The sequence below is a fragment of the Macrotis lagotis genome, chromosome 1 (assembly GCF_037893015.1).
Source record: "Macrotis lagotis isolate mMagLag1 chromosome 1, bilby.v1.9.chrom.fasta, whole genome shotgun sequence".
Classification (NCBI taxonomy): Eukaryota; Metazoa; Chordata; class Mammalia; order Peramelemorphia; family Peramelidae; genus Macrotis; species Macrotis lagotis.
In genome coordinates this window covers 584,826,359-584,970,537 of record NC_133658.1, presented here as the reverse complement: position 1 = coordinate 584,970,537, position 144,179 = coordinate 584,826,359, and the positions used below count along the sequence as shown (strand labels likewise).

The 144,179-nt window shown below is 35.9% G+C and overlaps 2 protein-coding genes and 1 pseudogene across 12 annotated transcripts; 2 read left to right on the top strand and 1 right to left on the bottom strand.

Annotated features, from left to right (window-relative positions):
* Window positions 1-34,564: 34,564 nt before the first annotated feature.
* On the bottom strand, window positions 34,565-111,470 carry CEP63 (centrosomal protein 63). 10 transcript variants are annotated; one of them, XM_074214813.1, is made up of 16 exons: window positions 110,290-110,972; window positions 94,547-94,713; window positions 93,663-93,731; window positions 86,668-86,845; window positions 65,695-65,790; window positions 64,463-64,585; window positions 59,905-60,018; window positions 51,780-52,013; window positions 50,416-50,558; window positions 49,631-49,768; window positions 46,692-46,806; window positions 46,186-46,383; window positions 45,108-45,194; window positions 40,350-40,555; window positions 39,438-39,723; window positions 34,565-37,010 (listed from the first exon to the last, which is right to left on the bottom strand). In XM_074214813.1, exons 2-16 carry the CDS (start codon window positions 94,639-94,641, stop codon window positions 36,852-36,854), a joined length of 2,241 nt encoding a protein of 746 aa, XP_074070914.1. In that variant the 5' UTR covers window positions 94,642-94,713; window positions 110,290-110,972; the 3' UTR covers window positions 34,565-36,851. The 10 variants fall into 10 exon arrangements, with proteins under 10 accessions (XP_074070914.1, XP_074070916.1, XP_074070919.1 ...); XM_074214815.1 differs by lacking the exons at window positions 94,547-94,713; window positions 110,290-110,972 and adding an exon at window positions 111,382-111,470; XM_074214818.1 differs by lacking the exons at window positions 94,547-94,713; window positions 110,290-110,972 and adding an exon at window positions 111,228-111,270.
* On the top strand, window positions 69,896-70,398 carry LOC141521595 (ubiquitin-ribosomal protein eS31 fusion protein-like; annotated as a pseudogene).
* Window positions 111,471-111,585: 115 nt separating the features above from the next.
* Window positions 111,586-122,600, top strand: ANAPC13 (anaphase promoting complex subunit 13). Of its 2 annotated transcripts, none has more exons than XM_074214811.1 (3): window positions 111,586-111,834; window positions 112,864-112,996; window positions 115,034-122,600. In XM_074214811.1, the coding sequence occupies exons 2-3, from the start codon at window positions 112,898-112,900 to the stop codon at window positions 115,157-115,159; spliced, it is 225 nt and encodes a 74-aa protein (XP_074070912.1). In that variant the 5' UTR covers window positions 111,586-111,834; window positions 112,864-112,897; the 3' UTR covers window positions 115,160-122,600. The 2 variants fall into 2 exon arrangements, with proteins under 2 accessions (XP_074070912.1, XP_074070913.1); XM_074214812.1 differs by having other exon boundaries at window positions 111,586-112,000.
* Window positions 122,601-144,179: the final 21,579 nt, after the last annotated feature.

The window sequence follows — 144,179 nt, the reverse complement described above, 5'->3', positions numbered from 1 at the left end:
AGTTTATCATAAGATAACATTTCCACTAGAGGTTGGTGAGCTATGTAAGTGGTAGGAGTATAGTTGTAGAGGTTATTGTGAAACTTCTTCACTTCCAGCGTAACAGAAAGAGCTCTTCTGTCAATTTGTGCTAAGTTCCATTCTGTAGATGGCATTGTTCTTGAAGAATTAAGAAATTAATGCCTCAGTATTATGTTTTATAGCTTGTTATATGGCTAAGCACAACTTCAGTACCATTTAGCAAAGCATCCATTATAAGAAATAATGGGTTTTGCCCACTATAAATTACTAGCAGAGATTCAGACATCAATACCTACTTCACATCCTACAAAACATTTTCATGCTAGTGAAACTGAGACTGTTGGCATGAGATGCACTTTTTAGAATAAAAGAAATAGTTCCTCAGTGGCTGCATATGAAGGAAGAAAACTTTGGGATAAAATGAGCAGCCCCCAGAAAGGCTTAAAACTCTTGCTCCAGTTTTGGATTAGGTGCATCATAGATGACAAGTTCTTTGGTCTTGATGGGGTGGAGATCAACAACTCCAATGGGGTAGCCTAAGAACAGCATACAGCTGGTATGCTTCCTAGTATAGCAATGAAGGTAATTGATGAAGGGAAGCAGGACCACAGTTGTTTAGGGAAGATTTTCTCTCTTAGAATGTACAGCTGGCAAAACATAATCAACTGACAGATGGAGGGAATGGGGAAAACAGCCCCTCTTTTGAAGGACACAGAGGGAATGGATGTGAACCAGAAGGAAAACAAAATAAGTGTTATACCTTCAGAAGGAAGGGAAGCATCAGTAGGCATAAAACTACAGGAGAAGTCCAAGTGGGGCAATGATTTTCTCTCTGTCCCAAACCAATAAGCCATGAAAGGGAAACTCAGCTGAAATTCAAGATAGGTGATCTTGATTTGATTTGGTCACTGTCTTGTGAAACAAAGTATTGTCTAAAGGAATGTGGTGGGTTTTGAACAGAAATAATTACAAGACCCAGGGTCTCTATTCCCTCTTTGCATGAGGCAGCTAAGAAAGACACCTAATTTCACATCCTGTCTTCAATATTTCCTAGCTGTGTGACCCAGGTCAAGTAACTTAACCTCTTCCAGACAGTTTCCTCATCTGTAAAGTGGGAATAATAATAGCATCTATCACATTGGATTGCTATGAGGATCAGATAAGATGACATAATATTTCATAAACCTCAAAGTGCTATATTAATATTAGTTAATATTTTTATTTTAGTTATTATTTTTAGAATTAGTACTGTTTCCATAGAATTTTCCATATCTGACACCAGATTCTTAGAGCAAGGTCTTTTCTGGTGTTCCCATGGGCAGTATTTCATGGAAATGGAATACCATACATGGAATCCTAAAAAAAAGAATTCCCATGAATAAAGTGTAAATTCCAGGGAAAACAATAACCACAAACTGCAGGTCCTTAGCTTAGTAGCATCATCATTGATTAGCCATTAGTAAATTTAGGTGATCAGTTAGGTTTTGCAAAGAACAGCAAGGGAGTGAGCATCTGGAAACATTGGAAATGGGTGCCAGTCATATGTCTTATTAACAGCTCTCTTGGTCTCCTGCCATTAAACCATACTATTAAGCTGCACCACTGGGGTAGCATTACTGGACACACATAACTGAGTCAATGATATGAACACAGATCTGAAACTAAATCCAGCCCTCCTTTCCTCTACAATCTGGCTCCAGCCTGTCTTTCTGGGCTCAATTTCCATTATTCTCCTCTATACATACTGGCATGCTTGCCAAGCTGGCATGCTTGCTATTCCCCTCACAGAAGATCCCATCTCCAATCTCTATGCCTTTGCATAGGATGCACCCCATGTCTGTGGAATACTCTTCCACTTCACCTACTTCTTGGAATCTCCAGTTCCCCTCAAGGTTCAGCTCAGTTGTTAACCTCCTGCCTTTCCTGATCCCCCTCCTTGATAATGTCTTTTTATGTAATATGTATTTACTTATCTGTGCAAATATAACTTGCTAGCAGTATGGAAACCCCTTGAGGACAGGGACTGTTTCACACAGTATTTATTATCCCCAGCTTAAAAAAAACCAAGGTTTTCTATGGCATGCCATATCATCTCCAGTCAGTCCTCCTGACCCATATCTGGCTGCTGGAGGAGATAGTGAGGCTGATGATTCAACCCAGCAGCTCCTCACTCAAATCCAATTCTTATCATGTTTCACCTTCCTTATGTCATGTTCTTCTTCGAGAAGGAAGAATAACCCAACGCTGTGACGAGAATATGTAATAGATGCTTAATAAAAGCTTATTTATTTGGATATACAATATTACCTTCCCTTCTTAAGAGACTTAGTTACTTTTTTGCACAAATAAGTAGAAGTTTCTCACTGAGGAAACCACATTTCATAGTCAACAACAAGAGCTCCCAGTAGTATCACTAGGTGATCATTATCTTAACAGTGCGTGCATGGCAACCTCACTACCTTTGGCATCGAGTCTTTTGAGAAAAAACTGAAAAAACTAAAGCTCTCTTTAGTTATGATTAATATACCATGACTATCGTCCACTTCTAGTTTACAGACATGGCCACTGATGAATATTGCCGCATAATCTGCCTTATACTTATAACCACAGTAGGTTTCCTGAAACATCCTACTATGGACCTTCTAAATATAACATATTATGGTTATATGAATATCAAGACTACTTAATGCAAAATGATTTGAACTGCTATGACTGTTTATTCCAATGGATTTTAAAGGATTCACACTTTCAAAGTCACCTTTTCGTACAGATTTGACACTGTAACTTTGAGTCTATTAACAGAATCTTGGTGGAAGTTACCTTAGCCTAAGGAGGGGTTGGAGTGGCTGAACTGGCAGGCAGATGTGATGAAGCAAACCTTTCTTATGCTCTGCTGACCTTATTGATGAGTTCTCCTGGCTTGCCTGTTATAGACAGCAATGTTCTCAGAAGCTGCTCCTTTGATTTGAATGGTCCATAATGGCATAAGAAAGAGCTTTATGCAGTGGACAGAGGGCTAGCATTGGTGTCAGGAAGACCTGGGTTTAAGTCCTACTAATAATACCTACTAACTTTGTAGGTAGTTAGATGGCCCAGTGGATAGAGCACTGGGTTTGAAGTCAGGGAGACTCATCTTCTTGAGTTCAAATCCAGGCTCAAACACTTATTAGCTGTGTGACCCTGGACAAAGAGATTTAATCCTATTTTCTTGCCTCAGTTTCCTTATCTGTAAAATAAGTTAAAGAAGGAAATAACAAATCACTCTAAGTATTTTTGCCAAGAAAACCTCAAATGGGATCATAGACACAATTAAAGCAATTCAACAACCACAATGAGCAAGTCACTAAAGTTAAGTAGTCTGAAGTTATGAAGGGGAATGAACAAAGAGGATTTGCGTGGGAAGATAAGAAAATCAGATTGTGATTGGAGCAGGAGCATTTGAACATGTAATTGGAGCAGGAGCATGAATAAAGAGGCTCTAGCTAAAAAAATAACAAATGATCTGAGGACAGAGTGATATGGGAAATCCAAAATCCATGCAGCCAGAAATGCTATAGAATTTGAAAACAGAGAGCTTGCTCTGTGGTGAAATATTCATTCAATAGCCAGAAAGTCCACAAAAATCTAAAGAAACAAAGTTAGATCAGGCATGAGTTTCCCTCATTCTCAGCTGCCTTTATATTCCTCTCAGTGATAATGTTTGTCCTTCATTTTTGAAGATTATGACATCAGGAAGGTGATGCCATGACAAGTACATGAATTGTATTTGAGTGAGGGGGCTGGTGTAAGTCACCAGCCTCACTTTCTCCACCAGAGCCATCTGGATCCAGTGGCCAGATATGAATCGGGATGACTGGAGATGTAAGGCAATCAGAGCTAAGTGACTTGCCCAATGTCACATAGCAAGTAAGTAGCAATTGTCTGAGGCTGGATTCAAACTCCCATCCCCCTGAATCTAAGGCTAGTGCTCTATCCACTGTGCTATCTAGCTGTCCTACCTCAATCTGAATGAGACTGACTAGGAAGACTTGTCCAATAGGACAAAATCATAATAAATAGCCAGATGACTGGATAGTACATGTGTAGGAAAGAAGCATGGTTTTTAGCTAGGGCAATTAGGAGCCTAGGCATGAGGAAATTAGGTCTTGATCCAGAGTGTTGGCAATGCAAATTTAAAAGAAGTTTCAAAAAACATTGGAAAGGAAGAATTGGCAAAATTTGTTGACTTTTTATGGCAAGAGAGAAAAGAAGAAAAGAAAGGACTCACGTGATGCCAAATTTTACAGCCTGGGTGACAGGGAGAATGACAATATCAGGGTCAGAAAAAGACAAACGTTTCCATATAAGTTTGGAAACCATGCCTTAAGTTTAAATTTCTACAGGATTTCCTCTGCACAACTAATCAAATTGATCAGAGATCTCCCTTGATGATTTTTATACACCAATCTCATAGAGAACTATTTATACTCCCTGGAAATTAAACAAGGGTATCTTTGGGCATATTGCTCCACAGTCCTAATTCTGGATAGCTGGATAGTATAATCTCTCTAACATGAGTCATTTTCTTTTTTGTCATATTATCCAGAATGATAGATGTGAGGTGGTACCTCAGTTGTTTTAACTTGCATTTCTCTAATCAACAGTGTTTAAAACCATGATTTCATATGACTATAAATAGCTTTGATTTCTTTGCCTGAAAACCGCTTGTTTATATCCTTTGATCATTTATCAATTGGGAAATAACTTATGAATTTGACTCAGTTCTCTACATAGTTGAGAAGGGAGGCTTTTGTTGGAGATTCATTGTAAAGAAAAATTTTTTTTCCAGAAATTTAATTTTTATTTTCCTGGAATTTTTTCACTTTTCATTTATTATTTAAAAAGAATAGTTCATTGGATAAAGGAAGAGGAGAAATATATTCAATGAACAAAGAAGGAAATTCAACCAATCCTGGACAAATTTTTAATTCATTTTATGCTAGTTCAAGAAAACAATCTAGTCCCAAGAAAAAGTCAAACAAATTAGAATATTACATATAGGGCACATGAAGTGCATAGACAATTAAGGGTCACAACAGTTAAAGCATTGAACCTAGAGTTAGGAAGACCTAGGTTCACATACAACTTCAAACAATTGCTAGCTGCTGTGTCACGCTGGGTAAATCATTTAACTTCTGTCTGCCTCAATTCCCCCATCTGTCAAATGGAAACACTGAAAGCATTTCTTGCCCACCATTTGAGATCACAATTAAGATTAATATTTGTAAAATGTGCTGGAAGTGTTGAAGTATTATAATTATCTAGCAACTATTTTTATATGCTCCCCAGATAAAGACAACCAGAACTGCATGAGCTTCTTAGAGATCATGGTCAGAATATCTACTTGGAATACAATATCCACGCAAGCCAATTTCAAGTCACTCCAGGTCACTTCTGTTGTACATGTGGGAGCAGATTCTAGGTGCCAAATGTGAGCTATTTACCCACTAACAATTGAGCATGCTCTTTCCTCAGCCCCAGGTTTCTGCATGAGGTGTGAAAGTCATCAATATAGTTTATTGCATGGCTCTAACCCTCCTTCCCAAAAGACCTCAATCCCTTTCCAATTTTGAGTGATCCTATAGGATCATATATTTAACACTGGAAGAAATCTTGGAATCAACTCCAAAAGATTATTTACATAAATATTAAAGTTTCATAAAATTTATAGCATCCCAGAATTGGAATGGCCTTATTTACTAAAACAGAAAGGCCACTTCAACACAGACACTAAAATCTCAATTCCCTCCACTTAAATGGGAAGTTGGGTCTGGAGTCAGAAAAACTCATCTTCCTGAGTTCAAATCCAGCCTCAGACGCTTACTATGTGATCCTGGGAAAGACACTTTACCCTGTTTACCTTAGCTTTCTCATCTGTAAAATGAGCTGGATTATAGAGTTGAACACAACTGAACAATTTTCTATGCAAATATGTGTGTATATATAATTATATAAAATTATATTTAAATCTGTGTGTATGTATATATGTATATATGTTCATATATATACATGCGTATGTGTGTATGTGTACCCCAACACCTCTCTCTGGGTCCTCTCTCTGACCCTGTCCAAGGTAAGGGTGTAAGGTAAAGGGTGAATTGTAGTATCCGTCTCAGCTCACTCATCATCACCTCTCACCATCTGATTATTCCTGTACCACCATTCAATACCTCCAAGGACTCTTCTTATCTTCTGCCAGCATTATTTTTCCCAATTGTTGAAGGAACCTGTGGAGAAAGGACCTGAGGTAATTCTTCCTGGGGAAGGAGAGATGCTGAGAGAGGCAAAGTAATGCAGAGTAAAAGGAAGTTTGGTGTATTGGAACTTGAAATTCGAAGTTCGGAGTTCTATCATTATATTGCTTTGTGATTGGGTCAAGTCCTTTGTCTTCTTTAAAATCTCAATTTCCCACCCATAAAATGAAGAGGGTTGACTGGATGATTATCTTCAACATACCTTTCAGTCCCAACATTCCCTGAGTCTAAATTAAAGATAATGAAGGATTACTTTGCAAAGGATAATCACAATTATTCAACACTATTATTAAGGGCCTTCAATCTGCAAAGTACTAACTAGCCTTGCAGTTAGGGAAATGCAAAGATAAATAAAATTACAATCTCTGACTGGGAGGTATTTAAAGTTCATTAGGGAGGCCAGGGAATAAGCACGTATTAAGTGCCTACTACAACCCAATCAGTGGGCTAAGTGCTTTATAAATATCTCATTGGAATTCTGGGAGGTAATAGATTTCTATTATAGACCTATCTATTATGGATACCCAGACAAAACTTCTTGTGTTATGTCTGCAAATTTCAAAATAATGGTGTTATAAATAGGAGCCATGTTTTTGCATTTCCAAAATTTGGGCTACTAAATTTTTAAATTTAATAGTCTGAAACTATTATATAGATATTAAAAAAATAGTGTGTTAGGTGTGATAGACATGAAAACAGATCTAGTTGGGGAGACTTGATATCCTACATTACTAAAAACCTCCTGAAGTTTGCAGTTAGTGGACATCTAACATAGAAACCCCAGGAATTCCCTCCGTATGGCAGAGAGCGAGGGAACAGAGCAGGGTATCTAAAGATTGATGATCACATAGGAAACTGGCCAAAGTTCCCCGGAGGTGTGAGAGATTTTTGCAATTAGGAAACAAAAGAAGTGACATCCTGGATGTGGCTATTGCAGATCATGTATCTCTCTTTTGGGAGAGATACAAAATTCAGATATAACATTTCTTCTGTCTTTCTGTTATAGTCAACTACAAGAAAATGTCACATTAACAAATAATTGTAATATAGGATATAAAAATCTTATATAATGCTTAGGTATCTGAAGTCCATTCTAATACAAAAATAAATAAAGTATATATGAAGTCTGAAGTGGGAGCAGGGAGGAAACAATTATTTTGGGGAAATAGGAAAGTCTTCTGATAGGCTTACCTTTTTGAGATGGGCTTTAAAAGAGGCATAGGAATTCAATAAGTAAAAAAGGGGGAGATATATAAGGTTTTTAAGGAACACGTAAACAAAAGCTTGCCCTGTATTCCTTGGGGACAATATATTATCCAGCTGGACTGTAGCCTTAAGGATGTGAAGGGAGATAACAAGAGAGAAGGCTGGAAGGTTAGGATTAAGTATTAGAATGAATGACAGAGAGAAGTTATGGAATGTCTTCCTTTGGGAAAGTTGTTGCCAAAAAGAATTGAGCTTCACTTTAACATAATTTATATGTGGTTCTATGTCTAGAATTTGCTTCAAATATCTTCCAGTTGGGACATCCTAGCATTCTCTCATCTACTGGGAACTAATTATAGAGCTCCCTAAATGAATTTCAAAACCATTTCAAAGAGTTCAGCCTAATAACGCACATAGGAAAAAAACACCTGTGAATAAAGAATGGAAAACTTAAAAGATTTTCTCCATTAGATTAGTTATTTAAAAATGACACCTCCACTCATTCTGGCTTGGTAGTATCCTGAAGGGCTGCCCTAAGACCTTGTCATGAGTTGTACAGGTAAGGGAGAAATGACTTCTGATTAACTCAAGAGTCAGCTATGATGTTGCATTAGGGAAAAGGAACTTCTTCAGAGAAATAAGAGAAGAGATTTGAGAGATGTGATGATAAGAAGTTAGTGTAAATTTCTGAATGACCACAGAGGTGTCACAACCAAAGACATTGTAGAACAATGTGTTCCTTGAATTGAAGCAATTTGAGTAAGCTTTTATCTTGCTCCAGTTGAAGAAGACTTTTACTCTTAAGTATTATTCTAATAATATAACTTCCTTGAATTTATTTATTGCTTACTTTGTGACTCAATGTATGGGATGCCAGGTCTGAAGTCAGGAAGATTCATCTTCCTGAGTTCAAATCTGGATTCAGATATTTATTAGTCCTGTAACCCTGGGAAAGTCACTTAATCTTGTTTGCCTCAGTTTCCTTGACTATAAAATGAGCTAGAAAAGAAAATGGTAAATCACTCCACAGGGTCTTTGCCAAGAAAACCTCAAATGGGGTCACAAAGAGTCAGACATAACTAAACAACAAGAAATTGATAAAGAAGGTTACTAGCTATTATGTTTGGTGAGAGGGAACTAATCTGGTCATAATAAATTATTACCTATTTCTTAAGAGGACCAAGAAAAGCAATGTTGATCTTGGTCACTCCTCCCAAGTTTTGCATTCCTAGAACAAATATATAGGGTCTGGTGGATAGATATAATTCTAATCCAATATTCTAGTTCAAGTCCCTTTGGAGAGAAGTGAAACAAGGAACAAAAACCAGCCCCAGGCCTCCTCCTTTCCCCTACAAAGATATAAATCACAGAATCCCATGAAGAAAGATGAGTGAGAGTTCAGATTATCAGATATTATCAGTTCAGATGATAAGAGAGATGATAGATAGATGGGTGGATGGTTGGATGAGTGGATAGATGGCTAGATAGATATATAGATGGCTAGATAGATAGATAGATAGATAGATAGATAGATAGATAGATAGATAGATAGATAGATAGATAGATGATAGCAACTGTATGAGTAGATCACAGAATCAAGTAGGAGAGCAGAGTGGATTGCCTTTGAAATATTGCTCCTAAAATGTTGAAATATTGATCCTAAACTTCTCTGAAACAAAAAACCCATTTTTTTTAAAACACCCATATCCTACCAGTGGTTTTTGAATGGTTTCCAGGCATGGAACCCTACAATTTGAGAACTGAAAATTAATATTCGCCCAGAGGTCAATGGAGAAGCACGTGGTTGATGTGAGCAGGCTGAATGACATTGTAAAGGAAAACTGGAAGGGAAAATGTTAATAAAGAAATGTATGAATAAAAAAAAAAGATGAATGGTTCACAGTAAAAGGTAACTGATGATTAGTTTTCTGTCCTCATTGGTAGCTCCACAACATCAAAGAAAGCTCCTGATATGGGGACTCTATAGGAAGATGAGGACAAGAATTGTACAGAATGGTCGACCATAGACAGCAGAATGACCACCTTAATGAGGTCATAGTGAGTATTCACCAGGGACTGGATATTCTATCCTATTATTGGTTTTCTCTTCTCTTAGAATATGAGACAAAAAAAAAAAATTCCATGAAGTCTCTATAGAGGAGGAAAGAAGTACACTGGAAGAAAATAAATAGAACTCAAATCTCATAAGACTTTTCAATGTGCAAGCTAAATAAGAATAAAAGGTTACCAACCTATAGTTGGAAACATGAAAGTATGAACATTTTATATACAGGAGAAAAATGGATCAGAACATCCTCAAGGGATTGTCATATTTTTCAAATAGTATTAAAACTAGCCTCAAGAGATCAAAGCTCAAATTGTCAGCATAACCACATTTTGTCAGGTATCCATAACTGTGGAGAAGAATCTTAAAGAATATGAGACACTAGGGGGCGGCTAGGTGGCATAGTGGATAAAGCGCCGGCCCTGGAGTCAAGAGTACCTGGGTTCAAATCCGCTCTCAGACACTTAATAATTACCTAGCTGTGTGGCCTTGGGCAAGCCACTTAACCCCATTTGCCTTGCAAAAAAAAAAACTTAAAAAAAAAAAGAATATGAGACACTAAACTGACATTTCCCAGAGGCCAAATTCCAGAAAAGACAGCGAACCCTCTAGTGAACCTTTGAGTTGGATTAATTCTGTTGCAAAACTGGGTGGGGTGGGGTGGGGGGAACTAAAAGTCAGCTGAAACAGATGAGTTAAATTGAATGAACTAGACTAAAACTCAAGACTGAGATTCTGGTTCCAGATCTACTATCTGTGAATTAATTCATTTCTTTGAGCCTCAGTTTCTCCATCCTGATGATGATCTTCCTCCTTACCTTTGTGTCAAAAAGTTCCTAGCTGGGCAATTCCTAGTGGTGCAATGGATAGAGCACTGGCCCTGGAGTCAAGAGGACCTGAGTTCAAATCATCTGACCTCAGACACTTAATAATTACCTAGCTGTATGGCCTTGAGCAAGCCACTTAACCCCATTTGCCTGGCAAAATACTAAAAAAAAAAAAAAAAAAAAAAAACCCTTCCTAGCTTCTTTTAAAGTATAGCTAAGGTACCACTTCCAACAAGAGACCTTTTCTGATCTATCCCCAGATTTTGAGCTCTTTTATCTCTTGAAATAACTATTTCTTTTTTATATACTTTGTATTTATGGAATTGTGTTACACTAGTGGATGGCTTTGGTAGCCATTCACCAGGGAATCCCAAACTCACTTTTGGAGTTTGTGTATACCTCACTAGGGCAGAAGTGCTAAAGAATGGCCCAACCCTACCATAGAGTCCAAACCATTCCTCACTTCCATTTTTTACTATTGAGGCAGAATTACCTGTTGTCTAGGAATCTGTCTATTTTTATGTATCTGTGGATCTTTGACTCCTGGCTTTCCTGGCTTCCTTTAAATCCCAACTAAAGTCCCATTTACTCGAGGAAGCCTTTTATAACCTCTCTTAATTCTAATAAATTCTTTATTTCCCCTATTAATGATTTACTTTTTGTACTGCATATAGATTCTTTGTACATATTTTTTGACTCCCCCATTAGACAGTGAGTTCCTTAAAGTCAGGGATTATTTTTTCTTTTCTTCCCACCATTTGGCAAAGTGAATAGCATATAAAGGTACTTAAATGCTTATCAACTAACTGATTGCTAATGAGAATTTAGTTTTGGGACTCCATCTATTGGACAATTACAGTCCCTTTGAATAAGCTACATTTCAATGAATATTAGTCAAATCCCTTAATGGTATTGTTTCTTTTCTTTTCTTTTTTTGATTTTTGCAAGGCAATGGGGTTAAGTGACTTGCCCAAGTTCACACAGCTAAATAAGTATTAAGTGTCTGAGGTCAAATTTGAACTCAGGTCCTCCTACCTCCAGGGCTGGTGCTCTATCCACTGTGCCACTTAGCTTCCCCTTCATATAGATTTAATAAGTTAATAAATTATAGTTAATAATGAGACAAGGCTTGATAATGAACATAAACACAAGTACACCATGCTACTAGACCTTGGAAGCTCCCTAGGCATAGGAGTAATCTGAATCTAGTTCTAAGCAGCTTGGTCAGTTAATAAATATTTATTAAACATCTAATATGTTCAGCACTGTGCTGGGCATTATAGATACAAATAGAAACAAAAAGTGGTTCCTGACTTCAAGGAGGAGGAGGAAGAGGAGAAAAAAGAAGAGGAGGAGAAAGAAGGAAGGAGGCGGAGGAGGAGGTAGTAGAAGAAGAAGAAAAAGAAGAGGAGGAGGAGGAAGAGGAGGATGATATGATGATGATGATGATAATAGAGAAGGAGAAAAATAATAAGTAGGAGGAGAAAACAAATATGTACAAACAAGTTATTAAAAGGAAATAGAGGAAATCATTTAATAGAAGACATTAAAATTAAAAGGAACCTGGAAAAGTCTTCTAAGAATACGGAATTTTGAGGGGATTTGAAGGAATCCAGGGAAAACAAGATGTTATGAGGAGGAAGAATATTCCAGGAAAGAGAAACAATCAAGAAAATATCTGAATTAAAGAGATTAAATGTCTTGTTTGAGGAACATCCCGGAAACCAATGTCATTGGATGAGAGAACATGAAGGGGAGGAAGCTATAAGAAAACTGGAAAAGGTAGGAGACTAAGTTATGAAGGGCTTGAAACCAAATAGGATTTTGTATTTGCTCCTGGTGTTTATTGAGCAAGGGGGTTGACATTATTGGACCCATACTTTAGGAAAATCACAGGCAGAGGAGTGTCACAACACAGTTCCCATCAGGTGGTCATTAGGAGCAGATACAGAAACTTTAGAATCAGGGTCTCAGCTTCACCTAGGGTGTAAAACTGAATATCCAGTGCCAACTGCAGCTCAAAGGGTTAGTATTTCCCAGTTTTAGCTGTCTGATCACTGATGGAAGTGTCTGATTTTGAACCACAGCAGTTAACACTTTGCAGTGAAGGATGTGTATAAATAGCCATCAGTCCCAGTAAGAACCTGTGCTCCTCCATCATATATGCCCCTACATCCCTTTCATTCTGACCTTATTCACCACATTCTGTCATTGTTTCCTCTTTCTACCCTGCAGTCTAAGACCTCCAGTGCTCTTCAAAACTGTTCATGCTGTATCAGCCTAAGTAAAAAATAGTCTTTTCAAGGACAAGGAATTTTTTTTCCTTCATTTTTATCTTTCCATCTCTAGCATCTAACACAGTGCCCTCTATATAAAAGTGCCTAAATAAATGTTTGTTTATTCGAATTGAACTGATCCAACAAATATTTGAGGTCTTCCCTAGCTCTATGGTGCTGATCTCTGTAGAAATCATGAGTACCTAGAATGTATTATTGCGGGGGCAACGACTTCACAGTGGTCATAACTGTCAACTATAAAGCATGCTAAAAGCAGATTAGCAGAGAATCTAAAGGCTAGAAAGACCCTTCAGAGGTCATCCAGTCCATCTCTTTGCCTCCAGGCAGAATTTCACAGAGCACATACCCTGACAGATGGCTGTGTATCACCTTTTAAAACACTGAATAATAGGGAGATGGGCCACTTATTCAACTGTCCAACTAAAGGCTGCTGAGTAACAGCATCCAGAATGGTAATTTGCTTGCATTTAAGTGATATTTTTTTTCAAATCAACTAAAAATATATGTCTAGAAGTGAACTCCTTTGCCCAAACTCCAGTTCCCCTGGGTGCAATCTAAAAGAGCTGTAGCCTGGCTAAAACTGTTGATGGTTTTTGCCTCTAGGAAGCAATCAGTGCTTCTTCAACAGATCAATCTGAAAAGGACCATTCTGGGCATTTCACCTCTAGGGGAAACCTACCTGCTGTGTGAAGATTGCTCAGATTGCTTTTGTTTGCATCAGGAAGAATGGTTCACTGCTTTAGATGACACAAAGAATAAGAAATCACTTCATCCTGGTTGAGCTGGGGCTCCAAGTAGCACAGAGTCTGGATGGGCAAACATACCCATTATTCCACTCCCCCCAAATCATTCCTACCCCCGCCACTCTGTAAACTTGCAAGCAGTAATTCAGAGGCATGAAGCAGGTGGACTGATGGATCCTTGCATTTATAGCAGTCATTGAGATGGCAAATTCACAAAGATAGAGAGAGCAATAATATGTGAAACAAAATTTATATGGGGGTTTTAAAGTTTGTAAACATACATTTCCAGCGATCCTGGTGAGGTAGGTATTTCATCCTCCATTTTACAGATAGGGAAACTGAGATTCAAAGATGTTAAGGAATTTGCTCAATGTCACATTAGCTATTAAGAGTTGGAGGCAGGGTTTTAAATCAAATCTTCCTGATTTCAGACCCAGTGCTTGATTTATTATATTTCTCTAGGTTCTTATCTGAAGTTTTCATGGTTCTTAAATAGTTCAAGAAAGGCAGAGAAATTTGGGAAGACATATGAATTAAGAGAAAGCTTAACCAGTTAGTGATTACAACAATGTAAACAAAAGGGACAATAAAACAAAACTAGACACTGTAATTATACTAACCAAGCTTGGCCATGGAAATGAGAAATTGTATGTATATGTAAGACCACAGAAATATATCTACATACACCCATCACAATACACACACAAAATGTAAATATACTCTTGTATACACATCACTACATATGTTCATGCAATACACATCTTTGTACCTTCATATATGGTGCTGTCAGACAAGGTAGAAGTGATAGTTGGTTTTAATGAACATGTGCTAAGTTGGTTGATTTGTTTGTTTTTCCCCTCAAATTTTTTGTTACCAAGAAAGGCTTCCAGGGGAAGGGAGAGAAAGATATGTATTCAGAAATGAATGCAATAAAAAAAGAAAAATCATCTATAAAACAGTTTAAATTTTTTTCAAAAAGAATTGCATAATGAGGAAATCATTATATTGAAGACTATTTGAAGGTAAGAATTATATCTTATAGTTGTTTGTATTTTGCCTTACTTTTTTGCACCTTCCTCAACTGGGAGTTCAATAAATGTTTATTCAATGAATGTATGATTCAAGTTATAATCTTCACAAATATATGTGCATGTGTGTAGATATATATATATATATATAAAATGTGTATATTATTTGAATACACAAAAGTTATTGTAGCACATATATACCCATTTATATGTGTACGTATATTTATATACTGATATTTAGATGTATGCAGAGAAGGGTGTATGTGGTGTTAAGGAAGAGCTAGTTTCTCTAGTGTGAGGGCTGCTGAGCCCTTTTCCAATCTGCTCATCCATCTTTGGCATCTACTTGTCACCCAACTCTCACCAATGACTCCCAGAAGCCATAGCTTGCATAGCAGCCACACCCTAATAAAAATTGTGTCAGCAGACAAACTAAACCAGGGTAACCAACAGCCTCAAACCCATGGGTGGGTTAGGCGGGTGTCTATCCCAAGAATGTGAAGACTTCTCCAGTGGAATGGGCAGATGAAAACAACTTGTTTCAACGGTTATAAAGGTAGCTGAAGTAAGTGCTAAGGAGTGCTTGGTCAGACATTGAAAACACCAGAGTTATCCACTGCATCCTGGTCATTGCCAGTCCTCCTGACTTTTGTCCTGCCACTGAACTTCGATGATTCTGGAAGAGAGAATGAGGCTGTTTTATACAACTTTGTTTCATTTAAATCCAATGAATGAGCAAGTCAAGACATCACTCATCATCCACAAATTTACCCTAACATCATAATGTCACTGAACTCTTAAAAAACAAATAACAAACAACAATAAGAGGTGTGTGTGTGTATATATTCTATGTTTGTTGATAGATTAGAGAGATAGATGTATAAAAGTATATGCATATTAGTTATCTATTATATAAATATATATTGAGGGAGGGGGAAAGAGAGATGCTACATGTTTATGACCTGTTCTCTACCCTATTGTATATATCAAGATACATACATGGTATGTATGTTCACAGTTCACACATAGACATACAAACTCATACACATATCCAAGAATGTATATGCATATACATGGATTTCACCTATCTTATTACTAGACATATTGTAAAATGACAAAATGACAAAAATAAAGTATTTTTGAAGTACCCCCAGTGTGTATATGTGAATATAAACTACCAAAACACAAATTTGAAACCTTGGAGTGGTACAACTTATCACATAGGATCACATTGAAAGCTGTATTCCTTGAGGCATAAGAAAAAATGGTGCAGAACTTAGAATTCAAAAGGAAAATATCAGTAAACTCTTAAAGTCACTAATAACTTTCATTTGTGTCCATTTCAGGAATATTGAAATCATTTCTTTATCCTCTTCTAGGAGAAATAGTAAAGAGCTCCTTAATTTGGTAAGGGAAATCATTTTTTCTTTTGTGAAAAATTTCAATGCTCTTATTTACATTTACAGTGTTAAATAAAAATCTATTTTGGGGGGAAATGAGCATTTTTAAAAGATTCTTCTCCTTCCCCCCCTTTTTTGGTAAACATTTGACACAATGCTTCAAACACTGTAAAAAGTTTATTAGAACTGACCACTCTTCCTTGTCTTTCATAAGGATTGATTTGACTTATGGAAATATAAATCTACAACCCAAAAATCTCAGTTGATTTGGCTACAAATTTTTCACAAGATTCAGGAAGTTTTACAACTCAATCTCATCATATGAAATATCATGTTCTCTAGGAGTCTGGGACCTTGGAGGCTCAGTCTGTTGAAGCATTTTTCAATTGAACGGTCCTTAACAGATCATGTAGTTCAAAACAAGTTCAAGGACCCTCTAGTGCAAGAATCCTCTTTATATATTTTAATTGTTTATATGTTTATATGTTGTTTCCCTGGAGAGAATATCCCTTGAAAGCAGGAACTGCTTCATTTTTTTCTTTGTATTCTTAGCACCTAGCTCAATGGTTGTTTAGTCTTTGTTCCTGAGGAGGACCAATGACATCAGGAAAATGATGTCTTGACTTATGAATGGTAGTTGCTACCCCAATAGAGACTCAACTGACCAGATACTGTTGTGCAATGCTCCTTCCTTCCTTCCTCCTTTCTTTCTCTGTCCACATGGGGAATCATGCACTTATACATGGGAACTCTGGCCAAAGGAAAGTGGATTTCTTGAAATAGAACTCTGAAAATCCATTTGGATTCAAATAGAGCTGTCTGAGTAGACTTAAACCTAAATCACTCTGACTCTCTCTGATTGACTGATAAAAAAAAATCCCAGTCCAAGCATCTATTGGTCATTGAGTTTTGATGGCTCAGAGTGAGTGGAAATATCAATTGTTTCTGTTCTGGCCAGAGACCTTGAAGGTCTTTCCATCCCAGACTGATCTTTTTTAGGAAAAGAATGATCAATAGTGTCCAAGGCTCTAGAGATATCAAGGAAAATTAGAATTTAGAAGAGATCATTAGTAACTTTTGAGAAAGCAGTGATGGTGAAATGATAAAGTCAAAAATCAAATTGTAAGGAGTTAAAAGAGCAAGAGGAGAGAAAATGGAAACTCCTATTGTTGTTCAGTCACATCTGACTCATAATAAGTTTTCCTTTTCCCCATTTTTCTTCTGTATTGAAATTGTGGTTCTTTGTCCAGTAAAATTTAGTTCTTAAGAACTCCTCATTCCTTTTGGCTCGTCATGAGACCCCATCCAGCCTTTCTATGTAATTTTTGAAATCTGCTCTCCAAATGGCTCTCATGCATTCCAGACTGTGCCTTGTGCTATACTCATTCTTCAACTATCAAAAAAATATGATGTGCCATGGTCACCTGTTTCCAAGGTTCCTATCATGACTATATAGGTTCTCCCTTGTTCATTAGAATCAGTTTAAAAGTGTCCTCTACTTCCTCCAACTTTGGAAAGATAAAATTATTAATTTCATGCTGATAAAATAGCATGACAAGTACAGAATGAGCTATCTAGTCTCACCAAAGTCTTAAGGGGCAAACTAATATCTTATGATGGGTTTCACATTCTTCCCATGATCATTCTGTCAAAACAGAGTTAATAAATACTGGAATTCATTTCTACTCCATACTCTTTTCCCCTATTCTTGAGAAAACAGTGAAGTGCAGGCTGTTTGTTTGTTTTCAGTTACAATCTTTATAATGGATTAAAAATCTCAAACTCTTGTAACTTAGCTCAAAGGGCCAATAGCTTAGTTGGAGGTTGATTACTCTTCCTGATGAGGAGCAGGCAGAACTGGTAAGAGCTGAAGAGAAGAGAGGTCCAGGTTCTTGGACTTCAAGCATTGAGAAAGAAAATATTTCATTTTAACCATTCCTTAGAGCTCTGGAGAAAGACTCTGGAAAAGGCAACATGTAGAGGAATTGACCTTTCCAACATGTCCCTATCCCTGACTCACTAGACTAGAGACTTTCGTTATCTCAAATCCAATGTTTGAGTTACTTTACTCATTATTATCTAGCATGTAGTCTTCTATGTATACTTTCTCTAGTTTATGTTGTGCTATCAAGTTGTATATATATATATATATATATATATGTATATATATGTATACTTGTATACATATATATACATATATAGATATATATATATATATATATATATATATATATATATATATATATATATGGGTTTATTTGCTATTTATCATGTGTGTTCATTGTTGAACTGACATTCGGTGGTTAGGCAGTCAAGCTTTGTATATTTAGCTTGGGACACTCCTTCCCCATTAAGGAATAGTCTTCAGGAGCATAATTTGAACCTAAAATTACTTTCCCCAGAATCTAAGGCCTAGAATAATAATATTTAAAGAAGGGTGGCCACCTCTCACTTAAAGAAGAATGGAAGGATAAAATACTAGAAGTATCTATCTTTGCCTCCCTTCAAGTCACATCTAGACAGATTCATGGGAGCATATATCACTTACCATAGGCAAAGAGAAAACATTCTGCAATATTCCTCCTACCCCAATCACAGAGAAAAATGGTTTGGCTAGTGATTGACACCTTAGATGGGACATATGGAAAAAGAAGAGATAACATTAACTTAAATTGGCATTATGAGTTAATCCTTAAGAGTGTGTGTATTTGTGCGTGTGTGAGTTACAAAACCAATGCAACCAGGATTGAAAGGAATGCAGTAAATTGGAAAACAATTTTTATAACTAGTGTTTCTGACAAAGGATTCATTTCTAAAATATACAGAGAACTGAGTAAAATTTATAAGAAAACAATTCACTCCCCAGTTGATCAATGGTCAAAGGATATAGAAAGGTAATTCTCAGATGAAAAAATTAAAGCTATCTATTGTCATATGAAAAATTGTTCTAAATTATTATTGATTATTAAAACAACTCTGATGTACCAACTCACACCTATGAAAAAGGATAATGATCAATGTTGGAGGGGATGTGGAAAAACTGGGACACTGATGCATTGTTGGTGGAGTTGAAAACTGATCCAATCTTCCTGGAGAGTAATTTGGAACTATTCCCAAAGGGCAATAAAACTATGCATTACCCTGTGATCCAGCAATACTTCTACTAGGTCTATATACTGAAGAGATCATGAAAAAAGGGTAAAAAACCCATGTGTAAAAAATATTTTATAGCAGTTCTTTTCACAGTGGCAAAGAATTGGAAATTGAGGGGATGTTCATCAATTGCAGAACAGCTGGGGTATATGTATATGATGGAACACTATGGCTTTATAAGAAATCATGAGGGATGGAATTTCAGAAAAGCCTTGAAAGACTTACATGAACTGATGCTGAGTGAAATGAGCAGAAGCAGAAGACCATTATTCATGATAACACGACATAGGGTGATGGTCTACTATGATGGACTTGTTCATTTTAGCAGTACAATAATAAAGACAATTTTAAAAGACTTGTGATGGAAAATACCATCCACATGCAGAGAGGGAGCTGTGGAGCTTAAATTCAGATGACAGTTTACTGTCTTCAATTTTTAAAAGTTGTCTTATATTTTCTGGAGCCAACATGGCATCAGGAGAACAGACTTCCTCAGGAGCTCTCTCCAAAATATTTCAAAAACCTTAAAATGATGACTCTAACTAAATTTTTGAGAGACAGAACCTACAGAAAGATTCAGTGAGGCAATTCTCCAGCCAAGGTAACCTGGAAAATAATGGGAGGCAGCAGCAAGCTGGAGCAAAGAAACTTCAGACTTCTGGGAACAGCCCTAGGGCACCCAGGTCCCTGGGAGTCCTGGCTCCTGGCAGCAGAAGCAGTTTCCTGATCTGCCACCCCAGGGAGCACCAAGCACAACTTGGAAGATCAACAGGGAGACCTCTGCCAGAGCAAGTATGAAGCCCAAACCAGTGTGGCTCTCTTCAGCATGGCCACAGCACTCAGCACAGCCCAGATCCCAGAAAACAGAAGCAGGCCCACAGAGCTGCCCAGCAGGGAGCTACCCAACAGTAGCTCCCTGAGCACTCAACCCATAGAAGGTAAGGGAGTGGAGGGAGACTGCTAAGGTCTGTCCTCTGTCCCTGGGACAGGACTCTGGGGTTCTGATCATATTCAGACCCTGATTGCAGTCTGGGGCCCCAGAGGAGTGAGCATGTGGCCATTCAACAGACCAAGAGAGCAGTCAGAGCCCCACATACTGAGGTCCTTGCAGAGGTGTCCCAACAATACTCAAAAGCTCAGGAAGCACCCCCCCCAAACCAGGCACAGGCTGGGGAAATGAGTAAACAGAAAAGAAGGAACCTGACCATAGACAATTTTTTTGGTCCCATGGAGGACCAAAGCACACAACCAGAAGAGAAAGTCCAAAGCTTCTGCATCTAAAGACTCCAAGAAATATAGAAGTTGGACTCAGGCTATGACAGAGCTCAAACAAGATTTTGGAAATCAAGTAAAGGTGGTAGAAGAAAAATTGAGAAGAGAAATGAGGAAGATGCAGGAAAAACATGAAAACCAAGTCAGCAGCCTAGTCAAGAAGCTTCAGAGAAATGCTGAAGAAAATAACATATTGAAAATCAGTTTAGGTCAAATAGATAAAACAGTTCAAAAAATTATTGAGAAGAATGCTTAGCAGAATTGGCTAAATGGAAAAGAAGATAAGAAAGCTCTCTGGGGAAAACAAATCCTTCAAATGTAGAATGGAGTTAAAGGATGCTGAGGACTTTGCGAGAAATCAAGACACAATACTTCAACACCAAAAGAATGAAAAACTAGAAGAAAATCTGAAATATCTCATTGAAAAAACAACTGATCTGGAAAAACAGATCCAGAAGAGATAATTTAAAAATTATTGGGCTATCTGAAAGTCATGATCAGGAAAAGAGCCTTGACTTTATTTTTAAAGAATTTTATAGAAAAATTTCCCTGATAACCTAGAAGCAGAGGGTAAAATAGAAACTGAGATAATCCACAAATCTCCCCTGGAAAGAGATCCAAAAACAACCAACAACCTCCCAGCAATATTATAACCAAGTTCCAGAACTCCCAAGTCAAAGAGAAAAATATTGCAAGCAGTCAGAAGGAAACATTTCAAATACTGTGGAGCTAAAGTCAGAATCATACAGGATTTAGCAGCATCCACTTAATTAAGGGCTCCTAGGGCTTGGAATATAATATTCCGGAAGGCAAAAGAGCTTGGAATGCAACTGAGAATCAACTACCCAGCAAAACCGAATGTCCTCTTCCAGGGGAAAAGATGAACTTTCAATCAAACAGGAGAATTTCAAATGTTCTTGTTGAAAAGACCAGAGCTGAACAGAAAGTTTGATCTTCAAGTACAGGACTCAGGTAAAGCATAGAGAGGGTGGATGAGAAGGGCAAATTATGAGGGACTTAATGATGATGAACTATGCATATTCCTGCATGGAAAGGTGATACTGATAATTCTTATATAAACCTCATTTAATAGAGCATGTAGAAGGAGCCTTTATAGATGAGGCACAGGAGAGAACTGAATTTGAAGGTATAATATATTGTAAAAATGGAGTTAATGGGTGAAAGAAGAGATAGAATAGACTAAGATATTTCATGTAAATGTACTGGGAATAAGGAAAGAAGAGACAGAATAGACTAAGATATTTCATATAAAATATATTTCATGTAGCTTTTGCAATGGTATGGAAGGGGGGAAGGTAAGGGGGAATGAGGGAGCCTTCATTCTCATCAGAAATGGATCAGAGAGGAAACAGCTTACTTATTCAATAGGGTATAGAAATCTAGAAGAAAAAGGAGAGAAGGCGGACAAGGGGATGGGGGATGGGGGTGATAGAGGAGAGGGCAGATCATAGGAGAGGATAGTCAAATAGAACACATTTTCTTTTTAACTTTTTTGCAAGGTGGTGGGATTGGCCTGTCTGGGACCACAGGGCCGGGTGGTTACTAGGTCTCTGGGGTGGAATGTACACTTGGGGCCTCTGGGCCCCAGGACCAGTGCCACTTGGCTGTCCCACAGCACATTTTTGAAGAGGGACAGAGTGAAAGGAGAGAGAAAGTATAATAGGTGGTAGTGGGGAGGAATATATAGAAGGAATTACAATCTGCAGCAGCAACTGTGGAAAAATAGGGAAATAACTTTGTGATGGACTTATGATAAAGAGTGATGCACTCAAGACAGCTGATATCAGAACACAAACTGAAACACACACACACACACACACACACACACACACACACACACAAAGTTGTCCTATATATTGTCTTTTTTCTCTCTAATGTTTATTTTCTTCTGTTTGGATTTGATTCTTCTTTCACAACATGATTAATATGAATCTATGTTTAGCATAAGTATATATGTAGAACAATATCTATATTAGATTTTTTTTCTGTCTGGGGGAGAGGGGAGAGAAGAAAGGAAGGAAGAAAAATGTAAAAGTCAAAATTTTCAAAAAATGATTTGTGAAATCTACCATTACATGTTTTTGAGAAAAAATTGTGTGTGTACACAAATACACATATATTTATGTATATCTATATATGTATATGTATATATATATATATATATATACATATATAAACACAGTGAGAATTTAGACTATAGTCACTTTTTAGTATATTATTTAACATTTCATAATGTCTGAAAAAGTCACCCTTGCCTAGAGCAGTATAAGCTGAAGAGGGATCCCCCTCTATATTGATATGGGTGAGGACATGAGAGACACTCTAGTGACATATTCATGAAACCAGAAACCCCAGAGACTGTGTCACTAACCAGTCCCAAGGAAAGGGTGAAGATTTTTGTTAACTAATTTCTTCTTTGTTGCACCAACTTTTTAAGTGAAGTTATTTGTTTTGGTCAATGTAATCCAATAAATCTTAACATTGCTTCGGTAAAGATTCTGTCTTGTTCCAGTCACAACCCCTGAGACTTCCTAGACCAAAACATCCTTCCCTGGTTACCCATTCCCTTAAGTAGGTTTTGTCCCTCAATTAAAATATAAATTTCTTCAAGCAGGGATTGTTTCACTTTTGAATTTTTACCCTCAGAATTTAGCCTTTGCAATACCTTGCAAATATTAAGTGACTAACAAATTCTTTTCACTGTCATTCCTTCCACATACATTCCAATATTCCTTTTAAAAAAACAGTTGGTAAAATTTAGACAGTTTTATGATTTGATATGGTTTTATCTGTACCATTTGTGTATTATATATACACTATTTGATATGGCTTTATATACACTATCTCATTAGATCTTCATGAAATTCTGTGCAGAAGATGCTATCATGTGGAAACTGAGGCTGAGAGACGTTAAGACAAATCAACAAGCATTTATTAAGACCCTACTATGAGGAGTGGCTAGGTGGGGCAGTGGATAAAGCACCACAGTGAATAAAGCACTGGCCCTGGAGTCAGGAGTACCTGGGTTCAAATCCGGTCTCAGACACTTAATAATCACTTAATAATTGCCTAGCTGTGTGGCCTTGGGCAAGCCACTTAACCCCATTTGCCTTGCAAAAAAAAAAAACAACTAAAAAAAATGACCCTACTATGGGCCGGTGCTAAATTCTGGGAACTCAAAAAAATTCCCTACTTGTTCAAGGAAGTCACATTTCTTGGGGAAATGAAGGTGGGAGGGGAACAGTAGTTAGAATAATACAAACCATATATATATATATATATATATATATATATATATATATATATATATATATATATATATATATATATCTATATATAGATATATCTATATATAGATATATATATAGGATAATATTAGAGGAAAGGCCTAGGCATTAAGGATCAAGGTGAAGTAGGAAAGCCATACTATGGAAGGTAGGATTTTAGCTGGCACTTGAAGGAAATTTGGAGATGGAGCTAAGGAAGGTGAGAATTCTAGCCATGAGACAGCCAGTAGAAAAAAATCTGAAGTTGGGTTGTCAACAAGGAACAGGAACAAGAAGAAGACCAATGTCACTAACATGCATGGGAATAAGGCCATGAGGATTAACAAAATTGGAAAGAATGGTGAGGTCCAAGTCATGCAACTAATGAGCTTCTCAAACAAACTTGGAATTTAGGAAGTTTCCACAATTCCATCTAGCTGCTACTTGTATTGATATACTTGCAAAATCCTGAACTTAGATGGATACCTGGTCCTATACTACAGACAGTGAAGAGCTTTCAGAAAACATTGCCAAGAAAATTAGATTCCCTTAGTGCTCCAGAGGAAAGAGACCAGATCCAAATGGGAATCTCCATTTATGGGTGTGTTTTTTACAAATTTCAGCCTTAGATATTGCTGAAAATAGAATTCTCTCTCCCTTCCCGATCAGTGACTATCTTGATTAGCATATATTTATGTAAATATATTCATACTTGACATCATTCAATGATATTACTCATGGAAAGATATTGAAATAATTAATCCAAGACTCGGGGTTCTTTTCATAATGTCTACATGTGAATCTGCAGTATCCATCCTTTTATCTCTCTGAGTTGTCTCAACTTCCTGAATGAATGAAAGAAAAATTGGCAGGGATAAAATCACCTTCCTCTACGAAAGGCAGAGGTTGGGTTTGGTGTCCTCTAAGCTTCTTTCTAGCTATTAGGGTCTATGACTATGATATAAAGAGTTCAAATATCATTAACTGTTAAAGAGTCTTAGTTTGAACTAAATGAGAAAACTTTCAGGACAAGAGTTACAAGATGTTGTAATCATTCACAGATAGCCAGAAATGCTTTAGGCACAGGTTTTTCCTGGAAGAAGGGGATCAACTCAATGATTTCTGAAGGTCTTTTGCATTCCTTTTCTACAAAAAGAATGAGCCCTGTTCAATATGACCACCACCCTACTGGAGCCCCCTCATCAGTTCTCACCTGGATTATTATTGTATTACCATCTGTCACTCTTCACACAGATTCCAAAATCATCTTCCAAATGTGCAGATGTTACTATGGTACTCCATTGTTCAAAGCTATTCAAAGATTCCATATTGTCTAGTGGATTAAATAAAAATTCCTTTGTCTGACATTTAAAGCCCTCCACAGTCTGCTTCCAACAACTTTTCCAGACTTATTTCACTTCATTGCCTTACCTTTTAGCCAGATTTTTATTATTACCATATGTTTTCTGAACATAGGAATATAATGGACAGTGGTTCTACTAATAATGGAAAATAGGGGGCTGTGATTACCAGGGCTGCTCCTCCCAATTTATGCAGTTACAGAATATAGCTATATAGTTTTAATATGCAAACAATATGTGTATAACCCTGATCCTTTTAGGAGATGTAATTCTTTTCTGAAATTGGTCCAAGTCCTAACCATTTAAAGTTCCTAGAGAAGTGATAACCTGCTTGCTCAGTCAATCACTGTTTTCATCTTAGTCCAATCAAAGAAGGGTTCATATCACATAAAGATATCAGAGCATAGATCCATTTTATTTAAAAACTAAAACTTTGTGTATATAACTATATTCTGTGACCCATCAACTGAGAAATGAGGAGAGTGAATAACATTGTCTTCACTGTCTTCACCCCTCCATGAAATATTATTGACCTGTTGTCCAACTCTTCATGACCCCATTTGGAGTTTTCTTGGAGAAGATACTTTAGTAGCTTGCCATTTACTTCACCAGTTCAATTTATTTATGAGGAAACTGAGGCAAAAGGGTTAAATGACTTTTTCAGTGTCACACAAATATGTGTCTGAGGTCAGATTTGAACTCAGAAAAATGAATCTTCCAGAGTTCTGGTAGAGGCTTTATCTACTGTGCCACTGAGCTGTGAATAGCTAGAAAGACCTAAATCTGTAGTGAATGGGCACACCTACAGTATGATAGACAGATGTTTAGATTTGCTTTTGGATTTTCTGCTGAGTTCCTGATTCATAGAAATCAGCTTTGCTCAGTCTCTGGCTTTTCCTCTGACATTCACCTATATGAGATATGTAGTTTCTCCTGGACTACATTGTCTTCATTTTTCAAGATACTTTATTAAGACCAGACCATTAGAATTTTATCTGAAAATATTAATAAAACCCCAAGTCCAGGGTCCCAGTTTTGGTCAAAATCCTGTGGGAAATAGTCTCAATAAAAAAAATAAATTAAAAACTGGCCAATATTTTATAACCTAGGTATTGAGCTATATACAATTGTCCCCTAGCAGAAGAAGATATCAAACTATACTACCAAAGAATAATTGATTTTTAAAAATTGATATTAAGAAATAGAAAGGTAAATCAGAATATATATATATATAAACAAACTATTTCAGGAGCCTAGTCTTTAATAAATCCAAAGATCTCACATTTGGGAGTTAGATTTTACTATTTGACAAAAACTTTTGGGAAAACTAGAGACAGTTAGGTGACTGATTTGATAGAGCATTGGACTAGAGTCAGGAAAGACCTGAGTTCAAATCCAGATTCAGATACTTAATAGCCCAGTGACTATGGGCAAGTCATTTAGTCCCATTTGCTTTAGTTTCTTCATTTATAAAATGAACTGAAGGAAATGGCAAACCACTCCAGTATATTTGCCAAGAAAACCCCAAATGTGGTCACAAAGAGTTGGACATGACTGAAATGACTGAACAGCAAGAACAAGCTGAGAAAACTGGAAAGCAATCTGCTAAAAATGAGGTATAGACCAATATCTCATGCCATATAGAAAGGTTGAGAGTCAAATTCGGTACATGTCTTAAACAAAAAGGGTGATAGCATAAACCATCAATGACTAGGAGAAAAGTTAATGAACAAATGGAGAAGAGAGAGGGTCATGGAAGACAACATGAATAATTTTGATTGTATAAAATTTTAAAATAATTACATAACCAACACTAATGCAACCCAAATTAGAAGGGAAGCAGCTAACTAGGGAAAAAAATCTTTGCAATAAGATATTTTTAAATAAAAGCTTCCTTTCCAAAATATATAAGGAACAAATTCAAATTTTATAAGAATAAGATTCAATCCCCAATTAATAGTCAAAGGATATGAACAGGCATTTTTAGAGGAAGAATCCAATCTACTGACCTATGCATTTCCCATCTTCATGATTTTGCCAATTATTCCCCCTGTTGTCTCTCATCAACTCCATACCTTAAAGTTCTTAGTTTTCTTCAAGACCCTTTCCAATCACCACGAGGCCATTCTTGTTCTTAACTTTAGGAGGTTAGTTTCAAAGAGTCTACAAATTTGGATGGGGAAAAAAAATCTCTTTAGTCTTTGATAATTTGCCTGTATAGATAATACTTCAAGCATAAAACATCTTATGGTTTTTCAGGGCAATTTATAAAAAGTACTTCATAACCAGTAAGGACTATGCAAATATTAATATATAATATAAATAAAATAAATAAAAAATGAATTTGTTGCCTAATGAGTTCAATTTCTCAGAAAAGGGTGGATAATTTCATGATAGAATGGCTAGTGAGACTAGCCACTAGATTTGAAGATATTTTATCTGCCTCTTTCCTATTACCAATGGGATGAAATAGAGTTATCTGATAGTCCTGGTTTTATTCAATCAATTTTACGAAGCTATGCTTGTGGATATGAAGAACTTAGTTGCTAGCATTAGGATACATTTTCTTTTTTTTTCTTTAAAGATTTTATTTATTTTAGGTTTTACAATTTTCCCCCTAATCTTACTTCCCTCCCCCCCGCGACAGAAGGCAATTTGCCAGTCTTTACATTGTTTCCATGGCATACATTGAACCAAATTGGATGTGAGGAGAGAGAACTCATATCCTTAAGGAAGAAACAAAGTATAAGAGACAGCAAGATCAGAAAATAAGATTTTTTTTCCCTAAATTAAAGGTAATAGTCCTTGGTCTTTGTTCAAACTTCACAGTTGTTTCTCTGGATACAGATGGTATTCTCCATTGCAGACAGCCCCAAATTGTCCCTGATTATTGCACTGATGGAATGAGCAAGTCCATCAAGGTTGATCATCACCCCCATGTTGCTGTTAGGGTGTATAGTGTTCTTCTGGTTCTGCTCATCTCACTCAGCATCAGTTCATGAAAATCCCTCCAGGCTTCCCTGAATTCCCATCCCTCCTGGTTTCTAATAGAATAATAGTGTTCCATAACACACATATACCACAGTTTACTAAGCCATTCCCCAATTGAAGGACATTTACTTGATTTCCAATTCTTCGCCACCACAAACAGGGCTGCTATGAATATTTTTGTACCAGTGATGTTTTTACCCTTTTTCATCATCTCTTCAGGGTATAGACCCAGTAGCTGGATCAAAGGTTTTGCACATTTTTGTTGCCTTTTGGGCATAGTTCCAAATTTCTCTCCAGAAAAGTTGGATGAGTTCACAGCTCCACCAACAATGTATTAGTGTCCCAGATTTCCCACATCTCTTCCAACATTGATAATTGTCCTTTCTGGTCATATTGGCCAGTCTGAGAGGTGTGAGATGGTACCTCAGAGAAGCTTTAATTTGCATTTCTCTAATAAGTAATGATTTAGAACAATTTTTCTTATGACTATGGATTGCTTTGATCTCCTCATCTGTAAATTGCCTTTGCATATCTTTTGACCATCTGTCAATTGGGGAATGGCTTGTTTTTTTTAAAATATGACTCAGCTCTCTGTATATTTTAGAAATGAGTCCTTTGTCAGAAACATTAGTTGTAAAGATTGTTTCCCAGTTTACTACATTTCTTTTGATCTTGGTGACAGTGGTTTTGTCTGTGTAAAAGCTTTTTAATGTAATAAAAAAGTCTAGGGTTTTTTTTTTTAGGTTTTTGTAAGGCAAACAGGGTTAAGTAGCTTGCCCAAGGCCACACAGCTAGGTAATTATTAAGTGTCTGAGATGGGATTTGAACCCAGGTACTCCTGACTCCAAGGCTGGTGCTTTATCCACTATACCACCTAGCCGCCCCTTCTAGTTTGTTTTTAGTGATGTTCTCCATCTCTTCCTTAGTCATAAACTGCTTCCCTTTCCATAGATCTGACAGGTAAACTATTCCTTGATCTTCTAGTTTGCTTGTAGTATTGTTTTTTATGTCTAAATCCTATATCCACTTGGATCTTATCTTGGTAAAGGGTGTGAGGTGTTAGTCTAACCTAAGTTTCTTCCGTACTACCAATTTTCCCAGCAGTTTTTTTTAGGGTACATTTTTCACTGCTCAGTTTCTACTTCATTGAATTGAAAGTTTCTCTTTTATTTTTATTTTTTTATTTTTGGGTTTTGCAGGGCAATGGGGTTAAGCGACTTGCCCAAGGTCACACAGGTAATTGTTAAGTTGTTTGAGGTCACATTTGAACTCAGGTCCTCCTGAATCCAGGGCCAGTGCTCTATCCACTGCGCCACCTAGCTGCCCCTGAAAGTTTCTCTTTAAAAAAGAAAAAAGAAAGAAAGAAAGAAAGAAAGAAAGAAAGAAAGAAAGAAAGAAAGAAAGAAAGAAAGAAAGAAAGAAAGAAAGAAAGAAAGAAAGAAAGAAAGAAAGAAAGAAAGAAAAAATAAAGTTCTTTAGTTACTCCTTTAAAAATTCTGGTATGGACCCTAACAGCAACATGAGAGAAACGATCAACCTTAATGGACTTGCTCATTCCATCAGTGCAACAATCAGGCACAATTTTAGGGTATCTGCGATGGAGAATACCATCTGTATCCAGAGAAAGAATTGTGGAGTTTGAACAAAGACCAAAGACTATTTCCTTTAATTAAAAAAACACATTATCTTACTATGTAATTTTGCTCTTATACTTTATCTTTCTTCCTTAAGGATATGATTTCTCTCTCATCACATTCAGCTTAGATCAATGTATACCATGGAAAAAATGTAAAGACTAACAGACTGCCTTCTGTGAGGGGTGGGGGGAGGGAAGCAAGAATAGGGGGAAATGTAAAATTCAAAATAAATAAAATCTTTCTTTTATAAATAAAAAAGTAAGACTTGGTCAAATGAAAAAAGAAATAGAAAAAAATTCACTGAAGAAAGTAATTTCATTAAAATTTAGAAAAAAAATTCTGATATGGTCTAAGAAAAAAGATTTTGGTTCAGGATTTAGAAAGGACCTGGTTTCAAATACTATCTCTGATACTATGAGACCCTAGGAAAGTCACTTTATGTCTCTGGACCCCTTTCGCATCTGTGAAATGAATTGGACTAGATGACCACCGAAGTCCCTTCCTAATTTCATATGCATGATCTGATATAAAACCAATACAAAGCCAATATGCCACTTCCTCTGCAGAGTATCAGTTCTTTGATATTGATTTTAAAATACATGATTTCATTAGTGTGGGTACTTCCTCCTCTGACTTGGATAGTAACTCCCCCAATGTCTTAAGATAACAGGATAATAGATTTAGACTTCAATTTGTGATAGCAAAGAGGGGAGGGATCTATCAAACTCAAACTGCTTCTTTAACAGATGAGGAAACTGAAGTTCAGGTAAAAAGATAAAAAAAGAAACTGAGGCCAGGTTTATACAGCTAGCAAGTGTCTAAGATGGCATTTGAACCCAGGACTTTCTGACTCCAAGTCCAGTGACCTTTATACTCTATCTTGCTGTCTTCACAAATTTTTATGGCCAAAACATCTATATCTTAGTGGACATCCCTAGGGCTGAGCCTCTAATATAAATGGTCCACAGCACACCATCCATAACCAGCTCCATTTTTTGAGCCCTTTCCAACTTGGTAGGACCTTGTCAGAGTTTATGTTCTTCTGGCATAGACTTCAAAAACTCAGGGTCACCTAAATGCCAAAAGGAGGTACCCAACAGCTAAGAAAATATGCCGTGGCTTATGGATTCATTTTGCTGTCAGTCATCACAATATTACTGGAAGCCAACTCATGACACATGACTCAGAGAGAATTCTATCCACAGTCCAAAACATTCCTGCCATAGTGATAATGCTGTTAGGTATACTGGCAGTACATTTACAAAATTTTTGCCCCAGGACAGGTGTTCACACAAAGGAGATAGACTGTGAATATTTGTGGACATGTTTTAGACAGAACTTTTAAAATGTCATTTTTTCAGAAAAAGATACAATCAAGGAACGAACAAGAATTCTTTCTATTAGGTTATATAATAATGAGAATCAAATCAGTCATTTCCCTTTCCCCTCTCTCATGACATTGAAAAATGAAATTCCTTAGACCAATTCTAACAGTTGGAAGGGGCTCCCAACATTTAGGGAGAATGTCTTATTCCATGGGAGATTCCAAGGAAGAAAATCACTTGATGTTATTGATAGAATTATGGTGACCATTCTATTAATATTCAACAAAAATAAAAAGAACCCTAATAGCTATGTGTTATTAGTACCCAATGTGGGAGAAGCTTGGGGTCTATTCAGTTAGTTGACTTTGGGGTGTTTTTTTGGCAGTTAAAGAGTTTTCAAAAGGAGGTGAGAGGGCAGTTTAGGTGGCCAGTGGATAGAGCACTGGCCCTGGAGTCTAAGTTCAAATGGCCTTGGGCAAACCACTTAACCCCATTGCCTTGCAAAAAAAAAAACAACTTAAAAAAATAAAAAAGGAGGTGTGGGCAAGATTTTCAAATTGAGGTATTTTGAAGACTATGAAGCAGGGAGGCAGGACCTCTAATGAAATAGTATCTGTAGCTATGATTGTATTCAAAGACTTCGATTTGAAAGATGTCAAATCCCACCTTTAATCCTCACTAGCTGTTTGACCCTGGCCAAGCAGCCTCAGTTCTTGATCTCTTAAATTAGGTGGTTGGAAGAGATGTCATATTCACTGGCAGGCCTCTAGCCCCAGGACCACAAAAGGCAGAGTGCAACTATAGCAGATTAAAAAGTAATTGGAAACTAAGAAAATAAAACCCAATACAATATAGGCAATGTTAATTTGGGGTTTTCTAAGTCAATATGTGACCCACAGGGATACATTTCTTTTTGAATTTTACACTACTGAACCATGACCTTTGAGGTCCCTTTTAGTTCTAAATCAAAAAACCTATGTTCAAAAATAATAAAACTCAACATAGGCAGAGCAGTTCACAGAGTGACTTATTTAAAAACAATCTGGAGAGGTAGATTGTTGAAATATTCTAATCCTCATGTTCCTGAGAAAAAGAAAATTGGACTTTAGAAAAATAAAGGAACTCCCTTCAAATCAGAGTTAAACTTGAAATACAGGATTAAAACTCAGGTCCATGGTTTCCAGGCTTGTATTCTTTCCTTACTGCCTCAAAGAAAATGAAAGAAATGACAACAATCATCAATTTTTCTAGTGTAGTCCAGAGATAACATCAGAGAAACAGAGAGAGAGAGAGAGAGAGAGAGAGAGAGAGAGAGAGAGAGAGAGAGAGAGAGAGAGAGAGAGTTACAGTGGGGGATAATGCCTTAAATTAGGAGAAACCCAAGTTTGACTCCCAGCCCTATGAGCTGTGTGACCAAAAAAAAAGAGTGTTATTAGCCTGACAGACTGGCAAATCAGAGATTCTGACTCAGATTATAAGAGCTAGGAGTGGAAATCAGAAACCCCATAGTCCCACCTCTCCCGATGTAGGCACCCTTTTGGCCCACATATTCTATGGATTCCACTAGTCCAAAATTCATGGAGAGAAAGTAATTGCTTACATCAAGGAAGAGATTTTCCTACCCAAAAAGAGAAGTAGATGGAAAAATGCCAGGAAGTGCACTTACAACTTATTTGTAGGGACAATCTTGTGTAAGGAGCCCTCTAAAGGAGTCAAGAGGATTGAGTTCTAGCTGGGAGGGATATGAAAAAGTATAGAATGTAGGCTTTATAGGCTCAGATGTTGTGAACCAGTCCATTAACCTCTAATTTTCAAAGGCCTTTTCAAACCTCACTCAATTTCTGAGTTTCAGTTTTTCCACTGAAATAGGAATAACTATACCTCCATAGTTATCAGGGTTGTTGGGAAAATCAACTGATATATGTATGCAAACCTTAAGGGATTGAACAAATTTCAGCTATTATTAACTAACATCTAGGCTTACTCTTCCCACACTACTCAGATTATCAGACTCTCAGTCCCTAGAGAATGGCTCCTGCTCATCCCCTTAGTACAACTCTCCAAAGATTTATGGGTTTTCAAATATTTTCTTTTTTTCTCAAAAACCTTCATCTGCTACATTCCCCCTAATATCACCTCCCTGATGTCACTGTCTTCTTCAAGAACCAAAATCAATTAATCATCTCACTAATTAGTATCTCCTCCACTATCTATGAACCAATCAACACCAATTAGATTTTACAAATGGATATTTACTGAGAAGGCAGAATAAGGACTAATGGATAACACCCTAAAACAGAAAGTATTCTATTACATCAGTTTCTGGGGAGAGCAGACTCAAACTTAAGTGATTGATTTAAAAAAATCCCCATAAATTTCAGTTCTCAATGTGACATAGCCAATGGATGAGCCACCTTGCTTAAGCAGGTCCATGCTCTGGGCTGTCTCCTCATGGACTTGGCTACTACTGTTATTGGCCCTCATTGCTGAAAGGCATCCTCAATGGTGTTTCTGCCAATGAAGCTCCTAAATTCATAACTGGATTCATTTTATCTCTGACACTCATTCACCTAAAATCAGGAGAGAGTACAACTCAACAGAAACAGATTTGCCATGTGTTCACAACCACATGGTTTCTGGGTAGGGGTATCCAAGAACAACTACTGCTACCTCCTTTCCTCTCCTTTCCCCCAACCTGCAAATCTACAGCATTTCTTTCCTATCCTCACTTGAAAGTTGCAGCAAAAAGAGTTCAACTGCTTGATATATTTGTATATACATTCAATTCTAACTCAGCAGCAAATAAAATGGTCTTTCATTATATAGTAAGCCAATAGGGGTTAGAGAATACTTGCATAACAGGCCCACCAAACCTCCCAGCAGGCAGAGCATATTATGAGTCCTCTCCAGATTTGGGCAGGGGGGCTCATTGGTTCCCTTTACATAAGAATTATTCCATTTTCATCTTGCTCCATTTTATCTACTAAGGAGAACATTTTCCAGACCAGGAAGGAAAGAACAAAAATGACTAATAAGTTGGAATTGATGAAAAGCAATTAGATAGGAAAAAGTGAGGCTGATAATGAATTCAAGTCACCAAGCCAGAATGAATTGCTTTCTAGGATACTTAGAGAACTAGTCAATATGAATGCTGAGCCACCCACCATTAGTGATCTTAGAAAAATCATGGAGGTTTTACTAATGGGCTGAAGTCAGCAACCAAATATTTTTGGTTTGTGGTTAAAGATTGGTTCATAAAAATTTATGGACATATGCATAATTTGTGTGATGTATTATTTCTTCATTTTTCTTTTAATGTTCTTATATCTTCATTAATAGTATTTGCTGATGTAAAAGTAAAATTGATAATGAAATTAAGAGTGAAATAAAGAAAAATGGAAAACTGAAGTGCTGTCAAACCGAAGATAGGCAAGTGTCCCAATTTTTCATCCCAATAAAAGAAAATAAATTCTTTGAGCTCCAGTGAGTTTGAATTTGATTCTAGGCCAGATATTAGAATATATTATTGAGAAATGGTTTATGAGCATTTTAAAAAGTAAATACTACTCTATAAATCAGTATGGGTCATGCCAAATTAAGTTTAAACCAGTATCATATACACAGTAATTATTTCCTCTAAAAGAAATGATAAAACACAAAACACTCTCTACACATTTTTTTTTAGATTTTTCAAGGGTTAAGTGGCTTTGCCCAAGGCCACATGGCCAGGTAATTACTAAGTATCTGAGGTCAATTTGAACCCAGCTACTCCTGACTCCAAGGCCAGTGCTCTATCCACTGTGCCACCTAGCCACCCCATCTTAACACATTTTGAAAAAAAATTCTCTTCCTCCTTTTTAAAAGCTCAAATTTAAGGAATTTTCCTATTCATTGAAACTTCTAGAATCTTATCCTTCACAAAGCATGCAATAAAGCAAGGCCTATCTATATATTTACTTTTGCAATTTAATACCATCTCATATTAAATAACATCCCCTAACAATGGGTCTTTTCTAAGATTCTGTCTTCTCCCTCTCAAGAGTCCTTGTCCTGGATGAGGTGAGATGTCAGTGTAAAAAGTTTTTTTGAAACTTTTTTAATGTTATTTTTTGTAATCCTATGTATTTTCTTTTATGCATTAAAAATATTATGAGTTTACCAGTCAAAAGGATCCAACACACATTCATTTTCTCTCTCTCTCTCTCTCTCTCTCTCTCTCTCTCTCTCTGTCAGACTTCATAAATTCAAAAATCTATTATGTCTCAGTAGATGACTCCCAGATCTACATACTCCCAGCCCCAAAGTCTACCCTGAATCTTTTGCTCCTCATTGTCAGTTGCCTATTACACATTTTAAATCATATGTACCTTAAACTAGTCTTTTCTGTAACACGCATATTGTCACACAGATTGTGATGCTACCTAGGTGTTGATTCAAATGGGAATGTCTAACCAGATCAACTGAATTATTCATTAAACCCTTCTTCCAAATTCCCATTTCTGCCAAAATCACCACCATCCTTTTAGTCTCCAAGGTTTAGAATGTCGACATCATCCTTGACTCATCTCTCCTTCACTCCACAAATCCAATCAGTTTCCAAATCTAAAAGTCCTTTCTACTTACTATTAATTACTATCTTCAGTCAGGTTCTCACTACCTCTCACCTAAATTGTTGGTCTTCCTGCCTCATCTTTCAAAATTCTCCAGTCCTTCCTAGTTACCAAAGTAGTTTATCTTAAGCAGAAATCTGATTATGTGACAAATTTCAGTGGACTTCCTATGGCCTCCAGAATTATAAATTTCTTAGCTTTTGAAGCCTTCCCCAACTTGGTCCCCATCTATTTTTCCAGCCTCACTGGACATTTCCCTTCCCACTTATCGCAGTCAATTAAATTGGCCTTATCTCTATTCTTCATTCCAGTTACTCCATCTCCTGTCTCTAGCTGAGTCCTGTGTCTGGAATGCACTTCCCTACTACTTCTGCCTCACAGAAATACTTTTCTCTTTTAAGATACAGCTCAAGCACCATCTTCTACATGAAGCCTTTTCTGATCCTGCAAATTGATAAGGTCCTTCCCTCTCAAATTACTTTGTATTTAATTAGTTTACATGTATTTGCATTTATTAACCTAGTACTTATGCTGAATAAATTTTTAGATGTACTTTTTGTCTCCCTGTTAGAATAAAAGCTCAAATGGTAGGATTGATATTTTATTCTTTGCACATATGTTCCCTAAACTTGGTACTGAGCTTGGCATATAGTAGGTCCTTGTAAATAATTGCTTATTATTTGATGATGTTCTGTACCCATACTAATCATACTTGATTAGACACTTGATTTGCTTTTGTGCTTTAAAGCTTTGGTATTTTCTAATTTTGGGTGCTTTGAGATCATTACAACATTGCTTATAGAAATATAAAGTGTTACATATACAATATTTTGCCAATGAAACAGAAAAACAAACTTTTCCAAATATTATCTTTAAATATAAAATATCAGCAAAGTTAGATTGGATCATTTCCTTGAACTCCCACTATTTTCACATTTTTTCCTTAAAGAAAAAATTTCCCTAAATAGAATATACATTGTAAAATCTTTATTTTAAATTAGCACACACAGATATATTCACATTTGAATCAACATCTAAACAGCATTACATTTTCTGTTACAATAAATATGCATGTGACAGAAAAGACTAGCAAAGTCTAGGCTGGTGAGCAGATGCTATCAAAAGTCCTCCAGACAAAAAGCATGAAGGCATCTGATCATCAGCTTCAGAGGAAGGATCTTCCTTTTCAGAAGGGTTGTTTCTTCACCACTGCTTTCACTCAGGCAGTCAGTCACTTCTGTCTTCACAGGTTGTTCACATTTTGGGAAGTTCCACAAACAGAGAGGACATTTACTCTTCGGGGTTATTGTCCTTGGAGGATCTTGACATTGCAAGCTACTTTAGATTTGTGAACTGTCTCACTGTCCTTTCACTCTCTCTTTTCAACTCGGCAATATGGGCATCAAGACGTTCCAGAATATGATGAGATCGTAGTTCCTCCTCTTCCAAAAATCTTGTGGCTAATGAACTAATGGGAGATGTTGACAGGGGTTGCTAAAAAGGAAACAAAAATATTAATGCTAATTTTTGAATATATGAATGAATTTCCAGTATGACCCATTCATCAGACAGTGTTTTTTAAAGTTATCTAAATATATAGTTTATTTTTCTGAAGGTATATTTATTCTTCAATTTTTTATCCAAAGAGTAAGGGAAATCAGGAAAAAGTCTCTTCACCAAAAAGCCGCAAAGTCTCTCTTTACCCTGATGCTGAAAGATAATGACTTTTACTAAAAAAGCATACAATTATTGATCTGAAATATACCTCAAAAGATTTAGCTGCACAACTTGCTTACACAATTCCTGTTGTCTCTCTCTCCCATCAGGATTGTATTTTATGGCTACTGTCCTTTTAAACCCCTCAAAGGAAGAATAAATATTATATTCATTTAAAAGCACAAAAACCCCACAAATTGTAAAGCATAGACTAGACAAAATGAAAAACAGACAGAAGTATGGGCTAGAGGGCTGATCTGAAAATCATAAGCAAGGAGCTCAAAACTCGCCTCTCCCACATACCAGTTGTATGATCATTCAATCTCCCTGAGAGTAAGGCAGCTTTCTGAGAGTACATTACAAATGAGATATGTTGCCAATCTCATCCATGGAGGGAGTTGTGAACACTGGAAATTGCCCACAACGCTGAAAGCACAGATCCATACCAAAAAGAGAAAAACAAATCTTAGGCCAATGTTTCCTTCTAGAATATACAACTCCGCAAAACATCACATGCTCAGAAAGGGATAAACAAACCAAAAATATATCCAGGGACTTCCTGACACATCAAAAAATTACAAAGATTATCTTTGGATTTTACATTTCTAATGTAAATTTCTAATTAAATTCTAATATCTTTTGATCATTAATAAAGTCCTAACTTGGAGTAAAAGGAAGCAAAAGGATAAATGGGAGATAAGTGCCTCAAATATGGGGTTTTTTGGCCAAAAAATTTCAACAGATGACATGCAAAAAAAAATTAGTTAAGTTGTAATAATAGAAACCTACTAACCCAAACCAGAGAGAAAATACCATAGTCAGTTTGGAAGCCACATTTTAGGAAGGCTATTGGCAAAATGAAACACAACAGGAAAAGGAAAAACAGGAAATCTGAAACCACTTCATTCAAAGATTAGTTGTTAGAATGATGTGTATCTTGGAAAAAACATGAACCTGAAAGAGGTGTATGATGACTAACTTCAGGTTCCTAAAGAATGGGTTGTCAGGGGGGAAGATCAGACTCATTTTACTTGGTCTCAGTGAATGGAAGGAGGAACATTTAGGAGTAAATCTGAGAGAAGCAGCAGATTTTAGCTCAGTATGGCAGATAAACTGTATGGTATCTGGTGTTAAACTTGAAATCAGGAAGACCTGGATTCAAATTTCATTTTGGATACTGATAAGTTGTCCAACCTTAGGCAAATTATTAAGTATCTCTGAGTCTCAATTTCCTCATCTGTAAAACAGGAATAATAAGATAATAAGAGCACTTACCTCCTAGGGTTATCAAATGTGATAATGTATATAAAATGTTTAGAAAACTAATGTACATTATTATAATTAATAATTGGTATTAATGATAATAAAAAGGAAATTTCTGGTACAGTCCCAAAGAGAATGGATCCCCTTAGCAGGGAATGAATTTCCTCTCCTGAGCCTTCAAGTGAGGGCTACATAATAACTCATTAGGGAAATGCAAAGGGATTCTTTTCAGACAGGATCTGGCTTCTCAACTTCTAGGAAAGAGATGGGTCCTGCTCAGGAATGACTCTACAGTGGAATAGTTAAACCTAGGCATTGGTGCCATAGATGGCACTTTGGTCAGATGGTTAAGACTAGTGCTTCCTCTATTCCCTATGTGTATCTTCTTTTTTCTTCTTTTCTACCTTCTGCTCAGACCTCAGTTTCCTTCTCTTTAAAAGGGGGAAAATAATACTTGAATTTCCAGTATGACCATGTGCGATATGACCTGGTGATTGTAAAACTCAAACAAGAGATAATATAGTATTTAGAGAACGTGAAAATATTATATTTTAGTTGTTATTACTACTATTATCAGTTGTGCTCAGTGTTTAAAGTCATTCCTCAAATTCAAGGAAATCTAGCCTTGATTTCTAGCTAGATTCCTAAATACCTCCCAAAATCTGATAGAGAAAAATGATTTGCATAATTTTGAGGATATAGTACTTTGTTTTTAAAAGTCTGTCTTTTATTCTATCCCTCTATTGATCAATCCTTCAAAACAATAAAACATAAAAGATTTTAACGTTCTCTGTTTCAGAGAGCTTAATAAAAGGCCATTTGTTCCAAGGAAGCAATTCAAATCTAAAACTATAGCAATTTAACAACTTAAGAGATCATGCTAATCTATCTCAACTATATGTTTCCATCTTTCAGTAGAAAGTTTGTGGAAAGTTTCCATACCAAAGATAAAAATTCTTCTTGATGATTAATAACGCCATCTGACTCTGACATAGAATCGGAAAAGTTGGCCTCATTTATATCTATTGTCAGAGGCATAAAGAAGTCAGAGGTCATTGAGAAGGTAGAGCTGTAAGTGCTGTGGGGACTCAATCCAATAAGTGCACCATTGGACATAGGGTTCATTCCGACAGATAGTTGTGAGATGTTAACACCTCCCAGTTCGCCCTTGTAGTTCTGCAGTTTTTCAGTTTCTTCATATTGACTATGCTGCAATTCATGTGATCTCCTGGATGGTGGATTAAAAAACACAATTGGGCATTACAACAATTTTGCTCTTTACTAAAAAAACTTTAGTGGGCCCACTTTTTAAAACCTAACAAATCACCCAATTAGTACTATAACTTATAAGAAGTGTAGCAATTCTCACTGGGTATGGGTATTATCATTATTTCTATAAAACAGAAATGAAATTATGAGTTTTTCCATCTGATATTTGTTTTTTTTTTAATAGTGGTAGCCTATAGTGAATTAGCCAAAGGCACAGATTTTCTATAAAAAGTTTGCTTCTACTGGGGAAAGCAATGGATGAAGGAAGGCTGGGGAAGAGAAAATGGAAATGGCTGGTTGACAGTTCAATTAATCTGCATGAACCCTACACTGTGGAATACTGTAGATGTCACCATCAATCAGGATATGCTTTAATTAAAAGCACAGCACTGCTACAAAAAATTCCAAATACCTAAGAGTTTAAACATAAAAATAAGTTTTCTATATATTGCAGAATAAAATGAAAAGCTGCATTTTGGTACAAATTAAACTTCTGAGACTAAAAATTTTGTTGCTAAAATGTAATTTTAAAATCTACTTTAGGGAGTTGCTTTTAAAGAAACTTTTTTTAAAAAATCACTTTACCTGTCCTCTGAATTCTTGAGCTCAGGCAATATGCTGTGTGTCTCAATAAAAACACGCTCATAGTTATCTTGGCTCACATTGGCAGAGCCTTTCAGCCTAGACTTGGTCTCTATCAAATCCCTCTTTAGCTGTTGATTTTCAGTTGCTAAATTATTAATTGCCTTGATGTAACTATCTTGGATTTCTGTTAGAGGAACTTCCATCTCCTAATAAAAGGACACAGGCAACAGTTATTTTAAATGTACTTTTTTTGGTGTGTGAATAGAGTGCTAACATTTTATGTCTAGGTATAAATTTTTTGGACTTGGCCAATGTGGGAATTTGTTTTGCTCAACTATGCATTTTGTTACAAGGGTTTCAATTTTATTCCCCCAGAGTCAGAGGAGGTGGGAGAGAAAACAAACTCTTACTAAAAAAATTTTAAAAAAAAATTAAGTAAAGAAATAAAGTCAAAGAAATTGTGGGAGGAAAAAAATTTGCATGATGATTAGGAAAACCCATCTTATAATTTGAATCTATAAATCTGATGCTTTATTTTTCAAAATTTAAATTCTATTATAGCCCTTTTAAAAGGCAAAAAAAAATGAGGGGAGGGAAGAACCAAACTTTGCTTTGAATTGTGGAAATTTTCCTTTACGTTCTGGAATTTAAATATAAGGATGTATGTAAAAACAATTTCTATAAACTGTAACATACTGTATATACCTAGTTATTATTACTAGATGAAGAATACCTCAGATACGGTGATATTCATGTCATTGTAATTTAAAGTTCCATACTCTGAGAAAATCCCTATTGGAAGTCAGTGGTCCTATATACTCTTCTTCATATGACTGAAGGAAACCTATAAAGCCTGAACTTGAATAGAACTGAGATGAAAGGAGATTAAGTGAATTAAATGAACTAGAATTATTTTATTTTTCAAGAAAGAGATTGAAATCTATGAACACTCAGTTTGCAGGTGAGAAGGGCTGAGATAAGTTCCTTATTCTAGTAAGAATGCACTGAAAGTTCTTCTCTATTTCATAGGGAAGACCTTTGGACACGTTATAACTTTTAAAGTTCCTACATTAGTTTGATGTCTACCCTTTCGACATGAAATTGAGAGACACATTACTTCTGTGACTACAAATTTGTTCTTGAACTTTAAATATTGTGGTTAGGAAGTTTCTGAGTACTAGTCAAATTTATCTTTCCTCTTGTCCCCCATTCTCCTGCAAAGACAAAATATTTTCAGTTCACAAATACTACGTTAAATTAGGGTAGTCCCTATTTGGTAAGTTCATTTTCTTTTGGGTTTTACTTTAGTATTTTCTATTTTTTGAACTAAAATACTATTTCAAAGGTGAACAGTGCTCTTCAGGAATCTAAGAATGGAGCAATAGAAAATCAATCATAACAAAAATGCTTTTTGTTTTCTTTGATGTTTGTGAACTTTAAAAATCTACCTGTGAGAAGCACCTGCATAAGTCAATGATGACATTACCCTATGATAAATGATTCACTCAATGTCTTTTATCATGTTGACCATATGAAACAAATTTTCAAAGAAAAATATCTACTAAAGATGACTGCTATCAAGCTACTAGCACTAACTACTCTACTTCATCAAAGTTCTGAGTTTGATTATATACACAATGATCTCAAATAACTCCAGTCTTTCATGCAAAATGATCTTTCTTGAGCTTTTTGCAGTTTTTGACACTGAATGTTTATCCAGATGCCTTACAGGCTAGTCCTGAGCCCTTTTCTCTTCTATTTCACTTGAAGATCTCATCACCTCTGAAGGCTTCAATGATCAACTACAGATAATTCTAATAAGATCTACCTATCTAGCTCTAACCTCTCTTGTGACCTCCAATCTTACATCTCCCATTGTCTAGTGACATCTTAAACTGGATGCCCCCTGGACATCTTAAACACAATTATATTCAAAACCAAATTCATTTACCATTCTCTCTTCCTAATTTCTCTCTTACTGTAGAGTAAGAGTAATTCCATTATCCTCCCAGTCACCCAGGGCTTACATTCAAGGCATTATCCTCTTACTTTTCATTCCAATCAGTTGTCAAATACATTTCTAATATACATCCCCAGCCTCTGACACTGGTACAGTACTTTATCACCCTTGCATCTCTTGCCTCTAGTCTTTCCCCACTCCAGTCCATCCTCCACTTAGCAGAAATAACTAATCACTCTTCTGAAATTCAATAAACTCCAGTGGTTCCTGATTACTTTCAGGATCAAATTTAAAACCCCTCTCTTTAGTGTTCAAAGTCTTTTACAAACAGCACCTTCTGCCCTCACACAAATTCTATCTTTCTTATACCTCCATCCCTACCCTTCCATACACTGTAACTTAGTGGCACTGACCACCAGCTGCTCCTCTTACAAGACTCTGCATCTTCCAAGCCTTCATTTTCATGGGCTGTCCAAGATTTGGAATGCTCTTGCTCCTCATCTTCTCCCTCACCTTCCCCTCAAGAAATTGCTTCCTGGTCCCCTCACAGCCCCTCTAATACTCGAACTAATGCTAATACCCTTGGAGAGCATCTTCAATTTATTCTGCAGCCTTGTATTTATTTGTACATAGGTGCTTGTAAGTTGTCTCCACCATTAGACTGGAGCTTCAAAAGGGCAAAGATTGTTTTGGGGGTTGACTTTTTTGCCTTTCTTTACATCCCCAGCTCTACACACAGTGCCCAACACTCACTGACTTGGCCTGACGAATTTGATTTTATGTGTGGTGGTGGTGGTGGTGGTGGTGTGTGTGTGTGTGTGTGTCTGGAGGTTGAGCATCAGCAAATAGTACTTTCTAAAATTCTAATAAGATTTATTGTTTAAATAATTATACACAGCATTGTATTCCTGATAAAAGGAAATCTACACTACTTGAATGGAGAGTAGTTATCCCCCCTTCATCCCATCCTAACTCCCCACTGAACTTATAGAATGTAGAAACTGGAAGCCTCCATGACTACCTAAATCCAAAATTTTAGAAATAAATAAATTAAGCTCTACAGAAGTAAAATAAGGTGATTCAGTAAAAGAATGTCAGAGACAGGATGTGAACCTAGGTCTTCCAAGTTCTGATCCTGTGCTGTGTCCACTATATCATATTGGCTTGGACTGGACCATCACTCCAAGCTCCAACCTCAGTTACAATGACTCACTCCCTTTCTACAACTTAAGAGATAAAAATATGGGACAATCAATGAAAGTGTAAATATATACCATGTAGTCACTTTACTTCTGAAAATTAGATAGGCAAAAAAGTTAACACTTTTAAGAATTTCATTTACAATCTAAACAGCTGCCAAATCTTATCTACTCTACTTCACTCTCTTGAATTTATCTTTCATTCTTTACTTGCATGCCCCTTATATGAGTTCAGATCTTATCACTCCAAATAGCTGACCAACATGATATTCACTCCATTGCTCAAACTCTAGTGGATCCCTATTACCTCTAGGACCAAATACAAGTGCTCCTATTTGGCAATAAAGCCCTTTACAAGGTGGCTCCAACCCGTGAGAGGCAGCAAAGTCAAGTGGACAGGGTTCTGGACTTGGAACTAGGAAGACTGGGGTTCAATGTCACCCTGGACTCTTACTAGTTATGAAATCCTGGCCAAGTCACCACTTCCTAAGTTCAGTTTCTTCTTCCATAAAATGAATCTATGATACAATTCCTTCTAGGTTTATTGCACATTAATCTCTCCAGGGATCAATCCACACTAACTAGCCTCCTTTACTGTCCCTTCCACATTAACATGCCATCTTTTCTCTCCAGGCCTAGGCATCTGATTCCATCACCTCTTGGAATTCCTTGTTTCCTTAAAAGCTTAGCTTAAGTACCATCTCTTACAAAAGTTTTCTTCTGATGTCTGCTACGTGATTTTTCCCCCCTCCAATTATCTTGAATTTATTTATATATATTTTATATACCTATGTAATTTATACACTTAATATAAATTTTGTTTCCTCAATGTAAGATCATTAGGACAAAGACTTACCATTACCTTTAGATCTCCAGTTCCTGGCACAGTACCTGACACACTATATAAACTTAAATGCTTGTGGATTAATTGACAGAAAAAAAGTTCAAGATCAAAATAAATAAAAAATTTTAAAAGAGTTGAAAGAAACTTACACAGCCAATGATAAGCCAAAGATAATTTCTTACAGAAATTAAGGATTTAAACTCATTCTGATTTTAAAGCTTATCATAGAATAGGGCTGAGACCCTCTCTGGTGCACTGAGGCCAGGTGATAACCCTGGTTTCTTTAGGTCCTTCCAGTAAAGTGCAACCCTGAAAAGCTTCTACCATGTTGAAAAGACTTCAAGTACAGGACCAATGGCAAGCAAGGTACCTGTAATTGGAAGGATATTTAATGAATTGTTTTGATTGCAGTAACTCATGAAGCAACTCATAGCTTTAATAAACCTGCATCCATCATAAGCATGTCCACACCAATGAAATCTCCAGTGAGGTATTGTAGGAAGACTTTATATATACTTAATAATGTAAAATGGCTCATCCTGGGAACTGTGTGTTTTTTACATCACAGAATAAGATTAATCTCTATGTAAAGATTAAAAAGCATCCTCCATTTTCACTACTGTAAATATTTTCTTAATACTAAAAAAATTAAGTGTAAAATGCTAAGTACATTGTTTTCCTTCATATTTTCTGTCATGATTCCATATAGCTATTTTAAAACTTAAAAAAGTAAATACAATTCTTTATTTACATACCCCTATTGGACCACATTCCAAATTTGCCAAGGTCTCAGAAAGTTGTTTATTTTCTAACCTGAGTGCTTCCAGTTGTGTCAAAACATCCTAAGTAGAAGCAAAATTAATGAATTAACAAGGATACAAATAGAAAGGACAAAAACACCATACCCCAAAATGAATTTTGTGACATATTCTTGTGTGATGATTCTCATTTGAGAAATCCCAGAATGTTCTTTCTGCAATCAGTGCTTTTCTTGGCAGGAAGCATGACTCCTTCCAAAATTTTACCCTCCCACTGTGTTTCTAGGCATTACATAGAATTGGATTTCTTACTAATTACTACAGCATTCATGCTTTTTAAAAATAGGAACACAAAACTTTATTCAAAGAACTTGGTTTTTAGAAAGTCATTTCTAAATTTTAATTTTAATTACATTTTTAAATGTAGAGTGATTTATTCCTCAGTAACTGTAACAAAGCCATATATAAGGAAAAAATTAACTACAACATAGTAAATAGATAGCTTGGTAGGGATTATAAGGTGAAAAATTTCAGTTAAAGATACAAAGAAGTTTACAGGTAGAGCTGTCTACTAAGGGGATAGGCTAGACCTTGTATCACTGATTCCTATGTAATTGGGAACATTCAAACAGTTGATGACTAGATGCCCATATGGCAAGGAATTTTACATGGAGAAAGAGTTCCATCTAAATATATTTCTAGATGCCTGCTAAACTTGGTTTCAACTCTGATTCTATTAACTAGATTTAAAAATAAAGAAATCAGAATTTCAATCAAAAAGCTACACCTATGTAACACTGGTCAAAGTAGAAACAATTCAGCTTTTCTACCCTCTAACTCACTGTCAAAATGCTTATTTTAAATAAAAAAAAAATTAGCTACTTAAAGATGTTATTTGCCTTCAGTAATGGGACCATTCAAGTACATCTTTATATGATATGATTAAATTCATGTCACATACAGAGCATACAAAATATACTATAGGAAACCTATTTAATATAAAAAGTGATTGCTTTTTAATCCAACTTCAGGTAGAGAGCCATATATGGTCCCATAATCAGACAGATCACTATACCCTGTGTTCCAGTGCTTTGGTTTCTGCTTTTTCCATCTCTGACTTGAGCTGTTGCTCCATTTTGGAGCTAGATCCACCAACTGAAGCAATGGTTATATCACGCTGATGCAACTCCTGTGTCAGTTTGGATATTTCCATTTTCATTCCTTCCAGAGCACAGTTATACGTCTGTTCATTCTGCAGTATCTGCTCTTTCAGCTACAAAGAAAAAAAAAGTAGTACAATTTCAAAAAAAAATTTAAGAAGGAATAAATGGCTAATACAAATATTTATCTTTATTCTGACTAAACATTGATATTACCAATAAACCTACATTTTCTAGAACTCTTTAGCAGGAATGATTAATTTTACTTAATTGTCTATATAACTCAAGATACTTTGAATGCTAGTTAAATAAAACTATACTCAAATCTCAGCTCAGCCATTTATTGGCAATGTGACCTTATCATCTCTGAGTCCATTAAATGAAGTCTGTTTTTACCACAGATATATAAGCACAGCTTTACTTTTTTAATCTCCATCTTGAATTGGTTGTTAGAATCTTCCATAGCCTTTAGATCTCCATATTTTTCGACCAGTTCTTGGTTCAGCTGTTTGCATGTTGCACTCACAGATCCCAAACTAGATGACAGGGGGAAGAAAGAAAAAAAAAAAGAGTTCAAGTTTTAGGAGTATCTGAATCCTACTAGCAACAAAATCATTTTAAAACTCTTGGTAAGGAGGATTTTCAAATCTTCACCTCTACCCTTATCTTGTCATTCTCTTTCCAATTCAATAACCTCAAACTGACTAAAGAATAATTTTCTACTTGGATGTCCAATTGATCAATTAAAATTTAAAACCCCATTAACCTTAATGGACTTGTTCATTCCATGAGTGCAACAATCAGGCACAATTTTGGGATATCTGCAATGGAGAATACCATCTTTATCCAGAGGAAAAAATTGTGGAGTTTGAACAAACAGCAAAGATTGTTACCTTTGATTTAAAAAAAAAACCATTATCTTATTATGTAATTCTGCTATCTCTTATACTTTACTTTTTTCTTAAAGATAAGATTTCTGTCTCATCACATTCAACTTAGATCAATGTATACCATGGAAACAATATAAAAACAAAAAGACTGCTTTCTATGGCTGGTGTGGGGAGGGAAGTGAGATTAAGGAAAAAAATGTAAAATATCAAAATAAATAAATTAAAAAAATTAAAGGCCCTCAGTTCAGAATATTCCCAGTTAAAAAAAAAAGTACCAGCAAAGACACCAGAATTCTATCCTCAAGGTTTAAAAACTCAGGTTTTTTTTGATTCCCATCTTGCCTTCATACAAACCAACTCTTCCCCCATCCCCCACTCCCCACTCCCCACCCCATGCAAACAATGTTTACAAACCCTAATAATTCTTCCTCTCTTTAGGCTCTTAAAGGTTACCCCAATCCCTCTCTAATTGTCCACCCACCCCTCTGATCTCAATTCTTATCATTTCACTACACACTAGCAGCAAACTGGATAGAGTATTGTACCTGGAATCAGGAAGGCATGAATTCAAATCAGTATACAAATATTTTTAAAAGGTCAGCTCATTGAACCCCAGGTTCTAAGAACCCCTTACAGAAACATCAAATTTAACCATTCCTACTTAGCATTAAATTCTGACATATTTCTGCATCTTTCATGCATCATCCTTTCACATTATACACTCCTGGACTCACATGAGCCAAAGAGCATGATGATTCCCACAGACTTTCTAACTTCAACTTCTTATCTTTATATATACTATTTTCCACTTACCTAAAAGATGCCACCTATCATCATCCATAATTTTCCCATAATTTTACAGCAGGGGGTGAGAAACCTTTTTTCTGCCAAGGGTCATTTGGATATTTTTAACATCATTCACAGGCTATATTTGGTTAAACATTTAATTAATTCACCCCTAAAAAGCTTCTAGATTTATTGAATTTCTAGTCCCATTTGTGGTTGCCTTGGCAGCACCAGACCAATATAGTCACAGAACAGAGGTTCTCCACCCACGCTTTAGATACTCAAATCTTATTTCCCATCAGTAAGCTCCCTCTAATTAAACAATCATTTTCTAATCAACATCACAAATTTGTGTGTATGAACATTTACAACTATAAAAAGCATTATGTGTATATTTAAAAACATTTATGAACAAATTGATTAAAACTATTCTCAAATATTTTATGTCCAAATTTTGACTCACTCAACTACATATAAGCTCCTGACAAAAGTGATAGCAGTCAGTTTATATCATTTTCTCACATGTTTCATCTATGACCACACTCTAGGGCTGTTCAACAAATGCTTGTTAATCAACAAGATACTTGGTGTCTACAATGACCCATTCATTTAAACCAATATAAAACAATAAAAACAAAATAAAATTATACAAAACAATGATAAAAGAACTATTCAAAAATGTTACATTCAATAAAACCAAAAGACTAATTTTTTTAAAAAACCCAGCAAATCTCACAATTTCTTGACTTTTCTGAAGGTTTTATTTACAGTGTTAAGTAATTATCTAAACAAAATGTCACCTAAATATTAAGCCAAAAATTATTGCAAAAACTTTTATTAACTAAGTCTTTATTTGCCTTTTGAATTAAAAAAGATTCAGCTTAAGTCATTATCATTTTTATACTAACTTGTGCCACAATTAACAAATTGCCCACTCACAATTATCCCTATTATAAAGTCAAGTCTCTGGAACCTAATAAAAGTTTAATAAAAGGAGGATTATAAACTAAAAGCAAAATCAATGAGGAAAATATAGCAAATCCTTTTATTTCAGCTTGAAGAAATTTTGTTTTAGATGCTTCAAAATAATTTATGACCAAAGACTATCACAGATATTCCAAGATTTAAAAAGTAAAAGAAAAAAGAGAAAGTTAGAAAATTTTTAAGATGAATGTATTAAAAATATTGACTACAATGAAATCATATTATTAGATTTCTTACTTATAAACACTCATGTTATCCCTGTCATCAATGATAATAATTCTCTAAGAGTGAAAAGTGTGAGCTTTTCAAGAAATTAAAAATTGCCATGGACTACCATCTCCTCTCATAGATCTTTGGTTCTTTAAATATATGAAGTAAATTTTAATTGCCCAAAGGTCAAATTCCAACTATTACAAGGCATATCCTGATCTACAATAGCCTTCTTTCTATTCATTCCTACTCAAGAAATACTGATCACTTGGCTGTTACATTTCTTTATTATCTATGGACAATCAATAATCTCTTGTTTCTGGTTTCTAACTACAAAAATATTAATTCCATAAAGAATCCTACATTTAATAAAATAATTATTTTGAATTATAGCTATCACAATAGAGTCTTTAAAAATCGAGTGACTTAAAATATTTAATGTAGGCATGGCCAAACTTGGTCAAATACTTTTCCATATTATTCCATCTACCTGCCTTCAAGTCGAGATACCTCTGCCTGCAACAGTTCTTCATTGGTCTGTGGAAAATCCAACTGTGAAAAAACATTCTCTAGGTCCATCTGGCCTTTAGAGGAAGAAATATTTTCTTGAAAGCTGACCTCCAGTGACCTATACCAAAACAGAGGATCATTCCAGAAGGCCTTTGCATACAAGCAAGGCAAACTTGTATAAATATTATATCCACTTTTTGATAGTTAAAACTCTGTCCAGAGGGGTGGCTAGGTGGTGCAGTGGATAGAGCACCAGCCCTGGAGTCAGGAGTACCTGAGTTCAAATCTGGCCTCAGACACTTAATAATTACCTAGCTGTGGGACCCTGGGCAAGTCATTTAACCCCACTGCCTTGCAAAAACACCAAAAAAAAAAAAAACTCTGTCCAGAACTTGAACTTCCAGTTCTACAATTCCAATATTCCTAAAATGTATATTAGGTAAATTTTTTCTTACAATGCAGTACTTAAAACCCTGATAGGTTAATGGATTATGAAGTTTGAAAAAATCTCTCCTAGGTTACTAGTATTGATGTTTTTTAAGATAGCAAAAGCAAACAAAAAACAAAGTCAGTACATCCTCTTTAATAAAAACCTGGTGCCTCTAATCCTAAAACTTCACTGGGTTTCATCTGTCCGTAGTTCCCAGGTGCCCTCTGGTGATCATCTGCAGCACAGTAACCCACCTATTCAAAATGACTCTTCAGGTGCTATAAATGAGAGCCCACCACTGTCAAATACTGAAACATTAAGATAATAAAATGTACCTGATGAGTTCTGTAGAATGTAAATTTTTAGCTACATTTGTAAGCTTATTCTGTAATTTCTCCTTCTGAATTATTGAATCACTGATGAAATCCTCTTGAGACCGAATAGTTACCTCCAAATCCTTTTTTTCTCCTTGTAGAACCTACAAAAAGAATAATGCTATTAATTATATCACATTCTTGGGGCGGCTAGGTGGCATAGTGGATAAAGCACTGGCCCTGGAGTCAGGAGTACCTGGGTTCAAATCCGGTCTCAGACACTTAATAATTACCTAGCTGTGGGGCAAGCCACTTAACCTCATTTGCCTTGCAAAAAAAAAATTATATCACATTCTTTGACCAGTAATATCACTGGCCATATAACCCAAGGAAATCAAAGACAAAGGAAAAGGTTCCTTATGTAAATGAAAATAACAGTACTTTTGTAGTAGCATAAAGCATTGGAAGGAAAGTGAGAATCCATCACCTGGAGAATGTCTGAACAAACTGCCATATACTAATTCAATGTGGTATTATTATGACATAAGAAATAATGAACACTGAAAAAAATGGAAAAATTTAAAAGGATTCATTCAGAGTAAGTTAAGCAGAACTAAAAGAATAATTTACATCATGACCATAATAGTATAAAGGAAAATAATACTAAAAAGACTACAGAATTCTGATCCAAAACAGCTATCAACTGTGACTTCAGAGGTGTGACAATAAAGCATGCCTCTTGTCACATATCAGAGAGATGGTAGATTAAAGGTACACAAGACATTCATTGCTAGTATAAAAACTTGTTTTCCTTAATATTTATTACAAAGGAGGGTTCTGTTGTGGGAGTAGATGAGGGGAAAGATCAGTCATTGAGAAATGAAAGCAATGGTCAAAAAACCTTCAATAAAACATTTTTAAACTATTAAATTATTACACTATCTTAAGCAATTATAGGTGTAGATAGTTTTAGATCTCATCAAAAAAAGACAGAAAAATAAAGCTACATGTAGGTGTTGTAGTTAAATATTTATTATCTTTCCAGGGGAAAAAAGGTACACATGATACACTTCAATAAGCATTATTAACATTTTCATCATCACTTTCTTAAGTCTGGACAATTCACAAAGCAAACAAGTTCTGATTTGTATTGCAATTTCAAAGATGTAAAATAATCAGGCTTAGAATTTAATAATTAGCTCTTGTGAGTCAATTCAAGCAGGATCCAGTACACCTCTAGTTACATGACCATGCAGTAGGCACAGATTCAGTCACTCTATCAACAACAGACTAAGGGAAGAGAAAAGAGTTTATTAAAGTATGACTTCTTTTCCCCTATTTATATAAAACAAAGTTAATTATTCAACTACAGTGATTACACACACCTTTAATAGTTTTTCAGTGTGCCTCAGTTCTTCTTCAAGTCGTTGCTGTTCCTTGAGCAGAGTCATGTTGGCTCCAACCAAATCATTTACCCTCATGTTGAGACGCTCTATTTCCAATTCATTGGCACATATGGTATCATTGGCCCTCTCTAGCTTACTGGTTAAGTGCTGAATTTCGGATTGACTAGAAATCTCCACAGATTCCAGCTTCTGTTTCCGATTGGTGAGCTGAGCCTAGAAACATGGACTACTGATGAGTAAAAGTGAAAGAGTCAAAAACAAAAAATTCACAAGATTAATATGAAGCTATTCCAATCTGAAAAAAAGGTGGCCCTTTTTGCTAAGATCAAATCACCTCTAATTCCATCCCCTCCCATCTTCTCCAGCAGATGGTTCCAAAATATTATCATCTCTTGTTCTCTATAATCTCCATCTCCAGGTTCCTTTTCTGTTGCCTATAAACACCCAAATTTCCCATTCATCAACCCTCACTAGATCCTACCATCTTCCTGGCTACTGTCCTCTTGTTCTCCATACTTCCTCAGTCAAACTCCTTGAAAAAGTTGTACTCATAGGATTCCACTCCCTTTTTTATATCTTATAAATCTCTGTTGATTTATAACCCTACTTAACTCAAATTTCTCTACAATTTCCAAAGATCTAATTGTCAATTCATTTCAATAAACCTTTAAAAAGCACATACTATGTCCAGGCACTATGCTAAATCTAATGGTCTTATCTTAATCCTCATTCTTCTCACATCTCTTCAGAATTTGACATGTTGATAACTCTTTCCTCTTGGATATTTTCTCCTCTTTGGGTTTCTGGGACACTTTTTTTTTTTGGTTTTCCTAACAACCTAATCATTCCTTCTAAATTTTCTTGTTGGTCATTACTACTAACTATTGACATACCCCAGTTTTTTGCCCTGAACCATCTTCTCTTTTCTATCTATACTCTCTCACTTGGTGATCCCATCTGCTCCCATGGGTTCAGTTATTAACTCGGTGCACATGACTACTAGATCTGTATTTCTAGCCCTTGTCTTTCTCCCAAGATCCAGTCTGGCATTATCAACTGCCTTCTAGATATTTCAAACTAGATAAAACAGAACATCCATAATATAATGCATTATCCTTCTCCCCATACACATCACTCTTCTGAATTTCTCTAATTTTCAACCTCTCAGTCACCAAGGAGCACAAACTTGACATTGTTCTTGACTTTTCTTTCTCTCTTCACTTAAAGCAAAAGATAATCAGTCATCAAATCTTGTCATTTCTTTCTCCATATCATTTCCCATATATTACCCCTTCTCTAATTCAGGCTATCATCACCTCTTCTTTGGAATACTATGATGGTCTCCAAATTGGCCCACCTACCTTAAATCTCCAATACATTATCCACACAGTTGTCAATATTTTTGCCCAAAACACAGAATTAACTAGATTATCTTATCCCTACTCAATAAACCCAAGTAGCTCTCTATTTCCTCTAAAGTTGAACATAAACTCCATTTAACCTTTAACGATTTTCAACATGAAACTCATTCCTACCCTTCCTGTATTCTTGCATCTTATTGCCATCCACACAGTTTCCAATTCAGTCAGACTAGATTGCTTACTGTTCTTCACATACATCCATTTCCCATTTCCATGCCTTTGTACTACCCATCCCCTATGTCTGAAATGCTTTCCTTTTTCTTCTTCTTCATCTCTTAAAATCCTTGGTATCCTTCAAATCAAGCTCAGGCACCACCTTCTCCTCAAGGCCTTTTCTGTTCTCCCACCTGCAGGTGTTGGTGTCTTCCCCTCTAAGGTTTCACTCAATCTGTTATGGATAGGTTTTGTAGACACTGATCTAAACTGATAGTATGTATATATCCATACCTACAGATGCACAACACACACACAATCACACATAGATTTTATGAGGGAAAAGACTTTCAAAAAAAAAATTCCTACAGGAATGTTCAAACTTTTAGCTCTTCTGGGCTGATGACAATTTTGTTCAGTGATACAGGCCAGAAGAACTAAAAGGTTGGACACTCCTACAACCTAGTACATGGCACAAAGTTTTAGGGCACAGGTAGAGGGTTCTTAACCTGGAGTCCATGAACTGTCTTTCATAAGAATTGGTTTCTTTTGCTTTGTATAGTAGACATTTTAAAATATTCTGAGAAAGAATTTGTATGTGCAGGTATGAATAGATTAAAATGTACCACAGGATACAATTTCAATTCCTGTACAGTTCGTGGACAGTTTTTCAAGATGAATCTAGAGAAGTAAAGGGGGTTTGAATTATTCTAATCTGACACAAAATAGCTTTGTACTCAATGCACTTGGGGCAGTGAGGTGGTAAAGTGGATAGATCATCGATCCTGGAGTCAGGAGGACCTGAATTCAAATCTAAAGTCAGACACTTAATAATTACTTAGCTGTGTGACCTTGGGCAAGTCACTTAACCCCACTGCCTTGCAAAAACCAAAAGGGAAAATGCTAACTTGTACTCAATGACCTACCTGAACAGTTCTAAAGACTTTTCTAGGGGCACTTATGAGAGGCTAAGCAAAGTCAGCCCATCAAGATGGGGTCTTCCATGTCAAACTCACCTGAATTGAGCACTGACAAAAGAAGTATGTATGTAAATATAGCAAAGTAGAATAGAGTGCTGCACTTCAGTCTAGAAGATCTGGATTTAAATCTCATTGTTGACCCTAATATGTGACCCTGGATTAGAATTGTTTCTAAAGATCCTAATATTTGATTGCATTTTTCCTCTAAGGAACAATCAGGCACTCACAAATTCAGCATAAAAGGATAAACTGAACATTCCTGTTAGTATATCTGTATGTCATTCATCTATCAGTATGGCCACTACTTATTTGCTTTATATTCTTGCTGCTTTGACTCTTGATTTATCCTGATGATTTCTCAACATATCTTCTGTTCTTAGATACTTCATATTTCCGTAATTGATTTTCTAAATGTTCTAGCTTCTGTCCTTTTTAATATAAATGACATTTCAAATGGTCCTATATTTGCCCACTGCAACCAGACAAAATAAATCTAAATGTGCTTCCAAATGCAGACCTGTAAGTAGTGGAGATGGCTATCATGTCTTACCAAGATTTTTCTGTTCCAGGCTAACTACCTAACTGACCATTCAAACAATCTTCATATGACATGGTTTTAAGATGCCTCACCCACCTGAGTGCTCACCAGTTAGTTTACATATAGTACCCAAAACTAAATAATTAAATCTAACTGTGGTCCAATGGAATAATAAACCTCTTCATTCTGGACATCATTTATCTACTAGTGTCCTGTATGGCTTTATAATAGCTTTTCTATGCTGGTGATTCATAATAAACTTGTAGTCATTTATTATCTCGATCTGACTCTTTAGCTAGTCATATCTCTCCTAATATGTATTTGAACCCTAAATGCAGGGTTTTATGTTTATCCTTATTATGTTTCATCTTGTTAAATTCTGACAGTCATTCCAGATGGCATATAGTTGTAAGATTAAGTTAATGACATACTGATTTAACAAAAATGCTTAATTCTATTTAATTGGCACATTTAAAAATTAGAATGACATATACAGTTTTCTGTTCACTTTACAATTGCATATCTACCACCATTGGACTTTTTTAAAAGCAGAAATCAAAAATTTTATCTGTTGGATATTTCCTCCAGAAGAATATCACTTAAAAGAACACCATTCTAGCAGTGTAACAAGTCAGAAGAGACACTGATTTAAAGGAAGAGGAAAACAGAAAAGCAAAGCATAAGATTGTAAAAAGCCAAAAGCTGAAGGCTAAGGAGCTAAAAGCAGCAAAGGAGTTAAGAGGGAGAATACAAGAACAATGTATTTTTTTTTTATTCTTTATTTTGTATGATCCCAAATGTGGCAAAGATGTAAAAGCTAGGTCATCAAGGGTAACATGACAAGCAACAAGGACCTGTCTTAAGAGATTCCCAGTATAAATAAATCAATGGCACTTGCTAGCATCAACTCTTCATAAAGTCTCCATCAGTGTCAGCATCAATTCCATCAGAACAAACTACCTCTTTCTAGGACTTTACAGGATTCAGCAATAGCTGAACCCATTATCAGTAAAATGCTCAGAAAGAATCTGTCAGTGTCTGTTCTGTTAAAGAGTCAGTATGAGCTTCTAACAATATTGTTGCTATAATATTAATATTCACATTATAATAAAAAAACTTCAAGTCATAATTACTGTTTAATACATTTCCAAATCTTAAAGGTTGTGATTTGAGTAAAATACTTTTCAAATGCACACGATTAGCAATGAATTTAGAATTTGTTCTCAAATAATTAGAAATGATTTGTTGGCTAAGTATTTCAAAAGAAATATATTCTAAACTCAATATTCCAATTTTAAGAGCTAAAGATTTTATGTTTTGTGGCAATAGTCTTGATTTTTAAAGTATTTCTTATATTTTTCCCAAATAGTTTACTGTGCAATATTTGCATCCTTCTTATTCCCTCCCTACTACCATTTGGTTCACTAATTCAAATTGAAATTGTATTTTGGAATTGCCACCAATTTGAAAAATACCTGACATTGAAGCTGCTTAATAAATATCTGTAGACCAATTTTCATCAGTTCAGAAAAAGAATCATTTATTTAAATACACACACACAAACACACACACACACACACACATTTACAAATAAACCCACAACTCTCAACTAGCTATATTAATTAGAAAAACTGTGTTCAAGTTATTCATATTTGGCTCAGAAAGTATTTGGGGAATTGTATTTGAATATAAGTAGAAACAAGATTCCTTTTCTCATATCACCTGTAAATACCCAATTTCTTAAGAGACAATGAACATAAAAGGCTACAACCCAGAATTTAACAGAGTGGCCCAGCTCCCTCTCCTAGAGAATTCAGCTAAACATCCTAACACAAATGTCCATAATAAATAATCTGCCCCTCCTTCACCTACCTTTTCAAATATGGGTATTTATGAGTATTATTATGAGTAAGTGATACTCCTCCTAATGTCTACTCAAAGAAGGATCTTTAAGAAGATCCACCTAGGGCAGCAGCTAGGTGGTGTAGTAGATAGAGCACTGGCCCTAGAGTCAGGAGGACCTGGGTTCAAATGTGACAACCCCAGACACTTAATTAACTGTGTGACCTTGGGCAAGTCACTTAAACCCACTGCCTTGCAAAAAAAAAAAGATTCATTAATCTCAGTTACAATTGATTAACTGAGGTTAACACATAATACCCTTAGTCATTCTCCATACTCATCTTCCTATCCTTAAAATGACAATTAAATTATAACTACTTCAGATCTTATAGTAGTTCTGTTCACCTAATTGTAGTGAATGAAACAATCAGATTCTTCATTATGAGGTCGTAGACCTTAAAATATATACCTTTCTGGTCAAGAATTTCAGAGAAAGGGGCAGCTAGGTGGCACAGTGGATAGAGCACTAGTCCCAACATCAGGAGGATCTGAGTTCAAATCCAGCCTCAAACAATTAATAATTAACTTAGCTATGTGACCTTGGGCAAGTCACTTAACTCCATTGTCTTGAAAAAACCGGAATAAAAAAGAAATATTATACATAAAGAATTCTATATTTAAGATGAAAAGATCCTAATAAAATCTTAGCAAACAATTACAACAAGTTATCACTAGGAAAAGGCTATAAGTAGGATTTATGACCAAGTAGGACCTATCCCAGGAATACAGGGTTGGTCCAATATTAGGAAAACTGTTACCATAATTAATTACATCAATAAGAAACCTATCAGAAATCATATGATTATATCGATAGATGTTGAAAAAGCTTTTGCGGGGGCAGCTAGGTGGCGCAATGGATAGAGCACTGGCCTTGAAGTCAGGAGTACCTGGGTTCAAATACGACCTCAGACACTTAATAATTACCTAACTGTGTGGCCTTGGGAAAGCCACTTAACCCCCTTGCCTTGAAAAATCTAAAAAAAAAACCAAACAAACAAAAAACAAACTACAGAGCATAGGAATAAATGGATTGTTCCTTAGAATAATAAGCAGTATTTATCTGACACCATCAACAAGCATTATATGCAATGGGGAGAGGCTAGAGGCATTCTTAATAAGATCAGGGGTGAAACAAAGATGCCCACTATCACCACTACTATTTAATATTGTATTAGAAATGTTAGCTTCAGCAATAAGAGAAGAAAAAGAAATCGAAGGAATTAAAATTGAGAAGGAAGAGAAAAAACTCCCACTCTTTGCAGATGACATGATGGTATACCTAGAGAATCCCAAAAAATCATCTAAAAAACTACTAGAAATAATCAGCAACTTTAGAAGAGTCACAGGATATAAATTAAACCCTCATAAATCCTCAACATTTCTATATATGACTAGCAAGATGTAGTAGAAAGAGTTAGAAAGAGAAATCCCATTCAAAGTAACTTTAGACAATATAAAATACCTGGGAGTCTACCTGCCAAGGCAGACTCAGAAACTTTTTGAAAACAATTACAAAACACTTCTCACACAAATAAAATAAGATTTAACTAACTGGGCAAATATCAACTGCTCATGGATAGGGCAAGCTAATATAATAAAAATGACAATTCTACCAAAATTAAACTACTTGTTTAGTGCCCTACCAATCAAAATTCCAAAAAATTACTTAAATGAGATAGAAAAAAATTGTAAGCAAATTCATATGGAGAAATAAAAAGTTGAGAATTTCTAGGGATTTAATGAAAATAATGCAAAAGAAGGTGGCTTAGCCCTACCGATCTAAAATTTTATTATAAAGTATCAGTCATCAAAACTGTCTGGTAATGGTTAAGAAATAGAGTGGTTGATCAGTGGAATAGACTAGTTGCAATAGCAGGAAATGATTATAGTAATCTACTGCTTGATAAACCCAAAATGTCCAGCTATTGGGATAAAAACTCTCTCCAATAAAAATGGTTGGGAAAATTGGAAGTTAGTATGGCAGAAACTTGAATTAGACCAACACCTCACACCCTATATTAAAATAAGATCAAAATAGATACAGGATTTAGACATAAAAAAACAATATTATAAGCAAACTAGAATATCAAGGCAAAAAACAAAAATAAAAAATACATTAAGAAGAAAATGGAGGGAAAATGCATTAAAGAGAGGTCAAAGAGAAAGTGGCTACATCTTTTGAGTCCTTCAGAGAGTTCACTTTCTAAACTGCTATTTATTGTTCAATAGTTGGAGTTCCCATAATGCTGTGAGATCTCTTACTCCTGCAAGCCAGTTTCCCTTTAACCATAATACTTTAAAATAGTAAGGCATCCTGATTCCATTGCTCTTTCCATGAAAAAAAGGTATGGAAAATTAGGTGGAGTTTTTACACTATACAATTTGATTTTCTTGCTTTAAAAATGGAAGATTTCTGTGAAATTTTCTCTCTCAAAAACTAGCACTGGTTAATTATGGTTTTTGCCTCAATATCTTCTTCTTTCTCTCTTTCAAAACTCAATTCCCAAGAATTCTTCTTTATTATACCTTCTGACATTATATCAACTGCTAGATGAAATTTAGTTTGTAACTTTAATGAACAATGTATCTGTATTTTATATACATTCTAGAATGCTATTACCATTCAAAAATCATTTTATGAAGTCTTGTTGTCTAAATGGTATTTAAAACTTCACCACTAGCTTTAGCCAGTGACAGATGAAGAGTAAGAACTGTGCTTTTATGTCATAACTGCAGCTAAAAAGAAAGAAGCTGCCTCAAATCTGTTATATTTAAATTTCCAAAAAGAACTTATACTATTAGAGTTTCTCTACTTAACAAATTTGACAACATACAAAACATTATTACTTGTTTGTAATAAAGAAGGAACAGTCATAGAAAATGTTGATTCATCCTATTCTCTATTTTCCCATTCTAGTAACTAGTAATAAACAAAGTCTATGGGATAAGAGACTAAAATTGGAGAAAGGTTGACATGTCTGTAGATACTACATAAATATAACTATCCAAAGTGGAAAAGTAGAATATATTATGGCATATGGGTATATACTAATTAAATTAAAATTAAAATGACTAAAAAATGTTTATATTTTAAAATATTTTAATTCTACCTGAAAAATCTCTGACTGTTCAGCCAAAGCTTTCCTCTGTGCCTCCAGAGATACGACCTGTTGCTGATAAATTACTCGCTGCTTCTCCCATTCCAGTGATTTCTGACGGAACTCCTGCAAAAGCAATAAATGTATCCTCTTATCACTATTTCCAAGTTTCATTTTAGTCTACTTATTACCCCCTACCCCTATCCCTTGACAGTGGTGGACTTTTTTCCACAGCAGGGATGCCATTATTCAGTCATCCAATGATTACAGTAATTCTCATCTCTTCATATACTGTGCTTCTGTATTTCTGTCTTCCTAAATTTAACACTCTATTTATTGCTGAAGTGTATGATGTAGGGATGATGACTACATGTCTAGTTTCATAAAATTGCTGCCACCTAAGAGTTAATTGCTAAAATTTTCTAGATTTCAAGGAAAAATTGTCAAGATAAAATTTAATAATTCTCTTTTGAAACTTTAGTTAATAGCTATTTATGACTCAAATATTAAACAAACGAAAATTCAATAGAACTAAAATACCAATAAAGTCAATCAGCATCTGATGCTTATAGTTATGGGAACAATTTGAAGCACAAAGCAAACTCACAGAGGTCAAAAGATATGAACAGGCAGTTTTCAAATGAAGAAATTAAAGCTATATATAATCATATGAAAAAATGCTCCAAATTAGAACATTAGAGAAAGGCAAATTAAAACAACTATGAGGTTCCACTTAACACCTATCAAATTCGCTAAGATGACAAAAAGGGAAAACAATCAATATTGGAGAGATTGTGCAAAGAGTGGGATATTAATGCACTATTGGTGGAGTTATGAACTGATCTAACCCTTCTGTTGTTTTTTTTTGTTTTTGTTTCTGCAAGGCAATGGCATTAAGTGACTTGTCCAAGATCACATAGACAGGTAATTATCAAGTGTCTGAAGCCACATTTGAACTCAGGCCCTCCTGACTTCATGGCTGGTGCTCTATCCACTGCACCACCTAGCTGCCCCTGATCCAGCCATTCTAGAGAGGAATATGGAACTATGCCCTTTGACTCAATAATACCAATTTTCCCATAAAAATGGGAAAAGTCCCAATATGACCAGAAAGGATAACGATTATTGTTGGAAGGGTTGTGGGAAATCTGGGACACTATTATATTGTTGGTGGAGGTGTGAACTCATCCAACCTTTCTGGAGAGCAATTTGGAACTATGCCAAAAGGGCAACAAAAATGAACATACCCTTTGATCCAGCAATACCACTACTGGGTCTATACCCTGAAGAGATGATGAAAAGGGGTAAAAACATCACTTGTACAAAAATACTCATAGCAGCCCTGTTTATGGTGGCAAAGAATTGGAAATGAAGTAAATGTCCTTCAAGTGGGGAATGGTTTAGCAAACTGTGGTATATGTATGTCATGGAACACTACTGTTCTATTAGAAACCAGGAGGGATGGGAATTCAGGGAAGCCTGGAGGAATTTGCATGAACTGAGGCTGAGTGGGATGAGCAGAACCAGAAAAACACTGTATACCCTAACAGTAACATGGGAGTGATGAGCAACCTTGATGTACACACTAATTTCATCAGTGCAACAATCAGGAGCAATTTGGAGCTGTCTTCAATGGAGAATGCCATCTGTATCCAGATAAAGAACCATGGACTTTGAACAAAGTTCAAGGACTATTCCCTTTAATTTAGAAAAAAACCAAACCTGCTCTCTTATTGTCTGATCTTGTTATCACTTATACTTTGTTTCTTCTTTAAGGATATGATTTCTCTCTCATCACACTCAATTTGGATCATTGTACAACATGGCAACAATGTAAAGACTAACAAATTGCTTTCTGTGTGGGGGTGGGGGGAGAGAAGTAAAATTGGGGGAAAAATTGTAACACTCAAAAATAAATAAAACCTTTAATTAAAAAAAAAGTTTTAAAAAATGGGAAAAAAGTCCCACACGTTCCAAAACATTCACAGCAGTTCTTTTTTGTAGTGGCAAAGAATTCCCCATCAATTGGGGAATGTAAGTTATGGTATATGAATGATATGGAATCCTTTTGGTCTATAAGAAATCATGAATGATTGGACTCTAGAGAAGCATAGGATGAATTACTGGAACTGATGCTGAGCGAAGGGAGCAGAACCAAGAGAACATTCTACACATTAAGGACAAAATTGTGAGTTGATCAACCTTGATATATGCAGCTCCTCTCAGCAGTTCAGAGAGCTAGAATAATCCTAGGAGACCAGCTATAGACATCCAGAGGAAGAAAAACAAAACAAAACAAAAAACTCTATAAAATCTGAATGAATACTATATTCTCTCTTATGTTTTTCTTTCCTATCTCACGAATTTCTTTCTTTTCCCTTAATCCTAATTTCTCATACAGAAAATTACTAATCTGTAAACTTTTTTATTTTTAATTTTATTTTTATTTAAGGCAATGGGCAGCTAGGTGTCTGAGGGCAAATTTGAACCCAGTCCTCTTGACTCCAGGGCCAGTGCTCTATCCATTGTACCACCTAGATGCCCCAAATCTGCAAACATTAATATGTAAATGTACAATATTCACCAGACTGTTCACCTCTGAGGAGAGGGGAGTGAGAAGGAAGGGAATTATGTAACTTAAAAATATGCATATGCATGTGGATGAATGTTGAAAAACTTTCATAATATGTTAATAGGAAAAATAAAATAAATATCAATGGGAAAAAAAATTAAAAATTAAAAACAAAACAAACTCACCTAATAGTCAAATGGCTTACAACCTCCCTAAACTTTCTTCAAGATTCCCCAAGTCTAGAGACTCAATTTACTCTATGGATCAAGTTTCTACAAAACTAGCTTACAGATATTAGGAAGGTAAAGAAGAAGTAGATCAAAAATTCCAGGTAGCAGTGAGAAGTTCCTTAGGAACTGTGAGGGATGGTTTCCAGAAGCTCTACAACTAGAATTTTTAAGTAACTATAATAAAGATGAGGAAGGGAGTTACCAAATCTCAACAATACTGAAAGACATCTTAATTTGCCCTTCATGTTATTGTCAACTAGTAGAGAACAAAGAGCAGGTGAACCAAAGTAAGCTTCCACTGGCAAAACAGTGCAAGAATATTTTTGAGCTTCAAAATTTTAGACTTAAAATTTTACACTGAAACAGTCCTTGAAAGATCACTCATTAATTCATTGACTGTTTTATGCTCAAATCCTGCTTTGCATCTCTTTCATTGATGATGTAAAAGAACACATATTATGTACAATAGAAGCAGGTTAATACCTCTTCTGTTAAATATGAGTTGGGAACTAACATTGAAATTTGTCAATTGCCAATTCCTTCTAAAATACTTAAAAGAGGTAATAGGAAGGGGAAGTTAGGTGATGCAGTGGATATAGCACTGGACCTGGAGTCAGGAGGACTTGAGTTCAAATCCGGTCTCAGATACATAATACTTACTTAGCTATGTGACCTTGAACAAGTCACTTAATCCCATTGCCTTGCAACAACAACAATAAAAAAGAGATAACAGGAAAATAAACTGTTCTCCCCCACCCAAAAAAAGATCACTGAGTCCATGTTCCTTATTTTTACAATGAAAGTTCCAAGTCACAGTAATAATAATAATAATAATAATAATAATAATAATAATAATAATAATAATAATATAGTAGCTTACATGTGTGTATATATATATATATATGTATATATATATATATATATAACATTTTCTTTACTTAAACAGTGCTTCCCAAAAATTCTCATTTGACCCTCACAACACTTGTATAAATTGGATTGTATAATTGCTGTCATTTCGACTTTAGAGATAAGAAAAGAGACTCAGGAGACAAGATGACAAGGCTCAAACTCAGGTCCTCTAGGCTCAAATCTATCTGTTCTTCCCACTTTACACCACACTGCTGCCAAGCTAAACAACAGTCAAATAGAATGGGAGGGCAGATTCCAGATTTTTCTCTTCCTCAGAGCAGTGATAATCTGTCCAAGAGAAAGAAGAATCCCAGTCTAGTGCCTTATGTAAAAAAGTTCCTTTCTCCCACTTGTCTGAATTATAATTTCTAGTAAGAACTGTCATCACAGTGGGAAGAGACTTGGAAACTAGAGAGCAACCTGAAGTTCACATGAAAGCTGATTAAATGAAAAAGTTCAAACTACTGTCTTTCTCTCCCTACAGGCAATTCTACCCCCAAAAATGATCTCAGGGCTTTAGGAAATTTAAAAATAAAAATGTTTAAAAGAGATTATTTGGCCATCTCAGTGGTCATGAGATCTATGTTAAAAATATTTTTTTCTAAAATTAAACTTTTTAAAAATAAAATAAAGGAAATGTGAAAACAGGTCCTCTTCCACAAAAGCCTTCAAAGACAAAAACAATACTTTGTAATATTAATTATTGATTTCATTCTAATAAATTGGGACTTATTCCCCTGACCCAAAAGGTAACATTTTGTACCATTGCTCATTCTAAATTTTCCCTCCTGTAGGATCCTCTTCACAAATTATTTTCCTGTATGAAGACTGATAATTATCATGAACAAAATCATCATACCTCTATTTTTCCATTTAACCTCTCCAATTCAGTTGCGTCCTCCTTGTGATTTTTGGTGCTACCTCTGGATTCCTTTATCTGCTTTTTCTGAAGCTTTTCATAGCCTTTCTTTAGTTTGGTTAGCTGTGAAGACAGTCAATTTCATCATTCATTTTGAACAAGGTCTAAGAATTTTAAAGTTATACTAGTGGACTGGAGAGATCATGAAAAAGGGTAAAAACATCACCTGTACAAAAATATTCATAGCAGCCCTATTTGTGGTGGCAAAGAATTGGAAATTAAGTGAATATCCATCAACTGGGAATTGGCTGAACAAACTGTGGTATAAGTACGTTATGGAATACTCTCGTTCTATTAGAAACCAGGATGAGAATTCAAGGAAGCCTGGAAGGATTTGCATGAACTGATGCTGAGTGAGATGAACAGAACCAGAAGAACAGTGTACACCCTAACAGCAACATGGAGGTGATGATCAACCTTAATGGACTTGCTCATTCCTTCAGTGCAACAATCAGGCACAGTTTTGGGGTATCTATGATGGAGAATGCCATCTGTATCCAGGGAAAAATTTGTGGAGTTTGAACAAAGACCAAAGACTACTACCTTTAATTTTTAAAAAAGCTTTTATCTTCTTATGTAATTTTGCTATCTCTTATACTTTTTTTTTTCTTTAAGGATATGATTTCTCTCTTACCGAATTCAACTTAGATCAATGTATACCATGGAAACAATGCAAAGACTAACAGACTGCTTTCTATGGGGGGTGGGGGGAGGAAGCAAGATTAGGGGGAAAAATTGTAAAATTCAAAATAAATAAATTAAATAAAAATAAAATAAAATTTTTAAAAAGTTGTACTAGTACATACTAAATATGCCAACATACACAGGCAATTGTATCAAAAGCAGATCAAATACTTAATGCTACTGTTAAAAGGTATTGACAGTATGCTATAAATGCAAAGTTTTTTAATTAAAGGAATACAAGGAATTAAAAAAAAACCTTTAAATTTCTGTTAAGACCTAATAAATCTACCCAGAAAATTAAAATTTATTTTCTTCCCTCTAGGAAGTATTGAATAACTGAGGAGGTGAAGGATAAAGGCTTTTAGTCTTACATAGAAAACAGAACTTTGTTAAGAGAATTAGATTACTTTAAAAAGTTTCCACAAGTAAATAAGAAATGAAATAAATCCACTAAATCCACAAAGCAAATTAATGAAAATTTTACTCACCTCTTCTTGAAGTTTCTTTAATTCTTGTTTGTACTCTACAGCCATTTCTTGCTTGGTTTTATTAAGCTCTTCCATTTGCTGATGCAACATCCCAACCTAAAGAAAGAGATAGATGAGTTACTTAACTCAAAGGAAAGAGTATACTTATACAACATCTCACACCTGTAAAACACCCCATTTATAAAAAAAAACAAACTTCCAGTATCATTAATAATTGAGATCAGAACCAAGAACCTAGACAAAGACAGAGTCTGTGTCTAAAGCAAAGCAATAGCAAAAAGTCAAGATTTTACTTCTAGGGCAGCTCCCACTTATATCTAATTTCTATAAAAACATTTGGTTATCTAATTTCCCCACATATAATAAATTAGGAGGAAGAGATAGCAGGAGGCAATGCATAGTTTGACAATAAAAAAGAAAGGAAAGGAGGGAGGGAAAACCTTTAAAACCACAAAAAAAAAAAACCCAAAACCCAGCCCATAGAACCTATCAACTTCATCTTCCCACTTTAGGTTATATATTACAAAACAAATTTAGGACAATAGACTGAGGTGTTTGGTTCAACCTGAATGAGAAACTTTACCAGTGTTTAATTCTGAATTCCAAAATAATGTCCTATACTGAGGTCTTTTTTCCTAGATCTCTGACCAAAGGTCTAACCATTATCTGAGAGGACATGAGCAAAGTTTAAGAAGGAACTCTATATATATTACACCAGAAAATGGAGTAAGGTAATAACTGTACTTGGAACAAGAATAGCTTGTACTAACTTAGCTCATTCCTTGAGTGTACTGAATTGCTTAGGAAAAGATTTCCAGGTTGTATCAACAATTTGCTAACTATATTTCTGAATCAAAACTGTGAACTGAAATTTGACTTGAGTTTTGTAACTATATTTTATTTTATTGCAGAATTTTGTCTTTGGAAAAATCATATATTATAAAGTGAAAATGCTTTGTGTAAGAAAGTTTAAAGGCAGAATAGATTTCTTTACTTTCTATTCTCTCTAAATTTCCTCCACAATCACAGATTAAAATCACAAGATTTTATTAATACATTTATTCTTTAGCAAACTATACTCAAAATACAAGTACAGAATTTTTTTTTAATCTCCCACAGGAGGAACCCACTTCATATGCCTCAACAGGCTTTGAGAACACTGATGGATGCAATAGATGTTTACAATGATTAGAAAAAGTTTAATTGTGTCTGACAGATTCTGCTTAGGATAACATGTAATGCTACAAAGCATTTTAGAACTATTTCCTTCAAGTGATCATTATAATCATTGGTTTAAAACATAAGCTTCTAGAAAATTAAGTTATATGTTATAAAAATTATGTATTTGTATGTGAAAATGTGTTCCTCCTCAATCTCCAATCTTAAAAGTTAACAAATGTTATAATCATATCCCTAAAGTCAGTAACACTTAGAAGGGTGGCAGTCCATGGGAATAAAAAGATAGAGAAAAGATAAATAGAGGAAATATTCATTGCTTATGGGTAAGCCAAGACAATATAATAAAAATGCAATCCTATCTAAATTAATTTACCTATTCAGTGTCATATCAATCAAACTCCCAAAGGATTACTTTTTAAAGCTATTAAAAACAAAAAAATTGTCATTTAAAGAAATAAAAGGTCAAGAATTTCAAGGGAATAAAGAAAAAAAGGTAGGAAGAAAGGGGGGGTCTAGATCTCTAACTCTACTATAAATCAATAATCATCAAAAATAATTTGGTACTGATTTAAAAATGAGAGATCAGTCAGTAGAACAGAGTAAGTTAGACAGAAGCAAAAGAACATGGTAAGATAGTGTTTGATAAAAACCAAAGATCCCAGAGTTGGGGATAAGTCACAATTGGACAAAAATTTTCTAGAAAACTGGAAACAATTTGGAAGAACATAGGAATAAACCAACATCTCTCATCATATATCAAGATAAACTCCAAATGAATAATGATTTAAGCATAAAGGTGATTTCATAAACACATTAAAAGAATAAAAAAGAAACTAACTACCTTTTGAATCTTTGGATTAGAGGAAAAATTTCTGACAAAACAAAAGATAAAGAGAATCAATTATAAGGTAAAAATGGACAATTTTGATTAAATAAAATTAAAAAGTATAATCCTACAGAGGAAAAAACAGACTTTTAGTGGAAAAAAAAAGATTTCCAAGCATTCCAAGCATTCTAGCATTCTTGATTAAAATAGAATTAAGTAGGAACTCTGAAATGCAAAGAAGTCAAGAAAAATATAAAAATAAATATAAAATATATTTGAGAAACAGTAAAGAATTATAGTACAAAGATGAAGTGTTTGCTTGCTAATGAGGAGAAAAACAAAAGTCTCTTCAAAACCCTAATGTCTTCAAGAGTCAGACAAGGCAGGGCAGCTAGGTGGTGTAGTGGATAGAGCACCACCCCTGGGGCCAGGAAGACCTGAATTCAAATACAGCCTCAGACACTTAATAATTACCTAGCTGCGTGACCTTGGGCAAGTTACTTAACTCTATTGCCTTTCCAATAAAAAAACCACACATGCAGAAAAAAGAGTCAGGCAAGGAGTTAAATATACAGAGGTCTAAGAGTAGTTTTGTTATATTTTCTAATATTTTAAAAAATTATTTATTTTTATGTTTTCATTATCTTAACAGAGGAAAGTGGGGGGGAGTATACACTAGGAAAGAAAAGGGCAAGAAATGAACTATCTCAAAATCTGACTGTACAAGAATACCATATAAAAAATGCAGAGAGATTTGAGGAATCAAGCATCACCTGAATCTCGACTTCAACTGAACCTGGCAAAGGAAAATAGAACATATCCATATACACAGATACAAATCAAGGGTTTAGTATAGAAATATACTTAGCTCAGCAAGGTAAAAGGAGGGAACTGGAAGAGACTGGAGAGGGATTAGCAATAAATAAAACAAACTCCCATCTTTGAAGGTAGGCAGTTTTAAAAGTAAAAAGAAAGTGTAAAAAATTGTGATTGGATCTGAGCAGAGGAAAAGAGTAAAGGGGCAGGAGAGTAGAAGCAAACTGCATCAAGTACAAATCATTTCTTGTGAACATACTCTTGTCTCAATACATTCTTCTTGGTAAAAGAAAACAGTGGCAGGTAAAGTCAATAAGGGGGAAAAACAAATTTAACAATTTTGAGTGTCAATGGCATGAACCCTCCTAACAAAATGGTAGCAGATGGTAAAAATGATACAACAATATATTGTTTTAAAAAAAATACACTTAAGGGGGTGGCTAGGTGGCACAGTGGATAGAGCACTGGCCCTGGAGTCAGGAGTACCTGAGTTCAAATCCAGTCTCAGATACTTAATTACCTAGCTGTGTGGCATTGGGCAAGCCACTTAACCCCCTAGCCTTGCTAAATAAATAAATGAATGAATGAATGAATGAATGAATGAATGAATTAACTTAAAACTGAGATTCACAGAAAAGTATAATTGGAAACTGATGTAAAATCTATGATTTAAGTAAACTTAAAAAAAGCAGGGGAAGCATCATGATTCCAAACAAAGTAACAATAACAGATTTGATTTTTTTAAAAAATATGAACTATATCATGTTTAAAGCCAGCATAGATAATGAATTAATAACCACACTTAAGTATATATATATACTTTCAAAAGAAAGATTAAACAATTTATATAGAGAAATAAACAGCAATGCTACAGCTATTGGGGATTTCAATGTATGTCTTCTAGACTTAGACAAATTTAAACCACACGATAATTAAGTAGGTAAGGAACTGAAGAAAATTTTAGAAGAGCAATATATATATGATATATCTCTGAAGAACATTCAATGGAATAAAAATGAAGATGCATATTTTGCTCAGCAAGGTGTGGTACCTTCACAAAAATTAACCACACATTAGGTCTTAAAAACAAATGTACCAAAGCATCAATATTAAACACTCTTTACCAATCATAATGCAATAAAAGTCACATTAAATAAAAATCCTCTAAAGAAAGAATTAAAAATTAACTGAGGGGCAGCTAGATGGCTCTGCAGAGTTTCAGCTCTGCAGTCAGGAGGACCTGAGATCAAATCTCACCTCAGACACTTAATACTTATATAGCTATGGTGACCTTGGGCAAGTCATTTAAACCCAATGCCTTGCAAAAAAAAAATTAACTGGAGGTTAAATTATTTAGTCTTAAAGAATTAGTTGCTCTCTTTCGGATCCGCCATCAGCAGGTGGACCCAGCAGCGCGATGCAGATTTTCGTGAAGATGCTGACGGGGAAGACCATCACCCTCGAGGTCGAACCGTCTGATACCACAGAAAATGTCAAGGCCAAGATACAAGATAAGGAAGGTATTCCCCCGATCAACAAAGATTGATTTTTGCTGGCAAACAATTGGAAGATGGACGGACTTTGTCTGACTACAACATTCAGAAGGAGTCTACCCTTCATCTTGTTCTGAGGCTTCGGGGTGGTGCCAAGAAGAGAAAGAAGAAGTCTTACACCACTCCCAAAAAGAACAAACATAAGAGAAAGAAGATTAAACTTGCTGTTCTGAAGTACTATAAGGTTGATGAGAATGGCAAGATTAGCCACCTTCGACGGGAATGCCCTCTGATGAATGTGGTGCTGGAGTCTTTATGGCTAGCCATTTTGACAGGCATTATTGTGGCAAGTGTTGTCTAACCTACTGCTTCTTGCCAGAAGACAAATAAATGTATATGTGTTAATAAAGAATTCAACTATTTTTGGGGAAAAAAAAAGAATTAGTTGGGGCAGCTAGGTGGTGCAGTGGACAGAGCACCAGCCCTGGAGTCAGGAGGACTTAAGTTCAAATCAGCTCTCAGACACTTAATAATTACCTAGCTGTGTGACCTTGGGCAAGTCATTTAACCCTATTGCTTTAAATTAAAAAAATTTTAAAAAAAGAATTGGTTGAGTTGCTGCACCATTGGATTAAACTATTATTTATATTAGCATTAAAGAATTGAGGAATTATTGAATTAAATTGAATTAAAGAATTATTGAAACAATAGAAAATTTAATTTAAAAAACCTGAAAAAATGTACCGAAATGTTTCCAAATAGAAATAAAGTAGTCCTCGAGAGAGGAAAAAAAAACTTAGAGCACTTTAATCAACAAAAGAAATAACAAATCAATGGATTAAGCATCTAAATTTAAAAAGAACTGAAAAAAAAAGAAAATCTTCTAAGTACCAAAATAAGAATAATGAAAATCAAAAAAATTTGATTTACAAAAATGAAAACAAAATTATTGAATTGATAACTAAAACTAGCAAATGAAAAAAATTAAGTCATTAGCTAGTCTGATTTTTAAAATGAAGAGACAAACCAAAAATTGCATTTACCAAAAATGAAAAATTAGAATTCACCAAAATGAGAAATAAAAGAAACTATGCTAAAATTATATAATAAAACTAACAACTTAAATGAAAATAGTAATGAAAATAGATTAATATTTTTAAAATATAAAATATCCTGATTAAAAGAAAGAAAAAGAATTTAATTAACCTGATATTAAAAAAAAAGAAATTGAAAATGCCACAAATTAGCTGTCAAGGGAAAAATCTCTAGGGCAAGATGGACTTACAAATTAACATTCTATCGAACATTCAAAGAACATTAATTCTTATTAAATTAAATATGTTTTTAGGTTTTGTTTGTTTGTTTGTTTTTGCAAGGCAATGGGGTTAAGTAGCTTGCCCAAGGCCACACAGCTAGGTAATTATTAAGTGTCTGAGACCAGATTCGAACTCAGGTACTCCTGACTCCAGGGCCAGTGCTCTATCCACTGCTCCACCTAGCTGCCCCATGTTAATTCTAATAATAAATAAACTGTGCAAAAATAGGAAAAGGAGTCTATTAATTCCTTCTATGATACTAATATATGTTCTTGGAACCTAAATCAGGGAAAGACAAAACAGAAAAAGAAAATTCCAGAAAAATTCCTTCCTAAGCATTGATGAAAACTTTTAAACAAAATAATAGCAAAGAGACTATAACAACATGTCAAAAAGATTATACATCATGACCAAGGTGGATTAACACCAAGATCGCAGGGTTGGCTCAATATTAGGACAACTGTAGAAACATAATAGAATATATTAATAAAAGAAAGCCCACAGAATTATATTGATGGGTGCAAAAGGCTTTTAGTAAAATATAACTTTCTATTAAAACAGTTTAAAAAGAAAAAAGTAAAAATGAATCTTTCTTAATGAATTAAATAGCATCAGTCTAAATCCAGAGCTAGCATTATATGGAATATGGAAAATTAGAGACATTTCTAATAAGATGAGAAGATATCCCTACTTTTATGCCATGAATATAAGAAAAAGAAATTGAGGTAATAAGCATAAGCTTAAAGAAAACAAAATACTGCTTTTCCAGATGATCTGACAGAATCAAATAGAATCAAATAAAGATATCTCCAAATCATCCTGTATCTGTCTTGTTTGTATATAGCCCTTTGCATTCCATCTTCTCCCATTAGATGAGGAGATCCTTGAAGGAGGGATTATTATGCTTTCATTTATGCCCCAACCCTTAGAATGGACAAATTGCTCAAACAAATGTGGTCTTCAGCTGGATCACATTCACATAAGCAGATGAAGCCTGCACCTTTTGGTAGCTGACCTCCATTTTTTTTTTTTTTTTTTTGCTTTTTGGTAGGCAATGGGGTTAAGTAACTTGCCCAAGGCCAAATAGCTAGGAAATTATTAAGTGTCTTGGGTTGGATTTAAACTCAGTGCCTCCTGACTCCAGATCCAGTGTTCTATCCATTGTGCCACCTAGCTGCTACCTGACCCCTGTTCTTAGAACACTGACAGAGCGAAGAACAGACTGGTCTATAACTGGTGATAACTTCTAGGTCTCTCTAAATGGTTCAACTATTGGCTTCAACCACATGTCTGCCCCTGTCACCTTCCTCTCCCACCCTGCACACTCACATCCCCAGGATCAGATACAAAATCATGTTTGGAGTTCAAGCAAAATCCTCTTATATCTTAGCTATCTTCCTCCCATTCCTCCCCCAGCCCCATAAACAAGGATCAGTGACATCGCCTCCTGGTTATTCCTCCAACAAAACTTAACCCCTCACTGATTCAGGCAGTGACCCAGGCTGTCTGCCCCCACCCATCCAAACTGCTGCCCTCTCCTCATCCCAGCTTCTAACTTCCTTCAGGTCCCAACTAAGAGCCATCTTTGTATAAGAAACCTTTCCTCCACTAATTATTTCCAATTAATCCTCTATTTAGGCAGTTTGTTCATAGTTATTTCTCTGTTGTCTTCTCCCTTAGACTGTGAGACCATTCAGAACAGGGACTGTCTTTTACCTTTCTTTGTGAATCAAGTTCCTGGCATATAGCACTCAATAAATATTTACTATGAACTCCTATTTAAAATTTCCTGATGTCATTTGTCCAGATCTTTTTTGAATCATTGGACTTATCTGCATACATGTAATTTCCTCATAGTAAGACAGAGCTTTCTTAACATAAAAGCAATGTTATCCTGGTGCTTCACACATACCCTACAAAAAAGGAAGACTGTTGGGTCTTGTAGGAAGTCTCACTGAGGTCTAACTAACACCAAACACTTTATTGCCACTATGCTCTGGAAATAAGAGGAGCTTAAAGAATCCCTGGTGCATGGATTTAAGTTTGCTTACATAACCATTCCTGCTTCAAATACCCTTCTCCTTTTTGGGGGCCAGAGTGAGTACAGGTTTCAATGAGATCAGAGCAGTGGTACAGTAGATAAGAGCATTGGCCTTGGAGTCGGGAACACGGGAGTTCAAATTCAACCTCAGAAACTTCACTCTTACCAGTTGCATGGCCTTGGGCAAATCACTTAACCCTGATTGTCTCCCATCCAGGGCCATCTCCAGTTGTCTTTATTCCTATCTGGCCACTGGATCCAAATGACTCTGGAGGAAAAAGTGAGACTGGTGACTTAGCACAGCATCCCTCACTCAAATCCAATTCACAGGCTTGTCATGGCATCACCTCTCCTGATATCATGGTCTTCTAAAGTGAAGGACAAACATTAAATGAGGTCATAAGCCTCGAATGAAAACACCCAGAAAGTACTTTGCAAATCTTCAAGCACTAAAGGCCAGCTATTATTATAGTAAGGGTTCTCTCCTGAAGCCCTCAAGAATACTGACAGCATTTTGAGAGAAGCTGTTTCACACTAGCTGGAAATCAAAGATACAATCCAACCTTCATTTTATATTAATAGATGAGATTCACTTAAGTTCAGGATTCCATAATGCACTAGTAGCAATAAGGACAAGATCACAGATTCTTGTTTATCCAACCTAATTAAGTTCTACTAAATCATGTTGTCTAGGCTATTAATTTAATACATCAGATACCATTGGTTACTTGTGTGTATTAGAGATACAAACTGACACAAAAACAAACACTTTACTAGACTAACTTTTTGCAAAAACTAACTAAACTAACAGTTACTTGAAAGGCAAAGACCATAACTTTTTTTTTACATTCACCATAGAATTTGGCATGGTGCCTAATACTGAATAATCATTAAATAAAAATATACTGATTGTGAGATCCTGCAGAAGAAGTTATCTGCAAGTTACTTGAAAGTGGTGCTTGTAAAAAGGAGGAAGGTGCAGAAGGAATGGCTGACATTTGAATCTCACTTTCAACTAAACTGGTCAAAAGAAGGAAGATTTACCACACAAAGAGAGTTAAGTAGAGAAATAGCTTTAATTAAATTGAAAAATAGTATGATAAAAGAAATGAGGGGCAGCTAGGTGGCGCAGTGGATAGAGCAACGGCCCTGTAGTCAGAAGTACCTGAGTTCAAATCTGGCCTCAGACACTTAATAATTACCTAGCTGTGTGGCCTTGGGCAAGCCACTTTAAACCCATTGCCTTACAAAAAAAAAAAATGTTTTAAATTAAAAAAAAAATAAATGGGAGAAGTGTGAATTACAGGGAGAGTAGATTGTGCTACGAAGACAAATAGAATAAAATATTTATTTTTAAAGGAGTTTATAGTCTACAGGTTTACAAAGTGTACACAGATAAGCAAATGCAATATAAGTTGGGTTTGTGTGTTAGAAACACACACACACACACACATACACACACACACACAAACACACACACACACAAACACACACACACACACACACACACACACAAAACAAATTACAAAGACATTAACAACTGAAGAAATCAGGAAAGATCTCTTAAGAGGTGGTCCTAAAGCTGAAGGAAGGGAGAGCTAATGAGGAAGAGATCTCTAGGGAAGGAGAATAGGAAGGTCAGTCATTGAAAAGGAACCAATACAGGAGATCAAACCATAAGAATATTCCTTTGGTTGGAAAGTAGAGTGAGGGGAAAGAATTTATAAACAGTCAAGAAAGACTGATTAGTGCTAGGCAGAAAAGGGCTTTAAAAAAATGTCAAACAGAAGACTTTGCAATTTATCCTAAAGGCAATATGTTGCAATTTAGGAACATTATTTGGTAGGTGAATTAAAGAAGAAAGTGACTGGAGACAGGGACGCTAATTAGGGGTCTAGGATGATAACTCAGAAAAGAAATAATGAAGGCCTATATTGGGGTGGTTATGATGGAGAGGATATCTGATGGTGACAGAATCAAGACTTGACTACTGATTTGAGTAGAGAACAAGGAATAGTGAAGAGTTGAAAATGACTCCTAGGTTGCAAACTTGGAAGACCAAAAGGATAGTGGTGCCCTTACCAAAAAGAAAAAAAAAAAGGATAATGACAAGAGAAGTAGATTTGGGAGAAGATGAATTCAGCTTTGGCTATGGTAAGTTTGGGATGCCAATGGAATACATTGTTGTAATAGGCCAGCAAGAAATTGGAGGGTTGAGACTCGAGAAAGAAATTAGGGGTGAATATATAATTTTGGCAATCATCTGTTTAGAAATGAGAACTGAATTCATAAGATCTGATGAGGTCACCAAGAGAGAATACAGATAGTGAGCAGAGTGAGATAGAATTTTGGGTTATACCCATGCAGAGAGGGCAGGACATGGTTGATAAATTCTGAAAAGGTAACAGAAAAAGATAAACAGACAGAAAGAGAACTTCAATAGAGCAATATCACAAAAGCCTAGGGAGCAGGGAAGGAGTCAATAGTATCGAATGAAGCAGAGAGGTCAGAAAGGATAAGGATAGACAGAAAGGTCAACAGTTTGGCAATATTGAGATGACTGGAGATCCTGAAGAGAGCAGCATCATTCAAGTGATGAGACTAGAAATCAAGTTGCAAGGAACTGAGGAGTGAAAGGCAACTAGAAATGTTTTTGAAGAGTCTGGTTGTTAAAGTGAAAAGAAACATAGGGGACAGTCAAGGGGACAGTAAGGTCAGATGAATAAACAATCTGGCAAATAACTAAGGCATGTTCATGGTCAAAGAAGAACCTGTGGATAAGGACATATTTGAAAGAGGAAAAATAGGAGCCAGGCATGGTGGTGAGTCTGTAATCCATTGCTATCTTGAGCTTGAGAGTTCTGAGTTACAGAGGGCCAAAGAAATCAGGTGTCTACATTAAATCTGGCATCAGTATGGTGAACTCCAAGGAGTAGGAGGCCATCAGTTTGCCTAGAAGAAGTGAGAATGAGTCTAGAAGTAAAAACCTTCATGCCAATAGATAATGCTACTGGTTTCATAAGCAGTCCTCTACACTTCCAACCAGAGCAAGATAGGAAAACACAGGCTTTTAAGAAGGGGGGGGGGGGATGACTGAATAAAAGCTCCTGGGGGAAATAGGACCATCCTATGGGATGCAGAGACACTGATAAAATAAATTTCTCCAGCAGTAAGCCCTTTTACTTCTTGCAAGAAAATTATTCAATGAATAAATGAATGAAGAATTTATTAAGTCCTTACTATGCTAAGCACTGAACTAAAAGCTGGGGAGTAGTATTGACTTCTCTTGATGTTGCTTCCTGGTCAGTTAAAAACAAAAAATGTCCCAACCATGTAGAGTCTAGGCCTCTCAGATTTTGTAGGTATCTAAGACCTTAAAAGTTGTTATATTTCCCCCAAAAAGAAAAAAGAAGTGCTATATCCTAACCCAAAGAGAAGACATGCCATACCAACCAAAAGTACTGCTGTAACTTTGCTGCCTATTGTTTCTATGTTAAAACAAAGAAAACCTCCTTTTTGTTAATTGTTCAATGATGTTAGATCAGTGTTGTCAAACTCAACTAGAAAGGGATCCCTGTCAGTTACATATTTACTTGGAATGTCACGTTATTTTTTATGGTATATTTTTTATTTTGTTAAACAATTTCCAATTATATTTTAATCTGGGTCTAACTAATCTTGTTTTTTTTTTAGGTTTTTGCAAGACAAATGGGGTTAAGTGGCTTGCCCAAAGTCAACACAGTTAGGTAATTATTAAGTGTCTGAGACCAGATTTGAACCCGGGTACTCCTGACTCCTGGACTGGTGCTTTATCCACTGTGCCACCTAGCTGCCCCCCTGGGTCTAACTAATCTTGGAAGACACTTGCAAATTGAGTTTAATACTTCGGCATAAAAGTGCATCATTTTGTCCCAAAATCAAACCAGAAATAAAAAGTGTTGGTGGAGAGTTTGACTCTAACATCCCAATGAAGGCTTTTATAAAATTACTTTAATTTTGTTTATTAGTTGTTTCAGACATAGTAGGACTCTTCATGACTCTATTTGAGGTTTTCCTGGCAAAGAAACTAGGGTTTCCTTTTCCAACTCATTTTACAAAAGAGAGGGCAGCTAGTGGATAAAGCACCGGCCCTGGAGTCAGGAGTACCTGGGTTCAAATCCGGTCTCAGACACTTAATAATTACATAGCTGTGTGGCCTTGGGCAAGCCACTTAACCCTGTTTGCCTTGCAAAAAAAAAAACAAAACTAAAATACTAAAAAAAAAAATACATTTTACAAAAGAGAGAACTGTTGCAAACAAAGTGACTTGACCAGGATCATAGGGCTGGTAAGTATCTGGGACTGATTTCATAGTCAGTGCTCTACTCACTACCATCTAGTGGCCCGTAATTGCTTCAGTATTTAGTGACCAAACAGAAACACAGATATATTGTTTCAATCTGTATCAAGTCTATACTCAATTCTGTTCAATGTTATCTCTTAAATCAGTGGTCTCTAAAAATACTCTTAAGCATACCTTTCTATTTTTTTCTTTTTAATTTAAGTTTTTACAAAGCAATGCGGTTAAGTGGCTTCCCTAAGGTCACACAGCTATGTAATTATTAAGTGTCTGAGACCGGATTTGAACCCGGGTACTCCTGACTCCAGGGCCAGTGCTCTATCCACTACACCACCTAGCCATCCCCGTATATACTTCTAATGTATGTGTATTTCTAACTTATTTATATCTCATAATTCTAAATTCAGTTTATTTCAATATTTAATCTAATAACTATCATACCTGAAATAAATAGATGACTCTAGTTTGGAGACTATTTGCTTAAATCAATTAGGTCAAAATTACATTTAGAAAAGGGACTTAGCTATAGTGAAATTTAGACTTTCTGTCCACTAATTAGGCAATCACTTTTATTATTAATTTCTTAAATATAAAACTTTCTACCACCAAGCAGTGGTAAACAGTACTACATACTATAAATGGTTTATACTATAGGAGAAACCAAAAGAACTGAGAAGAAACAGCATAAAGGTTCTTAGAAGGATATCAAATTTTATGAATTATATTTTAAATATCTTCTAAATAACTTTTGTTAAATACTTCATAAAACCTTAAATCTAGAAGAATCTTTACACTCAACTGCCTCTGCACAAAGGAATTCGTCTTTCAAAGACAGTCTTAAAATTTTATCCCAAAAACCACCAACTGTAACTAAATAAATTCATGCCTAGGAGTTAGTCAACATTATTTTTATTTCCATCTTAAGTGGCAATGGTCATTGAAGAAAAAATCTTTGTAAATGAGGCTATAGTTTTGATTCTCTTACCCTCTAATATAGATAATTCCTTTTGCTATGATGTTAAAATGCTAGATAGCTGTCACATTATTTCAAACTATAGAGCATGGATCCCAGAGTTTGAGACCAGGGCTAATGCCCCCTCTCCCATGCCACTTCTCAAGTTGGTCCTCTAAATTAATACTAAAATTGGCAGGGCACAAGTGGTATGTACCAAGTCAGTGATATACATACACAGACCTCTAAGAAGACAGAGGATAAAGATGTCATGCAATGGAGGTAGTCAGAACAAATAAGCTTACACCTGGGGGATGTGACCAAAGGCAAGTCACTTAACATTATGGGGTCAACTTTCTCACTGGAAAAATGGTATTATTACTTGTACCACTGATTTGATAGGGCTGTTGTCAAGAGAAATACTTTGTAAACTTTAGGGTACCATTTAAATGTGAGCTATTCTTCATATATCAAGTATCAAGGCACTAATTTGCCAGTGCTTTCCTCTTTTCCTCTTAATTTAATTCACTTTATACAACTCAGATTACTAGATTATGAGAAATCAAACATTTGTTTTGAGCTTGTCTTGAGAATTTGTCCCCAAAAAATACTAGGAAATTTTTATTCAAGAAGAAATAAGGGAAATTTTTTCTTTCCTTTTTTTGGTAAGATTTTTGCAAGGCAATAGGGTTCAGTGGCTTGTCCAAGGCCACAAAGCTAGGTAATTATTAAGTATTTGAGGTTGGATTTGAACTCTCAGATACTCCTGACTCCAGGGCCTATGCTCTATCTACTGCACCACCTAGCCACCCCTTTCTCTCCTATTTTAATGCTAATAGGACTTTTCACTAAAACATTTTCATGGATAATTGATAAATATGAACTAAATAGTTAATACAGGATGAGGAGAATGTCAAATGTAATGAGGGATACAAAGTATCGAGAATTTTAGCAATTTAAATCTAGAAATATTGTGATATAAAAAGAGAAAAGCATCAATAAAATATTTTTTTTAAAAAAAAAGAAAAAGTTGGAATGGTAAGTTGAAGCCAGACTGTAGAAGGCTTTATATAGGAAGCTAAGAAGTTTATTTTACTCTTTACACAACTGGAAATTCATTAAAGGTTTTTACTGGCAGTATTACAAGGTCAAAGTGGTGTTTTGGGAAGAATAATCTTACAGTAAAATGTTAGGCTGGAGGAAAGAAAAGTTGAAGGAAGGTAGAAGCTATGTTTTTCACATTAAATACTCCAAACAAATCCAACTAAGTTAAAGGTGGTAGCAATGAAAAAGGAAAAGGAAAGACAAAAGCAAGAAACATCCAAAAAGGAGGTTAGTGCCAACTACTCCAAATACCTTTAAATGACTGTAAACAAATTCTAGAATGCCAGAACTCAAACACTTTTCCAGCTCAAGATAATTTTGAAGATACAGGTGAAAGGTCTGCTGCTGGTGTGGAGAAGAGTACAGTGCAGTGTAGGTTGCACCGACCAGCCCCAGCAATCCAGGAACAGAAAGCAAAGTGACTAGGTCAGTGGCAACAGTGGTGGTTTCCAGAACTCTCAGCCCAGTGACTACCATAGACAACGTGCAAGGTTAGCAAGAAAAGTCTGCCGAAGCAGAGTGAGAGTGGAGCATGGTCCAGCACAGGGCTCAGAAGTGCAGACCCAACCCCAACGACTAGGAGTAGTTCTTGAGAGCCACTGAATTAGCAGTAGCAGCAGCAGCTGCTTCCAGAGCTCTCCATCCATTGATTGTAAGGGGATCAGAAGGAGCTTATAGCGATCTTTTTGCTATCCCTGAGGCAGGACTCTATTGCTTTGGCCATACTCAGATCTGGGTCACAGTCTGGGGCCCCAGTCATAGGAAGAGAAGCAACCCAATAGAGCTTATGCTGCAGTGGAGTCAGGACCCTCCTCACAGCTCCAGGGCAGAAAGGCATGCTTGTGGTCATCATAAAGCAGGTAAAAACATTTTCATGGATAATTGACAAATATTAATTAAAGAGAGTAGTAAAATCCTGATCATAATAACCTTTGGAAGAATTGAAAATTTGGAGGTTCCCTAGAAGTATCTCTGAAAACAAATGCAAAAAACCCCCAAAAGCTGCACCCTACACCCTGGAAGCAGAGCCCCACCTTATCAAAGAGTTAAAATCAAGTCATAGGCTGGGGAAATGGACAAACACAGAAGAAAAAGAAATCTGTCCATAGACAGTTACTATGGGGGTAAGGAAGATCAAAACACACAAAAGAGGAAAATAGCAAAGTTAAAGCATCTATATCCAAAATCTCCAAGAAAAATATTAATTGTTTTCAGGTCATAGAAGAGCTCAGAATGGATTCTGAAAATCAAGTAAAGAAGATAAAGGAAAAATTGGGAAGAGAAATAAGAGTGATGTAGGAAAATCATGAAAACTGAGTCAACAGTTTGGTGAAGGAGACATACAAAAAAAATTGAAGAAAATAACATCATAAAAACCAAATTGGGTCAAATGGAAAGAGAGGTTCAAAAAGCCAAAGAGGAGAAGAATGCCTTCAAAAAAACAGAAGTGGTCAAATAGAAAAGGAAATATAAAAGCTCACTTAGTAGGAAATAATTCCTTAAAATATAAAATTGAACAAAGGGAAGCTGATGACTTTGTGAGAAATCAACAAACAATAAAACAAACCAAAAGAAAGAAAAGCTAGAAAACAATGTGAAATATATCACTAAAAAAAAAAACTGACCTGAAAAATAGATCCAGGAAGAGAAAATTTAAAAATTATTGGACTATGGGGCAGCTAGGAGGTGCAATGGATAAAGCACCAGTTCTGGAGTCAGTAACACCTGAGTTCAAATCCAGTCTCAGATACTTAATAATTACCTAGCTGTTTCTCTGAGGTACCACCTCACACCTCTCACACTGGCCAATATGACCAGAAAGGATAATGATCATTGTTGGAAGGGTTGTGGGAAATCTGGGACACTATTACACTGTTGTTGGAGCTATGAATTCATCCAACCTTTCTGGAAAGGAATTTGGAACTATGCCAAAAGGGCAACAAAAATAAGCATACCCTTTGATCCAGCAGTACCACTACTGGGTCTATACCCTGAAGAGATGATGAAAAAGGATAAAAACATCACTTGTACAAAAATATTCATAGCAGTCCTGTTTGGGGTGGCAAAAAATTGGAAATCAAGTAAATGTCCTTCAATTGGAGAATGCTTAGCAAACTGTGATATATGTATGTCATGGAACACTATTGTTCTATTAGAAACCAGGAGGGACAGGAATTCAGGGAAGCCTGGAGGGATTTGCATGAACTGATGCTGAGCAAGATGAGCAGAACCAGAAAAACATTGTATAACCTAACAGCAACATGGGGATGATGATCAACCTTGATGGACTTGCTCATTCCATCAGTGCAACAATCAGGGACAATTTTGGGGCTGTCTGCAATGAAGAATACCATCTGTATCCAGATAAAGAGCCGTGGAGTTTGAACAAAGTTCAAGGACTATTCCCTTTAATTTAGAAAAAAATTTAAAAAGCCTGCTGTCTTATTGTCTGATCTTGTTATCTCATATACTTTTTGTTTCTTCCTTAAGGATATGATTTCTCTCTCATCACACTCAATTTTGATCAATGTACAACATGGAAACAAAGTAAAGACTGACAGATTGCTTTCCGTTGGGGGGGTGGAGGAGGGAAGTAAGATTGGGGAAAATTGTAAAACTCAAATAAAATCTTTAATAAAAAAAAGAAATGTACACTATTGAATATCATATCACAAAGGAAGTCATTTTCACATAAAAGCCTTTTAAAGCTTCCAACTCCTATTTGGAGAATAACTGAAATTTTAGGCAAACACTATCTATCTACATTGGGATCTAAGAATTATACGAAAATGCAAAGTCATCATGGAATGCACCCATTGTAAGTGCTTCCCTTTGTCTCTTTTAAAATAAAGTTTAAATAGGAAAAAAAAATAATTACCTAGCTGTGTGACCTTGGGCAAATCACTTAACTCCATTGCCTTGAAAAACCCTACCCCACCCCAAAAGAAATTATTGGACTACCTGAAAGCCATGATCAAGAAAAGATCCTAGACATCATCTTTCAAGAAATTATCAAGGAAAACTGCCCTATAGTCTAGAACAAGAAGGTAAAATAGAAATTGAAAAAATCTACCAATCACCTCTTGAAAAAGACCCCAAAATGAAAACTGCCTGAAATATTATAATTAAATTTCAAGCTCCTAAATCAAGGAGAAAAGATTTCAGGCAACCAGAAAGAAACAATTCAATTATCATGGAGCCAGAGTCAAGAAAACACAAGCTTCTACATTAAGGAATCATAGAACTGGGAATATGATATTCTGGAAAGCAAAAGAGCTGGGATTTCCACCAAAAATCAAGAACTCAACAAAGTTATGCATACTTTCAGAGGAAAAGATTCAATGAAATAGGGGAATTTCAAATTTTCCTAATGAAAAGACCAGAGCTGAACAGAAATTTGATCATCAAATATGAGATTCAAGAGAAGCATAAAAATGTAAACAGGAAAGGCAAATCATAAAAGACTTAATGATGCTGAACTGTTTCTTTTCCTACATGGGAAGATGATACTGATAACTCATATGAACTTTCTCATTTATTAGAGAAGTTACAAGGAGCATATACAGAAGGATACAGGTGGGAATTGAATATGAAAGGAGAATTTATTAAAAAGATGGAATTAATAGGTGAGAAATTTACTTGGAGAAAGGGAAATAGGAGGAAGTAGAATGGGGAAAGTTAATTCATATAAAAAGAGATGTGGAAGAGGGGGAAGGTGAGAGAAAGTGAGTGAGTCTTCCTCTCATCAAAATTAGCTCAGAGGGGCAGCTAGGTGGCACAGCAGATAGAGCACCAGTCCTAGAGTCAGGAGGACCTGAGTTTACAGACACTTAATAATTATCTAGTTATGTGGCCTTGGGAAAGTCACTTAACCCTACTGCCTTGCAAAAAAAACAAAATAAAATAAAAATTGGCTTAGAAAGGAAATAACATACATACTCAATTAAATGTAAAAATCTATCTTATCCTACAGGAAAGTAAGAAGGCAAAGGGATGGGAGAATGTGGGGAGGGGGATAAGGAGGGGGATAGTGAAAGAAGGGAGGGCAAATTTGAGAGGTGGTAATCAGAAACAATTTGAGGAAGGACAGGGTGAAGAGAGAAAGAATAGAATAAATAGGGGTGGCAGAGAATAGATTGGAGGGAAGTACAGTTTGCAATAATAACTGTGGGGAAAAAATATTGAAACAAGCTTCTTTGATAAAGGCCTCAAACACAAAGGACTGAATCAAATTTATAAAAAATAAGAGCCAGTCCCCAACTGATTAATGATCAAAAGATATGAACAGTTTTTGGATGACATTATCAATGATATCTATTATCATATTTTTAAAAAATATCCTAACTGGCTATTAATGATAGAAGAAATGCAAATAAGAATAAATTCTGAGGTACTACCTTATGCCTGTTAGATTGGCTAACTGGAAAGAAAGGGAAAATGACAAATATTGGAGGGGATGTAGGGAAAATGAGACATTAATGCAGTTAGAGGAGTTGTGAAATGATTGAACAATTCTGTAGAGCAATCTGGAACTATGTCCAAAATCCTTTGCCCTAACAATGCCACTACTAAGCCTGATGGAAAAGGACATATTTGCATAAGGATATTTATTGCAACTCATTTCTGGTGGCAAGAAATTAGAAATTGGGGGTGGCTAGGTGGCATAGTGGATAAAGCACCAGCCTTGGAGCCAGGAGTACCTGGGTTCAAATCCGGTCTCAGACATTTAATAATTACCTAGCTGTGTGGCCTTGGGCAAGCCACTTAACCCCATTGCCTTGCAAAAAAACTAAAAAAAAAAATTAGAAATTGAGGGATGTCCATCAGTTGGAGAATGCTGGAACAATTTGTGGTAAATGATTATGCTGCTATAAGAAACGATGAGTGGGGCAGCCAGGTGGCATAGTGAACAGAGCGCCAGCCCTGGAGTCAGGAGTACCTGAGTTCAAATCCAGCCTCAGACACTTAATAATTTAATAATTACCTAGCTGTATAACTGTGGGCAGTCACTTTAATCCCATTGCCTTGCCACAAAAAAAAAGAAAAAGAAATGATGAACAGGATAATTTCAGTAAAATCTAGAAAGACTTACATTAATAAATGCAATTGAAAATGTACTGTATACAAAGTAACAGCAATATTGTAGGATGATCAGCTGTGAATGACTTCGCTTTACTTTAAGACAACTCTGAAGGACTTATGATAAAGAATGCTATCCATTCCCAGAGAGAGAGCTGATGGTATATGAAACAGACTGAAGCATACTTTTTAAAACTTTATTCTTGGGGTGGCTAGGTGGCGCAGTGGATAGAGCACAAGCCCTGGAGTCAGGAGCACCTGAGTTCAAATTTGGCTTCAGACACACTTAATAATTACTTAGCTGTGTGGCCTTGGGCAAGCCACTTAACCCCATTTGCCTTGCAGAAACCTAAAAAAAAAAAAAGACCTTTACTCTTCTTGGGGTTTCCTTTTTTTGGGTGGGGAGGGTCTATTTTTTACTTTCACAACATAACTATTATGGAAATGTTTTGCCAGACTTTATATTTATAACCTTTATCAAATAATTTGCTCTCTTAATGAGGGGGATGGGATGGGAAGAAAAGAATTTAAAAATTAATGTTAAAACATGTTTTTACATGTAACCAGAGAAAAATGAAATACATTTTTAAACAATCATAAAGAATCAAAAGGTCAAGATCAAGGGGCAAAGAAAGACAATAAACAAGAGAGATTAAATACTGAGTTTAGGTATCTGGAAAAACTGTATTACCATTGACAATAACAGAGAGATGAGGAAGAGAAACTATTTGCAGTTTAATTTTACACACTTTGAGTCTTTGTGGACTCTGCCACATCCAAATGAAAAAATGTTTAACTATAATTGTAAATAAGAATTGAACTTCAGGGGCAGCTAGGTGGCACAGTGTATAGAGCACTGGCCCTGGAGTCAGGAGTACCTGAGTTTAAATCCAGCCCCAGACACTTAATAATAATTACCTAGCTGTATGGCCTTGAGCAAGCCACTTAATCCCGTTTGCCTTGCAAAAAAAAAAAAAAAGAAAGAAAGAATCGAACTTCAGGATATACTGACTTAAAAGTTATCCACAGACTCCCATCTGAGTCTATGGGAATAAATGAGAGCCTAGGACAAGAAATGCACCCTGGAATTGTTCATATTTATGATGCAAAAGGAGGGAGAGGACTAAAAAAAGTTAGAGAAATAAGAATTAAAAGGCAATATACTATCACAGAAGTCAATGGAGGAGATATTTTAAAAACATCAGAGATAGAAAATGTTAAATGTTAAAAGATCAGAGTATAAAGATTTGGAAAAGGACAATGGATTATGGTATGCAGTTTATTATTAGGATCTTTCTATGATTTAGATTCTGTTGAATGGAAATGGCAGAAACCAGATCACAAGTTGGTTTTGATTTTGCTGTTTTTTGGTTTTTGGTTTATTACAATGAAAAAGTATAGAAAAATATTAAACAATCAGAATTTTTGAAACTATATTTAAGACAGAAAAGACCCATACATCTTTGAAAACAAAATAATTACATGATAAATGCATGTTTCTTTTACATGTATTTTGCTCTTAATATAGGATATATAATGTCAAAGCAACTATGAACATCTTCTTAAAACAGAATGAATTTCAAGAACTTCAACTATAGATAATTACAAGCTATATTTATCAAGATATTCATATTGATGAAATCAAAGTATTAAGGAAATAGGGTCAACTCTTTCCCAGTAGAAATCCATCTCTATTAGAAGCAACTGAACTTAATAAGAAAAATGTGGTGCAACAAATTTTTGGTTGATACTTTTTTGAAAATATATATAATATGTAAGCAAAGTTAAACTTCATTATTAAATAAAGTGAGTGAATTGTGTGTTATACCTCTTTGTGTTTTTGATCCAATAAGTTCCTAAGAGAATTGAGTTCCTGATGTCGGATATCCAAGCAGGTTTCTAGAGCCTGGGTCTGCCCTTTCCACTCAGACCTCTCATTAGCCACCATTATGTCGATTTGTTTCATTAGCTCCTGCAGTTCTGCCTCACAAGATGTCGAAAAACCCCTGCAAATAAGAAGAAATCACTCAAATTATACAGTGAATTGCATCTTTTTCTTCGCATGTAAAAGAATATGAAAGTATGTGTTCATCCCTAAAAGTAACTGAGTGAACTAAACCATCACTATTACAATTTCCTAAGAATGACTCTTTCAAAAAAAAAAATCACAAAAATCTAAAAGAACAATAACAAAAAAAGAAAAGGGGCGGCTAGGTGGCATAGTGGATAAAGCACCAGCCTTGGAGTCAGGAGTACCTGGGTTCAAATCCAGTCTCAGACACTTAATAATTACCTAGCTGTGTGGCCTTGGGCAAGCCACTTAACCCCGTTTGCCTTGCAAAAACCTAAGAAAACAAAAACATAAACAAAAATCACCAGAAGCAGTCATCCATAGGTATGAACACACACACACACACACACACACACACACACACACGTGTGTAAACAACACATAGATGGAGACAATATATATGTGTGTTGTGGGCACATGCATAAACATGCATGTGTGTGATCTGCATAGAGATAATATATAAGCCTACAGTAGCTAATGAAATTACCAAGAGTATAGAGATAAAAAGAATAAAGGACCCAGGATAAAATCTTGGGAACAACAAGAGTCAGAGATTCAGATGTGGATAAGCCTGGGATGGGAGATGTAGTGTTATGAATTAGGAACAAAGAAAAAATTAATCTGCCTGCTTAAGCAGGAAGGAGAAGTAATGTCCAATGAGTCAAAAGATTCTCAAAATGATAAGTAATGAAATGGTAGATGGCAAGACCTGGAAAGCAGCATTCCAAAAAAAAAACCCCAAAACCAGTCAAGTTTTTGGTCCCTACTATAAATGACAATACAAAACTATGTCTTTTAATGAAGCTGCATTTTACATTGCTTCAGTAACAAACACAATTCTATACAAATAGATGCAGAGCATCACCATGATATCAGTCAAATCTGACTAGTAGAATAAAGCCTCAAAGAAATAGATAGCTGAAATATTGACAGACATCTGGTTAATACCATTTTGGAAAATGTGTAGAATGAGCCCAGTCTAGTTTAAATATCATATTAGTTATTAAACAAAAGTGAAGAAACTTATGGAAGTCAAGTGTCTAGCCAACACAGAAGTGAAGAAAACCATTTTAAATGAAGTACAGCCTTCATCCTTGAGCCTCATTTAAACCAACCATGATTTTTTCAGAAGATACTGAAATTCCATATTATTGGATGTTCACTGAAAATATTATTTACTTCCTCCAAGTTCAAGAAATATTAGACATTATTGCTTCTATAGAGTAGATGTATACAATATATGTTTGTATATGTATATTTAGCCCCCCAGCATAAACGAGCACACACACACACACACACACACACACACACACACACACACACACACACAGGCATCCTATAGAGCATTTACAGAAACATGGTTCAGGGCAAAAAAATGTACCAGAAAAATTGTAGGCCCCACTCTGCCCTTGACTATCTAGGCAATCTTAGGCAAAGCAAGGCAAAATTTCTTTATCTATAAAATGAAGTAAGTAGATTAGTGATAAAGTGGACCTCTAAAGCCACCCCCCCTTCCAGAAGTAATGCTTTGGGCACAATAAGCAGATATAATAGCAAAGAGTTACCATTTACCATTAAAAGCACCAAAAATTTTGGAAGCAGATGCTTAGTACAATCAAATCTGTCAAATCAAATTGACAGAGCTGTCTGAAAATCTCTCCAAGAGACTGAAACTATTATAAATTTCTCCATATAGGTTTCAGAAGAAATCCCACCAATGCTTGGGCAAGACCACCAGTCACCTCAGTCAAATCATTTATCTACACTCCTCACCATCCAGTTCCACATAATTGGCAATCCCCCATTTCCTGTTCCCTTGTTCCCACTGCCCTCTCAACCCCCAGCCCCTCTTCACATCCCATTTAGTATCTATCCCCTACATCCTCTAACTCTCTGGAATGCCTAGTCCTTAAATAATAAACATGAGAACCTATACTTAACCTTTTCTTTTCCCACTTTTATCTTCTTGCAGTCACATAGATTTAGCTCCTTCTGATAACTTGGTTTCCCCAGCTTGCTTTCTAGCACTCATTCTTTTAAATTTTTTTTGCAAGGCAATGAATGGGGTTAAGTGACTTGCCCAAGGCCACACAGCTAGGTAATTATTAAGTGTCTGAGGCCAAATTTGAACTCAGGTACTCCTGACTCCAGGGCCGGTGCTTTATCCACTGCACCACCTAGCTGCCCATCTAGCACTCATTCTTCCCTCTCTTCCACTACCACCAAGCTCAATGATCATAGTGGAGAAGTCAGACTACTCCCTGATCTTCCATTACCAATTCTAGATTCTTCCTTTACTATGATCATTCAATAGTGGTTCATTCAACTCATATTCATCACTTGATCAAGATTATGATAGGTAACTATCAATCTCCAGGACACTTTCCTTCCTCAATAAACTCAGTGCCCGCCTTAGTGTCTCATACTAAAGGATTTTCACATAACATACTGAAACTCCCTCAGATACTCTAACTTCCCAACCTTCTCCATTCCTAAGGCTTACTTATCCACAACATCTTAGCCATACAAGGATGGTCATACTCTTTATGTTACACTTACATGTTTGTAAACTCTTTAATTTTACCATTATACCCTTCCCCTTTTCCTTTTAACCCTTGTTTTTGATCTTATTATGACTTCTAATTCCTCTATTCCTCAGTTCTCTCTTAATCCATCGCTCCAAAAGTTATACACTCTCTCCATTCTCCATCCTGACCCCTAATGAACCAATTCAACCCTACATCATCCTTTTCTCTTAAGACCATGTCTCCTTTATTGTATAACTAATCTTGTCCTGCTAAGCCTCAGCCTTGAATTACTCCCACCATCCATTGATTTTATAATTATTCCCATGTTGCTGAATGAAGATGGGAGAAAAAAAATCATAAAATCTCCTGACTGGAGCCACTACAAATATATGTCATCTTTCACATAATCTCAAATGGCAAGAGAATCCTCCATATCTCTCTAATTCACCATAGAAGCTTTTCCAAACCTTATTCCTCCTCAGACTTCCCAAGGCTCCCCCATTCCTCATCTTCTCAGGTGAAAACCCTGCCTTCTATTCAACTGAAATGGTTCAAGCCATTCATGAAAGCCTCCATCTTCTCCCCACTTTCTCCTCTCATCTTATTTGTATTCTTATATGCCCAATTAATTCCATTCTATATTTGGCACAGTGATAGAGCACTGACCTTGAAGTCAAAAGGAGAGGAGTTTGAATCTAGACTCAAACACTGGACTCTTACTGTGTGACCTTGGGCAAGTCCTTAACCTTTATTGCCTCCATCCAAGGCCATCTCCAGTCAACCTGATTCATATTTGGTCACTGGACCCAGATGGCTCTGGAGGAGAAAATGAGGCTGGTGATTTAGTATAGCCTCCATTCAGTCCAATCCAATTCATTTGCTTGTCATAGCATTGCCTCCCTGATAGCTTCTTTGAAAATGAAACATTACCCTCTCTACCATTCCCATTCTAACTAATCTCCCTGTCTATTAGCTGCTTCCCTGTCCCATACAAACTCATCTACAAATCTCCATCCTCAAACACGGTATCATTTGTTCCATTCATTCTCATTATGGTTCTATATCTCTCTTCCTTATCATGGCTAAATTCCCTTAGAAAGTCCTCTATAATAGATTCCTCTACTTCCTTTCTTTTCACTCTCATAAGTCTCTGTATTATTCAAACTAAACTTCTCTTCCAAAGTCACTAATAATCTCTTTATTATCAATCCAATTGGCCTTTTCTCATTCCTCATCCTTCCTGATGCCTCTGTCATAGCTGATTCCCTTTGTCTTAATATTTTCTCCTCTCCAGGTTCTGATGACACTATCCTTTTCTCCAGATTGTATATCCATTCTTCTGTCTCCTTTGCTGGATCTGTGTTCAAGTCACACCTGTTAAACCCAAGATACTGTCCTGGGTTCTTTGCCCTTCTCCCTTTATGTTACTTTGTTTGGTTCATCAGTTCTCAAGTATTAAATAATCATCTCTATGCAGATGATTCTTAGTTCTACTTATCCAATCCTAATCTCTCTTCTGACCTACAGTCTCAAATCTCCAATTGCCTAATAGACATCTTGAACTGGATGTCTCATATACTCAACATGTCCAAAACTAATCTCATTATAGTTCTTCCTAAACCCTCCCCTCCCTTCTAACTTTGCCATAACTATAAAGGGCATATCACTCTCCTAGTCACTCAGATTAGCACACTAGGTCATGCAACTTCAATAGCTCGCTCTCTTTAATCCCTCTCATTTAATCTGTTTTCAAATACTGTTGAGTCTATCTTTACCTCATCTTTCCTATATGCTTCCTACTTTCATATGATACTGCTACCATATTAGTGAAGGCACTCTTCAACCCACACCCTAAACTATTATAATAAGTTTTCTGGTTGATCTCTGCTCCAAATCTCTGCCTTCTTCAGCCTCAGTTGTCAATTTTTTCTTCCTAAAATGCAGAAATAACCACATCACCCCCTTTCTATTCAATAAATGCTCTATTTCCTCCAAGACCAAATTATAAAACCCTTTTTGGCTTAACAGTCAATCTTAAACTTACTTCTTCCTACCTTTCCAGTCTTCTTGGACCTACATACTCCTTTCTACATTACAATTCAGTGACATTCACCTTTTTTTTTTTTGGTTCCTAGTATGGGTAACTCCATTGTTCCCCATGCCTGGAATACTCTCCCTCCCCAATTCCAATTCCTGGATTCCTTCAAGTTTCAGCTAAATTCCTACCCTCTGCAAAAGCTCTATCCAGATCCCTGCTAATACTAGGACTTCCCTTCTAATATTATCTTGAATTTATTCTACAAAATATCTTGTTTGTATTTAACAGTCTGCAAGTTATCTCTCCTATTAAAATTGTGAGTTACTGATAGGAAAAGACTGTTTTTACTCCCATCTTTTTTTTTAATCTGGCACAAATAAGGCACTTAATAAATGCTTAAATGTCTTGTTTCAAGAGGGGTTCTCAGAGTGTGTTAACTGTCCAAGTTTACACAGTTTCTGTTATATACACAGTTTCTGTTATATACAGTTTCTGTTATGTAATTTCTTCCACATTACTGGAATCCTGAAGATTACCTTGCTTATTTACTAATTATCTAAATCCTGAATTTAGTTCTATTGACGCTATATTTCTGGGGTAGGAGTCAATTTGGCAGAGCCTAATTGAGAACTAAACCACAAATATACAACATTACTGGAGGCATCCTTTTTACTTGGCATTTTTGTAATAGTTTGTCTCTTTTCTGGAATTCTACCTTGATAAAGACTTCCATATTACTGTGATTGAGAGTTGATAGGTCGTATTCCCTAGCTATGCAAAGGAAGCTTCCTTATTGGGACATATGAGAAGTCAAGCATGTCTGGTTCCCAGTTAAGCTGCCCTGTGTGAAGGATGGAACCCGGGTGCCCTCATACAGATCTGGAGGTGAAAAAGATTAGCATAATCCTGATATACCAAGTCCTGAGGGCAACCTCTTAAAATAACATTACTAAACCATTATTTCTTCACCATTTAATGCTGTATCCTGGCTTCTGATTTCAGCATTCAATTGAAACTACCCTTCCCAAACTTACAAATGACCTCTTAATTGTCAAATCTTTTCTCAGTCCTAATCTTTCCAACCCTGCTTCATTTAACAACTACTGACTACTACATTTTCCTCCTGTATGCTCTATTCTACTTGTCTGACTCCTCAGTCTCATTTTCTGAATCATTCATAATGCTACTCTATGTACATTATGCATGTCATGAACATAACAGGGAAAAGACCTGGCTTTTCCAAATTCCAGAAATTCAAACTTTTCAAACACATATTTCAGAATCTACATAGGAAATCTCAATTTTACCTTTTTTTTAAAAAAAAAATAGCAAAGAGCAGGTAAATAGGATAATCATTCTCAGTAATGATGTACCTGAGAAAATTATTTTATAATTATTTCTGAAATTAATAGAAATGTAGCCTCATGAATGAAAAAACAATGCAATTTTTAAAATATCACTAAGAAACAGAAGATGGAAAAACAAATGACTTATTTCTAATAGAGGCAGGGCTTAGGATTACTCCCTGATTCCTTCCTAAGGATGTTGGAAAGGAGTGGGAAGGTTTATGCTCAGGTTTGAATTGGATTGCATTACCTCTGGGATCTCTTCCAAATGAAAATGTATGAAATAGAAAAATTGCTGAGCACTAAAATGGTCAAAAGAAGACAAAGAAAAAAACAAAAGGGACAGGACCTAGATGAATACTAACAGAATATGAGAATTTTGATAAGTCAAGAAATTTGAACTGTTGAGACTTGAAGCCCAGAAATTAAGACTGTCTTGGTAAATTCTCAAAGAAATCAAAGGAGGCTGTTCTTATAATGATAAGAAACTTAAGTTTTCTTTCTTCTAAGTTTTCCAAAAAAAATATTTTTCTTTTGTTAGAAAATCTTTCTAATTTTTCATTTGAATAGCATGGAGCAAAATTTTCACAAAGGAAAATATTTACCTTCAGCTTAAGAAAAACTCTTAAAATATAACATTGTCTACAAACATCACATTCTTCATTGCCAAAATTACATTAATCATCTTAACACAATGCTATCAATTTTTGAAATCACAACATAAATTGTTTAAAGTTCAGGATGAACAAAAGAGCACTCAAGTACCAATGCTAAGACAAACATGGACTTTGGAAAGTCTACTTCTTAGTGAAAAGCAAAAAACAAACAAAAAACACTTACCCTTCTTGTCCCCGACTCTGTATTTTTTCCAACAAAGCCTCCATGACCAAATCACCTTTGTTTGTATAGCTGAAAAGAGAAATAAATACAGGTCATAAAATAGCATTCTTTTCCATATTCAAAACTGTTAATGGTCAGGTTCAAAGTATTAGTTAGAAGTATGGCATTTCTTGGGAAGACAAGTAATAGATTTTATTTTGAACACTTTATGACCTTCTATGTGTTGAGTGTTTGAGATTCCAAAAAAGAATCTGACTTCAACTTCTGGTTGGAAGTCCATATAAGGTGCTTAAGATATGATTGTTAAATTAATGAATGAAAAGTTAGCAGAGATGATAATTTGCCTGGACAGAAAAGACAGCCTGCTCCCTCATACCTACTCTAGCAAAGATGTAAAAATTGTATCAGACCAAATAATTATCAAGAAATCCAGGGGCAGCTAGGTGGCACAGTGGATAGAGCACTAGCCCTGGAGTCAGGAGTACCTGAGTTCAAATCCGGCCTCAGACACTTAATAATTACCTAGCTGTGTGGCCTTGGGCAAGCCACTTTAACCCCATTGCCTTGCAAAAACCTAAAAGAAAGAAAAAGAAAAACAAAGAAACCCAACGAAAAATCACAGTAGGTTGTCTCATCAATCCTAAAACTACATACAGTATCATCCAAAAAGCCCTGGATCATAGGAAAGGGGATTGCTAGCTAAGCCAGTTACAGCATATTCGATTCAAATGGGGAACTTTCCTGGGTAACCAGAGTTATTTGTAGCCTTAAAGATAGTAAGAGCAGAAGGCTCCCCCCCAAAAATGTTCCAGGTAGTTCAGAAATGGGGACTTTGGAAACCACAAGGAATAGCAGTGACCAGTCATAAGCATAGTAGCACTCACATCACTTCCCCCAAGGCCCAAGTTACACTCTGATCCAGAGGGCCTAACTCCTGAGGTAGACTGAGGTCAGTAAAGGAACTCATGTAATAATCCATGCTGAGATCAAACAAAGCCAATCATCCAGAAGCAAAGTAGAGGCAGAAGCTGGCAAAAGTATCAATTCAGTACTGAAGAATAGAAGAAATGAGCAATCAGAAGAAACAGAAAATTTTTAAGAATTCAATAAATCCAGAAATTTTAAAAGTCAAGCTTATGAGAAAGTAACTCCATGATAAAACTGCAGAGGCACAAACCAAAAAAAACAATATATATATATTTCCCCCCACAATTTCTATGTAAAAAACCAGAAAAAGTGAAGCAAAAGTTGTTGGTTTTCATTTTCCTGTTTTTAATGAAACAAAAACCAAAAACTTTGGAGGAAAGAATGATTCCAGTTATAAAAATTATTAGAATTGCTTCTGTCACAAATTCATTTTAACCTTAAAACCATTAAAAATTATTCTGGAGGGAAACACTACTGAGCTTTATATTTTAAGTTATTCTTATCTACCTTAGAAAACAAAGAAAATAAAACAATGTATCTCTTGAGGGTCGAGTGTTGTAGAATCAGTAGTACAGAGGAGGAAGGGGAAGGGAACAATCATTTATTAAGTGCCTGCTATGTGCCAAATCATGCTAAGCACTTTACAAATATTACTTCATTTTGACCCTCACAACAACCCTGTGAGGTATATGATGTTATAATCCCCATTTTACAATTGAGAAAACTGAGACAAACAGAGTTGAGTAAGCAACTTGTCCAGAGTGGCATAGCTAGTATCAAATGTTAAATTTGAACTTGGCTCTTTTTGAATCCAGGTCCAGGACTTATCCTTGCTGCTCGAGCTAAGTACTCCTATTGCATTTGTATTCCTATTGCATTTGTAGTAAGAGAACAGAGGTTCACCATAACTATTTGGTGATCAAGGCAAGTCACTTCTCTTCTTTATGCCTTAGTTTGCACATACTTTTCAACAAAAAATAATAATTAGGGACACTGGGAAAACCTGCATTCAAATCTGGTCTCAGACAACTACCTAGCTGTGTGACCTTGAGCAAGTAACTTAACCCCATTGCCTTGCAAAAAACCAAAAACTGAAAAGAAAAGAGATAAACAAAAATAATAATCTAAGATTCTACAATGAATAAAGCCATTGAACTTTTCTGGGTTTCAGTTCTCCCGCACTGAAAATGAGGGGACCTCCAAGGTCCTTTCCCTGAAAAGGCAGAGCAAAGGTAATTAAAAAAAAAAACAACCACTAGATAGTAGCAGGGCATTCCCTTTTTGTGTGTTTGTTTTTTAGTTTTTGCAAGGCAAAAGGGTTAAGTGGCTTGCCCAAGGCCACACAGCTAGGTAATTATTAAGTGTCTGAGACTGGATTTGAACTCAGGTACTCCTGACTCCAGGGCCAGTGCTCTATCCACTGAGCCACCTAGCTGCCCCGATGCATTCCTTTAAAAAAATTAAAATTTCACTTTTTGAATTAAAAAATTTTATTTTTAGGGGCGGAGCCAAGATGGCAACAAGAAAGGATGGAGTCTTAGGCACTCTCTGATAAAACTTATAAACTAAGGACTCTAACTAAACTTTCGAGAGACAGAATCCACAAAAGGACCCAGTGAGGCAGTTCTCCTACTCAAGGTAACCTGGAAAAGAGGAAAAAGGCTCTGCTCCCCGGGGTTGGAGGGGCGGCCCGCCGGAGGGGTGGCCCCCCCAGAGCAAAAGAACTTCAGCCTCCCGGAGGCAGCCCCAGGGCGCTGGGAGCCTCGGCTCACAGCAGCGGGGGAGTCTCCTCAGCTGCACCCCGGGGAGCACCGGCACAAAGTGGGGGAACAGCTAGGGACCTCTGCCAGAGAAAGCACATGGAGCCCAGCCCTCAGGGCACACAGAGAGCAGCTTGGTCTTTCTTGGCAGCCCAGATCAAGAAACAGAAGCAGGTGGAGTCGTAAGCAGGAGCCCCCAGGGCATGAGCCCATTGACTGAGGGAGGGGAGTGAAGAGAGGCTGTAGAGCTCTGTCCTCTGTTCCTTGTATAGGACTCTGGGCTCTGACCACATTCAGATCCTGATCACAGTCTAGGACCCCCCCATAGAACAGCAGGGCCCCCTCCACCTCAGCTCCATGGTAGAGGGGGGTGCTTATGGTCATTCACAGACCAGGAGGGAGGACAGAGCCTCACACACTGAGACCCTTGTGGGAGTGTCCCAAAAGCTCAGGAAGCACCCCAAAACCAGGCCCAGGCTGGGAAAATGAGCAAGCAGAGAAAAAAGAGGAACACCATTGAGAAATATTTTGCAAATGACCCCAAAAAGGATCAAAATACTCAGTCTGAAGATGAGGAAGCACAAGCTCCTGCATCTAAAGACTCCAAGAAAAACAAAAATTGGGCTCAGGTTATGACAGCTCAAAAAAGACTTTGAAAATCAAATGAGGGAGTTAGAAGAAAAACTGGGAAAAGAAATGAGAGAGATGCAGGAAAAACATGAAAATGAAGTCAGCAGCTTAGTCAAGGAAATCCAAAAAAATGCTGAAGAAAATAGCACACTAAAAACCAGCTTAGGTCAAATGGATAAAATAGTTCAAAAAGTTATTGAGAAGAATGCTTTAAAAAGCAAAATTGGCCAGATGGAAAAGAAGATAAGAAAACTCTCTGAGGAAAACAAATCCTTCAGACAAAGAATAGAATTCAGGGAGATTGATGAATTTACCAGAAATCAGGAATCAATACTTCAAAACCAAATAAATGAAAAATTAGAAGAAAATGTGAAATATCTCATTGAAAAAACAACTGATATGGAAAACAGACTTAGGAAAGATAATTTAAAAATTGGAATACCTGAAAGTCATGATCAGGAAAAGAGCCTTGACATCATTTTCAAAGAATTACTACAGGAAAAGTGCCCTGATATCCTAGAAGCAGAGGGCAAAAATAGAAATGGAGAGAATCCACCGATCCCCCAGAGAAAGAGACCCCAAAAAACCAATCCCTAAGAATATTATAGCCAAGTTCCAGAACTCCCAAGTCAAAGAGAAAATATTACAAGCAGCCAGAAGGACAGTTCAAATATCATGGAGCTGCAGTCAGGATCACACAGGACTTAGCAGCAACTACACTGGAAGTTCATAGGGCTTGGAATATAATATATGGGAAGGCAAAAGAGCTTAGAATGCAACCAAGAATGAACTACCCAGCAAGGCTGAATGTCCTCTTCCAGGGAAAAAGATGGACTTTCAATGAACCAGGGGAATTTCAAATGTTCCTGATGGAATGGCCAGAGCTGAACAGAAGGTTTGATCTTCAGATACAGGACTCAGGTGAAGCATAGAGAGTGGAGAAGGGGAAAACATGAGGGATTTGATGATGATGAACTGCATGTATTCCTGCATAGAAAAATGACACTGATAATACTCATATGAACCTTCTGAGTTAGTAGAGCAGGTAGAGGGAGCTTTTATAGTTGAAGGCCAGGAATTTCGAAGATAAAATATGGTGTAAAAATGGAGTCAATAGAAAAAAAGGGAAATGTAATGGGAGAAAGAAAAAGGAGAGGGGGAATAGGCCAAGATATCTCATATAATAAGATTTTTCTTTATTACAATGAGCTATTGTAATGATATGGAAGAGGGGGAGGCAAGGGGGAATGAGGGAACCTTTGCTCTCATCAGAGGTGGCTAGGAGAGGAAACAGCAAATATACTCAATGGGGTATAGACAACTGGTGTAAGAAGGAGGGGGGAGCAGAGGGAAGGGGTGGGGATGTGAATAAAGGAGGAGAGGATGGACCATGGGGGGAGAGTGGTCAGATATAACACATTTTCTTTTTTACTTCTTGCAAGGGGCTGGGATTGGAAGGCCTGTCCAGGATCATAGGGCCAGGTGGATGCTAGGCCTAAGGGGTGGTAAGGGGGCTCAAGGCCTCTTGGCCCCAGGACCAGGGATCTGTCTGCTGCGCCACTCAGCTACCCTACAGCAGAGTCAGAGTGAAAGGAGAGAGAAAATATAGTACATAATAGTGGAGAAATAAGAAAGGAGGGAGTTGCGATCAGCAATGGCAACGTTGGAAAAATATGGAAGTAACTTTTGCGATGGACTTACCATAAAGAATGCGATCCACCCACAACAGAGTTGTTGGTGTTGGAAGAAAGACTGAAGCACATATTATTATTATTATTATTATTATTGTTGTTGTTGTTATTGTTATTGTTATTTGGGGGAGGGTGCAGGGCAAATGGGGCTGGGTGGCCTGCCTGGAGCTGCATAGCAGGGTGATCTTTGGGTGTCTGAGGCCTGATTTGGACTCGGGTGCTCCTGGCTCAAGGGTCAATGCTCTGTCCACCACCCAGCCACCCCTGCTATTATTACTATTTTATTTTATTTTGGGTCTTTTTTTTTTCCTTCTTTTTGGTTTTTGCAGGGCAGTGGGGATCGGGTGGCTTGCATGTCACACGGCTGGGTGATTGTTGGGTCTACGAGGCTAGATGTGGGCTCAGGTGCTCGTGGCTCCAGGGCTGGTGCTTCGTCCATTGCGCTACCTGGCCATACCTACAATTATTACTATTATTTGTTCTTAGTTTTAATTTTTTTCTCTCCCCTTTACTTTATCACTCAAGCAAGTCTATATTTAGGGGGGAGGGGGTATTTCGTTTACTATTAAACAAGAATATTTTATTAATGTAAAAAAAACATTTGTACAAAATGAGAATAAAAAATAAAAGAAAAAAAATTAAAAAAATTTATTTTTATAAGTGGTCACTGCTTCAAAAGAATGTGTTCAGCCTCAAACCTAGTAACTAATTTTCCCCCTCAATCATCACTAGTATTCATATAATATATAGCATATAGTCAGAAATTTAGACAAACAGAAAGATAAATACATACATACACATACATATATATACTTATTTCTCTAGAAAATATCCATTTCTAGCCCACTTAAAATTTACCTCAACAATCCTGGTAGACAGTATAAAGTGAAGAAATTTGATAGGAAAGTTATAGACTAAGACAGGAGCTAAAAAGATAAAACTAACTATCTAGAGATAGAGCCTTCAAAACAGCCCTAGCAAATACCCTTCAGTCAAGAATTAAAGGAGGGAGGGGAAGGGAGAGGGTTTGCCAACCTGTGCCTCCTAGGTTTCTAGATTCTACTGTATCAATACCTCATTCCTCCAGCAATCTCAACCACCCTGCCCACACAAACAACTACTCTTTCAACAAATTCACAAGGTACAGGAAATACAAAGAGAAAAAAAGTGTGTGTGGGTGTGTGTGTGTGTGTGTGTGTAGAAAAATTCAAGTAGAATGGGAGGGAAAGGGGTGTTGACATTCAGTAGGGAAACAAAGCAAAATAACCTCGAGGTATATAAAAATATTTCTTAGCTCTTTTTGAGGTGGCAAAAAATGGGAATCTAACAGAGTGTCCACAAACTGGGGAATAGCTGAACAATTTATGCAAGAATGGCCTGGCTTATTACATGGCACCTAAGTTGTATTTTGAAGGAAGCTAAGGATTCTATATAGCAAAGAAGAGGATGGATTATATTCCAAATACTGGAGGAGTCATGGAAAAAGAAATATAACTAAATAACAATTATGTGATACTTCGTTTTATTTTATCGTAAGAATTATAAAAAGTTGTACAGGGGACAAAACAAAACAGGCAGAAAAGCAGCAAAGAAAGAGCAGCAAAGTGCTCTCCCCTCAAAACTCTTTCAAACAGATCTAGAGAACACATTAGACTGAATCATGATAGGGAAATTCAAGAAAATAGTGAGCCATTTTGCCAGCCCAAGTCAACATACGTAGAGAGGCAAAGATGAAGACTAGAGCTGAAGGGTATAGCTAGGTGGCATAGTGGATAGAGCACTGGCCCAGGAGTCAGGAGGACCTGAGGTCAAATTCGGCCTCAGAAACACCTAGCTGTGTGACCTTAAGCAAGTCACTTAACTCCATCTTCCTGCAAAAAATCAAAAAAGAAATGTGGACACTAGGGCTGAGGTCTGAACAGGATTGGTCAAGAGGAACATCAGGAGGCAGAGGGTGTGCACTGTGTGGCAAGAGGAGCAGTAGACTAGAAAGATGATACCATAAAAACTATTTGGGCAACAAGAATACTTAAGACACAAACCTAGAAGAGAATGATTCTAAAACAAAGCAAAGTTTCCAAGAAAAACATAGTTTAAACAAACTCAAAAAAAATATCCTGGAAGAGATGAAATGACAAACTTCAAGAGAAAACATGAAAAATAAATGAGAACTATGGAAGATAAACTTGGAAAGGGATTTAATAGCTTGACACAAGGGGATTCAAAAGATTACCCTGACCACACTGAAAATTAGAAGGACCAAAAAGAAGTCAATGTCTCATGAGTCAATAAGCAATTACCAAAAGAGTAGACCAGAGAAGATAGAGCACCAGCCTGGAGCCAGGAGAGTTCAAATCCAGCTTCAAACACTTAATAATTACCTAGCTGTGTGACCCTGGGCAAGTCATTTAACCCCTTGCCTTGCAAAAATGAAAGAAAGAAAGAAAGAAAGAAAGAAAGAAAGAAAGAAGGAAAGGGAGGGAGGGAGGGAGGGAGGAAGGAAGGAAGGAAGGAAGGGAGGGAGGGAGGGAGGGAGGGAGGGAGGGAGGGAGAGAGAGAAAGAAAGAGAACCAGAAAAAGAGAGAAAGAGAGAGAGAAAGAAGGAAGGAAGAGAGAAAGACAAAGTCAAAAAATATAGAATATATAAAGCATGTCAGAGAATAAATGATTAATCTAGAAAACAGATGTAAAAAGAGATGAATTAAGAATTAGTGGATTACCTGAAAGCCATGACCAAAAATAGGCAAGAAACCATATTTCAAGAAATCTGAAAAGAAAGCCTACTTAGATCTCTTAGAACCAGGGGGGTAAAGTAAAAAAGAAAAAGAAAATCTACCTATCACTTCCTAAAACTACAAAATGAAAACTCCCAGGAAAATTTATAGTCAAAATCTAGAGCTTCCAGGTCAGAGAAAAATACTAAAGGCAGTCAGAAAGAATTCAAGTACTAAGGGACCACAGTCAAAATCATACAAAATTTAGTAGCAGCCATCGTGGAAGATAGAAAAGGTTGGAATGTAGTTAGTGCAGAAAGCAAAGCTATATAGCCCAAGATAACTTCCCCAGCAAAACTAAGTAGGGGAAGGAGTATAAACTATGAAGGTCAAAGTCAAGAGCTAAGAGAAACATTAAGCAGTAAACCCAAATGAATAATCATAAAGGAGTAAGAATAAACTGCTTATACTCAAATAAGTTGATACATATGTCCTCAAAAAGCTTACATCATTAGGTAACAGTGACTGATTAGACAAGGCCTAGGAGTGTTCTCTTTTAAGTCTTAATCCTTTTAAGAGTGGAAAGCAACTCAGAGAAATATACTGAGAGAGGAGAGGGAAGAGAAAGGAAGGAAGGTGGAGGGAAATTATCTTACACAATCTGAGTATACAAGTAGACATCCATGCAGAGGAGGAGGAAAGGGTAGGATGAATAACATACAGCTGAACCTTACTTTTTGAACTAGTCATAGAACACACACATACACACACACACATAATAAATATATTTTAATTAATGGGAATCTATGAGGGAAAGGGTAATAGGAGAGAATTAGGAGGGAAATAAAGCTAAATAAACTCCCAAGGATGTATCAAAATATTTTTAATGTTTTTTGAGATGTCAAAGAATGGGAATGAGAAGGGATGTTCATAAACTGGGGAATGGCTGAAGAACTTATATATGTAAATGTAATGGAATACTATTGTGCTATAAGAAATTAAGAAAGAGTTTCAGAGAAACCTGGAAACACTTGTATGCACTAATTTTGAGTGAAGTGAACAGAATCAGGGAAGCAAATAACAATATAGTAAAGATAACAACTTTGAAAGAATTAAGTCTCAACAATACAATAAGCATTAAAATCCTATAGGATTAACAATAAAACATTTTGTATGTATTGTGTATACATGTGTAAGAGATGGCCATTGTGGAAATATTTTGTTTAATTATATATGTTTGTAATGGGTTTTATGTTTTCTTTTGTTCTTAATGGTAAGGGATGGAGGGAAAAGGGGGAAAATGTCAAATTTTTGCTGACTGAAAGAAAATATAATTAAAAAAATAGAAAAAGGAGGCAAAGTCTTCCTCTAGAATGGGAGGGGAAAGAGGTGTGTTGAGAATTAGGAGGGAAACAAAGTAGAATACAAAAATAATTCTTTGTTCTTTTTGAGGTGGCAAAGAATGGGAATCTAATGGAGGATCCACCAAGTAGGGAACAGCTGAACAATTTATGCAAGAATGGCCTGGCTTATTACATGGCAGTTAAATTGTGTTTTGAAGGAAGTTAGGGATTTTATTAGCAAAGAGGAGGATGGAATACACTAAATAATAATTAGGTGATACTTCATTTAATTTTTTAATAAGAATTATAAAAAGATATATATACTCTTTGTACAGGGTACAATACAAATTGTAAAATATAAGCTGGTGTGAAGCAGACTGACTACAAGCTACTTCCTAAATAAGTCTTATTTATATAACACAGGAATTAGGTACTAGTTATTTTCTATAGATATTAACTACATTTAACAAAGTAGGACACATATTCAGAATAGTAGAATGAATCACATAACCAGCAAAAATGAATATAATCTTTCTGGGGGGGAAAATAGACATTTAAAAAAGAGAACTTTCAAGCATAAAGGACCAGAACTAAATAACAAATTTGACCTCCAAATACAAAATTCAAGGGAAATATAAAAAAGTGAAAAAGAAATAAGAGAAAAAGAAATTCAGTAAAATTCAATTGTTTCTTTTTCTATACAACAAGATAATATTTTTAACTTAACAATTTTATTACTATAAGAGCATTTAGGAGTTTATTAGTCTAGAGGATGCAGATATAAGAGGATGACTTTGATGGAATGATAACCCCCCAAAAAATAAAGGGTTGAGAGAGAAAACTGCATTGGAAGGAGGAGGGGATACTGAATGGAGTAAATTATCCCACATAAAAGAGGCATGAAAGAGCCTCTTTATAATGAAGGGAAAGATGGGGGTTGAGAGATTGTCTCAAAGAGGGAATAACATACACACTCAATTGGATATAGAAATCTATATTACCCTATAAGGAAGTAACAAGGAATGTAGATAATAGAAGGAGCAAGGGATAATGACAAAGGATAGGATATATAGGGAAGGCATTGATCAGAAATAAAACATGTGTAAGGAGGAGAAGGGTGGGGGGAAGTAAAAGAGAGAGAGAGGGAAAACTAGCATGGAAGAAAATACACAGTTATAATAAATATAAATGTGGATGGAATGAACACACCCATAAAACAGAAGCAGAAAGAAGAACAGATTCAAATCAGAATCCTACCATATGCTCTTTACAAAAAACACATTTGAAGTAAAGAAGTACACAAGTAAAAGATAAATGTTGGAATCCAATTATGCTGCAGGTGAAGCAAAAAAAGCAGAGTAGCAATCATGATCTCAGACAAAGTAAAGCAAAAAAAAATCTAATAAAAAATTAGGAAAGTTTATATTGCTGAAAGATACTTTAGACAATGAAATCATAACAATACTAAACATAAATGATATGGCCTCTAAATTTTTGAAAAGCTAAATGAGTTATATGAAGAAATAAAAAAAAAACTATGTTAATAGAGGACCTCAACTTTCCCTTTTCAGAATTTGATAAATCTAAGTAAAAAAGAAAAAAGTTAAGGAGGTAAATAAAATTCTGGAAAAGATAGATATGATAGATCTCTGTAGAAAATTGAATGGGAATTGAAAGGAATATTTTTTTTCAGCAGTACATGATACCTACATGAAAATTAGTCATGTATTAGGACATAAAAATCTCACAACCAAATGTAAAAAACCATAAGTAGTAAATGTATCCTTTTCAGATCATAAAAACAATAAAAATTACATTTAATAAAATGACTGTAAAACAAGTGGTCAAAGAACAAATCATGGAAACAATAAATGATTTCTTTAAAGAAAATGGCAACAATAAGACAACATACCAAAATTTGGGGGATGTAGTCAAAGTAATACATAGGGGGAAATGTATATCCCTAATTGATTACATCAATAAAATAGAGAAAAAGCAGATCAATGAATTGGACATGCAATTAAAAAAACTAGGAAAAAATGACCAAATTTAAAATCCCCAATTATATCACAAAGTGGAAATCCGAAAAATCAAAGAAGCTAATAAAATTGACAGTAAGAAAAACATTAAACTAATAAAACTAGAAGCTGGCTTTATGGGATGAAAAAACAATAAAATAGATAAACCACTGGTTAATTTGACTTAACAAAGGAAAGAAAAAACCCAAATTACTAGTGTCAAAAATGAAAAGTATGAACAGACTTCCAATGAAAAGGAAATTAAAACAACTGTTAGGAGATATTTTGTCCAATAATATGCAATAAATTTAATAATCCAAATGAAATGGATGCATATCTACAAAAATATAAATTACCCAGATGAACAGAAGAAGAAATAATTTAAGTAGCTCAATTTTACAAACAGAAAAAAATCATCAATGAAATTCCTAAAATGGATTCACAAGTTCTTCCAAACATTTAAAGAACAATTAATTCCAATATTATATAAACCATTTGGAAAAATAGATGAAGAATGAATCCTACCAAATTTCTTTTACAACACAAACATGGTGCCAATACTCAAATCAGAAAGAGCCAAAACAGAGGAAAAAAATCAATTTCCCTAATGAATACTGATGCAAAAATTTTAAATAAAATACTAGCAATACAGTGCTATATCACAAGAATAATACACTATGACCAATTGAGATTTATACCAGAAATGCAGGGCTGGGTTCAATATTGAGAAAACTATCTACATAATTGACCATATCAATAAAAAAACAAAGAAAAATTGTGTCATTATCTCATTAGACAAAATACAGAGCTATTAAAAAACACTAGAGAGCATAGAAATAAATGAAGCTTACATTAAAATGATAACATTTATCTAAAACCATTAGCAGACATTATCTATAAAGCAGATAAACCAAAAGTCTTTCCAATACAATCAAGTTTGAAGCAAGATGCCCATTATCAATGCAATCATTTAATAATGCACTATAAATATTAACTATAGCAATAAGACAAAAAAATTTTAAAAGAATTAGAATAGGCAATGAAGAAACAAAACTATCATTCCTTGTAAATGATATAATACTTAAGAGAATCAACTAAAAATTGACTTGAAATTATTAAGACCTTTACCATGGTTGCAGGATACAAAATTAACTCAATAAATCATCAGCATTTCCACAAATTACCGACAAAATCCAGCAACAAGAAATAGAAAGGTGAATTCCATTTAAAATAACTGTACATGTGGGGGTGGGGAGAGGGAAGCAAGATTAGGGGGGAAAATGTAAAATTCAGAATAAATAAAATCTTTCAAAAAATAAAGATATTTTTGACTAAAAAAATAATAAAATAACTGTACACAATATAAAATTCCTGCCAAGACAAATTCAGGAACCCATATAAATACAACTATGAAACACTTTTCATACCATATAAAGTCAGATTTAAACAACTGGAAAAATATGAATTGCTCATGGGTAGGCTGAGTCAATATAATAAAAATGGCAATTCTACCTAAATTAATCTATTTATTGAATGCCACACCAGTCAAACTCTCAAAAAATTGAGAGCTAGAAAAAATTGTAAAATTCATCTGGAAGAACACAAGCTAAAAGATATCAAGGGAATCAATGAAAAATATCTAGCCAAACTGATCTCAAACTATTTATATTATAAAAACAATCTGGTACTAAGAAATAGAATGGGAGCTCATTGGAAGAGATAAGGTACAATTACTACAGTGATCTAGTATAAGATAAACCCCCAAAATATAAGCTTTTTGCAACAAAAAAATCATTACTTGCAAAAACTACAGGGAAAACTAGAAAACAGTAGGGCAGAAACCAGGCATAGACCAACATTTCACACTATATGCCAAGATAAAATAAGTGAGTACTAGATTTACACATAAAGGGTGATACAATATACAAATTAAGAGAGCAGGGAATAGTTGATTTGTCAGATTTATGGATAAGGGAGAGTTTAAGAACAAAGAAAATATGGAGAGAATTAGAAAATACAAAAATAATTTTAATTTTTTATATTTTATTTCTATTTATAATTTAATATAATTTATATTTTAATTGCATAAATTAATCTTTTTACAAGCAACACCAATGCAACCAAAATTATAAGGAAAGCAGAAAACCAGGAAAATAATTTTATGAACAAGTATATCTGATAAAGGGCTCATTTCTCAAATATATAGAAAACTGAATCAAATTTATAAAAACATCATTCCTCAATTGATTGTTAAAGGATATGAATAGGCAGTTTTCAGACAAGAAATCAATTATGTAATCTATAATTACATGAAAAAATGCTCCAAATCACTCATAATGAAGCATATTCTCCACCTGCAGAGAAAGAACTGATATTGATTAAAACATAGACTGAAAAATGTTATTTTTCACTTTTACTAGAATTGTCTTGTACAAAATATTTTACTTAATTGCACAAGTATAACCTATATCTGATTGTTTACTTTTTCATGGAGCAGAGAGTAAGGGAGGGAGAGAGAAAATTTGGAACTCAAAATTTTAAATGTTTTTATATTTAAAAAAAAATATTTAAAAATAAGACTAAGTGGGGTGGCTAGGTGGTGCATTGGATAGAGCACCAGCCCTGAAGTCAGGAGTACCTGAGTTCAGATCCGACCTCAGACACTTAATAATAACCAAGCTGTGTGGCCTTGGGCAAGCCACTTAACCCCATTTGCCTGGCAAAAAAAACAAACAAAAAACTAAAAATAAATAAATAAATAAGACTAGCTTGAAGTTACACAGCTAGTGTCAGAGGTGTGACTGTTGCCTTTAAATCTAGCATTTTATCTATTAGCCAAGCTGTCTGGATGGCAAACAGTAAAATAACCAAATGTAAGGAGTTTAAAGAAACAAAAGAAATGACTAATGAAAAAGGATTCCTTTTGAATTCAGGCAAAAAATTGACTTGAGATCACTACAATCCAAGTTATCAAAGCTTAATGTCTTAATTTCATTACTTATAATTTTCATATTTGCAGATTTAACAATTTGGTATCAACTTAATACCTATGTACTCCTATCTTCTCAAATAACTAAGGCAAATTCAAATTCTGCAGAGAACTTAGCATCCTCACTAATCTGGATAAATTTTGATTATTTAACATTGCAATTTAATATTTAAAATTAGTACTGCAAGGTATCACAGATATGCCAGTGTTCCTACTCTTAATAGACCACTTTTAATAAAAGAAAAAACTTTTCTGTTGGGGGAGGTTATTGCCATGGAAATACTAAGCAGAAAGGAAACAAATACTATGCCATTCTGCAATAGACTGCATCATGAACTATGCTGATCTTGTGAAAAATTATGTTACACCCCCCCACAGGAAAAGCTTTCTACCCTGAGGAACTGCCTCCCTCTACCATCTGTATACCCTGTATTCTGCCAACCACATAAGACTCACTGGGAGGATTCTAAAAGGAGAAGGAAACAGAGGCATTAAGTCCAAAATGATAACAGTTAGCTCTATAAGCCTTTGTTAACCTGAATACCCTTTCAAAAGCACTTAAACTATGGCTACCTCATCCCTCCCTCCACCTTTCCCAGCATGTAGGCCATCCCGTGCCCCTATATAAATGCAAGTTCCCCCCCACCCCGCAGTAGCTTATCCACTAGCAGACAATCACCTTATCCTATGAAATAAAATTTAACTATCCCTTATCACTCTGGGTCTGTGAAATTCTTTCACTATTTGAACCCTAGATCACCAAGTGAGCCCAAACTGCATCATGAAGGGTTAAACTTCAAATAAAGTTATTTCAGAAAATTGAAAATTATTGCAGGAGCTAATAATCTTTTTTATATCATGGATCCCCATTTGAACCTGGCGAAATCTATGGATGCCAGTGGTTCACCATCTATGTATCACAAGTGCCCTTGAAATTCACAGTAATTTCAAAATAGTGGTAAGGATAAATAATAATCCCAAAGCTTCTGCATTTACTATAACAAGGCATAAAAATAATTGTGATTTCTATTGATAAGTCTCTAGAACTTTTAATATTATTGTGGTTTATTACCTATATTTGTTATGGACAGAAATAAATTTCAATTATATATTAATAATTTTTTAATTTTTCATCCAAATTCCTGGACTCCCCAAAATCTAATCATGAAATTTTCCTTAAGAATAAGAACTTCTAGGGGGCGGCTAGGTGGCGTAGTGGATAGAGCACTGGCCTTGGGAGTCAGGAGTACCTGAGTTCAAATCCGGCCTCAGACACTTAATAATTACCTAGCCGTGTGGCCCTGGGCAAGCCACTTAACCCCATTGCTTTGCAAAAAAACTAAAAAAAAATATAAGAACTTCTGGGGCGGCCAAGTGGAGCAGTGAATAAAAGCACCAGCCCTGGAGTCAGGAGTACCTGGTCTCAAACACTTAATAATTACCTAGCTGTGTGGCCTTGGGCAAGCCACTTAACCCTATTCACCTTGCAAAAAACTAAAAAAAAAAAATTTTTTTTAAAAGAATAAGAAGTTCTGGGGGCAGCTAGGTGGCACAGTGGATAGAGCAACCAGCCTTGGAGTCAGGAAGACCTGAGTTCAAGTTTGACCTCAGATCCTTAATAATTACTTAGCTGTGTGATCTTGGGTAAGCCACTTTAACCCCATTGCCTTGCAAAAAGAAAACAAAAACAAAAACAAAAAAAGAATAAGAACTTCTATTCCTTATACAACTGAAAATGCTAATGTCTACAACAGCACTAGAACTTGAAAAAGCATGGGGAGGGGGGCAACTAGGTGGCACAGTGGATAGAGCACTGACCCTGGAGTCAGGAGGACCTAAGTTCAAATGTGACCATGGGCAGGTCACTTAATACCATTGCCTTAAATAAGTAAAATTTTTTAAAAATGTAAAAAGAAAAAACATGGGATAAGGTATCACTTAAAACAATAATTAATATAAGTTGCTATAAAAATGACTAGGTTTTTCCTAAAGAAATTCTGAGGAACAGGCCATTGGGTTCAGGTTCTTCTGTAAAAAGAGACGGAAGTTTAGTTAAATACCCATGCTTTTAGGATTTAGGGTTGGAAATAAACTTGAAAAGCGTCTGATCAACAAACGCACAATAAAGTGTTTCTAGAGAGGTGAAGTAACCTGATGAATTATGCCTTTAGAAAAAATCTGCACTTTAACTGAGGTCTCCTAGGACTCTGAACAGTAACATTCAGCACCACAACTGCAACATGCACTTATCCTTCCTTTCTTTTCCAAGAGGGCGGTCACCCTCACTCTTCCATTAGAATTGAAGTTATATGTTTAACATAGTTATAGGCCTTTGACTGCTTTCCATCAGGGAAGATGGGGGAAGGGAAAAAGAAAAATATGCAGGTTTGAAGTCCAATGGCAAAACAAGTCAGGATGATTGAGCGGCGATGACCGAGGATACAATGAATGTCTGATCAACCTGTAAGCACCCCACAAGCATGACCCTGGAACAAAACGTTCAGCTCTACTGGAGAGTTTTCCCACGCCTGGGGAAGATTCTCCCCCCAACTTACTGAAGGGCTTCAGGCCCAACCTGGTTTAGCCGGGGTTAGCTACAGCTTCTTGGAACAACAAGGTGGATGAGAAGGCCCGAAAAGGGTCTACAGCTGTCGTTGGTCCTCCTCTCTATGAACCGGGGGGTCACATTCCCTAAATCTCTCAAATCATCCCAGAAAGAAATGTCGAAGTCTCATAGTCCTGGGATCCTTTCACAGGGAACTGCAAGGACGAGCTGGTCTGACCCGGGCCCATCCTCCGCCCGGCATCTTGCAGATGAGGAGATCGAAGCCCAGCGAAGTCACACATCAAACATTGGGCCCGGGCAACGGGCACACAAAAAGGGGCGGCAGTGCCACCTGCAAGAAGCTTAAAAATCTCACGGGGGGGGGGGGATAATGCGCAAACAAAAGGATAAAAGGTGTCCAAGGGGCATCAGCAGTGGAGGCCTCCATTTTGGACGGGCAAACGTCCTGCCTACCGCGACTGGTCCGGGTAGGCACGGGCATGGCATGGTGCCCTAAGTCTGGCTCCGTCTCTGGAACGGAACCCTAGGCCTCAGAGGCGGGAAGCTTTAGTACAAGAGGCGTGAAGGCAAACTTCGCTTAAATCCTCGCCCGACACGCGGCTCCCACGGCCTCAGGCCCCGCGAGGGAGGTGGAGGTGGCGGGGGCCGAGGTGTCTGGGTGCCCCGGGGAGCGGACACCTGAAGGCGGGGCTGTCCGAGTGGCCCCGGGGGAGCCACGGTCCGACCCGCTCCCACATGGGGCCGGGAAAGCGGCGAAAAGGACGCCGGGAAGGAGGTGGCGGCGGCGATCCCGCGCCTGCGGACTAGGGGCGGCGGAGGGAGCTGTTGGGGGGCCGCGGCGGCGCGACCAGCCATCCCGAGCGGCCCGGCTCAGCCGGGCATCCGCTCCGCCCGCCCCCCGCCCCTTTCGCGTTCTCCCGCCGTTACCTCTCCGGGCCGCGCGCGCCGCCGACGTTTCCGCACCGCCTCCTCGCTCGCCCCCTCCCTCCAACGTCCTTCCCTCCGCCCCTCTTCACTCCTGCCTCCGCCCCTTCCCCATTTTTTTTAAATGTTTTTTCCCCTGTCAATGACTTGAACCAACCTCATCCTTCCCCCCCTTCCCGAATGCGATCTAGTGGACTCGGCCGGACACTGTCATTTGCTGAGCCTTAACGGGAGGCGGGAACGCTCGGGTCACGTGACGCGGGCGAATTGGAGAGTTGAAGCCGGAAGAGCGCCCGAGCCGAGGCTCGCGCCACACGCCTGCGCGACGATCCGGGCCGACTTGAACTCGAGCCTGGCCGGGCGCGCATGCGCACCCCGTCCCCAGCGCCATGTTTCTTCAGGGTCAGCGGCTTGGGAACATATCTCCGGCTCCCGGGCGGTTCTGCCTGCCTTTTCCTTCCGCGGCCCTCTCGCTCGTTTGTGCCACACTCCCGTTCCCAAGGGGAAAGAGCCCGGAGCGGAGTGTCGTTTCCCCTCCCCCTTCCCTTTCCCTTCTTCTCCTGAGCCGGCTGGGCCCAAACTCCGAAGCAAGAACTCCCTGCCACCCCAGGTAGGGCTCGGCCTCCCGCCCGCCGCGGGGGTCCTCAGCCGCGTGATGATCGCATCTCTAGCATCTTCGGAGCAGACCCGTCCGCTCCTATGTATAGCATGAGGACTTAGTGAAACAAAAAATGAGAAAACCCCCTAAAGGTGATTTAGCCTTTGGGAGACCTCAGGTAAGATGCAGAGCGCTTGCTGTAGGCACAGTACATCTGGCCTTGTGAGGCTGCAGATCCGACCCTTTCCCCAGGTGCAGCACGTTGCAAGGTGCGCCTGGATCTGCCCCATGGTCATTGATTTCCTCCAATCGCCACCGCCATTCATAAATTCATACCGGTTCATTAACATCGTGCCCTCCGCTAACCTAAACATTAACAGGATTTGTCAATTTCAGGGTTAAGGTCACAGCTTCTTCACCGGCCCAGGAGTCAGGAAGACCTAAGTTCAAATACGGCCTCAGACACTTAATAATTGCCAAGCTGTGCGGCCTTGGGCAAGCCACTTTAACCCCATTGCCTTGCAAAAAAAAAAAAAAAGTTTAAAAAAATTGAGCGCAGTGGCCACACTTTTTTCACCACTTACTGCTGGAGGTATTCTGCCAGACAGGATACAGAGATGAAAATCAGTGCGGTTCCTGCCCTGCAATGAAAAAGAGCAGATAATCAGAAGTGACTGATAACTTAAGTATTCTGGGGAAAGGAATAGGTAGATGACAAAAAGAGGGCAGTGAGCAGCTTAAAGAAAATAACAAGAATGTTGGATACAAAAATTCAGATGAATACTAAAGTTTATTTTGAAGGAGCCACAGTTTCATTAATTTGGATATAAACATTGAAAGGTGGAATTCTTTTACTTTTTTCTAGTAAAGCCTTTTGAATGACAATCAAAAACAATCTGCTGTCATCCATTTATGCTTATTTTGAGTTTAGGCAATGTCTACAGACATAAAGCAATTAAAAGAATGTTTAGATTAATTCAGGATAATTAACTGATCATTTTCAACCCACTAACCACCAGATTTTTAAACTATAATTTATAGGCTGTGAGTCCAAGGAAATCAGAATCATAAAACAATGGACAGTGAGGTACAGAGGGATGGAAGAATTCTGGATTTGATTGATGATGCTTGGAGAGAAGATAAATTGCCCTATGAAGATGTTGCAATACCACTGGTAGGTAACATGTGCTGTGAATGAGGGAATGGGTGTACCAATGTGATCAACATATTGCCTGTTAAGGGAAATCAGAAAAGAGTTAAGGGACAGATAAATTTATAAAGTTAAAAAAGTGGTTAATACTAAGAATAAAAGCAGAGAGGAGGAAGAACAAATGACATTCGTTGGTAGCACTTTGCCCAGACCAGAGTTTTCAAAAATGCTTCACTATTGAGTTTGAATCAGATGAAAATGTAATTAGGAGACTGCTAGCTGGCGTACCAGCCCTGGAGTCAGGAGGACCAGAATTCAAACACCTTACACTTACTAGACATGTGACCCTGGGCAAGACCCTTAGCCCTCACACAAAAACACACATACACAAAAAAAAAAAAGTGTAATTGGGAAATATTTTTAAAATAAACAATAGAACAAAGATAACATTAATGTATGGTTTTCTAATTCAATCTGCAGTCACAGAAATCCTTAGAGTTAGTGCTCTGTTTGACTTCGATACTGCTAATCTAGGCTCACAGTAATGAGGAGTGAAAATGGAAAAGAGGGGATGGATTTAGGAGATCAGTTCTTTCCATCTTTTCAAAAGTTAAAAAAAAACAGCCAAGGCATAGAGAAGGTTAAGTAATTTGCTCAGGGTCATAAAACTAGTTAGTGACAGGTCTCGACTGTCATTCTAGTGCTTTTTTCAATGTCCTTTAGCTAGAGATAAAACAAGAATAATTAAACTGGAATTACTAAAATAATGGGGGAAAAAAATAAAAAGAACCAAGAATATACCTTAGAACAACTATATAATATTCTTTTCTTCCTCTTACCTTCCTCTGACATTCAATTATTTTCTTTGTAAAACCTCCATATTTTGATGTTAGACTTTTGCAAGATTTTCTGGGAGATCCCTATTCTTTCTGTACCCACCAGGTTTTTGGAAAAAACTTCCTAACAAACATCAGTGCTCATAGACTTCTAGACTTCTATTCTTAATCCTATGTTTGGCTTTTTTTTGTTGTTGCTTTTACTGAGTTAAAACTGATTTACAAATGATCATAACACACTTTACAGGAAGAGTCTGGATAATCACTTGGTAAAGATGTAACACGAATTCATGCTTCAGGTTCAAGATTCAAACTAAGTAATTTCTAAGATTGCTTCCCACTTTTTAAGAGATTATAATTCTATTATTTTTCACTTTAATGAAGGTTTATGATAGATCCTATTTATATCATGAGGACTTACTGAAACAGAAAAAATTAGAAAATAGGCAGGCACATATTTTTCTATAACAGGTGGGAGAGTAAGAAAGGGAAAATAGGCAAGGAGAACATGCAAATAAAAACAACCTTAACTATTTTTAAAGAACCATAGAACGTTGACATTATCTAAGAACAGAAAATATAAAACTATTCAATGCAATTAATAAAGAATTATACTTTAAGTTGAGATAGGGGTCAAAAGAAAACGTGAAAGGGACCTAAAAGAAGAAGATTTGTAAACACTTCTTTTCTGCTTAGCCCTTGAAAAAAAAGCAAAGACATCCATTGTGTAGGAAAATGATCCTTTTCTATCTCAGAAACTTTCACACATGAAACCAGAATTTTCAAAAACTTAGCTTAGACAAATTGAAATCAAGCCAAGAGCAGAAATGGACCTATATTTTTTTACCCATGATTCATATAGATGTATATGCTTTACACTTCTACTAATCTTTTTCAAGCTAAGCCTGTTTGCCTTTAAGTGTTTCCTAAGTGGGTCTTGGTTACTTTTTACATAAAACCCTAACACTCCAGCTTATAGTGCTTTACCCCCCCCAATTACCTTGTTTTTATTTTCTGTTGTATAATTGTAAATGTCTTTTTTCCTTTTCCTGTCTTCATTTCCTAGCATAGTTGTAGTAGTTGTTGTTTACCCTTCATTCTTGAAGAGGACCATGACATCAGACACTTAATAAATGCTTGATGATTATTGGATTAATTGTTGACTTTCATTTAATGAAATATTTGCTCCTTCATGTCATTCTGAATTCTTCTTTCACATTTTCAGAATGAACTTCCTGAACCAGAGCAAGACAATGGTGGCACAACGGAATCTGTCAAAGAACAAGAGATGAAGTGGACAGACTTAGCTTTACAATATCTACATGAGAACATTCCCCCAGCAGGAAACTGAGTTCTTATCTTTCAAGGACAGATGATTGTGTGTCCAAAATGTTTTCTTATAGATTCCCAAGTTGAATCTTTTAAGCTGTGAAATACTACTTTGAATAGTTGATTCTTGTCAACAAAGTAGACTCTGAAAATATTTATTCATGAAGAGCTAACTTAGATTGATTAATATTAGAGGATTTTAACAAATATTTATTAACTCCATGGGCCTAAATCTCATCATTAGTTTTTTCTTAAACTTAAATATTCAAACTATAGCTTTGGTTTTGATCCTGTTGTCATAAATTAGTACAATTTAATTTAGCTTTATGTTTTCTTTAGCAGTAGAAAGAATCAAATAGTAACTTGGAAGGGGTGGCTAAGTAGCACAGTAGATAGAGCGCTGGCCCTAGAGTCATGAGTACCTGAGTTCAAATCTGGCCTCAGACACTTAATAATTACCTAGTTGTGTGGCCTTGGACAAGCCACTTAACCCCATTGCCTTGCAAAAAATAGTAACTTGGAGAAGGATGTGAAATTACTGTACTTTGCCTTCCTTCTCTGTTTAACATCATATCAAAGATTAAGACAAAGAATGCATTTGACCTCAGATGGTAAAAGCTGATGAGTCTGTTATATAAACCTACCAAATCATTAGGAGAAGAGAGCTCAATTTTAGTTTTGCCTCAAGTGTAAAATTAGGTAAGACACTCTACATTAGTCATGTATTTTGAGTTGGTGTGTTTAGAATATTGATATCATTAATATGGAAATAACTTATAGACAGATGGATGCAGTTGGCATTTTTTGTTTTCTTCTGTTACACTTAAGATATGTCTATAAAATGATTCTTTTGTGTCATTTTTAAGCAAAAGTATTTCATGTAATTTTTACAAAGCTAAAATATTTGTTGGTTCAAGAAATATTTAGACAAATTCATTGCTTATTCACAGGATCATGAAGGAAGCTCAGAGGTCATTTAATCTAATGATATTTTACAGGTAAGGCCATAGAAATAATAAGTGGCAGGGCTGGGATTCTACTCAGGTCCTATGATTCTTAATTCATTAGCAGAGTTCAATGCCTTTTTCACTGCATCATGCTGCCTCCCTAATCCATAACAGCTAATAAAAGAAAACCAAGGATGTTTGGAAGGTAGCTTAAACTTTTGAAGTTAATTTCCATGTTCAAACACTCAAGACTACTAGAGAGATCTTATTGGGTACCAAAGGTTCACCGATGCAACATGAAATGTAAAATTCTACAATAGGAGAAACAACTGTAGGGAACCTTCAGGAAGAAATTATATCAGATAAGTAATTAGTAATGCTCCTGACAGTGGGTCTTCTGATTCCTCTTTATGGTTCTTGGCTTCTTTTCTTAACTCATCTCCTGGTGAGCCTGAAAGCTCTGGTTCCTGGTCAGTTATTCAATTTATACTTTGTCTTTGGACTCTGCTCATTCTTCCCAGACCTCATATGTATTCTGTCTCTGGTTCATGATAATAGTCTTAACCAGCAGAGGTATGCATGCATGGAGCCCATTATACTGTCTAGTAATACTATTTTTATGTTCATATTGGGGAGGAGTCAGTCAAAGTTCTGCCACCATTCCATCTCCAAAAATCTTCCCTAGCTACTTCAGCCCTCACTAATTTAACTTCCAGCTATCTCAGTCATAACCTATATAAACAATGTAGCTCTTAATTATGTTGCTATCATTTAAAGCATAATCGATTCTTCTCCCTAAATTGATTAACTCCTTGCGGATAGGGTAGTTAGTATAAGACCATATATTAGTATCTTCTGCTCACACATTATTGAATAATACATGGATTGGGGCGGCTAGGTGGTGCAGTGGATAAAGCACTGGCCCTGGAGTCAGGAGTACCTGGGTTCAAATTCGGTCTCAGATACATAATAATTACCTAGCTGTGTGGCCTTGGGCAAGCCACTTAACCCCATTCGCCTTGCAAAAAAACTTAAAGAAAAAAAAGAATAATACATGGATTAATTATTACTGTACAACTTTGATTAGTTAAAATATTCCCCCACAAATTATTTTTTTTAACCACATTTGACTTTTAGGAGAAAAAAAATCACAACAAAGTAAGCATATGCCAGAAATTTGTTTTAAAAATGTCTCTTCTAGGCTATGTTCTGACATCAGAATGTAGCTTAGTCTTTATACTTTTTCCATCTGTTGCCTTATACAATGATCATTGATCTTCAAAATTTTGTACCTGAGGCAGTCTAACATAATAAATCATCCAAGATGTTATTCTTACTAAGGTTCAAAAGTGAGCAAGAATGTTTTAGAAAGCTTTTAAAATAGATTTTCGAAAGCATCCTTTTTTTGTACCTTGTATGTGGTAGACAAGGTTGAATTCCATTTCAGTCAACTAAAATTAACTTAGTGGTGGTGGTGTACACCAAGCCCTGAATATTATGGTTAAGTGAGGCTTTCCTTTAATTCATCTTATGTAATGTGTTTTTCTAATTTCTAAAAAAAAAAAAAGCACAAATTAATATTAATACAGAGAAGTCAATATTTTATTCAGATGTGTTGCGTTGTCTAATGTAGTAGACTGATTATGTTACAATCAGATCATATTTGGAGTGTTGCGTTGAATTTGTTGCATCATATTTTAGAAAGGATGAGAGGGCAGAACCAGGGCCAATAAGTTAAAGTTACAAAGAGGTAAATTTCAACTTGATATGAAGAAAATCTTCCTGGCAATTAGAATTATTCAAAGTGGCATGATCTGCCCCTGGAAGAGTTGTTATCCATCCTTTTAGTTCATCAGTACCCATCCACAGAGATTTTCAAATGGAGGCTGGATAATCACTTGCTAGGGATATTGTAGAAAGGATTTCTGCTTGGATGTGAACTGGACCCAATGATTATGGGTAATTTCCATTCCTGGGATTCTACAATTATAGCCTGGTGTGGTAAATGAATCACTGGATTTGGACTTGGGTTTGAATCCCAGATTTTTTCTTCACTTTCCTCTTCCCAGCCTCCATTTCCTCCTCTTTGAAGTAAAGAGGATGAGGGGGCAGCTAGGTAGCTCAGTGGATAGAGCACCAGCCCTGGAGTCAGGAGTACTTGAGTTTAAATTCAGCCTAAGACAATTAATTACCTAACTGTGTGGCCTTGGGCAAGCCTCTTAACCCCATTGCCTTGCAAAAACCTAAAAATGATAAAAGAGAAAGAGGATGAGTTAAATGACTCTAAAATCCTTGTAGCTCTAACTACCATCATCTTGATGTTCTATTATAGCCTTGACACAAGTTCCCATTTGTAGTATATTGTTTTGGGACTCTTAAATCATTTGTCATTATGAGCATTAACATTCCATGGACCATGGAACACAAAAGAGGACTTCTTAAACCTAAAACTTGTAATTAGAGAGGAGGAGGAGGAGGAGGAAAATGCAAGGTTGCAAGGAATCTTTGAGATTCCCTACCCAAAAGTGGCAAGAACAATACAAAAATAAAACAGAATTACCCCAATGATCGTGTTTTTGGATCAAAGTTATAGATAGGGTAAGTTATGCAGAGATTTTAAATACATTTGTGGATCACAATGTAATTGTAATCAACAGTGAAAATATGGTTTGTTTGTTTTTTAAATAGTGGCTTATATGTATGGAGATTAAGAAATACTTATTCACTAATACCTGAGTTTAAGAACAAGTTAAAGAAAACACTAAATTTTATAGGTAACTATAGATGCAATATATGTATAAATATAAAATATAAGAGACTTGGAAAAAGCAGAGGCATAATTTAAAACAATGAAAGTGTATTGGGGAAAAGAAAGTTTAGAATTAAGAAGTTAGAACATGAACAAATTCACCAAGATCAGAAATTTTATTCTTATTATGTCAACAAAACTGATAACGTGAGTGGAAAAATATTTGTTCAGTATAAAGTAAATTGCATAGAATAGTGTTGTTTGTGCAGAAGGGCATGACATCAGGGAGATGATGTCTTGAAAAGCATGTGAATTTGAGCAAGGAGATGCTGTACTACATCGCCAGCCTCACTTTATCCTCTGGAGACATCCAAGTTCAGTGGTCAGATAGCAATTGGGAGGATGGAAGAAGACCCTGGATTCCAAGCAATCAAGGTGACATGCCTTGTCCAAGGTCACACAGTAAGTGTCAAGTGTCTGAGATCAGATTTGAACTCAGTCTCCTGACTCCAGGACTGATGCTCTATCCACTGTGCCACCTATCTGCACAGGATAGTGACAAGAAGGAGGGAGTCAGCGTTCAAGTTCTTACTCTCATAGATGCTTCAGTATGATACTGAACAAGGCACTCAACCTCCCTGCCTCAGGCTAAATTGAATAATGATTGACAGGCATTTGGCAGAGAGTTTTCTCTCTCAGGTCTGGAACCTTCCTAGTCCCTAAAAACCCAGTTGACAAAATAGGAATTAGATAATAAAATAGATAAATAAAAATAAAATTCCACAATTAAACAGTCCATTAAGGAGGTAACAAAAGACACCAAGGAATGAGGAATTCCTATCTTATATAAACTTTTTCAAAGTAAAATGTATTAAAGCAGGCAAAGTTATAAATCAATATATAAAATATTGATAGAAAACTATTAATATATGAATATTTTAACTCAAGCATGAATAAACATTACCTATTCCCAGAAAATCTTTCACTCTGATCAAATAGAGTTAGTGGTGGATATGCAGGAGTGGTTTAAAATGAGGAAAATGAATATTTCGAACTTCACTGTATATTATCCCCCCATCACACAGTGATCCCTCCAAATGCCTCTGTCCCTCTCACATGATACTCTTACCTCTATACCTTCACACTGCTCCCTTTCCTGAAGTTCACTGTCTCCTCACTTAGCACAGAACCCTCCTCAATGAAACCAGCACAGATACTCAACAAAGTGAAGCACTTCCTGATCCCTACCAGCAGTTAGTGTCATTTTCCCCAAACTATCTTTCATTTAACTATTGTGATTTTTATATTCTATGAATACTTATAAATGAGTTGTTTCCTTCCCATTAGATTGAAAGTAAGCTCCCTGAGAGGATTGTTTCAATATTGTTTTTGTATCCCGATATATGACTCAGTACTTACCTATAGTCGGCATTTAATAAATAGTTGAATAAGTATAATCTAATCAGTAACAGAGAACTCAAAGATCATTATATCAATAAATGTATAAAAGACATTTGATTAAAAGCAATATCTATTAAAATTAAAAATTACTAAAAAAATTTAGTAATATGTTTATTTGAAACTACAAACTAAGGAATTTAATGGAGAAAACATTGGTGATGTTCCTATGAAGAATACTAAGAATTGTTCACTCTCATCTTTAAAATTTTACATAATTTTTAAAAATATGGCTATAGCAGTGAGATAAAAGGAACTGAATAAAATAGGCACAAAAAAATTCAAACATGTCTTTTAAATGGTATAATGCCCTTATTTAGAAAGACCAAGCGTTCCAAATGAATATTAATTGTAATAATGAATAGTTTTAGTATGTTAGTAGACTATCACTCACAAATCAGCATTTCTAGATTTCACCAGTAGGAACACAGAGAAATACCACTAAGACAAAATGCAGCAAATTCCTAGATATTCTTAAGCATGAAGACACCTTAATCTCATCAATGTGGCTATTATCCATCTTATAAATTCTAACACATCTATTTCTCATTTACTTCTTGGCTGAATGTGTTCCCATAAATTAACATGGCTCCTCAAAGAAAGTCATCTAGATTCCATGGGGGAAAATCTTTAGAATTCCACATTTTAGATTACAAGAAACATTTTATATATTTATAAGCATTGCTATTTGGAGGTAAGTTCAATGGCATTTACTCCTGCTAATTGAAATTTTCAGACAAGGGTGTCAAACATTTTATAGTGTTTAAAAACAAAGATAAAATTTCTTGTTATTAAACAAGGAAAAGAGAGTGATTGAAAACTTTGTAAAAAAAATTCACAGAAGACAAAAAATTACAGATTATCAGGATAGCTTTGAAAATGACTGATTTTTTTAATATAAATTTTAAAAGAAAAGCAAGCTGGACATAAGTCATAGTTTTATATAAAGTCTGATGTGTATATATGGAATTTACTTGGTGTTAAATTTTGAATTTAAAAAATTTCTAAGATTAAGTGTTTAGTGTTCCGATAAAAATAGCTGATCATATGGAGCAATATTAAACTTAAATGATTACATACCTAAAGAATCATTTTTCCAATTTGGACAAGGTATTACAAAAGGAGGACTACTTTTAATAGGATTACTTAAATGGGTTTCAGGAACTCTTGTCCCATCACTACCCAGTACTGACAAAGTATATTAATTCACACAAGTCCAAAGACTTCAGAGTCAGATACTGAGAAGGAAAAATGATTTCTTAATATCTCTAGATGTCTCTGTGCTAGGAACAGAGGGACCATTATTATATTTCCAGTGCAGTACATGGATTTTCCATCTATTATTCCTTGCTTTTACTTTATAAATTTTCATTTCATACATTTTATGGATATCTAATACTTCTCACATGCAGGAGACCTAGGTGATGCACTGTCCTTGGAGTCAGGAGGTTGGAGGTTTGAATCTGGCCTCAGGCACTTAACTCTTAGTAGCTTGGTCAAGTCACTCCCATAAAGGACCATCTCCAATTGTCTGAGGCATATCTGGCCACTGGACTCAGATGACTCTAGAGGAGAAAGTGAGGCTTGTGACTTAGCTAGCACAGCACCCCTCACTCAAATCCAATTCATGAGTTTATCATGGCATCATCTCACTGATGTAGTGGTCTTCAGAAATGAAGGACAAACTTTTTTTCTTACATACGAATTATCCTTAGTAATATGCTACAGCAGAGATGTCACACTTGATGCTAAGTATGACCTAAACCAAATTAATAAAAATATCATCCAACATAGATATGAATTTATGTGTCCTACAGGAATCTGTTTTCATTTGAGTTTCATCTGGCTATTCTACAGCATACTCAGATCCACTATGTGTCTTCTCATTTCCCCGTGTGTTCATCCAGTTTTCGTTTTCAAAAATTGTGATATTTCATGATTAATATCTAGCATCATTCTCCAAATACAATCCAACCTACTCTCTATGTAGTTCTGACCCCAGTTCATTTTCCAACCTAGGTAAGTGCCTGTCCAAGATAAGTATACTGAAGGACTGACTTCCCAACTAGAAAATGTTTTTGTTGGATTCAATGGGTTCCATTGTACAGCCTTGCTAGAGTGACAATAAAAGAAGAGGGTACTGAATGAGTATGTTAGGGATTCGGGATTGACCTACTTAGTGGTTACTTTATAAGATTATTAACCACCTCAGGATTCTTCTGTCTACAACATCTCTCACATCTACCCACTTTTATTTATAATTACCACCATAGTTCAGGTACTCATCACCTCTTCCCTATGTTATTACAATGGCCTAGTTGGTCTCCCTACCTATATTTCTTCCCATTTCCTGGTCAATCCATCTTCCACACAACTGATAAAATAATCTTCCTTAAGGATGAATCTTCCAATGTGATTCACCTATGTGACTCGCCCATTGAACAAACTTCAATGAATCCTTAGATTTCCATTAGTTTATTCTCAGATTAAGCACAGAAAAAGACCTCATTATAAACAATAAAGTCAACAAGCCAAAAAACTGCAAAGAAAAATAAGGAGAAGGGAAGCCTGATCAACTCTCTAAATACTATAGCAAAAGAATAGGTTAGAGGAAGCAGCTCGGTTTTTGTTCTGCAGAAGCCATTTCATTAGGTATATGGACAAAATAAGGAATATGTAAATGTGTAAGCTATGAATGACAATAGAATACTGGTCAAGATAGAGTCAAAAATAAGACACAGTAAATGAACAATTCTTGGAAAAGGGCCCATTAGCAGACATGGGGTGGTATATGCTTGTATTCCCAGCTACAGGGGAGTCTGAGGCAAATAAATCTCTTAAATTTAGGAGTTGGGGTTTTTTAAAAAAATTTTTTATTTTCATCCATTTGTACACGCATATTTCCAAGTTACAAAATTTTGCTCCACCCTTTTTTCCCACTCCACTCCCCTCAGCAGGGAACAGTCAGGTAAGCGTTTTACATATTTTGTTAAACATATTTACAAATAAGTAATTTTTGGCATGAGGATTTAGGATTAAGGGAAAGATACATAAGAGCTACTTTTTAATAAAGTGTTCATCAGATTCAGCGGTGTTTTTTTCCTGTATGTTTTATTTTGTTTTGTTTTTCTTCCTCTGGTTAGGAATAATATGGTATATAACCAGTTTAATGCAGTTGTCCTAGCTTTCTGGACTGTCAAAAGAATTGCTTCCATCTAAGTTGTTCATCACATAATGTTGTTGATGTGTACATTGTTCTCTTGACTCTACTCCCTTTGCTCAGCATCATATCCCACAAGTTATTCCATGCTTCTCTAGAGTCCAATCATTTATGGTTTCTTATAGAACAATAATATTCCATAGTATTCATGTACCACAACTTGTTTAGCCATTCCCCAATTGATGGGCATCCCCTCAATTTCCAATTCTTCGCCAGTACAAAAAGGTGCTATGAATATTTTGTGACACATAGAACTTTTCCCATTTTTTGCAATTCTAGATATAGTTCTAGAATTGGAATTGCTGGTTCAAAGGGATTGAACAGTTTTATTGCTCTTTGGACATAGTTCCATGTTGCTGTCCAGAAAGGTTGGATCTGTTCACAATTCCACCAATAATGCATCAATGTACCAACCCTCTCACAATCTCTCCAACATTTATCATCTTCCTTTTTTCTCATCTGGGCTAATCTAATAGGTGTGAGATGATACCTCATTACTGTTTTAATTTGCATTTCTCTAATCAATAGTGATTTGGAGCATTTATCATATGATTATATATAGCTTTAATTTCTTCATTTGAAAACCATCTCTTCATATCCTTTGAGCATTTATCCAATTGGGTCATGATTTCTGAAGTTTAAGCATCAATATTCTGAGCCCCCAGGAGGTGGAGGTCAGATTCTCTAAGGAGGGACAAACTGACCAAGTTTGGAAAGAGCATGTCAGAACTTCCATACCAGTACCAGTGATTGGACACAGATAGCGCTCACATTTTCAGACTCTTGTGAGTCAGACCCAGTCTTACAAATAGGACCCTGAAAAATAATGTTACTTAAGAGATGGAGGGAGAGAGAGGAATTTGTATTACAAACTAACTGAACAAAGAAAGGAAAAGGTCAAAATAAGATAGAAATTACAGAGAAATCAACAGTGTTACATTGGATTGATCAATTGGATCCCCATTTTAGATTATGAAATACATTTGCAGTTTATAATTTAAAGACTAGAAGTAGCAATAATTGTCCCTGGGAGCTTTTCTCTACTTGCTTCTTTCTAAGAGTAAACAGTCAACTTAAAAAGACATTGAGAATTTCAAAACTTGAGAATTGTAATAAGAAGAGAAAGAAAACTGCTGTCAAAGAAGAAACCAGTTAACCTTTTCCCTTGAACCTCTTGGAGAAAGCAAAACTAAGATTTCTTACTTCTTCCCCTATCCCATAAGCAATGACTTCTTGCAGGTACTTAATAGTAGGTACTTAATACATACTTACTGATTCACTGACCAGAGCAAAAGTGTATGGCAATGACCAGTGAAGGGGGGGTCTCTCTGAAGTCATGAGAGACTAGAACTAGGATCTTTCTTGGGAAATGGCAAATTCAGAAGCAAAGATGCTTGCTAGTCCTAGGATATCGATTCTGGTTCCTTTCAGAAGTATATAACTGTTGGGGGAAGCTAAGTGGAACAGTGGATAGAACACCAACCTTGGAACCAGGAAGACCTGAGTTCAAATCCAACCTCAGACACTTAATAATTACCTAGATGTGTGGCCTTGGGCAAGTCACTTAACCCCATTGCCTTAAATAAATAAAAAAAAAAATTTAAGTATAAAACTGCATATTAAGATAAAATATGTAAAAGGTGCATGTCCCACTCAGGAATGGACCTAGGAGCTGCAGCAGAGTGAGTCAGCCAATCCATGAATTCGATGAGACCATGAGATTGAGCAGGGTGGCCAATGGCACCTGTCTTGGTCATGTTCTCTACAAGAACTCTGTGGGTGCCCATGCATCCCACCTCAAGATTTGTGTATTTGTGGATAAAGTAGGTCTATGTGGAAGATTTCTTGTTTCTGTGGTATTTTAGTAAATACCTTTGCCTTGAGATGCCAAACCTGGGTAGTTATCCAGCCTATGAGGGCAAATAAGGGAGTGGGATACTGCTTGCATAAATTCAAGATAAAGGGTAAATGAATAGGAATCAAAGAATCTGTGAGAATAGAGTAGGATAGCTAGATAGAGCCCTTAATAAGCATTTATTGTGGGCCAGGCACTGCTGCTGAGAGGTGAATACAAGCCATATGGTCTCTTCCCTTCAAGAAATTAAATTCTAAACACAAAGAAGAGCTGAAAGAGGGGGCAGGGCACTACATGGGACCTGAATGGCATGAAGATGACTAGGAAGTCCAAAGGATTGGGGCAAGATAAAATCAAAGCTGACCTATGAGAACCCAAGGAAGTTCCAGGGCCAAGAGTCCAAAATTCTGCTGGGGAGGAGGTGGAGATGATTAACCAAGTAGAGACTACATACCAGGGAGATGACTGTGAAGGATGGAGGAAGCCTGGATCAAATTATTCTAAGTAAAACTAATTGCAGGGACAATGTACTGGCTTAAAAGGGAAGGGGATAAAAATCAATACAAAAGAAATAAATTTGAGAAAAACATAAATCTAACAGTTGAACCTTAAATATTGATGTATTAAACAATCCAGGAAAGCAAAAAAAAAAAAAAGAAAAAATAGAACAACACTTAACAATGTGTTGCATACAAGAAATATGTTAATAAAATAAAATTAAATGAAAGGCTGGAATTTTTTTTTCAATTCAACTGGCAATTCCAAAAAAGCAACTGTGTTGTTTGGCAAGGCAAAAATAAAAATAATTTAAAGAAAGATTAAACAGAAAAATGATATGGAACTTAAACACACAACCATTAACCAAAAAGCATTTTCTAAGGGTTTGTTATTTGCCAGATACCATACTAGGTACTGGGATTACAAGTAAAGAAAAGTTTTCCATATACTCAAGAAGTTTCCACAAGGGAAAGGTAACATATATAGTGATTGCCAGGAAAAGAAACTAGTTCAAGCAGCCACAGAATTGTTAGAGGAACAACAAAGTATATTTTCATGTCCCTTCTATTAGCAATGATAATATTGATTTGATAATTGTTTCCTGAATAAGAGATAGAAAGCAGAAAGGTTAGGGGCAGTGAGAAAAAGGAACTCATATGGTAGCACATTAACAAGAACAATATCATCATTAATAACATAATAGCTAAATCTATAAAGAAAAGCTTAAGTTGCTTGCAAAAAGACAAATATTGTAGAAGATTTTAATCTGAGAACTGTAAATAAATCTAATCAAAAGATAAACAAACTGTTAGAAAAGTTATATTTGACAGACACTTTCTGACTATACCTCTAATATATTAAAGATTATACATATTCCTCAGCATCACTTTATACCTTTGCAAAAAAGATCTTACATTAGAACACAGAAAAACAAAAGAAAATAAAAAAGTAAAAATATCAAACATGCTCTGTGTACTATAACATAATAAAAACAGTAATTAATAATATAAAAAATACAAAACATACATATCTAAAATGAAGCTATATAATGACATTTTGAATAATGAGTAAATCAGAGAACACAGTAGATAGAAACAAGGATCAACTATGTAGAAGAATGTTATGTTACAACTCTGTTACAATGAGAAAATACACAAAATTATTTGGGATACAACTAAAACAATCTTCAAAAGAAATCTTGTCCTTGAAAACATCGGTAAAACAGTCAAGTCAACGAGCTTTTGTTAAAGGCATGTTGTGGCAGACACTGTGCTAAATGCTGAGAATGCATAGAAAGGTTAAAGGAAAATAGTACCTGCTCTCAGGATGCTCAGAAGCAGTCTAATGAGAGGTGTAATTAAGTAAATTTTAAACCCTAAAAAGCAATACATTTACAAAACCCAAAGAGGAAAAATTCTTGAAAATTAGAGAGGACAAAATTAACCCCCCCAAAAAAGAGGCAAAACTAGGAATTGCTTTTAAAAATAAAAAAGCAGTAAACCTGTAGTTAACATGCTTTAAAACTTTATTAATACATATGATATAAAAATTATTCTTCATAATTCAGAAAGAAAAGATTTTTGCCAAATACCTTTCATGATTCAAATACCTAAAAGAAAGAGGTATAAATGAAAGGGACAGGATAAAGCAATATAACTCATGAATAATGATGCAAAAAGAAAGTCTGGAGTTGAAGAATCTGTTTTCGAATTCCAATGCCACCTTTACTGTGTCACTCTAGAGAAATCATTTTACACTAGGAGTCTTGTCTTCTTCATGAAGTCTGCTAAAAAGTCTCTTCTGCTTCTCAATCACTTCTCAATCAAAAACACTATAATAATTTATCCCCAAAATTGTTCAATATGATTAAAATGGATTCATATAAGGAAAGCAATGATTTTTTTTAAACAGTAGGAAAATAATTAACAATTAATTTTGTTGTAGCACCTGGGGGAACCCTCCCTGGGAAACCCAAGGGAACAAGATACAAGATATTATGTGTATCTTTATCTCCTAAAATATAGTTTATGATTTCCCTATAGTTATGATTTCCCTGCTTACTTATAATTGTCAGATAGAAGAGGTCATTAGCTTAAAGCAAATACATTTAATGAAATAGATTAGTAAGAAAAGAAACAATAAAACACTCCTATAAACCTGGGACATACTCTCCCACAAAAAACACACATTAGTGGGATGAGTAAGAACCATTGCAGGGGCAAACATAGAAGAAATAGGTACAGAGAGCTTATCTCTGCAGAGGCATATGTATATACATATATATATATATATATATATATATATATATATATATATAAAGTACATGTATGATGCATGCTTAGAGTACATATATTTATAAAGATAATCTGCATTGTTGGTGGGGCTGCGAATTAATCCAAAATTTCTGGAGAACAATTTGGAACTTTGCCCAAAAGGCAATTTTTGCCCAAAGGGCAATAAAAATTTGCATACCCTTTGATCCAGCAATACCACTACTGGGTCTATTCCCTAAAGACATCATGAAAAAGTATAAAAACCCCACACATACAAAAATATTCATAGCATCTCTTCTTTGGCAAAGAATTGGAAATCAAGGGTATGTCCATCAATTGAGGAATGACTGGACAAATTGTGGTATATGTATGTGATGGAACAATATTGTTCTATTAGAAATCAGGAGGGAGGGGATTTCAGAGAAACCTGGAAATACTTGTATGAACTGATGCTGAGTAAGATGAGCAGAATCAGAAGAACATTATATACTCTAACAACAATATGGGATGATGATCAACCTTGATGGACTTGCTTATTCTATCAGTGCAATATTAGGGTCAATTTTAGGGGACATGTTTTGGAGAATACCATCTGTATCCAGAGAAAGAATTGTGGAGTTTAAATGAAGATGAAAGATTATTATCTTCAATTTAAAAAAAAAGTTGGCTTATGTATTACATAATTTTGCTATTTCTAATATTTCTTCCTTAAGGACTTTTTTTTCTCTCAACACACTCAGTTTTGATATTTGCATATCATGGAAACAAATGTAAAGTCTATCTGACTGCCTTCTGTTGGGGGGAGGAGGTGCTGAATCCCTGTTTGGACATCATATGTTGAGTCCCTTTCTGGACTCCCTCAATCTTCCCCAGGCAAGGGGCAGGAGACAAGGGAAACAAGGGAGACAAGAAAGACAAGGATGACAAAGATGACAAGTTCTCCAAGATCCCCAAGTACTCCAAGGTCTCCAAGTGCTCCATTTATTGAACCAAATACCTGTGCTTAAATATTCTTCCCAGTCTCTAATCCACTTCCACTCCTGTGGCACTTAGTAAAATAATGCTCTGGTGCTTAAGGACACCAGGTGATGATAGTTTACAATGCTCCCATACACAACAGTCCCTATCAAGGGGGGGAGGAAGGAAAAGAAGGAGGGGGGGAAAATTATAAAATTCAAAACTTTACAAAAAATGATTGGTAGAAACTAGTATTGTATATAGTTGTAAAACAAAATATTTATATTAAAAAAAAGATAACAATCCTCTGATGAAGCAAAGCCATTGAAATCTAGTGATACCACCATACTGTTTCCTCTCACTAGATTTTATTAGGACAAAGATCTTTCCCTTTTTCTACTTTCTCATCCAGGAACCAACCAGTGTGGAAAATCTTAGAGATTAAAAGAGAGAGAGAGAGAGAGAGAGAGAGATCTACTCAGGCCAACATCTAGTCATACAGTAAAAGAAATTCAAAATTTGGACTAATGGGTGTATTCCTTCTCATTGTGCTTGCTCAGACAGATGTGGGAAGTATCCCTTTTGCCAGGCAAATGAGATGGAAATTGCTAAGTCTCTTTGACCTAGATTTGGGTGAGCCACAGTCTCATACTCTAAGACCCCCATTTTACTATAACCCAGCCCCTCAGTGTTACATTCATTTTCTCATTAATTGCTAACCAATCAAAGTTGATTACCTCCCTTGGGAACACCTACTTCCAAGAGCATGTACATTGTGAGATCATCATCTTGAGCGGATCTTTGGTCTAAAAGAGTCAATCAACTGATCATCCTTTTATTAAGAAATGTGCTGGCCTTATTAGCAAAATGATTAAATTTCCCAGACATTATGACTCACCCTTTTTAATAGTCACACACTGATTTGTTCTCCACAAGCCCTGCAACTTCAGCTAACAGGTCTCTTCATCTCTGTTGGTGGCTACTCAGCTGGATACAAAATTTCTATCAGTCTACTCCACTCTGCCAGACATTGTTGTACTGGACTCTGGTGTGTTGAATATGACTCCACCTTTTGTCTCAATCTAAACCACTGACTATTTCTTCAAGGAAAAACTAGGTGCTACTTCCTCTATTTTTCAGCCTTGAGCCATAGATATTTTTTACTCTTTTAAGGAAAAAAATCTGGTGAAACAACAGCAAAAAAAAAAAAAACCTTTAAGGAAACCTTGGAAGGAAGGGATTTCAACATTATCAAATACCAAACTATATTATTGTTGTTCAGTCATATCCAACTTTTTGAAAGCCTATTTTGGGGTTTTCTTGACAAATATACTGGAATGATTTGCCATTTCCTTCTCCGGTTCATTTTACAGAGGAAGAAACTGAGAGTTAAATGACTTGACCAGTACCAACACATGTAAGTGTCAGATGCTAGATTTGAACTCACAAAAGCGAGTCTTCTTGACTCCAGGCGGGCACTCCTATCCACTGTACCACTAGCTTCCTAATACTATTGTTGCCTTGGAAATGTTAGGCAGAAAACAATAGCTAAATTCTGCACCTTTCGATAGAAAACTATCATGAGATATGCTGACATTGTATACCCTAAGAAAATAAGTTTTTATAACATTCCTTGCTACCCCTTCCAAGAAACTGTCTCTGAGAGCAATTCCTCCCCATACTACACCTTGAATTGATAACAGCAATCTGGCTGTTTCTACCAAATAGGGACCTGCCCCTGGGGAAACAGAAGCAGAAGCCCAACATGAAAACAAGATGTTTGTTCTTTGTTTCCTAAAATGAGTCTTTGTTACCCTTGAATACTCTGACAAAATCCTTTGCACTATACCTGGGCCAACCCTTAATAACTTTCTAGCTCCCCCCCCCCCCCCCCCCCCCCCCCCCCCCCCGGCGCTAGAGGCTCTTTATCCACTAGGGGTTGAGCTCCCATGCAATAACCTTGCACCAGTGAAATAAAACTTATCTGGCCCATCTGAAACAATGTGAGTTGTTGCAAATTCTTTCACTATTTGACCCCTAACTCATCACCTGAGTGCCAAACTGCATCAAAAGGAGCTAAACTATATAATTCTGATTTCACAAAATTGAAAAGCTTTTACAAAAACAAGATCAATGAAGTTAGAATTGAAGGGAAGGGTATCTTTGCAGCAAATTTCTCAGATAAGGTTCTGATGTCCAAAATATATTGGGAATTGGTACAAATATATAAGCCGTTTCCTAATATATAAGTTGATCAAAGGATATGAATAGATAATTCTCAAAAGAAAAAATCCTAGGTATCAGCTGCCATTTGGAAAATTATGCCAAATCACTAATAAGTTCCACCCTATACTCCAATAAGATAGGCAAAGATGACATAAAAAAGAAAAGGAAAATTATTAGGATTATAAAAGGACTGGAATGTTGAGACACTTTTTAATGGAGCTTTGAAGTGGGTTGAAAACGAAGTAGGAACTATATCCAGTCTGAGTATACCTTAGAAATTGGCAACCATTACAAACCAGGACTGATTTATTGCTTTTCTGATGGACTAGATTTAAGGAAGTGTTAATAATACACATGAAATTTAAGTGTGGGGGTGGCTAGGTGGCGCAGTGGATAAAGCACCTGCCTGGAGTCAGGAGTACCTGGGTTCAAATCCAGTCTCAGACACTTAATAATTACCTAGCAGTGTGGCCTTGGGCAAGCCACTTAACTCCATTTGCCTTACAAAAACCTAAAAAAGAAAAGAAAAAAGAACTGTATAGAAAATCAAAGCAAGACCACCAGTAAGAAAATTAACATGCGTCTTGCATTGTCTTGCAAAAATACTGCCAGTAAATGATAAAACTCAGAATGAGATAAGGACAACAAAAAGATTAGGGTTTTTTTAAGCAATTTTTGGAAGAAAGGGGAGATTCAAAGAAAGAATAGCACTTTATTTATATTAAACAAGTTAATAACTGACATCATAAAGAAAGAATAAACTTCCCATAATAATGACCTTTCCTAGCTTTCTCCTGAAACCAGGACTAATAATGGTGCAGCAATTGCGCTATAAGAAAAGCTTGAATGTTGCAGAATCTTCAGAATCTACACTTTCAAATTGTGGTGCTAGAGAAGACTTTTAGTCCCTTGGACAGCAAGGAAGTCAAATCAATCAATACTTAAAAGAAATTAATTCAGGCTATTTGCTAGAAGGTCAAAGACCGAAGGTGATACATAAATACTTTGGCCACATAAGAAGAAAGAACTCATTAGAATACTCCCTGATGTTGGGAAAGATTGAGAGCAAAATAAGGGAAGGACAGAAGATGTGATGGAGAGATGGTGCCATGGAAGCAATGAACATGAGCTTGGACAGACTTCAGGAGATATTAGATGATAGAAGGGCCAAGTCTGCTATGGTCCATGAAGTCATGAAGAGTGGGCCATGACTGATCAATTGAACAGAAACAATAACACTAGCAGCTCTAGCTCTTTACCTGTAACTCCTTGCTCCTCTTTCTCTCATAACATTCCTTAAAGACCTGCTTAACCCCTATTCTTCAGAGTTCCTTGTTGGTTGTGTATTGTGATCTTTTCATACCCACTGTGTTTGTGTGTGTGTGTGTGTGTGTGTGTGTGTGTGTGTGTGTGTGTGTGTGTGTGTGAACAGACACTTCCCCCCTACTATATGGCATTCCTCCTGAGTCTTGTGGAAATAATTAGGAGCAGAATAGACAATTCCAACGATGTCTTACTAAACTCAACTTCACTGACGACTAAAGCAGAAACAAAATAGGAGCAGGAACTAGAAAGCCATTTACAAATTGCAGTCTAAAATGTGGCTGTAACATATTATACTTAATCATTTTTTTTTCTCAGGGGAACTAACTTGTTTCTAAAAATCACAGGCTAAAGAATATTTAGGAGAGAATTTAAAAAAAATTTTTAAATAAATATTTTAAAATTTTTTAAAGTAAAAAAAAATTCACAAGCTGTCTTGGGAATTACAATTTTGCATCCTACTCATCCATCAAGACCCAGTTCAAATCATGCTTCCATTGCAAACCTTTCACTGACTTTTATTTCAGGAAGTTAGGTGATACTAGTGAATGGAGCCTTGAACTTGGAGTAGGAAGTCTAGAGTTCAAATAGAACCCAGGATATTTACTCATCTGTGTCAATTTTCTCATATGTAAAATGTGAATAGAGAATACAGAATATAGCACCTTCTTTCTAGGACTGTTATAAATATAAAATGAAATACATTTATAAATTGTTTTGCAAATGTTAAAGCACTGTATATAAGTACTACTACTACTTCTATTATTATTATTATTATTATTATTATTATTATTATTATTACCTCATAAGAAATCCTCTAGGTTGCTAGAACTACTAAACCTTATTTCAAAAATCTAATATTATAGAGTTAGGAACTCATTTCAATGTAGAAAAAAATATAATTTGTCTACACATCATATAAATTTGCAAGAAACTTTTTTATGTCATACTCCTTTTTCTCTGGACTTTTGGAAGATATGTTTCAGATACTTGTTAATTCAGTTTTTTTATTAATTCTTATTTTAGTGCATGGGAATGACTTTATCTATTATTAGATACATTACTCTATGAGTTTGATTCAATGCTATCTGATGTCCAGAAGGGGGTGCTCAGTCCTCTTTAAAGTTTAGCAAGTACCCAAAACCAGGAAAATTTTGCACACTATTCAGGGAGCAATCTGATTTATTCAAGATACCACAAAATATTATTTGTTTACTTTAACTATAACCCTTAGTTCTTAATTGCAACAGCCCAACCTTCTTGTCATGTACAATGTGGAATGGCCAAGCTTTCCTGAGGTTATCTTGGGCCATGATTCCTGTTATTTGTACCTATTATACATCTCACAGTATTATTATTATAATTTTTTTAAAAAAACTTTAATGGTAGTAAGAAAAATAAAAAATTTGGAGTTACATTTCTTATGCTCGGAATTCTTGCCCATGAAAAATTTCACTAGAATCAAGCATAAATGTGATTTATCTCAGAAAATAACCCTGATCCTGTTTCTTAATCCTATGGACACATCCCAGGAGCAATATTTTCTGCATGTGTTAGGTTATTTAAATAAATTATTCATCATTCTGATTTTATTGAATAAGGCATTTTCTCTAAAAAAAACTCTAAAGTTTTCCTTTCTTGATTTTTTCCTATACTTCACTTTTCTTGCCTAATTATATTTCTACTATAGAAAATATATTTCTAAATTTTTTTTTAGTTTTTTTTTTTGGCAAGGCAGTGTGGTTAAGTGGCTTACTCAAGGCCGCACAGCTAGGTAATTATTTAGTGTCTGAGGCTGAATTTGAACTCAGGTACTCCTGACACTAGGGCTGGTACTCTATCCACTGTGTTACCTAGCTGCCCTATTTCTAAATTTCTAATTAAATTTCTCTATTTCTCCCAGGTTTATATATATATATATATATATATATAGTATGCATAACAATAGAATATATAATGATATGTTATATATCTTAATTATATATCATATATAATAAGCATGTGTGTGTGATTGACCATCCTTCAGCTATTAATTCTTTTAACTGCAAATCTGCAATTGTGCTGAAATTTAATAGTCTAGAAAATTATTGGGGCACTAAGAAGTAAAAGCCAGCCTTTGCAAGAGATGGGGCTTGAATCCCAGATCCTCCTGACTCTGAAGCCAATTCTTCACTCTTGCTTGGAAAAGTTAAAGGGGAGCAAAAAACTCTAAAGTTATTATTATGTAACTCTAATCTCAAAGCTTGTTCTGGGATTCTCTCCTTCTTCTTTTGCTCATTGGATAGAGCTCTGGGGTCTGGAGTCAGGAAGACTTGAGTTCAACTATGACTTCAGACACTTACTAGCTATATAACCCTGGGCAAGTCATTTTACTCTGCCTTAATCTAATGGGGAAGACAATGGCAAACTACTCTTGTATCATTGCCAAGGAAATCCTATGGGCAGAATTAGTGTGCTATGGTCCACATGATCATGAACAGTCCGACATCACTGAACAACATCAACAGGGCTCTCTCATTAGTGGAGACCCTACAGTTCTTTGCCCTACCCCTTTTCTTGCTGTCATCTCAGAGTATTTTGTAGACCTTAGAAGGTCATCTTCTAGTCCAACAGTTTCCCTTTGAAGAAATTTCTCTGCATATTGATCTTCAGGGTAACTACCTTCAAGTTACTGAACCTAAGCACCACTTCTTAGCTCTGCTCCTATAGCCATCACTTCCACTGCATCACAATTCAATTCTGGTATTCTCATTAGAACCTCATAGACTTTTATATAACTACAATATTTAAAACTCACATTCACACAGAAAACCTGATAACTCTCTCCTCTCCCTTTCTTAGAAGACTTCTCCAAACCTCCAACATAACTCCCTTTGGGAAGGTCTCAACCTCTTAAGAAGGAGGCTCCCAAGGTAACCTTCCAGCCAAATGAATGACTAGGATTGTCCTACTCTTAAACGCTAAAGAGAAAGCTGTCTGTCAACTTATGTTGAAAGAACTTTCTAGTCTGATAAAAAGTAAATGAACCCTCTGAGATTACAAAGTTCACTGGAGCTATAGGCCTTCCTTTGTATTTTCCTTTTCTATAAGAAAGACAAAAAACTATTCAATAAAGACTTTTTTTAAATTTCAAAAGTAAAATATTGGAAGAGTCCTTTCCCAATTAAGATAAGATTATTTTAGTTTTTGAGATAATTAATGAGAACTTAAAAGGGAAGTTAGAACTTGTGGTGTCCACCATACAAATGAACAGCAAACAGGGTATATTAAGTTCAGCTTACTTAACAATTCATACACTCTATTCTTTTAATAGGCCCAATTAATATTTAATTAAGCACTTGAGTGTATCATGTTTTGATAGGGACAAGTAATTTGAAAAACTCTTTGAGGTCAAGAAGTCTTTTGGTGATTGTTGTTTTTGTCACCACAGTACAATATAAAAAAAAAGTTAGTGTTCAATAAGTGTTTATTGATTGAATTCAAATGCACACAAAATGCTTGAATAAAGATAGAATGTGGTATAATCAGAGATGTTTAATAACTGACTTCTCAAGAGAGGGAAAATACACCCACTTTTAAGTTTAATCTGCATTATTAACATTTCTATCCATTTCTAAAATATGGGGCAGGTGATTGGCATAGTAGATAAAACGTCAGACCTGGAATCAAGAAGACTCATCTTTCTATGTTTCTATATCTAGCCTCCAACACTTACTGTGTGACCTTGGGCAAGTCACTTAACTTTGCCTCAGTTTCCTCATTGTAAAATGAGAAGGAAAAGGCAAACCACTTCGGTATCTTTGACAAGGAAATCCCAAATGGGGTCAAAAAGTGTTGAAAATGACAACTTAAATATAGTCCTAAGATAGTCAATGAACAAAGTAATGAATTAAGCTCTGATTTGTAACTTGCTGAATTCTAATGTGAGCTGATCAGAGTTCAGAACACCATAAGGTGCAGTGGGGAAAAAAAAACAATGGAACTGAAATCAGGAGACTTGGGTTCAGATCCCACTTGTGTGCTTGAGCAAACAAAGTATTTTGTTTTTCTGGAAGTTTGCTTATCTGTATAAATTAGAAGGTTACCCTAAATCATCCCTAAGGATCCTTCTATACCTAAATCCTATATCTAAGGGAATATATGATTGTCAAAAATGAATCATAATAGATAAAAATGCTTTAGGAAAATTATTTTTTGAAAGAGATAACAATATTAAAATACCATAGTGACCTACAATGGTGAGCAAAGGGGGAAAAAGTAAGAATTGAGTAAAATAAATAAAAACAGATAACAAGTACCTTAGGAAGAATGTTGATTTTTTTTTAAGGTTATCATTATTGAAACATTAACATGTACTGAAATGGTCAGGAAAAAGCTGAAGTTAAACTCAGAAACTATTCCTATCCTTCTTTCTTCATCTGACTTTCTCTTGCTTCTCCCTACCGCATGTGTTATCATTTCTTTTCCTCCCTTTGTTTATCCTATTTCTTTGTCCATTCCTGTTTCTTTAGTACCTTCTTTCTTCCTTTTTAAATCTGTTTTCTCCCTTTTTCCCCCTACTCCCCTTTAAATTCTTTTCTCCTCTATTTGTTCACAAATGAAGTTGAACATTTTATTATTGATTTCATTTATTTAACTTTCATGCTCCTTATTCTTAATTTTAAAAGGGTGTTTAATGTTTTTTCTTTAAAAACAAAATATAAACCAAAAAAAATTGATCCATGCCTTTTACTTTCATTTGACCCTTGATTGATTTTTTTCCCCTTGATGCATAACCATCAATAAAATCAAGATTCTTCACCTGTGTCCTAAATAAAGGACCTGGAAAATAGCCAGGAGAGAAGTGCCTGGAGAGAAGAAATCAAAATAATCAAGTTTCCAAGCATTTCACAAAACATTTCATTCTACCTATTCTCTGACTGCTTTTTCCTTTTCCATTTTTTTCCATAGTGTAAATACTTTGAAGGCATATAAAACTATTCAATTACTTTGCTTTACACACCAGATACTTTCTTTAAAAGTTGTGCATAAGTCAACTTTTTTGCAAGTGAAGTCATTTTAAAAACACCAGGGAAGCTATTTTTAAAGAAACCATGAATCTTTTTGTGAAGTAAAGAATCCTTTCATAATGAAAATAATCCTCCCCTAATATATCTGCTTTATAAGTCCAGGTTTTGATATATGTTCTTTTCTCCAAAATATGTAAGTTTAAAAAAATCTCCTAGTACAAGTGGTACTTTAAAAATTAATACTAGGTGGTTTTTCTAGATATGAGAAATATGCTTAAACTGGTCAAGCTGACTGGTTTTGACAAAACATTTAGAATCAGAACTAAAATATCACTATCATATATAAATTTTAATGTCCCATAACTTTAAACCCATATTTAGACCAAAATTTTAGACCCAAAATATGTGGTTATAACAGGCTTGGAATTTTTGTTTTTGTTTTTATTTTTTAAAATTTTAGCTCTGGTTAGGCTCTGTAAAGCTTTGGTGCAACTTCAAGTGAAGCCAAAAGTCCACTTTTTCTTTTCAAAACTATCTCAAAGGTTGTATTCCAAGTTAAATTAAGATATGCATTTTCCTTTTAAAAATTTCACTTATAACTTTTCTTTTTTATATTACATTTATTTCTGCATAGCACAGGTCTGGAACTATATAGGTACTTAATAAATGTTTATTGATTAATTGATTCATTGAATAGATTCCTTTTCCTTTCCATACTCAAATAGCTATTCCTTACAACAAAAAATAAAAAGAAGAAAAATAGTATGTGAAAACAAATCAATATGTCAACTGAGTCTGACAACAGATGCAATATTCCATACTATAGGTCCTCCTTCTCTGTAAAAAAAAAATGGGGGGGAAGAAAGCACAATTTTTTTTCTTAGGGGACAAGCTTGGACATTATAATTACATAATTTTATAATTATATAATTTTCTTGCTTTCATTTATACTTTTTAACCATTGTGCTTATTGATTTCCTGGTTCTGTTTACTTTACACTACATCAATTTAAATTAATCTTCCTATCCTCTGAATTCTTCATATTCATAATATTTTGCTTCATTCATAAACCTCAATAAAATGTAAATTTACAATATATATCCTCTACACCTAAGAGCAATGGGACAAGGTAAGTGATATCTAACTTATTTTTAATCAGTTTTTCAGAACTAAAAACTTTCTTCTTAGTATATCCTAAGAGGCACCATAGAATGGTGGAAAGAGATTTTGTGTCAAAAGAGGTGGGTTTTCCTTGGCTCTGCCACTGACTTTCACCTAGGTTACTATGGATAATTTATCATCTCTGAGCATTAAGCTTCCTTATCTATAAATGAGGGGATTAGATTCTCTGACCTCCAAGATTCTTTCCAGCTCTAAATCTATTATCCTATTATTTCTTTAAGAAAAGCTCAATGTTTAGTAACTATCAATGGTACCATAGCAATAAGAACTAAGTATGCACTTCTAAGACTTTTTGCTCATTCAACTCATTGGGGCAGGCGTGGAGCTATATGGATGAATTTCTCCCAGCTACCTGAACTCTAACTTCCCCCCACAGGAAGGGCTGAGGGTCAGTGGTCACTTGCCCTATACTTTAATAGAAGGGAAACCTCCAACTGTAGATATTTTCCAAATTCACATCTGAATCACCCAAGGAGACACAGCATCATCACCGAAGAAACCACCCGGGGCTGCTGCCCACAAATTCCATCCCACAGAAGAACCATTTACATTGCCAAAATTCAGCTTTTGGAAAATTCCGTAGAGGAATAGGGAGAGCCTATGAAGAGAATAAAGAGTTTCAGAGAGATACATTTAGTTATCTGTTTATCCTCTCATGCTGAGATATACCCAACACCCCCAACTCCAATCAGTAAGGCCTTATGTTGCCTTTTAGTTTCAAGATAGCAGTTTGGGAATGGAAAAAAAATGACTTGGAATTTTAATGAGAACCATCTGGAGTGTTTGCTAATGTTGTAATGTTAGTACAACGTGGTAATTCCTCAGCTCAAGACAAGAAAGTCAGTACCCAAGAAGCCTGCGTGGTGCTTGTATATTTTATTCACCCTAAAAAGCAACATAAACAAAACCCAATTACACTACACAAATTATGTTGATAATAAAAGAGAGAGTGAGTGTGTGTGTGTGTGTGTGTGTGTGTGTGTAGGAGAAAGAAAACTAGCAAGAGTAAGGAAAGAGCATGTATTTTTCCTCTCCTCCTGGGTTTTTTCAGCGAAGAGGAATTTTTTTTTCTCCTTTTCCAAGGAGACTTTGAGGTATGGGGTTGTGTTAGGCACTAGGCCAGCCTGCCTGGAATCTGGGTCACCATGGAAACTGGCCACGAAGATAACAACAAACAGAGGCAGAAGAATTTTAGGATTCTCAGCCAGGCCTCACTGGACTAGGAAAAGTTCCCTAAAATGCAGGCTTGGTGGGGGGGGGGGGGGTGGCGCAGGCAGAGAAGGGGAACACAAGGGAGGGAACACACGTGTAGGGGGCAGCAATGTTCCTAATGAAATATTCCTCAGGAATGCCTAAGGAATAAGAAGAAAGAATATTCTTTCTGATCATCTACAATTTCCTCCCCTTAAAAGCAATCAGTTCAAGTATTCTTTGTAAGAGTTCCATTTACTTAAAAAAAAAAAGGGGAAGGACAGGAGGGCAAACATCAAGTTGGACATTCACCTCTTGCCAACCCCTAAGATATCCTTAAAATTGTCCTTTCCAAAAAATATTTCCTGATTTGTCAAATTGGAATTCTTGACTTTAGAAATCAAGATGATTTCCCTGTTATTAATAACAGTCCTTTAGGAACTGTCTGCCATAGAGCAGGACTGACAGAATCTTGGTATTAAAAATATGGGCCTCTGTTTCCATGGGAACATTGAAAAAAAAGAAGTTTGCAGTTTCTGGAAGGTTTCTCTTCCTATTTCAATCTGGGTCCAACCCCTGCATCTTGTATTATCTGTCACAGGTATGCATATTGACAGATAAACTCTCTAGGTACCTCCTTATAGTTTTAATATTGAAGAGAATGGATTGGCAATTTACAACATGTAATCCATAAAGAATTTGGGAAAAGAACAGGCATAAAAGATGAGGAAATGGAAGAGAAGATAAGCTGGTCATGTGTGATCAGATAGGTTGGTCATAAGAGTGAGGGATGGTGGGTAGACAGCAAGAATGCCCTACTAGGACTCTTTTATTGTGAGGACAAAACAAGGCAGGTCTCCGGCATGTCAGCTGGCCCCCCTGTGGCAAACATACAGGAGTTAGATCATGGGCAAGGATCCATGGTAGGCATGATTCTAAAGTGAGAACAAAGATTCACTTGAGGAGTAACCATAAATTGCAATTTCCATAGTGCTTTATGGCTAAAAAAATCTTTTCACATCTTTTTTTTTGTAGATCCTCATAATCTGGAAGGTGTTAAAGTACTATTTTCCCCACTTTAGAATGAGTCTCAGAAATGTTAAATACTTTTCTCCCCAATTACAGAACCTGTAAGTAGCAAAGCCAGAATTCAAAATCATGTCAGAATATCATAGATTTAGACACAAGAGATCTCAGATGTCATTTAGACCAAGCCCTTCATTTTTCAGATAAGGAACTGAAACCTATAGAGACTGTGTCTTGTACAAGGTCACACACACAGCAAGTAACAGAGCTAGGATTTGTAACCATGCCTCCTACTCCAAATACAGCACAGGGAGTAGAAGACAGGATCTGGATTCAGGAAGATGCTGAGTCCAAATCCTGCCTTACACACTTAACCAGCTGTGTGATCTTGAGCAGATTATTTGACTTCTCTCTGTCTCAGTTTCCTTCCATTGTAAAATTAAAATCATGCTAGCACCATAATATCATAATATAATCATAACAGAACTTCTTCATAAGGCTTCAGATGAAATAACTTACAATTATTCAGTTGTTTCAGTCATGTCTGACTCTTCCTAACCCCATTTGGAGTTTTCTTGGCAAAGATACTGAAGTGGTTTGCCATTTCCTTCTTCGGGTCATTTTACTGATGAGGAAACTGATGTATAGATATTTAAGTGACTTACCCAAGATCACACAGCTATTTAGTTTCTGAAGTAGATGAGTTTTGTGACTCTAGATCAAGCACTCTGTCCCCTGAGCCTCCTAGTTGCACTGAAATAATATATAAAACATTATATAAATGCTAGCTAATATTATTTCTACTGTATCATGCTTACTAGGTATATTATAATACTCTGAAGATAACAGATATTAAATTATGTTCATCTTTATCTGTGCCTTCATAAATAAATCATGAGAGGGAGTTGACATCTGTTATTATGATTAATCTCACTTTTTAATTTAACTCAGATTTCAATTTATTAATTTTTTCACATATCTGGTGGCTAGTGAGTCATGTCCCATTTTCATCAGAGATAGAATAATAGAAAAATAAACTTCACAGCAAAATGGATTTAAGTTAGGAAAAACTCAACAATAAGTGCAATTAAATAAGAAATTAAGTTAATTAGGGAGTTACCAACAAGTAATCTGCCATCCATTTATTAATAGAACATGATCATGATCTATGCAATTTCAAGGAGGAATTTGGTCAATAATCCTTTGATTGTCCAAATCAAATGGTTGTAAGATAGGGAGCTATATGTTTGCCAAAATTCTTTGACATTTTTACAAAGGATGTCCTTCAAATGGATGCAAGATCCCCCATAGATGATAAGATTCTCTAGAGATCTCTATTTGCTCAAGGCATCAAATTTTGGAATATTACAGTGAAATCCATGACCCTTCTAAAGAAAGCAGCTTAACAGCAGACCCAGGAAAAACCAAATGGATGAAAACTATACATTGTGCAGATTATGAATTTCAATTACAACAGTCAGAGTTACTATCAATTATATATATGTATATACACATACATATGTGTGCATGTACACTGAACTTGCCCTAAAATTGAATAGGAAAAGTTTCCAGAGTCCTGGGAAGATTTATGGAAAGATATAGACAAGAATAGCACAAAATGAGAAGGCATGGATGGATTGCAACCTACACCAAAACACGCACCAATAAGATCACAGAGCTATTTATGTATTAAATTATGAGGAAGAATTTTTAGCAACAAAGGTTATGAGGCACTAGAATTCTAGAATTCTCTTTTCTGTAACTCTTTGACGTAATATAGCTCTCTGCCTCATCTGCCTAAATGGTGGATCTTGCCTTGAAGGGGAGGACATTGTATTATACCTGAAAAGTCCTTCAAATTTGAGAAATCAAATAAAATTATAACTGGAAATTAATCCTATCCAGACACTTCTTCAACCTTCTGATTTTATAGATGAGAGAAAAGGCCTTTAGAATTGCATCATCATATAAGAAGAACCTGTCCTGCCACTCACTAACCATGTGACTTTGGACAAGTCACATTAATTCTCTCTGGTCCTTACTTTACTCGTTTAAAACATGAGGAGAGTTGTATTAGATGACCTTGAACAACTATTCCAACTCTAAATCAATGATTTTAATTTCACAAAATTTATCACTGATACTAGAGCTAGAATTCAGGTCTATGACTTCATTATTGACACCAGGATACTATCTTCTCTCTGATTCTATTCTACTATTCTAACATATCTGGAGAAATCTCAAGAGTAGGCATAAGCAGAACCCTGGCAAATATTTTATTAGTGAACCATGGACATGACAGATATTGTAACTGGGTTAAAAATCAAAGGCCCATTAACTTTGAAGGATTTTCATTTTCCCCTTTACTTTGGAAAAAAAGGGGTGGGAGTGGTAAAAGATCTATTGGATTTCATCTACCTGAGCTCAAGTTCATCTTATATATTTCCCTGTTTTATTGATAAAACTAGTAGAGAAAAAGCTTCTATACTGAAAAGAGCAGAAGCCTTAATAAGTTAAGAAATTTCTGGAGAATATCTGTTCAAAATCAATAAAGTTACGAAAGTGCCCAATAGCTCTAAGAAATCATCTTAAAACTTCATTGACAAAAATTGCTCCAACTTGGATAGCTGCATAACAGGAAATAGAAATTGCAGGGAGTTTCTGGAAATGAGAGACTTTTAAAAAAGGAAAAAGGAAATCCTGACCCACATAAAGATAGGGTTTCAGTAAAGCCTAACTGGACCAAGGAAGACCACGCAGGACAATTAGAAATAAAATAAGTGTTTGAAACCGGAGACTCTTAGCTTGACTCAGGCAAACAAATAGCAAGTGTTGCTAAAAATGGAGTATTGATCCTTATCCAGAGTTGCAGTGAAAAACAAAGTAAATTCACAAAACTTTTCATATTCAATGTGAGACTGAAAAAATCCAGGATAGAAATCTGTAGTTAACACTCTAAGAGAAAGTATTATTTACCCTTAATTCCTTGAAACTTTATTCCAACTTTTATTACTCCTGGGATTCTACTGGTGCTTCCTTAAGCATATGCTTGTTACCTAAACTCAATACCCTAGTGTTGTATACAGAATATGTTAAGATATGATATTTGCTTTGAAATTATGAATTTA

Excerpts from the sequence above, each read along its gene's own strand:
- ANAPC13 (XM_074214811.1), top strand. The coding sequence starts at position 112,898 with ATGGACAGTGAGGTACAGAGGGATGGAAGAATTCTGGATTTGATTGAT. Across the intron at positions 112,997-115,033 it reads AAGATGTTGCAATACCACTG|AATGAACTTCCTGAACCAGA; the intron begins GTAGGTAACATG and ends TCACATTTTCAG.
- CEP63 (XM_074214813.1), bottom strand. The coding sequence starts at position 94,641 with ATGGATTATTACATGAGTTCCTTTACTGACCTCAGTCTACCTCAGGAG. Across the intron at positions 46,807-49,630 it reads GTATCTCGACTTGAAGGCAG|TTTGGGATCTGTGAGTGCAA; the intron begins GTAGATGGAATA and ends CCTGTCATCTAG. Across the intron at positions 37,011-39,437 it reads AAGAAGAATTTTTATCTTTG|CAACCCCTGTCAACATCTCC; the intron begins GTATGGAAACTT and ends TTTCCTTTTTAG.